A 142,082-nucleotide genomic window follows, 5' to 3' on the forward strand; every position below is an offset into this window, starting at 1 on the left:
TATTCTGGAACTAAGCAATGGTGACAGTTGCACAGCATTGTGAGTGCATGAAATGACACTGAACTGTACACTTTGGCTAAAACGGTGAATTGCATGTAATTTTACCAGAAAACCCCACACAAATCTCCCCAGAGGATTCTTGTGAACAGGCCAGGTGGGAGCCCCCGGCTCAGAGACAGGGAGAGGCTCTCTGGCCCCCGAGACCACACGTCAACATGGATGTGGGGGTCAGGATCCAGGTGACGAAGACCCTGCAGGGCTGGGCGCCCAGCCGCTGCCTTGTGACTTGGCCTCCAGTCTGGCCGCTGATGCCTCCCGGGTGCCTCTTCCTTTGGGTGCAGTGGGTGGAGGAGGGTCAGCAGTTTTCTTTTCCTTCACCCAGAGTGGGACTCCGGATCATGACTCAGGGCACCAGCCCTTCAAAAGAGGGAGGGGACAGCAAGGCCTGTGCCCTTGGGCTGTGTGTCACCTGGAGGCCCCCAGCCTCTGCTCTGCGGCTGAGAAAAGACCCCTGCTGTTGAGCTTGGGGGTCGGGGGGTGGGGATGTCATGGGCCTCCAGCCTCTCAGAGGTGCCCGACTGTCAGGACTCGGGATGCTGGGTATGTCCGTTTCCTGCTGCCACTATAACCAGTTACCAGGAAGCAGTGGCCTGAAACAGCACATTTATTCCCTGCAGTTCTGGAGGTTGGAAGTCCAAAATCAGTCTCGGGGGGCTAAACTCAGGGCTGGTTCCCTCTGGAGGCTCCAGGCAAGAAGTGATTGCCAGGCCTTCTCCAGCTTCTGGAGGCGCCCGCATCCCTTGGCCGGGGGCCCCTCCGCCACCTGCAGTGCACACCACTCCACCCTCTGCTTCTGTCCGCACGTCTCTGCCCTCTGACCCCGCTGTGTCCCTGTTCTCGGGACGCTGTGATGGTGATGAGGGCTCACCCAGACCACCCAGGATACTCGCCCCGTCTCAGGGTCTGGACGTGCTCTCATCTGCAGAGTCCCTTTGGCCAGGTGACACAGCCGTAAGTTCTGGGACGAGGGTGAGGACATCTTTGGGAGCCGCCAGCCAGCCCACCGACCACACTGGGTTCCTGTCCCCGCGCTGGCGCCATTTCGCACAGAGGTTAACTGTCGCCCTGAGAAGTCCACGAGCTCCTGTATCTGCAGGCCTGAGGCTTCATTCCTTCAGTGTCTGGTTCACTCCACCTTTCATTTATTAAGCCGCCTTGTGAGGGCCAAGCCAGGGCACAAAGCTGAAGAAAAGACGAAGCAATCCCTGCTTGACCTTGTCCTAGGCAAAACCCCTAAAAATTCTAAATGTTAACCATGTGTGTCATTCTGTGTGCCCCCTGAGGGAATATCTTGCAGATTCAGTTAACAGTCTTGGGCCTGTGGCTGCCTTCACAGCTGGCACACAGGTGGTATTTGCTTATTGGGATCAAAATATGAAACTAGAAACAAGAAAATACTCTCAGGAGCGCCAGCTAGTTTCATCCCTCAAGCCCTTGTTGGGTCTCCACCCCGTCTCAGCAGGCGGTAGCCGGCGCCGTCCTCTGCTGGGTGCTTCCGGATTCCCGTGCCTTTTCCCCATCACCTTTGCCCGCCTCCCCTCCCTGCCCAGGCTGCCCAGGCCTCAGACCCCTGTGCCTCTTCCCTCCTGACCCCACAGATGCCCCGAGGCCCTGGCCTCCGCTGAGGCGGACTTGAGGTTTGCGCACTTGCCCGCCCTCCCAGTCACATGCACGCTCCCTTGCTTCTGGGGGCCAAGCCGGGGGCACAAAGCTGCGGCTGAGCAGGGGCTGTGAGCCCAGGCACACAGGGCTGACCTCCTCCTCCTCCTCACGGCACGTGAACACCTCTTGGGGAGCTTTATAGAAAACCTGGTGCCCGGCCCGTCCAGACCAGCTTCATCCGAAGCTCTGAGGGTGGGCCTGGCGCCAGCAGTTTGAAGGGTCCCTCGGGTGTGGCGCAGCCCAGGTTCAGAGCATTGTCCTAACTCAGAAGCAGGCGGAGGTAAGAACACAGACATGTACAGATCATGGGATTTGCCCCGTGCGTATTTCAACAGCAGTAACCCTCTTCTCACTGGGTCCTCCTAAGGGCCCTGCGGGGCAGACAGGGGCTGTTACCACCATTTCGCAGGGGACCCCAGTGAGGCCTGGATCTCAGTCCTAGGCACTCTGGTTGCTGAGACCACCCCACCCCCCGACCCCTGCCCTGGTCTGTCTTCCAGAACTTTCTAAAGGGTGAGACAAAGGTTTGCGGAAATGAGCTGAGGTCACTTTCTCCCTGAAGTTCCCAACCTGACAGGTGACCGGTACTCTGTGGAGGCAGAAAGGAGGGACCCTGGAACATCCCTTGACGGTGCTCCCCTGGGGGGCGACGTGGGGCCGTGTGCGGGGTGCTGGGCTGAGCCCCGTGTGCCACCGGGGCTGCCCAGCCACACAGATGGGGCCCCAAGGGGCACCTCTCCTCCCCGTGAAAGGTCACACAGCCCTGAGACTGGGCAGAGTGCAAATCAAAGCCCCTCAGAATTAAGAGGTTTTCCCCATTGAGTGGAATTTCACAGCCCAGTGGCCAATTTCTAAGTCATGCACGTTAATGGGCAGCTAATGAGGGACCCAGGCGGGACAGGGGGGTGCCCCGGGCGCCCAGAGCGGAGATGAAGGAGTACAAAGCCAGGCCGCTCTGAGGGCCCTTGATCTCCTTTCTCACTGCCTCGGGGTGGATGTGGGGGGAGAGAGCCATGTGAATTCCGGAGGGGTGCGCCCCAGCCCCTCGCATCCTGCCGTCTGCTCACCCATTCATTCCCTCCCTTACGCGTCCGCTCCCATCCGGGCACCATCAGGGTCCGGGCGGGTGCAGGAGCCAGCCAGCGTGACACTGCTGGCTTTGAGATGACACACACTCGGGGCTGATTTCCGGCCCTGGCCCTGGCCAGCGCTCACGTTTTGAGCCTCTTGCCCCACCCGCGGGAGCCCTGCGCTCTACGGACCGCGGTGACAGCCCTCGGGATTCAGAGTGAGGACGCGGGGAGCGCTTGCTGCAAGGCCTGGGTCACGGTGAGCACCGCTCACGTGGTCGCAGCAGAACTGCAGCCCGCGACGCCGTCCACCAGCTCCGGGAGGCCGCAAAGTATAAACGGAGCCGCTGCAGGGAGGTGGCACGGTCAGGGGCTTGAGACCACATGAGCAAAGCCTTTGGTGCTGATCTCGACGGAGAAGGACTGATTGGGGGAGGCGTTGAACATGTTTAACTTACAGCAGCAGTTCTCAGGAAGGGGCCCCGGAACCCCTGAGTCAGAAATGCTGGTGACGGATCCCACACTCGGTGTTTTAACATGCTCTCGGGGGGATTTGAGCCTGGGCGCCAGGAATAAACAGGTTCACCTCTGAATTCAAGATCCGACCTTCACGGGGCTGCGTTTTCCAGCTTGGGACCATTTCCAGGATTCTGCCATCCTAGCCGACTGTGTCGGGTCGGAGAGGTGGTCTCTACTCAAAGTGTGGTCCGGGGACCAGCAGCACCCGCCTCCGCAGAGCTCGTGAGAAACGTGGAATCTCAGCTCCACCCAAGGTGGGACGAATCAGCATCTGCCTGTTAACAAGACCCCAGGTGATTCACGTGCTCATTGGCCTGGGGAGCCTCGCCAGGAAGCACCTGCTGACGGCCTGGGCCTTTGCGTGCGTGAGTCTACAGCCCCCCGAGGAGGGCACATGGACCCCCTTCTGCAGATGGGAAACTAGGCTCGGCGCCCCTAGCAGGTGACAGATGGGGGTGGGGGCCTGGGAGGCATCCCGGGAGGAGACGTTGGAGATGGTGAGATCGGTGCAGCCTCCCTGATCTCTCCCAGCTGAGCTGCCTCTAACCCTCGGGGCGGCCGGGAAGGCCCCGCCCCCGGCAGTCTTAAGACTCCCGTGCTCAGGCCAGAAGTCTCAGAAGCTACAAGTTCTTGGGACGGATGGCCCTGACCTCTTGCCCGTGTCCTCCTAGGTTCGGGGACGTGACCCCAGCACGTGCTCTCTAGGGCTCCCATAATTCATGACTCATTTGCCCACCCCGGTGGAGCTAGAGCCTTCCTCCCACCCCTCTGGGTCCTCTGAAGTGAGCCCGAGTCCCCGTCCCTGATGGCCCAGGGCTGTCTGTCGCCTTGAAGACTGGACTTGGTGGTAAGGACCAGGGGCTGGAGCCCCTTCGCTGTGGAAGTTGGCCCGGAGGCGCGTGGGTGGGTGAGAACAGCCACGGGGAGGAAGGCATTGGGGATTTGGAAGAGAAACGGGGTGGGGGAGGGCAAGAGTGCCCATAAACAAGGTTGGAAGTTGGGGTGGGGGGGCAGCGTTGGTTGAGGGGAAAGGCGTGAGGACCAGAAGTCATGGGGCAGGTGGTTGCATAACGCTTTGGAAAGGGGGAGCAGATCCTCGGGAAGAGGGGTATGGAGGCTGGGGTGGTCGAGACAGACGTCTTGGCCCTGGCTGGATAGAGGAGAGACGCATCCCAGCTGGAGAAGGTTACCGTGAACCGGGAAGACGGTGGTGGGACCACCCCCTCTCTCTGCCCCTCTGCTGCTTCTAGCCATGGAGGGACAGACCCCAGGAGACAGAGGCCTTTCGGAAAAGCCGGTCCCCACGGCCGCCCGCCCCAGTCTGTCCTCACTGGGTGCTGTCTTCATTCTCCTGAAGTCCGCGCTGGGCGCCGGCCTGCTCAACTTCCCATGGGCCTTCCACAAGGCGGGTGGGGTGGCCCCCGCTTTCCTAGTGGAGCTGGTAAGCCCCTGGGGAGCATTTTGGGGCAGGGGGTGGTTCTCTGGGGGCAGGTAGGAGCTTAATTTTATTTTTCCAGCTAGAGCCCTGGGCATTGCTTTTGCAGAGCTGCCTGTCTCCGAAATTACTCCTGTGGCTTTTGGTCTTCCATCCCGCTCAGCTCACGAAGGGAGAAGGGAATCCCCCGTAGACCTGGGCCGAGAGCATCCTCTACGCGGCTGAGGGCCTCGCAGCCAGGCGGGGTGTAGGGGGAGGGGGAGGTAGAGGCGCGGCGGGTCCCTGCGGAGCGCGCGGCACCTGTAGCCAATGAACCTGGCCTTTCAGCCGGGGAGGCGCTGTCTCCGAGCCACTGATTGACTTCTCTTGCCTCCCGGTCTCGGCTCCACAGCGAAGGCCCAAATCCCGTGGGCAGGTCAGGAGTGAGGCCGTTGTGACGCCCCCAACCTGCACGGTGTCAGCGGTGTTTGGCCAGTTCTGCTGGCTGCGTGTGGAGCCTGAACTCTCTCCCTTCCCAGAAAGTTCCAGGGCCTGACCGTCCTCAGCGGAAAAGAGCTGCTGATTAGCACAGCTTCATGTTATTAGCAGGCTTTTCCTTGAGCTGATAGGAATCAGGCATTTCGTGGTAAGCTCTTTGACCGGCATCATCTCAAATGCTTTTTTCTGGCAGCTGGCTGATAATGGCCCCGTTGGCGGGCCCACGGGGCCTCTCTTGTCCTTCTGGAAGCTTCCAGATGCTGCCCTGCGCAGTGTCCGGTGTAGCCCGTGCCGCCCCCATGCTGGCTGAGCGCCTGTCTGGCGCCGGGTGTCTGAGACAGTGTGGTCTCCGTCCTTGTGAAGCTTGTTCTAACAGGGAACTCGGACGAGATTCAAGAAGTCGAATGAGACAGTGTCAGATGGTGGGCAGCGTGACGGTGGGATGACATCTGTGGGAGCGGGAGTGGGGCAGAGAAGCCCCCTGCAAGGCGGCGCTGAGCCCCAGCTTGTCCAGGTGCACGTGACAGGCAACAGAGCGGTGTTCGGATGTGTGCGGCAGAAAGGCCGCGCTTCCGGAACAGGGAGCCCGACCTCCAGCCACAAAGGGTCAGCGATAGAGCGGATGGGGCCCGCGTGGGGGTCCGTGGTCAGGCACAGACGGACCAGTCTGAGGACGCCAGGCAGGGCTGAGGCAGGGACGTGGCGCGCCGCTCCCCAAGCTCCGTGCGGCCTCTCCCAGCACCTTTCGGGACTACGGATGCTGACAGCCCAGGTTTGGGTGGGCCTGAGATCGCGCATCTCTGACAGGCTCCCGGGCAACACGGATGCTGCTGGGGTGGCTTGCTGTTTGCACAGCATGGTCTAAAGATCCCATCTTGAGCAGGCAGGCAGCCTTCAGGAGAGAGGACCCCAACTATGAATAAATGGAAACTCCCGACAAGGGAAGAAGTCAGGCTGGTAATCAGCAACTCCCCCATCATTTCCTGACTCTCCCCTCCTCTTAGCCAGTGAGACGTCTGCCCTGTCCCCAGTTACAAGGCCTCCCCTCGGACGGGAGGAATGTTTAAACATCCCTGCTACTGGGAGGTCAGTGGTGTGAGGTTTTTAGGTGTCTAATGGCCCCATGAGCACTGGAGGTTTAATGAAATTAACGAGCCTGCACCCTCCTCGGCTCCAAAGAGAGGTGCGCCTGGCGAGGGGCTGTAAGGGCTGTTTGCTGACTGGCTGCTAAGAGGCTCAGGGACCGTCTTGAGGGTCAGCCACTCCTGCGTGGACAGCTCACTGTGTTAGCAGAGACGCACCTTCACTGGCAGAAGCTTAGCCTGACCCCCCACCCCCCTTCCCTTCCTTTCATCCCCAAATACCTACGAAGCACCTGCTGTGTTCTGGGTGCTTTTCTGGGGCTAAATGGTAAGCAAAAAAGACACGATCCCAGTGTCCATGGAGCTTAGAGTCTGGTGGATGAGAGAGGCAAGGCTCCTCACGCTGTATGCACAGTTGTTGAGTATGTGGCCTCAGGTCCCTGGACCCGAGGACCACAACCTGGGCAGCGTAAAACAACAGAAGTGTATTCTCTCCCAGTCCTGGAGACCGCAAGTCTGAATCAAGGTGTCATCAGGGTCCTTCCCGCCTCTCCAGCTCCTGGGGAACTCCAGGCATTCCTTGGCTTGTGGCCACGTCACTCCAATCTCTGCCCCATCGCCACATGGCTTTCTCTGTGTCTCCTCGTCTTCTGTCGCTTATTAGGACACTTATCATTGGATTTAAGGCCCACTTGGCTCATCCAGAATGACCTCATCTCAAGATCCTTAATTTCACCTGGAAAGACCGTTTTTCATTTAATTACATGTTCATTATTTGCATCTGCAAAGATGGCTGCCAGTAAGTCCCTTTCACAGGTTCTGGAGATTGGAATGTAGACAAACCTTTTGGGGGATTCGACCCACCATGGGGGAAAAAAGTGGGCCCACAAAAGGTGTGGTTCTGCCAGAAACGGAGGGTTGAGCCCACCTCGGGGGTGAAGTGTGGGGAGGCTTACTGGAGGAGGTGACCTTGGAGAGGAGGGGGGAAGAGTAGGGGCTCCCCAGGTGAGGGACAGTGGTGGAGGCGGGGTGGTGGTGTTCCAGGCAGAGGAACCGGCACGGGCAGAGGTCGAGGGGCTGGAGGGAGCGTGCATGTTCCTCCTGGCTCTGAACTTTCAAGTTTCTGTCAGGCGGTCCAGTTAGATGTTCCCTTCAGCAGCCCTGGTTTTGGCTGCTGGCGTAAGAACGAGTCTGCTGTTCAGGGGCACGAACTGTGTCTGAAGACGGTCATGCTGGCTCTCCCCGGGCTTCTTGGCTGAGCACCTCACAGCTCCTGCATGGTTCTCCTCCATAGAAATGCGGGAGGGGAGTTTGGCCGTGGAGACCAGGTCCAGCTTAGGGAAAGGTAGCCGTCCATCCTGGAGAGGCTCAAAAACATTTAACTACGTGGGGCAAGTGGGTCTCAAATGCATCAGTTGAGGCTGGGGGAGGGGCGCGGGGGAGGGATTATCGAGTGGCGCAGATGATTCGGAAAGCAGTTTGTAAGAAATTGCCAGAGTTGAGCACACATCTACCCTGACACCCAGGAATTCCACTCCTAGGTGTGTGTCCAGGAGAAGGAAACGTGGGTCCTCAGAATGACTTATTCTAGAATGCTCAGCTCTTCCTTCATAGTAGGCCAAAACGAAGAACAGCCCAGATGTCTGGCAACAGGGGACTGGATCAACCAATTGTGATTCTATCCACACAGTGAAATAGCACTTGGCAAAAATAGGAATAAATTTTACCGATGTCCCCGATAGGGCTGGCCCTCACAAACGTTACCACTCAGTGGAAAGCCAGATAAGAAAATGGATAAAAGCAGAAAAACATTAGAGTGTTTTTTTTCTGGGCACGGGGACAGAAAGTGACTGGGAAGGGACAGGAGGGAACTTCGGGGACGTGGTAACATTTTGTGTCTTGGTAGGGGTTTAGGTTGCACATGTACGTTGGTTATACCCCTTCCAATGATATACTGATCTACACTTAAGACTTCGTGCGTTTCACTGTGTGTAAATTTTATCTTACAAGGGAGAAGGACTGTAAACAAATATCAAGCTCTAATTAACGATATGCATGCCCAAATCTTTAGGGGGAAGTATGCTAATTAATATCCACAACTTGCCTTGAAATGTACCCCCAAGTTTAGATGGACACATGGACGCATGGTAAAGGTGTGATAAAATAAGCAGAGTGACCTGCTCCTAGTAGAATCTAGGTAGTGGGTACATGGCGTTCATTGTAAAATTCTTCCAACTTTCCTAGATGTTTGAAAATTTTTCAGTGTTGGAAAAAATTCCAACAGAGCACTGGAGAGGGAGTCTGGAGAATAAGAATGACCATCATTTCTTGAGCAGTTACCACGTGCCAGGCACTGAGCTGAGTGAGTTACGTGCTTTGTTTAAAGCAAATGCATCACAACCCTCCAGTAAGGTAGATGGTATCATCCCCATTTCACAGATGGGAAAACAGAGGTTGATGGTGGGCCTCATGCCACAGAGCAGGTGAGTGGCAGAGTTGGAATTGAACCCAAGTATGCCTGCTTCCTAACCGCCATGCTTTACGGCTCTTCACCTGCAACGCATGTGATCTTAGGAAAGTAATTTAAACTCTGGGTTTCTGATACCTCATTTGTCCACCTGGTGTGGAGTGGTGGGAACCGCAGATTCACAGACGTAGAGCCAGCGCGGCCTCTAGAATCCACCTGCTTTGCAGCTCTGGTTTCAAGGGAGGGGGCTGGTGGCTTGTCAGGTAGAGGCCCTAGGCTGTAGGCAGCCGTGGCCTCTGCAGGTGAGACCCGGAGGGAGTGGTATCGGCATCCTGAGGGGCGGTTGTGGGCACGCCTGGCCCCATGGTCCTGTTCTGCAGGTCTCCCTGGTCTTCCTGATCAGTGGGCTGGTCATCCTGGGCTACGCCGCCTCCGTCAGCGGCCAGGCCACCTACCAGGGCGTGGTCGGAGGGCTGTGTGGCCCCGCCATCCGGAAGCTGTGCGAGGTCTGCTTCATCATCAACCTGCTCATGATCTCCGTGGCCTTCCTCAGGGTGATCGGGGACCAGCTGGAGAAGTGTAAGTACCTGCCCTGGAGTCAGGGGCGACCCCGGGTGTGGAGCTCAGGTCTCCCGAGCTCCTGGCGGATGAACAGGATGTGGACGTTGGGCTTGGGCCCTTGATAATAAGCAGCAGAGGCCGAGACCACTCCCAGCTCCTAACGTCGTGGCGAAGGGAGATGCAGGGTTAGTGATTACCACCGTGGTGAGAGTCAAGGAGCTGGAGGGAGCTGTGCTGGGGTGTCCAGTGGTGACTCATTTTACAGACGGGGAGGTGGCACCAACTGCAAGGACACCCCTGTGAGAGAGAACCAGTAACACCTTGAATTTGGGGACGTCGAAGACGCTCAGCCCCATGCCGCCTTGGCCTATAGTCCCCCCACTAACAATTTCCCTCTAAGCACTTCTTTGGCTGCACCTGACCGATTTTGATATGTTCTGATTTCACTTTTATTCCGTTCAAGCCTTTGCTAATTTTTGCTATGATTTCTTATTTAACTCATGGGATGTTTAGAATTGTGTGATTCAATTTCCACTTATTTGGGAGTTTTCTAGTTGCCTTTTTGGTTTCTTTTTTTAAAAATTTTTTTATACAGCAGGTTCTTATTAGTCATCCATTTTATACACATCAGTGGACACATGTCAATCCCAACCTCCCAATGCATCCCACCACCACCACCCGCCCCCCACCACTTCCCCCCTTGGTGTCCATACGTTTGTTCTCTACATCTGTGTCTCTATTTCTGCCCTGCAAACCGGTTCATCTGTACCATTTTTCTAGGTTCCACATACATGCGTTAATATACGATATTTGTTTTTCTGAGTTACTTCACTCTGTATGACAGTCTCTAGATCCATCCGCGTCTCTACATATGACCCAATTTTGTTCCTTTTTATGGCTGAGTAATACTCCATTGTATATGTGTGCCACATCTTCTTTATCCATTCGTCTGTCGATGGGCATTTAGGTTGCTTCCATGACCTGGCTATTGTAAATAGTGCTGCAATGAACATTGGGGTGCATGTGTCTTTTTGAATTATGGTTTTCTGTGGGTATATGCCCAGTAGTGGGATTGCTGGGTCATATGGTAATTCTGTTTTTAGTTTTTTAAGGAACCTTCATACTGTTCTCCATAGTGGCTGTATCAATTTACATTCCCACCAACAGTGCAAGAGGGTTCCCTTTTCTCCACACCCTCTCCAGCATTTGTTGCTTGTAGATTTTCTGATGATGCCCATTCTAACTGGTGTGAGGTGATACCTCACTGTAGTTTTGATTTGCATTTCTCTAATAATTAGTGATGTTGAGCAGCTTTTCATGTGCTTCTCAGCCATCTGTATGTCCTCTTTGGAGAAATGTCTATTTAGGTCTTCTGCCCATTTTTTTATTGGGTTGCTTGTTTTTTTTTGTTTGTTTGTTTGTTTTTAAATTTATTTATTTATTTATTTATTTTTGGTTGTGTTGGGTCTTCGTTTCTGTGCGAGGGCTTTCTCTAGTTGCGGCGAGCGGGGGCCACTCATCATCATGGCGCGCGGGCCTCTCACTATGGCGGCCTCTCTTGTTGCAGAGCACAGGCTCCAGACGCGCAGGCTCAGTAGTTGTGGCTCACGGGCCCAGTTGCTCCGTGGCACGTGGGATCTTCCCAGACCAAGGCTCGAACCCGTGTCCCCTGCATTGGCAGGCGGATTCTCAACCACTGCACCACCAGGGAAGCCCTTGTTTTTGGTTTTTGTTTTTTTCATTTTGAATGTGACTTTTATTCTCTTTCAGCAGGTACAAAACAAAGCAATAAAAATGATTATAAAAATAACTGATGAAGATAACTCAAAGGATAGGTATTATACGCTTAGGCCATATTTGGGGGTTCTGAGAAGCTAGATGTCTAAATATTTATCAAACTTTAACTTCAAATGATTTTGAAGAGGTATTAGTTCAGATTTCATCTAAATCCTACTATTAGCTTTGGGCTTTGTTTGAACAAAATGAATATGAAATAATCAATTTGTTTAACATATAAAAGTGGTGTAAAAGGTAGACATTCTTCTCCAGTCATAAGCGTAGGGCCATAGTTTTAGCTCTAGAGAATAGGATGGAAGTGGAAGAATTTACCTCTGTTCGAAGAAGTGAAATGTAACGCCAAAAATTTCATGCGAAAATTCAAAAGGGAAAACATTAACTGATAATGTCATACATAATCGTCAAGGTCCCTAGTACTTGGAGCATTAGGAATGCACCCACTCTTGTGTCAGGTGCTACCAGATTACTCATGTCTTAATTTTTCTCACTCTCTCACCTTCTTTCTCAGGTTGTCTCTACAGCAGGGAATTCCCTAAAATAGAGGGAAAAGTTTCCAAAAATTAAAACCTAGTCACCTGTTGCTTTTGATTCTATTTATTGTGGTCATTGAGATACACACAACTGAATTACAAAAAGGCCTTTCAAAAATGTGTCGCTTATGCTTTAACTTGGCATTCAGCACCTCCAAAACCACTGAACAAAATAAACCACTGGACAAAATATTTGTTTGGCCCCTCTGTCTCTACATATCCATTCCTGCTTACTTATCATTCCTGGAAGGAGCCATGTGTCAATTTTATTTCCTGACGTCTTTGGTCATGCCATTATCAGACTGCAATACCCTTTTAATTTCTCCCTCTCCTTCTGTCCTGTCCTCAACCAATATTGCTGTCAGTACAACGTTTTTAGCAATGGAAATTCTATTCACGCATCAAGACCAAGCACAAAAGATTGATTTCTCTCAAGTCTTCCTCAACCCTTCCTACCTAATACCAAATTAATTGCTCCTTATCAATGCTTCCACTCCATTTTCTCATTTTATGAGATTTGTTTTATCTATATTTTAGTTTGGCCTCTTCGTTCTTGCCTTTCCTACCCAATGGTCAGGGCCTTGAAAGTAGTAGAACATTGTCATAGCTAAAAGCACAGACTCAATGGGTACATGCACTTCACTGAACACCTTTTATCTTACAAACTAAGGCATCTGGTGAGTTGTTTAACCTTTTTCGCCACCTTTATGTTCTTGCATGAATAATAGCCTCACAAAATAGTATTATGAGAATTAGATTAAATGACATATTACATTTAAGTATGATGCCCGAAAGAAATGTCTGGGAAAAATTTGCTAAAGTAAATGCTAGAAAAAATTTTAATTAGCTGAAAGTAATGGCCATATAACGAGTACATACTCATTTTGTGACTCGTTCATAAAACACCCAGCATAGTGTCGTGCACGTAATTCCACATCTGAGCCCCTATTAAATTGATATCTGTTACTGGTTTCTCTAAATTCTGAAAGCCAAGAGCAAATATCTTTCAACGACTATAGTACTCAGGAACTCTGAGGTTCAAAATTTTCTTGGGTTGATACACTTCTGTAAGTTACCTGCACGATTTTACGTTTCAGTTGCATAAACCATGGTCTCTGCATAATATTGTTTTTTATGGATAAGTGAGTGAAACCCAGAGCATAAAGTCCCAGGTAGATAATAAAAGCAAGGGCTACGCAGGAAAAATACATAAGAGTTTAATATTACATATCTCTCATTCTCCTTTGGTGCTAAGAGCACCTCTAATTTAAAGCTACCAGAAACAGGGAGTCTTTACAAACCACCTGGGTGTGAGAGACACAGTGAACCTGCACCCTGTGAAGGAGAGAATTTCGCCACACGTTCTCTGGGCTGCACAGAACCAGCTGCTTAGACCGGTGGATAATTTCACTCTAGCTGATTTGGCATGAATGCAAGGAAAACAAACTTCTTTAGTGGACTTGACTCTTAGGCTCATATCAATCTTGCAGTAGTAAACTCTGATAATTTTACATTACTGTGTTGTAGTGAAGAACATGATTTATATATATTAAGCACTGAAATCACCCTTTAGAAGAAAATCCTTTAAGATCTGAAGAGACCTGTGTAGGTTTTAATCTTTAAGTTCTATTAACAAAGCAGTCAGAATTTTCCTTTTGTATATATTTTTATATTTATTCTCCTAGCCAACTCCAACTATTTTCTCTACATTCTTCTAAAATTAATGGTAATAGTAATAATAGTTAAGTACATTTTGGAGGACTACTATTTTCTCAATGAAGGTTTAAGTATTGAGATTGAGGAGAAGCAGCTTGAATCACAGACAAGCGGAAAGTTTGAGCATCACAGAAAGACCCTAGAAATATCTTTTGAAATGTTTTCTGTAACAATTCCCGTCAAGCCAGGAGGGCTGGTGCTCTGTTACTAAGTGAACTGAGACGTGGGGGCATTGGCGTCAAATACGTTCTTTACCAAAGTTTTTTTTTTTTTAATTAATTAATTAATTTTTGGCTGCATTGGGTCTTCATTGCTGCGCGGGCTTGCTCTAGTTGCGGTGTGCAGGCTTCTCATTGTGGTGGCTTCTCTTGTTGCGGAGCATGGGCTCTAGGGGTGCAGGCTTCAGTAGTTGTGGCATGCGGGCTCAGTAGTTGTGGCATGCGGGCTCAGTAGCTGTGGCACACAGGCTTAGTTGCTCTGCGGCATGTGGGATCTTCCTGGGCCAGGGATTGAACCATGTCCCCCGCATTGGCAGGCGGATTCTTAACCACTGCGCCACCAGGGAGGTCCAGTGATACACCTCTAGTAGCAATCTTAATGCTTCATCCAGAATAAATATCACATGAGAGGAATATCCAGAGGTTATTTTTATCTCCTTTCTCTAATTTAGATGATCGCTGCATTCAAGTCTTGCTGCGGTCGCCAGGAGCGGAGCCCAAGCTGGGAGCGTGGCTGGGGGCGGCGGGGCGGGGGCGCAGGGTGCCGCCAGGCACTCGGCCCGGAGAACTTGGGCAGAGCCTCCGCCGCGGTCTCCGCCAGCGGCGCGAGCAACATGTCCAGTATGAACTTTCCAGCTCCGGGCCTGGCCGCTTGTTTTTTTTTTTTTAATATTGAGCTGCATGAGCTGTTTATATATTTTGGAGATTAATCCTTTGTCCGTTGATTCATTTGCAAATATTATTTCCTATTCTGAGGGTTGTGTTTTCGTCTTGTTTGTAGTTTCCTTGGCTTTGCAAAAGCTTTTAAGTTTCATTAGGTCCCATTTGTTTATTTTTGTTTTTATTTCCATTACTCTAGGAGGTGGATCAAGAAAGATCTTGCTGTGATTTATGTCAAAGACTGTTCTTCCTATGTTTTCCCTTAAGAGTTTTATAGTGTCCAGTCTTACATTTAGGTCTCGAATCCATTTTGAGTTTATTTTTGTGTATGGTGTTAGGGAGTGTTCTAATTTCATTCTTTTACATGTAGCTGTCCAGTTTTCCCAGCACCACTTATTGAAGAGACTGTCTTTTCTCCATTGTATATCTTTGCCTCCTTTGTCATAGATTAGTTGACCATAGGTGCGTGGGTTTATCTCTGGGCTTTCTATCCTGTTCCATTGATCTGTATCTCTGTTTTTGTGCCAGTACCATATTGTCTTGATTACTGTAGCTTTGTAGTATAGTCTGAAGTCAGGGAGTCTGATTCCTCCAGCTCCGTTTTTTTCCCTCAAGACTGCTTTGGCTATTTGGGGTCTTTTTTGTCTCCCTACAAATTTTAAGATTTTTTGTTCTAGTTCCGTAAAAAATGCCATTGGTAATTTGATAAGGATTGCATTGAATCTGTAGATTGCTTTGGGTAGTATAGTCATTTTCACAATATTGATTCTTCCAATCCAAGAACATGGTATATCTCTCCATCTGTTGGTATCATCTTTAATTTCTTTCATCCGTGTCTTACAGTTGTCTGCATACAGGTCTTTTGTCTCCCTAGGTAGGTTTATTCCTAGGTATTTTATTCTTTTTGTTGCAGTGGTAAATGGGAGTGTTTCCTTAGTTTCTCTTTCAGATTTTTCATCATTAGTGTACAGGAATGCTAGAGATTTCTGTGCATTCATTTTGTATCCTGCAACTTTACCAAATTCATTGATTAGCTGTAGTAGTTTTCTGGTGGCATCTTTAGGATTCTCTATGTATAGTATCATGTCATCTGCAAACAGTGACAGTTTTACTTCTTCTTTTCCAATTTGTATTCCTTTTATTTCTTTTTCTTCTCTGATTGCCGTGGCTAGGACTTCCAAAACTAGGTTGAATAACAGTGGTGAGAGTGGACATCCTTGTCTCGTTCCTGATCTTAGAGGAAACGCTTTCAGTTTTTCACCGTTGAGAATGGTGTTTGTTGTGGGTTTGTCGTATATGGCCTTTATTATGTTGAGGTAGGTTCCCTCTATGCCCACTTTCTGGAGAGTTTTTATCATAAATGGGTGTTGAATTTTCTCAAAAGCTTTTTCTGCATCTATTGAGATGATCATATGGTTTTTCTTCTTCAATTTGTTCATATGATGTATCACATGGATTGATTTGCATATATTGAAGAATCCTTGCATCTCTGGGATAAACCCCACTTGATCATGGTGGATGATCCTTTTAATGTGCTGTTGGATTCTGTTTGCTAGTATTTTGTTGAGGATTTTTGCATCTGTGTTCATCAGTGATATTGATCTGTAATTTTCTTTTTTTAGTATCTTTGTCTGGTTTTGGTATCAGGGTGATGGTGGCCTCATAGAATGAGTTTGGGAGTGTTCCTTCCTCTGCAGTTTTTTGGAAGAGTTTGAGAAGGATGGGTGTCAGCTCTTCTCTAAATGTTTGATAGAATTCACCTGTGAAGCCATCTGATCCTGGACTTTTGTTTGTTGGAAGATTTTTAATCACAGTTTCAATTTCATTACTTGTGATTGGTCTGTTCATATTTTCTATTTCTTCCTGGTTCAGTCTTGGAAGGTTATACTTTTCAAAGAAATTTGTCCATTTCTTCCAGGTTGTCCATTTTATTGGCATACAGTTGCTTGTAGTAGTCTCTTAGGATGCTTTGTATTTCTGCGGTGTCTGTTGTAACTTCTCCTTTTTCGTTTCTAATTTTACTGATTTGAGTCCTCTCCCTCTTTTTCTTGATGAGTCTGGCTAATGGTTTATCAATTTTGTTTATCTTCTCAATGAACCAGCTTTTAGTTTTATTGATCTGTGGTATTGTTTTCTTTGTTTCTATTTCATTTATTTCGGCTCTGATATTTATGATTTCTTTCCTTCTGCTAACTTTGGGTTTTGTTTGTTCTTCTTTCTCTAGTTCCTTCAGATGTAAGGTTAGATTGTTTATATGAGATTTTTCTTGTTTCTTGAGGTAGGCTTGCATAGCTATAAACTTCCCTCTTAGAACTGCTTTTGCTGCATCCCATAGGTTTTGGATCGTTGTGTTTTCATTATCATTTGTCTCTAGGTATTTTTTGATTTCCTCTTTGATTTCTTCAGTGATCTCTCAGTTATTTAGTAACATATTGTTTAGCGTCCATGTGTTTGTGTTTTTTACATTTTTTCTCTGTAATTGATTTCTAATCTCATAGCATTGTGGTCAGAAAAGATGCTTGATGTGCTTTCAATTTTCTTAAATTTACTGAGGCTTGATTTGTGACCCCAAGATGTGATCTATCCTGGAGAATGTTCCATGTGCACTTGAGAAGAAAGTGTAATCTGCAGTTTTTGGATGGAATGTCCTATAAATATCAATTAAATCTATCTGGTCCATTGTGTTATTTAAAGCTTGTGTTTCCTTATTAGTTCTCTGTTTGAATGATCTGTCCAGTGGTGTAAGTGAGGTGTTAAAGTCCCCCACTATTATTGTGTTACTGTTGATTTCCTCTTTTATAGCTGTTAGCAGTTGCCTTATGTATTGAGGTGCTCCTATGTTGGGTGCATATATATTTATAATTGTTATATCTTCTTCTTGGATTGATCCCTTGATCATTGTGTAGTGTCCTTCCTTGTCTCTTGTAACATTCTTTATTTTAAAGTCTATTTTATCTGATATGAGTATTGCTACTCCAGCTTTCTTTTGATTTCCATTTGCATGGAATATCTTTTTCCATCCCCTCACTTTCAGTCTGAATGTGTCCCTAGGTCTGAAGTGGGTCTCTTGTAGACAGCATATAGATGGGTCTTGTTTTTGTATCCATTCAGCAAGCCTGTGTCTTTTGGTTGGAGCATTTAATCCATTCACGTTTAAGGTAATTATTGATATGTATGTTCCTATGACCATTTTCTTAATTGTTTTGGGTTTGTTTTTGTAGGTCCTTTTCTTCTCTTGTGTTTCCCACTTAGAGAAGTTCCTTTAGCATTTGTTGTAGAGCTGGTTTGGTGGGGCTGAATTCTCTTAGCTTTTGCTTGTCTGTAAAGCTTTTGATTTCACCATCGAATCTGAATGAGATCCTTGCCGGGTAGAGTAATCTTGGTTGTAGGTTCTTCCCTTTCATCACTTTAAGTATATCATGCCACTCCCTTCTGGCTTGTAGAGTTTCCGCTGAGAAATCAGCTGTTAACCTTATGGGAGTTCCCTTGTATGTTATTTGTCGTTTTTCCCTTGCTGCTTTCAGCAATTTGTCTATAATTTTTGCCAGTTTGATTACTGTGTGTCTCGGTGTGTTTCTCCTTGGGTTTATCCTGCCTGGGACTCTCTGCACTTCCTGGACTTGGGTGGCTATTTCCTTTCCCATGTTAGGGAAGTTTTCGACTATAATCTCTTCAAATATTTTCTCAGGTCCTTTCTCTCTCTCTTCTCCTTCTGGGACCCCTATAATGCGAATGTTGTTGCGTTGAATGTTGTTGTGTTGAATGTTGTCCCAGAGGTCTCTTAGGCTGTCTTCATTTCTTTTCATTCTTTTTTCTTTGTTCTGCAGCAGTGAATTCCACCATTCTGTCTTCCAGGTCACTTATCCGTTCTTCTGCCTCAGTTATTCTGCTATTGATTCCTTCTAGTGTAGTTTTCATTTCAGTTATTGTGTTGTTCATCTCTGTTTGTTCTTTAATTCTTCTAGATCTTTGTTAAACATTTCTTGCATCTTCTCGATCTTTGCCTCCATTCTTTTTCTGAGGTCCTGGATCATCTTCACTATCATTATTCTGAATTCTTTTTCTGGAAGGTTTCCTATCTCCACTTCACTTAGTTTCTTTTCTGGGGTTTTATCTTGTTCCTTCATCTGGTACATAGCCCTCTGCCTTTTCATCTTGTCTGTCTTTCTGTGAATGTCATCTTTTTGGTTTCTGCCTTAAATGCACCACGGTCAGAGAACACACCTGTATAATTTTGGCATTTGAGACTTACTCTGTGCCTCAGCGTGTGGTCTGTCTTGGTGAGCTCTTAAAGGGTGTGTATTCTGTGGTTCTTTGGTACAGTGTTCTAGAACTCTCCATTAGGTCAAGGTGATCCAGAGCTTTGATCAGATCTTCCATGACCTTGCAGATTTTTGTGGGAGTGGGGCAGTGGCGGAGTCTAGTTATTCTGTCAGGTTATGAGAGAGAGAGTGTTAACATCTCCAATTATGATTGCAGATTTGTCTATTTTTCCCTTTCATTGTATGAATTTTTTGCTCATGGTTTTTGCAGCTCTCTTATTAATAAGCACACACAGTGAATTGCCTTTTTATTATGACATTTCCCTTTTTGTCTCTGTAATTCTTTGTGAATATACCTGTGAATATAGCCTCTCCAGCGTCCTTAAGATTAGTGTTTGCACAGAATTTCTTTTCCCACTCTTTTACTGTGAACTTTGGAATTTTAAAACGCACTTCTTGTAGACAGCATATGGTCGGGTCTTGCTTTTTTATCATCTTGACAGTCTCGGGTTTTAATTGGCATATTTAGACTTCTACTTGGAATGTAATAATGACTGATACAGTTGCATCTCGGTCTACCATTTTACTGTTTGTTTTGTCTGTTCTGTCTCTTGAACCATGAAGAAAGGTCCCTGATGCAGGGATGTGGAAACTAAAGGCTCCCATGTTGTGGGAAGCACTCTGATCCTCCACAAAAATCGAAGTTGGTAGATCTGAACCTCCCAGAGGGTAAATTGGCACAAAAATGCCCTGCCTGACAGTGGTAAGTAGAGGTCATGTCAGATTTCAATTCTGGTCAACTGGTGGTGCTGCTCTGCTGAGATGAATTCTGAGGTGCTGCCATGTTGAGAAGGATTCTGAGGGCCTGACTTATTGGCAAGGATCTGAGGGGCTGCCGTGATGGGAAGGATTTTGATGGGCTGCCCTGTGAGAAGGATTCTAGGGGCTGCCGTGTTGAGGAGGATCTTAGGAGCTGCCTTTTTGAGGAGGATACTAGGGGCTGCCCTGTTGGGAAGAATCTTAGCAGCTACCATGTTGAGAAGGATTCTGAGGGCCTGCCTTACTGAGGAGGATTCTGAGGGCCTGACTTCTTGGGAAGGATCTGAGGGCCTGTCATATTGGGAGGGATTCTGATGGGCTGCCACGAGAGAAGGGTTCTAGGGGCTGCCTTCTTTAGAAGAATCTTAGGGGCTGCCGTGTTGGGAAAGATTCTGAGAGGCTGCTGTATTGAGATGAGTTCTAAGGGCCTCCGTATTGACAAAAATGTTAGCAACTGCAGTTTGGGAAGGATTCTGAGGAGCTGCCATTTTGAGGAGGACTTGAGGGGCCACTGTGTGAGAACGATTCTAGGGGTTGCCACGCTGAGAAGAACTGTAGGAGCTGCCGTGTTGGGAAGTATTCCGAGGGCCTCTGTGTTGAGAAGAATCTTAGGGGCTACCGTGTTTTGGAGGGTTCTTGGGCGCTGCTGTCTTGAGAAGGAACTGAGGGGCTGCTGTGTCAGAAAGACTCTGAGGGGCTGCTGTGTTTAGATGGATCTTGAGGGTCTGCCATGTTGATAAGGGTTTCGAGAGGCTGCCGTTTTGCGAAGGATCTCAGATGCCACCATGTTGAGAAGGGTCTAAGGTGCTGTCTTGGTGAGAAGGATTCTGATGGGCTGCCATGTACGGAAGGATCCTGAGGGGCTGCTGTGTTGAGAAGGATCTGAGGGGTGCCGTGTTGAGAAGGATTCTGAGGGGCTGCCGTGTTGGGAAAGATTCTCAGGGCCTCAGTGTTGAGAAGAAATTAGTGGCTGTGGTGTTGAGAAGGATTCTGAGGGGCTGCCGTGTTGGGAAAGATTCCGAGGGCTTGCAGTGTTCAGAAGGATTCTGAAGAGTTGCCGTGTTGAGAGGGTTTCTGAGGTGCTGCCATGTTGAAAATGCTTTTGAAAGGCTGCCTTGCTGAGAAGGTTCTGAGGAACTGTCTTGTTCAAAAGGAACTGAGGGGTGCCGTGTTAGAAGATTTTGAGCCGCTGCAGTGTTAGAGTGATTCTGAGGGGCTTTCATGTTGGGAAGGATTCTGAGGGCCTGCCGTGTTGAGGAGGATTGTGAGGTGCTGCCTTGTTGAGAAGGATTCTTCGTGGCTGCTGTGTTTGGAAGGATGTTAGGGGCTGCCATGGTGAGCATTTTGGGGAGCTGCTGTGTTGAGGAGGACCTGAGGTGCAGCCCTGTTGAGAAATATTCTGAGCGGCTGTCATGTTGAGGCAGCCTTTGAGGGGCTGTCGTGTTGGGGAGCATCTGATGTGCTGCCGCGTTTAGAAGGATTCTGAGTCGTTTCTGTGTTGGGAAGGATCTGAGGGGCTGCCGTGTTGAGAAGGATTCTGAGGGGCTGCCATGTTAGGAGGATTCTGAGGTGTTGTGTTGATAAGATTCTGAGGGGCTGCCGTGTTGAGAAAGTTCTGAGGGGATGCCGTGTAGAAAGGAGCAGGAGGGCCTGCCTTGTTGAAAAGAGTTTTAAGGGGCGGCTGTTTTGAGGAGGCTTCTTGAGTGTTCAGGAGGAGGCTGAGGAGCTGCCATTTTGCGGAGGGCTCTAGGAGCCTGCCGTGTGGAGAGGGACTGTAGGGGCTGCCACGTTGAGAAGGACCTGAGGGGGCTGCTGTGTCAGAAGAATTCTGCATGGCAGCTGCTGCTGTTGGGAAGGATCTGAGGGCCCGCAGTGTAGCTAGGATTCTGAGGGGATGCTGTGTTGGGAAGGATTCTGAGGGCCTCTGTACTGAGAAGAACCTTAGGGGCTGCCGTGATTTGGAGGATTCTCAGGGGCTGCTGTGTTGCGAAGGATTCTGAGGTGATGCCGTGTGAGAAAGATTCTAGTGGCTGCCGTGTGGAGAAGAATCTTAGGGGCTCCCACATTGCGAAGAATCTTAGCAGCTGCAGTGTTGGGAAGGATTCTGAGGGGCTGCCATTTTGAGGAGGATCTGAGGGGCTGCTGAGTTGAGAAGGATACTGAGGGCCTGCAGTGTTCAGAAGGATTCTGTGGGGCTGCCATGTTGGGAATGATCTGAGGGGCTGTGGTGTTGGTAAGGATCCTGAGTGGCTCTCCTGTTGAGGGCAATTCTGAGGGCCTGCTGTGTTGAGAAGATTCTGAGCTGCTGCCATGTTTAGAATGATTGTGAGGGTCTGTCATGTTGGGAAGGATTCTGAGGGCCTCCATGTTGAGAGGAACCCTAGGGGCTGCTGTCCTTTGGAGGATTCTCAAGGGCTGCTGTGTTGAGAAGGATTCTGAGGAGGTGCCATGTTGAGGAGGATCCTGAGGTGCTGCCTTTTTGAGAAGGATTCTGAGGGCCTGCCGTGTTGGGAAAGATTCTGAGGGGCTGCCATGTTGAAACTGATTTTGAGGGCTTCCCTGTTGAGAAGGATTCTGAGGGGGTGTCATGTGAGAAGGATTTTGAGGGCCTCAGTGTTGAGAAAATATGGGCCAGTATGTTGGGAAGAATCTTAGCAGCTGCAGCGTTGGGAAGGATTCTGGGTGGCTGCCATTTTGGGGAGGATTTGAAGGGCTGCCGAGTTGCGAATGATACTGAGTTGCTGTCATGTTGCGAAGGATTCTGAGGGGCTGCCATGTTTAGAACAATCTTAGGGGCTGTCGTGTTGAGAAGGATCTGAGGGGTGCTGTGCTACGAAGGATTCTGAGGGGCTGCCACCAAGGGCTACTGTGTTGAGAAGGATTCTGAGGGGTTGCTGTGTTGAGAAGATTTCGGGCTCAGTTAGTGGATCACCTGGAGAGATTAGAGTATTGACTGGAGGCATGCCACCCCAGCTCTGGGTGGATTGACTGGTGGGAAGAGAGCATCGTGTGCGTGTTTCTGGTTAGATATTTAGGGATATGTCTTTCTGAAGGCAAGTCCAGGTTACTTGGGCTGAAGGCTAATTGGAGGTTGGGGTTTTTGATGGAGTCATTACATTCATTGGGTACAAATGACTATAAACGATGGTGCCGTGGACACCAAGGTATGGCCTGGAAAGTGAGGGCTCAGGAAGGAGCTGGGTGGCGCAGGTGGCAGAGGGGGGCTTTCCTGGCTTCAGGAGTCCGGATGGCTAAGAAGGGCTTGCCCCCATCCCAGGCCACGTGGGGCCTGGGACTCACGGAGATCTCTGTGCGCCTTTGGGCACGTGCATTCCCTTGGCCTGTCTGGCCAGGAAAGCCTGCCTTGCCTCCCTCACGGGAGGTCTCTGTACCCTGAGCTCCACGTGGAGCTGTCCCGTTGCGTCGCTCCAGTAGAAGCAAGCCATTGTGGTCAGGCTGTTGATTTCTTTTCATCGCTGGCTTTACGGAGCATGTGGTGAGAACAAGGAAGGGTTATGTTACAGCAGTGCCAGCACCCCCGAGTGGGCCGGGAACCAGCTCTCGGCACCTCCACCCACGTGCTTCCGGCCTCAAGCCATCTTGCTCTCTCCCCTTGGCTCGCCCCTCTCCCCCATCTGTCTAGCCTCTTCTATCTGATAACTCCAAATTCCCCGTCTTACTGTGGTGGAACCAAAACGGGCCCAGACTCTTAGGTGTTCCTTCTCTTGAGAGGTTGATGGGGTCTGTGTCCCCTCCCCCTGAACCAGAGCGGGCTCCGTGACGGCTCAGCCTGGCGGAGGATGGCAGATGGGACACTGCCAGTTCCAGGCCTGGCCTTTAAGAGGACGGCACCTTCCGCCTTGGGCTCGGGACCCCCCAGCTGTCATGGACCAGCCTGCTGGACGGTCTGCAGGGAGGGCCCCGCGGAGCCCAGGCATCCCCACCAGGCACCCTGTGTGAGCGCAGCCATCGAGGACCCTCCAGCCCCACCCCCTGCCAGATACCCCCAAGGGACCCCAGCCTATCTGGTGTGGGGCAGAAGCGGCCAGCTCAGCCCCGCCCTAACTCTCCTCTATCTAATAACGGGGTTGCCCTAGGCTGCTGTTTGGGGGACATGTATTCCAGGCCCCGACTTCACCGCACACACCCTTTGAGCTCTTGAGCAAACAAGAAGGATCTTTTACAAACAGGAGGGCCTGGGTGCCCCAAGGGCAGACCGTTGTGTCGTTTGCTGCCGATTCCAGCACTTAGAGCAGCGCCTGCCGGGCGGAAGGGACTCGGGGAAGGTCTGTTGAATGAATTCCTACAGCGTGTTCCCTCCGTCCTGGTGGCACGTGACAAGGTCCCCATCATGTTTGTCATCCCACCCCTTCAAACTCACGGGGATGACTCAGTGCCCACGGCGAACCCACCCGAGGACCCGGAGCTGGGAACCCCACGGCCGCGGCTCTGCAGCTGGGGGGGAGGACCCGCGGGGCTCGCTGCCTCTCCTTCCCTCCCTCCCCCTAGTGTGTGACTTCCTCCTGCCCGGCGCCCCGCCAGCCCCGCAGCCCTGGTACGCCGACCAGCACTTCACCCTGACGCTGCTCTCCATGCTGGTCATCCTGCCCCTGTCCGCCCCGCGTGAGATCGGGTTCCAGAAGTACACAAGGTACAGGCTGCGGCCCCTTCCTGGCAGGGCGATGGCTGGGGCTGGGTCCCCACCTCGGCGCGCGTTTGGTGGGTGGCTTCTGTCCGCCTGGGATAGGGGAGCTGCTAGCAGGGGTCTTCCCGTTTGGAGAAGGGGAAAAAATTTTTTTAATTACACAAGTCATACATGTGCCTGATAGAAAATACAGATAAACAAAAAAGAAAATTACCCGTAATGACAGGACCTGCAGCTGACATTTTGTTACTTAATGATTGCAGACTTTTTCTGCGCACACGTGCGCATATGCTGGCACGGAGAGAGACACACACAGACACACACACACACACACACACACACACACTTTTTTCCATTTTACAGTCTGAGGCTCTCCATGTACTTTTGCAAAAATTAAGTCTGGCAAAAGTCTTCACACAAGTGTGCCACCCGCCTTTCCCTGTCATGTAACGAAATGGAGCAGAGAAAGAGTGGGCAGGACCCCCTTGCCCCCCGGGGACCCCCAGCCCTCGCCAGCCTTGTCCGGGTCCTCCTTCCCCCTGTGCTGTGGCCCAGCGGGCAGTGTCCCGACTTAGATGCTGAATCCCAGCGGCTGTTGGTGGAGAGACGGGGGCGCCCGTAGTGATCACAGCCTCGCGGGTCTGCCCTCGCTGGGCCTGAGTGCGGCCCTGTCCTGCCTGCCTGGAATGCTCTTCCCGCTGTCCCCAATGTGCAGATAAGGAAATGGAGTCCAGACACTGGCCTGACACCTTGCCTGTGTGGCCAGAGCTGGCATTGAGACCCCGCTCCGTGTGGCTCACCATAGAGGCCCCCTAACGCTGCACTCCGTCCATGTGTTAGCGTCCTGGGCACCCTGGCCGCCTGCTACCTGGCCCTGGTCATCGTGGCACAGTACTACCTCGGGCCCCAAGACCTCGCTCGTGAGCCCCGCCTGGCGTCGAGGTGAGTCTCGGGGGATGGCTTCCCGGGGCTGCTGTGAGAGCCGAGGGACGCTTCTCCCCCCGACCCTGCCCATGGTTTGCACAGAGCCCTGGCTCGTCCTGTGAAATCCTTCAAGTCTCCGATGCCGTAGAACTCAGTAAAACCTCCTTTCCTGGGACTTCCCCGGCGGTCCAGTGGCTAGGACTCTGCGCTTCCACCGCAGGGAGCGCGGGTTCAAGCCCTGGTCGGGGAACTAAGATCCCGTGTGCTGCACGGCGCGGCCAAAAAAAGCTGCTTTCCTTCAGAACGGCAGCGCTATCACTAGTGAGGACGGGGGACAGGCTAAGGGACACGGAAGCACTAGACGCCCCACCAGCCTGGGGCTCCTAGGCTGTTGCAGACGCGTTCCCCGCAGTTTAGAGGCGGCAGAACCAGCCAGCAAGATGCAGGTGCAGGGGCAGAGGCCAGTGAGGCCCGACGAGCCTGAGCGAGGCCAAGAGTGGGAGTGGGCATGGGGGGCGGTGTCCTCTAGGGATGCAGAGCTGCAGTGGGGACTTCAGTTTTGCACGGAAGCCATTGCAGGGTTTTGATCACAGCAGGGGCTTGAAATCAAATCGGCTGGTGGCAGGCCAGCTCCATGAGCCTGTGACCTGTGACGTCACCCGGGTCCTGGGCTCAGAAGGGCCCCGCACTTGGTTTAACGCCCTGCTGTCGCCATCCTGAAATGCTTAACCGCTGTTGAACAAGGGGCCGGCATGTTCACTTTGCACTGGGTCCTGCAAATCGTGTGGATCCTCCTGGAGGATAGGTTGGAAGTGGAGCGGGAGAGAGAAGAGAGTCCGGGTGACTCTGAGCTTTGGCGATGCCGTTTCCTGGGCTGGATGGGACGGGGAGGGGTCGGGTGGGGATGTGTTAGGTTGGAGACGGCTGTGAGGCACTAAATAAAGACGTCAGGGAGCAGGTCAGACTGTGCGCGTGGAGTCCAGAGAGGCCTGGGCTGGAGAGAGGAACGTCAGCCCAGAGATGGCATGTAAGTAAGGCCAGGAGCCCAGGTGAGAAGTGTGAGCTGGTGGTCCTCCACCGGGCCCTGGGGGATCAGGGAGAGGGTGGCAAGTTAGGAGCACATGTTAGCTTCTTGGGGCTGCTCGTAGTAACAAGTGACCACCAGCCGGGTGGCTGAAAGCAGCAGAAATTTCTCCCCTGGTTCTGGAAGCTAAAAGTCCAAAATCAAGGTGTGGGCAAGGCTGCGGTCTCCCTCTGGAGGCTCCGGGGGAGGGTCCTTCCTGCCCCTCCCAGCGTCGGTGTTGCTGGCACTCTTTGGCCTTCCTTGGTCTGCAGGTGCTTCGCTCCAGACTCGGCCCCCATGGTCACACGGCCTCCTCCCTGGGTGTTTCCTCTTCCTATAAGGACACCAGCTGTTGGGTTAACTCCCAGCCTACTTCAGTATGACCTCATCTTCATTTAACCAATTACATCTACAAAGACCCTTTTTCCAAATAAGATTTCATTCTGAGGTTCCCAGTGGCTACAAATCTAGGGGGACACTGTGCAACTCAGGACAGAGGATAATAGAATCTGGGTCTCAGAAGTCAGTGAGCAAAATTTGAAGAAGGTTGGGGTGATCGCCACCAAATGCCGCTTCTGGGTCACATGGGGCTGAGCGCTGGCGCCTGATTTGGCCACAGAGGCCGCTCTTGATGTGGCTGGGTTTCGTCAGGGCAGGAGGCGGGGTTGAAGGCCCAGGTGGATTGGGTTCAGGAGAGGGGGAAGGAGCCGGGAAAGAGCTCTTCTGAAGAGGGGAGAAGAGGAATGTGCAAGAGCCGGGGCACACAGGCCATGGCCCGTGTGGCCCATGGCACACCGACGGCATAGTCCAGCAGTGAAGGAAACCCGATCAGAAGAGGCCAGATCCACTGCTGATCTGTGGCCTTGAATCTGCGGAGGGGAGTGTCCTGCTCTCTGGAAATGCAGCCTCCAAGGCTGGAGCTCGGGCAGTCTCCCCCACAGGAACAGGAGAGGACAGCACGTGAGGCCCAGAGGACGCGGGCAGGCAGATGGAGCCGTGGGAGCGTGGGCGCTAAGAAGCTGGCCATCGGCTGACTGTGCTGTTGAGGAAAGTCCAGGAAGGCAGGGCTTGGCTGGGAGGCTCCGTGATCTGCATCCAGAGTTAAGAGTCAGCCGGAGTGCAGCACAGAAGGGAGATACCACCGTGCAACTTTCCCCGTGGCTGCTGTGACACGTTACTGCCAAACGTGGTGACTTAAAACTACACAAATTTATTCTCTTACAGTCCTGATATCAGAAGTCCAGAATAGGTCTCACTGGGCTAAAATCAAGATGTCAACAGGACTGTGTTCCTTTTGGAAGCTCTAGATTGGAATCTGTTCCTTTGCCGTTTGCAGCTCCTAGAAGCGCCCACATTCCTTGGCTCGGGGCCCCTTCCTCCATCTTCAAAGCCAGCAAGTTTCCATCTCTCTGACCCTGCTTCTCTGGTCACAGCTCCCTCTGACCATAGCTGGGGAAGGTTCTCTGACGGCAAGGATCCTTGGGCTGCATTGGGCCTAGATCATCCAGGGTCGTCTCTCACCTCAAAGTCCTGAGCTTCATTATATCTGCAGAGTTCCTTGTGTCGTGTAAGGTTCCCAGGATTAGGACATGGACCTCTTTGGGGCCCACTATTCTACCACAACCAGGAAAACCCGATTCTATAGCAGGTGCTGTTTATGCCCCCTCCACTACATGTCCCTAAAGGTGCTGGAGGCTGGTACCTAGAGCTGCTTATTAAAGGAAGCTGGAGGGCCACCATCTGGGGACCACTGAGAGGGCTTGACCTGAAGACTCTCTGCCCCGTGCACACCTCAGTTCTCTTGGGCAGCTTGGACAGAGGTCAAACCATCCTTGCCCTGTTGGGGTCTGTTTGATGGATGCTGCCTGTGCCCCCTACCACCCCAGCCCCTAAGCTCACTGGGAACGGGCAGCCTGCAAGGGAGGCTGGGAGTTCCTCCTAGCCACGCCCTGCCCAAGCTGTGCCTGCATGGAGAATGTCAAGTTACCATATGTCAGCACAGATGTACTTAGAAAGTGCAGCATTTAACATGCAGCCTTTTCCAACCCCCCAAACCCGGCAGTGGACGTGGTTATTAAAGCCTGTCTTATAGTCACGCTTAGTTACATCTTGCTGGTATTGTTGAAAACTCATCTTCAAGTTGAAGGTTGTTTTGAGTTTAACTTTTTGTAACAAACACCCGTTTTCATCTCTTTACAGTCCTTCCTCCTGGACCTCCGTGTTCAGTGTCTTTCCCACCATCTGCTTCGGATTTCAGGTAACCTTGGCATCTGTGTTGAAGAGGGTGGCATTTGCAGGCTCTGGTGACCGCCTGCTCCCTCAGGAGAGTGTGGCCTCCCTGTCGGGAGAAGCTCGAGGACTTGTTCCGGGATGAGATGGGCTGTCTTTGGGGGACGTGCACGTGGCCGGCATCTGGGCTCAGTGAGCTGGGAACCGGCCCCGCCGACAGCCAGCAGCAGCACGTTTGTTTGTTGGGTCTGAGGTCGAGTGTGTGGGCCCGGGACCTGTCCCCTCCTTTGCACAGTCCTCACGGCCGAGTCGCCACGCCTGGGGACCTGGAGCGGCCCGCTTACGTAGAGTGCCTTCGTGCAGGTGGATTCTGCCGCCGGGGCCTGGAGGCTTGCCGGCTAGGAGGGCCGGAAGGTGTGTGGGAGTTGGCGGTACTGGGCAGAATATATAGACTTTGATAGAATGTCATGGAGTGAGGAATTCCGTGCGTGGAATCCAGTGGAGGGGTTTCCGCCGCAGCGCTGGGTGGGGCAGATTCAGAGATGCCCTTTTCCAGGCGCTGATGCCTGGGCGGAGTCTTGAGGAATGTGTGGGAGGTGGCCAGCTTGAAGGGGAGGCCGCTTCAGCTGGAGAGCCACGGAGGGGAGGGGTCCCAGGCTGGAGAGCTGCAAAGGGCTGCGCGGGGCTGGAGGGGGCGGGGGTGGGGTTGGGCTTTGCCCCCCCCCGCCCTCTGGTCTCTCCTGGGGTCTCGCAGTCTCCTAGCAGGTGGCAGCTGACTCCCTTCCTCCATTGTTTATTTTGGGAAAGATTTGCCTCTCTCCTAAAAACAACCCCCTGCCCACCACGACAACAAGGAAACCGCCCCAAGTGAAATGCGGTTCGCGAGGGAAAGTGCCTCACTCAGCTTCGCATGCGGTTCGCGAGGGAAAGTGGCCCAGGGTTGGCAGTGTCTCAGCTTCGTAGACCGAGTGTCTTCTTCCTGTACTCGTGAACCAGCTTCTCTTTGCGTTCGTCATCTTATATTTTCTTTGAGAACCACTTTTTGGGGAAAAGAAAAGTCCTGAAACATGTCCATTTCTCTTTTTTTATAAATGGGTCGCTGTATCGTTTCTGGGGCTTAGCAAGCCGCTTACAGAGTTTCTCGCGTTTCTTCCTGCACACCCAATATTTTGAAAGATGGAAAGCGATGATTTTGCTGTCAACCTTTTGGATGTCGTTGAGTCAGTCCTCTCTCGGGTGCCCGAGCACCATATGGTGTAGCAGGCTCGCGCCGGGCGGGGGTGCGGGGTGCTTTCCAGATGCTTGTAAGGAGGTGCCCCCCTCACCTTTGCCTCGGCTCCCTCATCCGATTCTCCTAGCAACCGAGGCCTGGGCTGCAGTTTCCAGGGACACGGGATGCGGAGATGGGGGAGTTGGGAAAGGATGCGGATTGCAGGGCGGGGGTGGGGCTGCCAGGATCCAGCTTGGGGAGTCAGGGATCTGGGGGTGGGGAGACTAGACGCAGGTGAAGGTGGAAGGGAGCAGGGTGAGGAGTGGCGCAAGCCTGGAGGGGCTGCTGTGCGGGGAGGGGGCGGGCGGTCACCTGGCGTCATCGGGAGCCCCGGTTCAAACACAGCCCTCCCCACACACTTAGCAGCGGGGCACCCCGTCCAGCCTGCGCAGAGTGGGAAGGAGAGGCCTGGGGGAGCACGGGTTGTGGGTGCAGGCTCTGCTCCCAGACACCATGGCCACACGCAGTACTTCTCCCTGGTTTGTGTTTTTTTAATTGAAGTATGACTGATTTACAACATCGTGTTAGTTTCAGGTGTACAGCGCAGCAATTCAGTTATATGTAGCTGAATATATATACATATTCGTTTTCAGATTTTTTTTCCTTTAGAGGTTATTACAAAATATTGAGTATAGTTCCCTGTGTTATACAGGAGGTCCTTGTTGGTTATCTGTTTTATCCATAGTAGTGTGTACATGTTAATTCCAACCTCCTAATTTATCCCTCCCCCCATCCCCCTTTCCCCTTTGGTGACCATAAGTTCGTTTTCTATGTTTGTGAGTCTTTTTCTGTTTTGGAAATAAGTTCATTTGTATCTTTTTTTTTTTTTTTTTTTTTTTAGATTCCACATATAAATGGTGTCATGATATTTGTCTTTCTTTGTCTGGCTTACTTCATTTAGTATGATAATCTCTAGGTCCATCCATGTTGCTGCAAATGGCATTATTTCATTCTTTTTATGGCTGAGTAATATTCCATTGTATATATGTACTACATCTTCTTTATCCGTTCATCTGTCGATGGACACTTAGGTTGCTTCCATGTCTTGGCTATTGTAAATAGTGCTGTAATGAACATTGGGGTGCGTGTATCTTTTCGAATTATGGTTTTCTCCGGATATATGCCCAGGAGTGGGATTGTAGGATCATATGGTAACTCTGTTCTTAGTTTTTAAAGGAACCTCCATAGCGTTCTCCATAGTGGCTGTACCAATTTACATTCCCACCAGCAGTGTAGGAGGGTTCCCTTTTCTCCACACCGTCTCCAGCATTTATCATTTGTAGACTTTCTGATGATGGCTATTCTGACTGTTGTGAGGTGGTACCTCATTGTTGTCTGGATTTGCATTTCTCTGATAATTAGCGATGTTGAGCATCTTTTCATGTGCCTGTTGGCCCTCAGTGTGTCTTCTTTCCCCTTGTTATTTTTAAACGGCTTTGAGATACAACTTACATGGTATACAACTCACCCCTCTAAAGTGTACAGTTCAGTGGTTTTTAGTATGTTCACAGTTGTGCAACCATCACCACCATCAATTTTACAACATTTTCATCACCTTCAAAAGAAACTTGTACTTATTACCAGTCACTCCCCATTCCCCTCTTGTTCCCCTCCTAGCCCCTGGCAACCACAAATTTTTCTGTCTCTCTGGATGTACCTGTTGTGGGCACTTCATGTAAGTGGAGTCATACAGTATATGGTTCTTTGTGGCTGGCTTCTTTCACTCGACGTGGTGTTTTGTTTTGTTTTAAATTTATATTTTTGGCTGCATTGGGTCTTTGTTGCTGCTCGCAGGCTTTCTCTAGTTGCGGCGGGCGGGGGCTGCTCTTCGTTGTGATGCATGGGCTTCTCGTTGCGGTAGCTTTTCTTGTTGCAGAACACGGGCTCTAGGCGCGCAGGCTTCAGTAGTTGTGGCGTGCAGGCTCAGTAGTTGCGCACGGGCTTAGTTGCTTCGGGGCATGTGGGATCTTCCCGGACCAGGGCTCGAACCCATGTCCCCTGCATTGGCAGGCAGATTCTTAACCAATGCGCCACCAAGAAAGTCCCACTCACCGTGGTGTTTTTGAGGATCATCCGTGTGGAACACGTGTCAGGACTGCGTCCCTTTTCATGGCTGAATGCTATTCCACTGTCTGGGGAGTCCACAGCTTGTTTTTCCGTTCTTCAGCTGGTGGACATTTGGACTGTTTCCACTTCTTACCCACCACATGCTCCTCTGCCCTGCATCCCATCACTTAGTGAACAGTGAGCTTGCTATTGGCCAGTCACCGTCCTAGCTGCTGTCCCAGCAGGGCAGCCCTGCCCTCAGAAGCTTTATTTCCCTGCATAAGACCAAGAGAAACACAACCCAGGAGTCTTGGGAGAAACAGGAAGAAGGGCAGGGCTCCATCCTGCAACCACCAAACATCTTTTCCCCCAGGTCTGGGTTCCGGAGTACAGGAGGCGGGAACATTGATCCTGAGTTCCGCTGCTTGTTGGTTGAGGGCGTGTGTGTGTGTGTGTGTGTGTGTGTGTGTGTGTGTGTAGGGGGGCAGTTTAAGCCCCCCACTGCCTGGCTGAGCCAGCCTGCAAGCCAGCAGGCTCACGTGGGGTCAGGGAGGTCCCTGAGGCTTGCCTGTCGTGGAAGGTGTGTGAGAGCTTGCCCCAGGCTGGACGCCGCCTCTGTGGCTGGAATCGGGAGGCCTGAGGCTGGTGTGCCCCAGCCCCTCACAGTGGGCACTCCATGAGGGTGGGGACTGTGTGAGGCTGGTTGATGGGTACCCCACACTCGCAACAGGGGGGACTGATACAAGGACCTGAGTGTGGAGCGCTGGGGTTGGGTGCAGGGAGGCCTCGTGGCTGCAGGTGGGGCAAAGGGATGGATGACTGAGCAACCGCCGGAGTGCCCTTCACCCGTGGGCCAGGCTCTGTGCTGGGAATGAGGGAGGCAGGTGTGTCTTGACACCACATACCTGACAGACGCTGAACCAGCAAACCCAGATGTGCTCACATCGGGGGCGTGAGAGCAGAACTCGGCCAGCTGGGGAGGAGGGCTTTCCTAAAGGATGAGTGGAAGCCGGCTGGACCAGGAGACATCGCAGGCAGAGCACACAGCGCGGGCAAAGGCCCTGAGGCGGCGAAGAGGGACAGTGGTGGGCTGAGCTCGGTGGGCGGGGGGAGCGGGGCTCTCGAGCCTGGGGAGTGGGCGGGCATGGACGGTCATCGTGTCGGCTTTGATCAGAAGTGAGTAAATGGACGTGGTGGTGGGAACCCTGCCCCGGGAGCCTGGGAGGATCCCAGAGCCCATAGGGCACATCCAGATGCAGCAGCGCCTCTCACCCCTGGCCGCTCATCAGGGTCTCCTGGGCTGCTGATAAAACACCGCTGCCCAGGACCTGCCCCAGATAAAGTCCACATCACAGGTGGGCTCTTGGCATCGGCTACATCTGTTTTACATTTTAAAAAATTTGACCATGTGATACTTATGATTTATATACTTCCTACACACTGTATGTGTCCTCCCATGAAACCGTCACCCCGATGGGGATATAGAACATCGTCAGCACCCCTGGAGTGCTCCCTCAGTAGCACCAAGCCACCCCACTGTTCTGCCCTCTGTCACCACAAATGGTAACTCTCAACTGAGGGTGATTTTGCCCCCTAAGGGACATTTGGCAATGTCTGCAGACATTTTTGATTGTCACAACTCGGGGGGGGGGGATGCTTCTGGCATCTAGTGGGTCGAGGCCAGGGGATGTGGTCCACATCCCACCATGCACAGGACGGTCCCCAAGCATCAGCAGTGCTGCGGTCGAGACCCCCGTCCTGGCTTGTTTGGCTTGTAACTTGAACTTCACGTACATGGAAACATTCTTCTTCTCTGGCGTCTTTTGCTCCACGTTACAGCTGCGGGGCTCTCTGTGTTGAGGTGTGCAGTTACGTTCACCCCTTTTCAGTGCCGTGTAATATTCTACATGTGAATATCTGACGACTTACTTCTACCTTCTGCTCTTGGTGGGCATTTGGGTTGTTACCCCCGTTTTGGGACACTGAGACTTTTTTTTTTTTTTTGTATTTTTAAAAATATCTATCTTATTTATTTATTTTTGGCTGTGTCAGGTCTTAGTTGCGACACTCGGGATCTTTGCTGTGGTGCACGGGCTTAGTTGCCCTGCAGCATGTGGGATCTCAGTTCCCTGACCAGGGGTTGAACCCACGTCCCCTGCATTGGAAGGGGGATTCTTTACCAGTGGACCGCCAGGGAAGTCCCAAGACACTGAGACTTTTTAGATGGTGCCAGGTGATTCTAGCGCCCCGCTGGCCCGACTCCCGTTGACCCCGCTGCTGCCTTGCAGTGTCACGAAGCTGCCGTGTCCATCTACTGCAGCATGCGCCACCAGAGCCTCGGGCACTGGGCCCTGGTCTCCGTGCTGTCCTTGCTGGCCTGCTGCCTTGTCTACTCGCTGACAGGTAAGGCCCGCGCGGGGTGCCCAGGACCTGGGTGCGGAGCAGTAGGAGAGACCGGAATAATCACAAGTGTGTATAGAGACCCTACCGCGTCCTGGGTGCAGTGCTAAGTGGTTTGACTGCCTGTGCTTCTTTTGTCCCTAACACCCCCAGGAGAGTCCACAGTTCATAGCGGCGGCCACTGAGGCCCAGAGGGTTGCCATGGCTCGTCCAGGGTCTCCCAGCTATAGATGAGGCAAAGCTGAGATGCAAACCCTGGCCCGTCTGTCTCCCAAGCCCCTGCTCTTCACCCCCCACGCCCCTACCTGCCTGTCTGGTGGGATGGCGTCGGTGATGGCTGTCGGAGCATTATGTCCAGGCAGTCGTTTACAGAACACGCTCTTGGATGCAGTGGTTTCAGCATCCACAAACTGGCACAGGAGGGTCTTCAAAGGTGACAGCAGTGTGGCTCAGAGAGGGGCTGTGCCACACCCGAGGTCCCACGGCACGTCCGGTGCACAGCCCAGGGCCCGGGCTCAGGCTGACTTCTGGCCGCTTTCCTCCAGCCCAGCAGCCCTTTCTTTCGTCAGCCTATCAGAGTCTCTGGTTCAGGGAGCTCTGGGGCTCCCACGGATGTGTCAGGGGCCTTGGACACTTGCTGGGTGACTTCTGTCTAGCAGGGGAGGTCTCTCTCATTCTGTGGCCCCCTGAGTTGGACCCGGTGATTGAGAGTCTCCTTCAGATGGTCCAGGGCCAGCAGGATCCTGGGACTGGAGAAAAACCAAAGCGAGCCACAGGTCTTGGTCAGCGATGGATGTCTCAGGACCGGGCAGGTGACGCGGAGGCCGAGAGGCAGTGCTGGGTTGTGGGGTAGGGACCTGACCTCTGCTGTAACGAGCTGTGTTATTCCAGACAGTTGTTGACACCTTGGGCCTTGATTTTCCCCATCAGGAAAATGGGCGCACGGACAGTTTCTTTGTCTAGGTGCTGTGAGGGTGGGGTGGACAGGGCACGGAAAGCATCGTTCAGAGTGCTTCCAGCCAGTCCACACCCACGAGTGGGTGCCTTGTACGGGTGCCGGGAGCTGTTTGGAAGAAGGACAAGGGACAGCTTTGCCCAGCAGGAGTTTGAGCCAGAAGGACCAGGATCCTGTAGGCTGAGGACAGGAAAGCCTTGGGAGACTCTAGAACTTTGTCAGCTCCTAGGGGAAAGCTTAGCAGCGGTAGATCCGGGTGCTGTCTGTGTGTCAGAGTTGAGGTGGGGGGACAGCATTTTTCTAATCAGCTCTCCTGTGTTCCCCCCTTTACCCTTCACAGGTGTGTACGGCTTCCTGACCTTCGGGACAGACGTTTCTGCTGACATCCTGATGTCCTACCCAGGCAACGATGGGGTCATCATCGTTGCCCGGGTCCTCTTCGCTGTGTCCATCGTGACTGTCTACCCCATCGTGCTCTTCCTGGGGAGGTGAGGCCAGCTCGTGGGACACGGTTCAGTGCGGAGCACAGCACCCGTCAAAAATTAGCATGTGCCACGCCAGCCCATGTGGCGTGGGGACTGTCTTCACCTCTGTTTCCTAGAGGAGGAGTCGGGGGCAGTGGAGTCAGGTGGTTTGGCCAGCGTCGCCCAGCTGGTGTCAGGACTGGAGCCTGGCCCCCTGGGCCCCGCCCTGTCGGCTACCCACGTGCGGCGGGGGTTCCTGGGGAGTGAGCCCTGCCGGTGTGCAGGGCAGTGGTGGGGGGCACTCTGGGGCACCCAGTGGTGGGCGAGTGCAGGGCTACAGCCCCCGGGAGACCGTGGGAGCCCATGGTGCGTGGCCTCCAGGTCGGTGATGCAGGATTTCTGGAGGAGGGGCTGCTGCTGGGCGTGTGGGCCCCGGGCCCTGGCCGAGCCCTCGGGGCCATGGGTCCGGATGTCGCTGACCGTCCTGTGGGTCACCGTGACGCTCGCCATGGCCCTGTTCCTGCCCGACCTCAGCGAGATCATCGGCATCATCGGCGGCGTCAGCTCCTTCTTCATCTTCATCTTCCCAGGTGAGGGCCCTGTGTGTGGGGGGTGGGAGCCCACGTAGGAGGGATGGCTCCCATCCCTGTCTACCGGGCCAGGCGCGGGGGCCGGGGCTTCGCACACCTTCCCTCATTTGACATCTCAATGGCCCTTGAAGGACGTACTTGGTGGGCGTGCTGTCATCAACCCAGCCTACAGATGGGAAGACCGAGGCCCTGAGGCCTCCTGGGTGGAATAGCTGGCGTGTAGCGGGGCTGAGTCAGCCTCACAGCCTTGTCCACTCTCCTGCTGCTGCCACTCACTGTAGGATTTTATTTAATGTTTTCAATTATATGAAACTCCTATGGTTCAAAGGTGCCCCACAAACACCTTCCTCCTTGTCCCCCCCATCTGGGAGGCAGACACAGTTTCCATGATGGATGGATTCCTAGGAAACCTTCCCAATGTTAGCGAGTGATGATGTGAAATTGCAGTCAAATTGGCCTGAGGGTTATCCCGGTCTGCCAGACCCAGGGCGGCCAAGGCTAGGGGCTCCCGGAGACGGCGTGGCACTGCAGGGGCCGAAACCCCAGATCCTGCGGCCCCTGGCCCTGGGAAGCGCTCTCAGACATGAGTGGTGGGGCCCGAGCGCCTCACCACCTCCCTTGGCGTCCCCCCCACCCCCTGCCATCCACCATCTAGGGTGATGGACTCAGTGATGCAGTGTCTTAAACACACAGTATGGGTTGGGTGTCCATGTCCTGGGTGGGGCCTTGTAGCTCTAGCCGTTTCCCGTGCTGGAAAGGATGGGCCAGGCTAGGCTTGGCAGCGGGGAGACCCACAGGATCTTTAGGCAGAGCTGTCTGGCTTCAAATCCCAGTAGCACGATTAAAAAAGAAAAAAAAAAAAAAATGACAGAAAGAAAAAAATAACAAAGGCAGCTGGCAGTTGTCAAAGGCGTCCCAGGGGTGAGGCCCCGAGTCTGGCCCTGACTCACTACCTCTCATCAGAGACGTGAGTGTGTGCTGTCGATGTCGCTGGAGAGGCCAAGGTGTTAGGGGGTGTCGAGCGGGGACCCCACGGTGGCGCCATGAGCCACCATTCGGTGCCCGCTCTCCAGGGGCAGGGTGAGCCTGCGGGGCCGCTTTGGGCAAAGGCCCTGCCGGCCTCTCGGGTCCCTGGGGACTGCTGGGTGTTGGCCGAGCCCTTGCGAGCTCGGGGCTGCTCTGGGTTCAATAATGAAGAGCTGGTGTGACTCCGTGTCTCCTCCGCAGGTCTGTGCCTCATTTGTGCCATCAGCGTGGAGCCCGTAGGACCCCGAGTTAAGTAAGTGTGTGCACGTGAGGGTGTCAACTCTAGCGTGTGCGGGGCTCAGCGGGGAGGGGCGTGTGAAGGCTGCTCGCCCGCCGGGTCCTGCGTGTGAGGGAACTGCAGGCCAGGCCGGGAGGGGGGCCTTATCCACACAGCGGGGGGGGGGGGGCAGCTGAGCCGGGGCTCCATCCCAGGCCAGCACACCACGCCCTGCTCAGTCTGTGCGTGGCCGCCCTTCCACTCCGAGTGCTGTGGTCTCTGCTTGGAGCTTTATGCGGATTTGGGGTCTTCCCGGCATCTGGAGGCCCGAGTCATGCGTGCTTTCCCATCCTGCACTCAGACCCCGGGCAGGGTGGGTACAGGCTGGTCCTGTTGCCCCACAGATCCCTGAGTTCCGGAGGCCGTGGGCTCCCCCATGCACCAGGGCAACACGTTCTATTAACAGGACAGCAGGTCCTGGTTGGATGACGCCTCAGTGCTGGGCCCCACGCTCAGCCCCTTTACTCCTTCCTCTGCCTGCGATGCCAGGATATTTCCATCCCAAAGATGAGGAGACAGAAACCAACCCACAGGCAGGTGGCGAGTAAGGGCAGAGCTGGGGCTCAACTCTGGCCAACTGGACGTGGGGCCCCACGCTTACCCCTCTCCCTGCTCCACATTGCTGGTTAGACAAGACAGTTTGGACCATCCCTTTTTTCAGCAGAGTACCCTCCACTGGGTCGGCCTGTGGTGTGACTTGGACCATGTACTCTGCCACTGAGGGGCCCAGTTGGACCCCACTGAGAAAGAGAGTGTGTGCATGAGTGATGGGCCAGAGCTCAGCCGGTGCCAGGGACCCGGGAGTCTGTGCAGATCTTGGTCCCATTTCACAGATGTGAAAACCGAGGCCAAGACGGCTAGAGAGGACACTGTAGTAGTTTTCTAGGGCTGCTCGTGGCTTAAATCAACAGAAATGTATTTTCTCCCAGTTCTGGAGGCCAGAAGTCCAAAATCATGGTGTCAGCAGGGCCACACTCCCTCTGCAAGCTCTTGGGGGGATTCCATTCTGTGCTATTTCCTGCTTCTGGCGGCTCCAGGTGGTCCTTGGCTTGTGGCCGCATCAGTCCCATCCCTGCCTCTGTCCTCACACAGCCTCTCCCTTATGTCTGTGTCTCAAGTCTCCCTCTGCTTCTCTCCTATGAGGACACCTGTCATTGGGCTTAGGGCCCACCCCCAGTCCACGGTGATCTCATCTCCATATCGTTAACTTCATCACATCCGCAAAGACCCTATTTCCAAATGAGGTCGTGTTCACAGGTTCCAGGTGGATGTGAATTTGGGGGACCACCATTCAGCCCAGTACAGTTGCTCTTATGTCACAGCAGCCGTGAACTTGGGGCCCACTTGCAGCCTCTCTTTCCCCTTTGTCCAGCCACATGGAGCCCAAGCTTGGTCTTCCCACAGCGGCAGGCCTGGCTGGGTTCCCTTCTGGGTTGAGAAGCATTTTTCTGGGCACCTCTAAAGCTGACTTGGGCTTAGCACCAGCCCCGGTTGCCTGGGGGCCCCCTACACGGTTCTTTCCCTGTAGCGCCCTTTCAAGTCTTGCTGCTTCTGTGTGGTGCCTCAGTCCAAGTTCACAGCAGTTGTTACTGATGGGCTTTCAAGGTATTTTTAATCCTAGCGCCGCTTTAGGGCTTTCTGATCCATCAAAGCTGCTCCCAGGAGCCAGCAGCCCCGTCACGTTCACCTCTCTCCCCCCTTTCAGGCAGGCGGGTGTTTATGGCACCGAGCTGCCGCTCTGCCACGCTGCGTAACTGGAGATGGACTTTCCATGACAACGGATCCTTGTGGCCTTTGTTAACGGGCCAGAAATACCCCTATCATTTCGTGGGAATCTTATTATCGTGGCTCTTGCCTCACTGTCTGCACCTTCTCTCCTGGTTACGTTATGAAGCCTGTGGACGTGGTCTCATGGCCACCAATTCCAGCCACTTCTGTCCCCTCCTCCATGGCCCCCCAGCCGCTGTTCTCATCTGTGTGACCTAGGGCTTTCTTCTTCCTCACTTGGGGGGGGGGGGCTTCAACCCCCTAAAGAAAAGAAGCGGAAGAGAAGGGAGTTTGAAACTAGTGTCTCCCTTCCCCCATTTCTTTGTCTTTGATAAAATATTGGGAAGGAACGAGGTTATGAAACAACAGATTGGGTGAGAGTTTTTTTTTTTTTTCAATTGCATGGGTACTTTGTTTCCTGTTGTCTCAGAAACCCAGCCCTACGGGTAAGGGAGGGTAACCTGAATTTTTTCCAAATTGGTGACTCTACTAGGCTTCACATCATAAGTTTTCTATGTGTGTTTGGCTCGTCTGTGCAAATCTCCAGAAAAGCGCGTGTTGACGTGAGTTTGTTGACTTGGCAGGTGCTTCCTGGAGGCCTGGGGGGTGGTCTCCGTGCTCGTCGGCACCTTCATCTTCGGGCAGAGCACGGCAGCGGCTGTCATGGAGCTGCTCTGAGCGGCGGCCCGCGCCCGAGCAGGACGGGGTCTCCATGGCTGCCCTGGTCCGGCTGCCTGCATCCAGCCGTGAGACCGATGTTATTTCATCATAAAGATGCTGGAGAAACTGATACGTTCTGCCTTCCCAGGCTGCTCATTTGGGCTTCTGCTGGTTCCCAGGGTTTCTGGTGCAGTGGTGAGGAGTTTCTTAGTGTCCTGGGGCTGCCCTGCAAATGACCGCAGACTGGGGACTTCTGGCAACAGCAGTGCATTCTCTCAGTCTGGAGGCTAGAAGTCTGAGATCAAGGTGTGTGCTGGGCTGGCACACTCCCTCTGCAGGCTGTAGGGGGAGGGTCCCTCCTGCCTCTTCCAGCTTCTGATGGTTGCTGGCCATCCTTGGTTCTCCTTGGCTCGTGGCTGCCTGCCTCCAATTTCTGCCGCCTCCCTCACGTGGCCGTCTTCCCTACGTATCTGTCTAAATTTCCCTCTTATAGGGCTCACCCTAATTCAGTATGACTTCATCTGAATTACTTAATTGGGATCTGCAAAGATCCTATTTCCAAATAAGGTCACAGTCACAGTTTCCAGAGGTTAGGGCTTAAACTGTGTCCCCCAGAAAAATAAGTTAAACCCATAACTGGGAGGTAGGTGCTGAGGCCCAGAGAGCCCTGCTTTGGGGTGCTGGGATCAAAGACACGAGGCAAGCGCATTGCTCGGTGGGTGAGAGCCCAGAGGGCATTTGGGGCGGCATCCGTTGGGGATGGCAGTGCCATGGCACGGGGGAATGCCCAAGGAGATGCATGCCCAGAGCTGGCCACACAGCCTGTGCTTGGCCTCTCTCCAGTGGCGGGGGAACCCGAGGAGAGCCCCCCCCCCCCCTTCCACTGGCTGGACCTGAAGAGCCCGGAGGACAAGTGCGCTGTTTGCTCCACGGTTCCCTCCCCGATCCCGGGGTGAGGAGCCACGCCTGCGGCTGAGGGGGCAGGGCTCTGCCCACGGCCGGGGAGGAGAGGAGGACGGGGCCAGGAGCTCCCGCGTCGCCGTGCTCCCCGGCACTGACCCTGCCCAGGGACCGGCAACCCCTGGATGGATGTTGCTGGATTCAGGCCGCTCTTCCTCTGCCCTGGGACACCTGCCAGAAGCCAGCAGTGCCAGAGCCTGCATGGGCTGACGTCCTTTAGACACCTCCCTCCAGGTAGGCAGCAGCCGGGCCTTGTTTGTTATCTCGTGTCACGTGTGTGTGAGGCTGGTGGTGATAGAACCGTTTTAGAGTTTGGTTTTTTCCAGTTTATCCACCTGTATTAATTTTGTTTTTTTGAGATGCAATTCACATATCACGTAGTCCACCCTTTTAAAGTGTACAATTCGGTGAGCATTAGATGTACAGAGGGGTGCAGCCGTCACCAATATCCAATTCCCGTACACGTTTATCCACCCCCAAAGGAACCCAGGACCCGTTAGCCTTGACTCCCTCTTCCTCCCTCTCTCCAGTTCCCCGTAACCATGGATCCGCTTTCTGTCTCTAGGGATTTGCCCATTCTGGACATTCCACATGAATGGACGCATACAATACGTGGCCTTTTGTGTCTGGTTCCTTTGACTTAGCGTACTGTTTTCAAACTCGCCCATTTTCCAGGTGAGGCAACTGAGGCTTGGGAAACTCAAGGCCGCCTGTCCCGTGAGGTGCAGAGTTGGGTTGGGACTGATTTTGGGTTAAATTCCATCGTCCATTTTCTTTCCACTCCTAGGAGTGGCCAAGGGGGGTGGGAACTAGTTGACCCAGGGGGCGGGGATGGGGCCCTTGCCCCTCAGTGCCCTGGCTGTTGGCGGAGACTCTGACCCTGTGAGGGGGACACAGGACCCTTCTCCAAGTGCTCTCTGACCAGCCCCACCACGACCTGCCACACCCTGCAGTGGCCACAGCGTCCTCCTGGACAAGGGCCTCAGAACCGGCACATGTGCTGGGAGAATTGATTTCCTGGGGCATTTATCACCCCCGAGCTGGCAGCGGGTTTGGATGGTCAGAGACTTTATCATTCACACCCTGTGCGCTTGGCACTGTGCTGCTGCCCAGGAAGGCTGGGCTGTGATAGGACCCTTCACGGAGGGTCCTAGGTGAGAACAAAGCATGGCCGGTAGGGGTCGTGCCAAAAAGAGAGGCAGTGTATGAAGTGGCTTTGGAGTTGGACTACTGGTTGTGAATACTCTCTGCCATTTGCTTTCTCAAGATTTGGAAAGTTCATGAACCTCCTCTAAGAATCAATCTCCCCACCAGCAAAACAGAGCAGCCTTATTGTGTATGAGGCAATGTGGGCTTACTGTGTGAGAACTAAAGGTGATCCATGTACCCACAGCAGCTGGTGGGGGACCCAGGCAATGGTAGTTTTATTTCCAGAAAAGCTAGATTGAGAGTATTAGGAGGTGAACACTGAGCTTCCTGGCAGCTAAGGGAAAAAGGGAAATATGAGGACCGTAGGGCTTATGCCAAAGCAGGAAAGCACATCAGGGAGGTGGTGGCCTGGCACTAATGCTAAGAAGAGATGAGGGTGGGGCTCTTGCAGGGGTGACAGGTATCACTCCTGGGTACGATCGTTTCCATCTGTCTGACAGGTAGAGGGGATTCTCATAGGACTATGATCACGCAAGGATGTGATGCAAAGAAATGCAGGCTGGGATGCTGCCCTCTGATGTCTGAGCTCGTGAGGCAGGTACGATCATCTCCTGGACTGACCTGCTCCAGCACCGAGCGCCTCCCCCCGGTTTGGGATAGCAGCTGGAGGACAGAGGGGCTCAAGTGGCGTGCTTGAGATCAGGGCGGTAGCGCAGGGCTCTGAGCATAGGCTCTGGGTCTGGAACATCTGAGCTGACTCCGCCCGCCATGTACCGGCTCTGTCACCTTGGCCAGGCCCCGTCCCTGCTCTTAACAGCCCTTGTCCTCAGGCTGCTGACCCAGGAAAACCTCCGTGAGCCTCGGCGTCCTTCCTCGGACCTGGGTCACCATCTCCTCCTTTCCTTCTTCCTCCGGCCCTTGGTTCCCATCCTCTTTGTGCTCCTCTAAGACGAAACTGAGGGCAGCCCCTCCCTCCCAGCATAGCCATGGGGATGAGCTGAGACAGACCCCCAGAGCCTGGCCTGTCACAGGATCCCGGTCAGTGGTGACACGTGTGCTTGAGTGCAGAGACCCTCCTGTCTCAAGTGACAGCTGTGAATGTGGCCCAGTAACGTTCTGCAGTCGAGGTGACTCGTTCTCCTGCTCTGAGCAGCATGGGCTACAGGGGGTCCGAGTGTCCTGGGGAAGTGCCCTTCCAGTGGCTCTAGGTGCCCCCAGGTGACGCACAGGGACAGCAGCCCAGCACCTGAGGGGTTACCTGTGTCGCACACAGGATGGTGGCCACATGCCTCCCGTGGAAGGCTTGCGTTTTGAACGGGACACGGCAAGGAACACAGATGCTGAACATGTTTGAGCAGGTGAGTTGTGATTTTTTTAAAAATGAGATTCATGTAACATAAAATTAACCGTTTTGAAGTGTACGCTGCAGGGGCTTTGGGTACCTCCACGGTGTCATACACCCACCTCCTCCATCGCTTCCCACACGCCTTCCTTAGCAGTAAGTCCCCCAGCAACCTCTACTCTACTTTCCATTGCTATAGATTTAACTCTTCCAGACGTGTCGTATGAATGCGACCGTACAAATGTGGCCTTCTGTGACCGGCTTCTTTCGCTCAGCATAGGGTTTGTAAGGGTCGCCCAGGTTGTGGCCTGGGTCAGGACTTCATTCCTTTTTTATGGCTGAATCATGGTCCACTGCATGGATAGACCTGGGTTTGTCCATTCGTCCACCGATGGGCATTTGTGATGTTTCTTACCTTCTGGCTCGTGTGAATAAGCTGCTGTGACCATATGGGCACAAGTGCTTGCTTGCTTAAATGCCTCAATTCTTTTGGGCCTAGTATACACCCAGGAGGGGAATTTCTCGGTCACGTGGTAATTCCATCTTTAACTGTTGGGGGAACCTGACTCAGATCTGACCGCATTAACCTGGAGCCATTCCTCTGCACCTGTCTCCGCTGTGTGCGAGGTGGTTAGAGCACAGGATTGGGGGCAGACAGCTGCTCTGACAGCTGTTCTGGGTTTGGATGAAGCAGTGCCACTTACTTGGCTGTGTGACCTCTGGTGAGCTGCTTGCCTTTCTGTGTCTCGGTTTCCCTACCTGCGGATCCCAGGATGACACAGGAAGCAGCGACGGCGCCTGCCAAGTGCCTGGCACTGGAGTGTAAAGTAAGTGGAGGCTCTGATCCCCTTTAGGGTTGATGGTTGTTCTCTTCAGAGCCTGTTCCACCCACTCAGAATCTGAGGAGGCGCTAAGTGCTCGTGGGTGCAGTCAGCTCCGAGCCTACGGGAGGGGAGAGCTGGGGCAGAGGGTGACGGGCCCAGAGGGCGGGCTTCCTCAGTTGCGCCTCCAAGAGCCTCCACCCCCTGAGAATATTATTTTTAAAACAGCTGAGCTGCTTGGAACGGTAGCAGCGTCAGGGTGGGGTGAGGTGGCGCTGCCAGCAGGACCTCCTGCGGTGGCCTTCTCGTGAGCCAGGCAGTTCCTAATCTTCAAAGGAGGGGTCTTCTCCCCACTTCACAGATGAGAAAGCAGAGGCTGTGAGAGGCTGAGTGCAAGGACGCTCAGATGTTCGGCTGGGATGTGAACGTGCATTTTACGCTTCCAACAAGCCCCCGTGGTTTCACTGGGCACCACGGCCCAGTTCCAGGCCCTTTCTCTCTCTCCTCCTTCCCCAGCCCTCAGCGGCCCCTGGCAGCTGCATCCCTACCTACCTGCCCTCCTTTCCGTCCTGCTTTAGGAAAGGGAGGCATGTCTCTCTCCTTGTCCCTTGAGACTTTTGTGTATTACGTCTCTCCTGCGCCACGGCCAGGGAAATAGGGAGTTACAGAGGTTCCAGCATCGGACTTGAAATAATAATAACCTTTACGTCTAGGGTCTTCTGTCTCGTTGGAACAGCACCTTTATGGGTGTGCAGTCAAGGATTGAGTGTGTCCAGGGAGGTCTGGCTTTTGCCCTCAGCTCTTACGAGGTGATGACCTCTAGGACCTTGGAACGTCCTGACACGTGTATCTTTGTTTACCTGGGGCTACTTGGGAGCAGCTTGCCCTCCGCAGGGGCTGGAGGCTAAGGTCAGCCAGAGCCGACCCCCAGTGCAAACTCTGAAGGTGAGCTTCCCTGGTTGGCAGCTCTGGGAGAACCAGGTGCTGTCTGCACGGGTCACTGGGAAGGGACACCCCTGAGCTTGGTCTCTGCGGGACCCTCCGCCATGCTGAGTTCAGTCTGTATGCTTTTGCTGCCAGAATCCGTAACCACGAGTAGAACGGCTCGGCTGAGTTCTGAGAGTCCTTCTAGTGAATTACCGAGCCGAGGGTGGTCTTGGGGACCCCCGAACTGTGCAACAGGCATGAACTTGTCAGTCAAGATACATACATACCTCGGTCGTCACTTCCATTTGACAGATAAGAAAGCTGAGGCGACTGGGCTCAGGCTTCAGGGGCCCCGAGCATCCTGACAGCTTCGCTCGCCAGCTGTCATCAACTAGAAAACACACACGCAGCCGTCCCCAACGCTAGTTTATTTGGTGCCTGTCCCGGGCGGCTGTTTGCCTAGCAGGGCACTGGCTACATGGGGTCTACTGCCGCCTGCGGGCTCGGCCCGGGCCTGGGGGGCACTACAGGGTCCCGGCTCCTACCAGGTGGAGGCGAGAGAAGGGAGAGGCGGTGAGGGGCGAGCCCGGCCGAGGACGTGGGGACTGGTCAGGTGTGGCCACTCGCTGGGGGCAGGGGCCGCTGCCCGTCACCGCCGCCCTCTGGCTTCCGCAGGGCCCAGCAGCTCAGATGCTGCTCTGTCAACAAGCGGGGGGCAGGGGTTCTCCTTCACTTCAAACAGCAGGAAGAGACCTCCTTATTTGGAAGTATATTGAAGAGACAGCTCGCTCGTATACCACAGTTTTTAGAAAAGAGTGGACGTCCTTCATCAGCGGGAGCAGGGCAGCGGGCTCAGCCGCGGGGCCTCGGGCAGGGGGTCAGTCGCGGCCCCGGGTGCACCAGGCAGCTGGAGGGGAGGAGGGGAGGAGGGGAGACGCGTCAGGGGGAGGAGGCTGCAGCGGGCCCCCTCTCCCCTCAGGGCCTGCAGGCTGGCGCTCCTCCTGCTGGTGCCAACTCTGTGCCAGGGGCCAGGCCCTACGCAGGGCGCAGAGGTGCTTGTCCTGGGGGCAGATCACCTGCCCAGGGAGGGAATGGTAGTCTGGCTGGGAACGCGGGGCGGGGCGGGGGCGGGGTGTCCCGCAGTGAGGGCTGCCCTGGCCTGGGGGTGCTTTCTGGGCCCCGGGCACAGGCCTGCCCCATGCTGGGCTCAGGGCCCCGGCCTCCCTGCCCTGTCTAGGACCCCCTCTGCTGGAGCACTCGCTGGTGGACTGCAGTTCCTGGCAGCTAAGGGAACAGAAGAGAGTCTGTGAGGTTTGGGCCTCAGCTCAGCCGTTTCTGCCTGGCACATGGCGTCCCCACTCCCTCGGTAGCTGGTCCAGGCCCTCCTCCCCAGTACCTGGCACGGAGATCCGGGAGAGGACCTCGGGCTGGCTCAGCGTGTCCACCTTGACGTGCCGGAACGCCTTGCACACGGGGCTCTGCAGGTGCCTGCAACCCAGGGGGACACCCGTGAGCTCTCGGGGCCTGGGGGCCACACACCAGTCAGCCGAGCTCGGGGCTCAGAGCCCTTTGTGGGAAGGTAGGGCCGGGGCCCCCGGGTGCTGGGGGCACAGCCTGGCTCTTGCCTCCCCATGAGCAACCTTCAGTGAGAGAACTTTCTCTCTGGATTTTTATCCTTGGGCAGCAGTTTTGAAACAGGAGCAACCCTGGCCTCTGCTCCCAGGGCCCAGCCGAGCACGTTGAGGGGCTCAAGCTCCAGCCTGAGAAACACCGCCTCCACCTGGATTGAGGCCCGGCCTTCTGAGTGGTGGATGCCGCTGGAACCCCGACTCATCACCCAAGGAAGGGCGTGGAAAGGGGGCCGGGGCAGGTCCCCTCCCCCATCCCACCACCTAACCCCCGGCAGAGGGCTGAAACTAGAGAACGTGCGTGGCCAGGCCTACATCTTCCACTCCTCCTCCGTCTCCCAGAACTCGTAGACCACGAAGGTGACGCCGTCCGCCAGCCTCACGGCAGCGATGCTGCGAGAGGAGAGGAGAGAGCGGACTCAGTGGATGCAGCGGGCAGCCCGCCTGCCTGCTCCCCGCTGGGGTGCACACACAGCCCACAGCCGAGCCCAGGCAGAAGCTGCAGCAGCCGGGGGTGGTGACAGGCCCGGAAGCCAGCCTGTCACCACCCCGAGGCTGCTCTCAGCACCACACTCCCTTTCTGATCAGCTGAGTGCCCCTCTCTACCCTCGAGAGCAAGGCCTGGCCCCGTACAGTGGCCAGCATGGCTGTTGAATGAATGACAGTGAAACGTCTTTTTGAAAAAAAGCCTTTCAAGTCATTGAAAAACCTACCTTTAAAACCGAAAGCATCTTCCACCTGCCACGCTGTCCTTCATAACCATCCTTTCATTTAATCCTTAAACGCAGGAGAGGCAGACGTGGCCCAAGCCCCTGAGCGAGCAGCAAGGCACTCACCCCATTTCAAATAGGACTGGGAGACCCAGGCTGGGGGGTTGGAGCAAGCGGGGGGCGCCTCTAAGAATGTGGCCGACCCCAGGGAGAGGGAGGCCCGGCCTCCCAGGTCGCGCTACCACCCCGTCTGGCCTCTCGGACACCCTCCCGGTTCCTTCTCCTTTTCCCACACGCTCAGTAGCACAGCACCCCACGCATCCCCGAGAGAGGAGAATCCTGGCCCGGTGGCATCTGCTGCATAATTACAGGCAATTCCAGGGTGGGGCTGCAGGGAGGACGCCCTCCTGCGTGCCGCCTCCTCCCGGCCCTTCCAGCCCCGGGCCCCCTTCTTCCACGCCTTCTCCCATGATGAGCACACAGCTCCCGGGGCTCCGGGTGACACCTGCATGCCCCCCACTCCCCGCATCTCCCCACTTGTACATCGGCACCTCGAGCGGCATCTGGAATTTAACATGGCCCAGAAGGCCCGTGCGACTCCCCGCACCCACGCGCCTGACCTTCCGCGGCTTCTCCAGCTCAGCCTGTGGCCCCGTCCTCCGTCAAGTTCCTGAAGCTGAAGAATCTCAGACTCCGCCTTGCCTCCTCTTTCTACGGCCCCCCCACCCCATCCTGGCCATGGTCAAGTCCAGTCCGCCCCCCTCCAAACCAGATCCCAGCTCTGCCCACGTCGTGCCAAGGCCAGTGCCCTCTCCGCGTGACCGCAGGGCCTCTCCCTGGCTGCCAGCTGCACGCCTGTTGCCACCCCTCCTTACACAAGGGAGGCAAGACCGAGTCTCCCTCCTGCCTAAGCATCTCTCCCCCGTGGTCCCTGGTCCCCGGAACGAGCAGGGCCTGCCTGCCTCCCTGGCCATCTGACCCACCCACCCCTGGGTCACTCTGTCGAGCCACACCAGCTGCTTGCTTTTTCGCAAGCACGGCTCCCTCACTGCCACGCCAGGTCTGGGCAGCAGCCTGTGGCGGGCCTCAGATTCTGCAGGTGGGGCTGCTCATCACTCAGCCTCGGCACACATGCAGCCCCTCCCCAAAGCCCCCCGTTCGCTGGCCTGCACGGCGCCAACCGGAACCATCTTTTGTCACCTGCCCTCTCCCACCACCTAGGATTAACGTGCAACAAGAGCAGCCGCCTGAGTCACGCCGTACCCCCAGGCCTGGCGCACCTGCTTCACCGGGAAGCTGGTGGAGGCACACGTGCTCTTGAGGTAGGAAAAAAGCAACCGGGGAGGGAGAGACTCGAGGCAGGGAACAGGCACGGAGCCTACAGCTACTGTCCGCTGGGCACCGACGGGTGGGCCACAGACGGGAGACAGAGCCCGGCAGCTTGTGCCAACAGCCCTCTGGGACCACCCCCAGCGAGGATGCAGGCCTTGGCAGCAGGGACCAGAGGGTGAGGCCCCGAGGGGCAGCAACCGTGGCAGCTAACGCTGAGTGGGCGCTGGGTGCCAGGCACTGGCCTGTGCCCTCCACGGTCATTATTCCACTGACGCCTCCAACCCCACCAGGGAGCGGGTCCGGTCAGTGGTCCCACTTTACAGATGAGTAAGCTGAGGTCCGCGAGAAGAAGTCACTTGGCACGTTTGCGCAGCAAGGAAGAGCCCGAGCTAGGGGACCTGAACCCAGCTCTTGGAACCACCCCGTTAGGGGGCTTCCCTGGGGTCCGGTGTGTTCTCAGGGGTGAGGCCGGTCCTGCCCTGTGCCTCAACCCCAGGCAGAGCTCCCGGCCACCACCCCGCCCCGCAGCTTACTCACTGGAAGCAGTTCCTGGCTCCGGCGGTGCCCCTCAGGTACTGACGCAGGGAGTCCAGGAACTCGGCCAGCTGCTCAGGGCACACGGCCATCTCCTGCCGGACCAGCTGCAGATGCTGCGGGGCCACAGGACCAGTGAGCCACCCTGCGGGCCCCCTGGCAGCCCGGGACCCCGCCCAGCCCAGGAGCCCGCCTCCCCAGGACAGGACAACTTCTTCAGAATAAAACCGACCCACTCCCCCCACCCCACACACACTTTTCATTCTTACACGTGGAAACTGGCGAAAAATGAGCTAAACTTAAGAAACCAAATGCGGGAAGTAGTCCCACAAGTGCTGAAAAAACAGGTACGTTTAAAGAGGCTCTAGAGAGACTGGGAGCTGCCTGCAAGGCTTCAGGTCCAGGACACAACAAAATGAGTGACCAGCAAAATTGTTTCTGATTGAATCAGCATTGTGATGTCACTGTCCTGCTGATCACGTTGCTCCAGGCCCAACTGATCACAGCCCTGGAGCCTCTAAGAACGCTCCTGGGAGGGGAGGGTGGCCAAGTGCTGGGGCTGCATCTCCCCTTGTGGTGGCCCCTGGGTGGAGGTGTCAGGGACACTGAGCCACCTGCACCTTGAGGCCTGGCTCAGGCAGGGATGGGGCCACAGGAGGGGTCCTCACCATGTTGGTGCCTTCTTCATCCAAGAGATGCTGCTGGAGGTCAAACCAAAGGGTCTGCAACAACAAAGCACGAAGAGATGCTGGAGACAGAGGCCACCTCTGCTAGGGAGGCTTCCAGGACCACCACAGTGACACCCAAGCACCCAGGGCCACCGAAGAGCTCCAGCCCCTCCACCCCACGATTCCAGAGGCTCTGGAGTCCCCGAGCGGGTGGGAGCTCCCAGGGCCAGAGCTCAGCCCACCCTCCAGGCACGGTGCTGGCTCAGAGAGGAGCCGGGAAGCCAGGCTGGAAGACCAACCACAGGAAGTGGCACAGATCCCTTTTGGCCGTGGCATCTAGGGGGCGCTGGAGCCACAGAGGCCAAGCACGCCAAGTGCAGAGAACACGAAGGCGGCTCCACTGTGCTGAACCCAGGACGCTGGGGTTTTGTCACAACTTCCGCCGACAGCCTTGCTGGCAACAGGTTCCCCGACAACTTACACGTCGCCCCCAGTCACAGCCCCTGGCGCCTCATGAATATAACGGTCTAAATGAGGTAGTCTGTGCTCGCTGGCCTTCCACCGACCCTGGGGGCTAAACCCTCTATACCAAATCTTATGTAACTTTCCAGACTCCCCGAGGTCGCGGCTGCCCTACTGTGAGCTCTAGGAAAGCGGGAAGCCCGTGCACTCTGCTCCTGACCACGTGCTTGTGTCTGTAATGGTGCCCAGCACCACGATTTCAGAGCAGAGAACCCAGAGGCCACAGAAGCTGGTCCAGGGTCAGAGTCTGAGTTTGAGGCCAGGCCTCTCTCCTCCTGATGCACGGAATCATGATCCTTCTTCCTTTAACTTGGGCACCCCAATAAAGGCCACCTCTGTGCCCATCCCTGTCCAGCCTCCACGAGGACAGCCCGTGTCCCTGGCGCAATCCCGCACCCAGGTCTTTCTTCTCTACACAAGCACGTGAATGAGGCGCATCAGCTGGCTGTTAAGGAAAACAGAGAGAGCGGCCGAGGTGCAGGGCCATGACCCATGCAGTCACCACCTGGACATTCTTAATAATGTTGGAACAAGGGGCCCCATAAATTACACAGCCGGTCCCAGAGAGGGTACTGACTTTCCGGGGACATAGGGTGTGGATGTAGGCGTTTGTAGGTGGCCAAGGTGTGCCTGGCAGGGCAAGTCTCTTTCCATGGTTTTAAAACCATATAGGTGGGCTCCTGGAGAGCAGGGGCTGCAACTGGTTCCCTAGGTTTCTCCTGGCCAGCTGGGCCCCGCGGCGGTGAGGGTGGGGATGAGATAAAGATGACGGGAGGGTGGGGGAGGGGCGGCGGCACCCACGTCGTCTGCGCCCCCCGCCCCGTCTCCCTGCCTCGCCGTCCCAGCGTTCCAGGAGCCCAGGCACAGCTAGGAGCGCTCAGGTTGGCCCTTGGAGGGCGGGGCCCACAGCAGGTCCCGGATTGGCCCCTGCTCGCAGCTCGGACCAATCAGAGGCCGGGAAGAGGGCCCCGCCCCGTCTCCAGGACGCCCAGGTGCTCCTTGGTTTCCAGCCAGCCGGTTGTTAAGGCGACTGGGGCGCTAAAAATAAGCTTCAAAGAGCCTCCCCCTGGGGGCGCCCGCAGAGTTGTTATGACAACCGGGCCTCAGGGTCCCCGCCGAGCCTTTCCCACCGCTCCCACCCAGCAGCCGGCTTTAGCTTAGTGGCGGGGTGGCGGGGGGGAAGGAGATCCCACCCCTCGGCCTCAGACCTGCAGGTGGGATGGCCGCCTCCTCCCTCGGACTCCCCTGCAAGTCTCGGCCTCACCTCCTCCTGGGGAGCCCCACCCACTGCCCTCACGAATCCCTCAGAACTAACCCACGAACCCATCAAAGCACTATTTTTCTTTTGCCCTTTTGCAAAAGATATAAAAAAATTCAAAGAAGTAGGAAAAATGTAAACTTGCCACTGCAACCCTACAGCCTGGAGATGCCTGCTATCTTGGTTTATGTTGATATACAGGTATGGTATGTGTATAGGTTCTGGCATCAGAATGTCTAATAATAACTGCTAAATAACATTGTTAATATTAAATGCTAACTATGCAGCAGGCTCTGTGCTAAGCCATTAAGACATCATTTTGTTTAATCCTCACAATGACCCTCTGAGAGGTGCCATTCTGATTATTTTCTCTGTGGTTAGAGGAGGACTCTGAGGCTCAGAGAGGGTAAGTCACTGGCCCAAGGTCACACAGCTGTTAAGTGTTATAGCCAGGATTCAAATACAGGCAGTCTGATACTGGAGCCTGTTGGTAAACCTTAAGGCAAATTATTTTCTTTCTTCCAACGAATGGTCATCGTTATGGGCTGAATTGTGTTCCCCCAAAATTCATATGTTGAAGTCCCAATCCCCCGTACCGCAAAACGTGACTATATTTGGAGACAGGACCTTTGAATAGGTGATTAAGTTAGAATAAGGTCACATGGGTGGGCTCTAATCCAATATGACTGGTGTCCTTATAAGAAGAGATCAGGACACAGACACACACAGACACAGGGAGAAGACGGCCGTCTACACGCCAACGAGAGGCCTCAGAAGAAACCAGCCCCGCCAACATCCTGATTTCAGATTTCTAGCCTTGATCTGTGAGAGAATGCATGCCTGGGTTTAAAGCCCCGGTTCTGGCAGCCCTGCAAAGCTAACACAATCGTATCCTGAGTGCCTACCGAGCCATAAAATGTTCTCCGAAAACACGATTCCGCAAAGGCTGTGCCACTTTCCGTCACTTGTGGATGTGCCACGTCACATTTAAAAGACTTCACGCTGCCGGTCATTCTAATCTCTCCTGGGACGTCACCATCCCTCACCCACCACGTTGCTGGGTCTAGGCTACCACCTGCCCAGACCACCCCGCCGCCTTAACGCCTCCTTGAAGCTCTGTCCCCTTGCTGCCCGTGACCCTGCCGACTACTTCCTGCTCCTTGAGATGCCCCTCCTGGCTGCCCGCCCACCCTCCACAGCTGCTCCTCTCCTCCGGTCCTATACAGTGGACATGTTCCCGGCATCTACCCTTAGTCCGCACTCCACCTGGGGAATGTCCTTTACAAGGCTTCCTGACTTCTGTCTCGAGCTCTGGCCTCACTCTGCACTCCCTGGGGGCTGGGAGGGCGGAGAGTGGATGCAGGGACAGAGGCGAGGGCTCAGTGGGCTCACCTTGCTCTCCAGCCGTCCTATCAGCCCCGCCAACCTGCTGATCTGGGCTTCCAGGCCCTCCTCCTTGGAGTCTGAGGTGACTGGGAAAGAGGAACAGAGATGCTGATGGGGGGGCAGGGCCAGGCCTAAGGTGGAGGGGAGCTCCCGGCCCTGCCCCGGGGCTGAGACCTGCCCCCAGCCCTCCCAGGCTCGGTCCCCATGGGAGGCCCAGGCCCCATGTGGACCACTCTCAGAATTCCCCCCAGGACCCCCCAGCCAGTGCCCCCCACTCTGGGCCACTGCTCTCTCACCAAGTGGGAAGCTCTTCCCTTGCTCCACGGCCGTGAGCTTGTGGTTGTGGGCATAGAGGGGAGTGGAGCTCCCAGACCAGGTCTCCACCACGCTGTGGCTGGGTTTGCTGTGGTTCTGTCTGCAGAGGAGTGGGGAAACACACACTGTGAGGGGGGCTGCAGGGCCCTGTCCGCTTGTGGCAGCTTTGACAAACATTAAGCACCAACTGGGGGCTGAAACGTGCACAAAACTCACTCCGTGGAGCCCCGTCCCTGTGAAGCGAACATCGTGGCCTTTGTTTCACAGAGGGGGACACCAGGCCCACAGGCCAAGGCCACGCTGCAGGCGGGGCCGGGTTGGGATCTGAACTCAGATCCTTTCCAGGAACCCAGACCCTGTTCCCGGGAGGTTTAGTTCCAGGGCCGGGCGAGGCTGAGCCAGGCCCCCAGCCTCCCCGCAGCCCACAGCTGCCCCTACCCCCCCGGCCCTGCTAGGAGCCGATTCAGTGTTCACTGCCCTCTGGGGTGGGGGCCTGGGTTGGCTAACAAGCCCCCTGTCCAAAAAAGGAAGCCCTAAGACACAGTCGAGAGCAGGCATCTAACAGGACAAAGATCCGTGATCCCGACCTCAGCCTGGCCCCATCCCGTCATGACACTACCCGCCACGCACACTACTGATGTGCACACACATGCACAGCCCCCGGCATCCCTGACACGCACACACAGCCCACCAAACACTGTGCCTGGCACGTAGTAGCGACTCAACAAATGCCCAAACCCCCATGTGCAAAAATGCTGGAAAACTCACCACAGACATAAAAATACACCCAGACGCACATATTCCCCCCGCCCCCCCCCCCCCCACACTCCTGTGTGCACGGCCGACACGCCTGGTCCCCAGGGCTGCCTTGGTAATGTTCTGGAATTTGCCTCCTGTGAGCCTGAAAGCCCAGCAGCCTCTCCCTGTGCAGAGGGGCCACCCCCAAGGGAGGAGAAAGGCTGGCAGAGTCCTTGAGGTGTCAATCGTGGCGCCTCAACAGACTCAGACCATGAGTGGGAACAGTGGGAGTCCCCCAAGGGCGGCAGGGTCTGAAGCAGTGGCTCGTGCCTGGGTCACGAGGTCCCCAGGCCTGGGAAAGAGGACGCTCAGGGGACCTGCAGCTGAGAGCCGAAACAGCTGAGATTTGGGCGGTTTGAGGTGGCAGTGCCTGTGAAGGAGATGTGTCTCCCCATCGCGACGTGCCACCCCTGCCAACAACATCCCAAAGTAAGCTTCCTAAAAGGGGGCAGGCAGGTGTAACGGCTGACACGTGACGGAACTGGCAAAGTGCAGGAAATCGGCTCTGAAAATCATGCAGCGGTCTTATCTGTTCTGCAGCAGGATAGAAACCACAGGTTTTAAAATCAAGATAGTGATTAAAAAAAAAAAAAATGAAGAAAATCTACGTGACAACTTCCAGAGCTGAGGCTGTTAACCTTGGGAACCCTCAGAATCACAAGACTGATCAGCTATGCAGAGTCCTGGGCTCAGCTCCCAGGGACCCTAATCCAGCGGGCACGGCCGGAGCCCAGGAATCTGCATTGTGCATATCCTAGGTGACTGGGCTGCAGGTGCTCAGAGCAAAGGCATTTTGCGAACAGCATCACTGAGCAGCCTTTGCAATCATATCTGACTGGGACAAGCCCCCCACCAACCAAAAAAACACATACAAACCCCCATGCCCAGCAACCAACATCCTGCTGTGCCGGGTCTCTGCCTGGGAAACCGCGGCAGAGACTCAAGGCTCAGTAAAGCTTGGGCATCTGGCAGCTGCCCCCGCCTGTTTCTATTTCTTTATTTCCCCTTTGCCCCGGGCACATCAGCTCTTCAGGGAAGAACAGGCACAGAGGAGTTGGCCGGAACTTGGGACAGCAAATGCGAGGGCTCGTGGCCCCCAGGGGCTGGCCCTGCCGAGCCGGAAGGAGACTGCTACTCTCCGGACCCCCATCTCACCGCCCCAACAGTGTCCCCCTGCAAAGAGGGGGGACCCCAGGTACTTTTCCACGGCTTCAAGGACCCACAAACAAGGCCTTAAATAACACTAACATTGGGAGAAAACCACTCCATTTCACTGCTCTTTCAATCTTTCTGAAGTCATGCTTTGATGCTCCTCTGTTTTCAACGCCCATCTATGATCTCACAGCCTCTCTTTTTGAACAAAGAGGGAGCAGGCCTCAGGGTCCAAGCTGACTGCAGGCACCAACAGCGCTTATTTTTACCACTTCTTCACTCACAGCATGTGATAACTTGTTTTCAAATGATGGTAATAGCCACCAGAGTTTCTTAAATTTACTCCCAGGTTTTAAAAAATGAGTCAAACAATAGAATAGTTTTAGCTAAACAACAATGTGAGCAATATGGAAATGTGGCCAAATCGATCAGAGTCTAGGAACTAGTCATAACTCTGTGAGGAGGCAGGTGTATAATCGTCCCCACTGAAAGAGCTGGGGAAGTGGAGGCACAGAGAGGAGCGGCAGCTTGCCCAAGGTCACCCAGCCCCCAAGCACACGAACATCCCCACCAAGCAGCAGGTCAGCACACACACGGCCCACCCCACAGGCCCCCACAAGATCCCATCAACGCACCGGATCTGGCTGGTCTGCTCTTCAATGGCCTCCACTGCGCTCTCCACCGAGCTCAGCAGGGACTGGATCTGATTGGCCGTCTCCTTCAGGAGGAAGCGTGTCACAAACTGGTCCACGTTGCTCCCACCCTCATACACCTGTGGCGGGAAGGGAAGGGGCACAGAGGGGAAAGGAGTTGGGGAGGGATCATGGGTGGAGAGCTGGTGCAGGGGTGGGGGGACACCTGGGGTCAGTGTCTCTGCACTGGGATGGGGGTATCACAGGGCTCCAGCATGAAGGCAGGGGTATGGACTGTGCCTGTCACATAGCAAATACTCAGTATACAGGAGCTGCTATGATGATGATGATGATGATGATGATGATGATGGTGGTGGTGATGGTGATGATGATGAGAAAGATGGTGGTGGGTCACTTCTATTCAACATAGTATTGGATGTCCTAGCCCCAGCAATCAGACAAGAAAAAGAAATAAAAGGTATCCAAATTGGAAGGGAAGAGGTAAAGTTGTCACTATATGCAGATGACATGATACTATAAATAGAAAACCCTAAGGATTCCACAGAAAAACTACTAGATCTAATAAATGAATTCAGCAAAGTAGCAGGATACAAGATTAACATTCAGAAATCGGTTGCATTTCTTTACACTAACAATGAAACATCAGAAAGGGAATGCAAAAAAACAATACCTTTTAAAATCGCACCAAAAAAAAAGAGAAAAACCTAGGAATAAACCTGACCAAGGAGCTGAAAGACTTATATGATGAGAATTATAAAACATTAATACAGGAAATTAAAGAGGATTCAAGGAAATGGAAAGATATCCCATGTTCTTGGATTGGAAGAATATTGTTAAAAATCACGAAACTATGGGGCTTCCCTGGTGGCGCACTGGTTGAGAGTCTGCCTGCTAATGCAGGGCACACGGGTTCGAGCCCTGGTCTGGGAGGATCCCACATGCCACGGAGCAACTAGGCCTGTGAGCCACGGCTACTAAGCCTGCACATCTGGAGCCTGTGCTCCGCAACAAGAGAGGCCACAATGGTGAGAGGCCCGCGCACCGCGATGAGGAGTGGCCCCTGCTTGCCACAACTGGAGAAAGCCGTCGCACAGAAACGAAGACCCAACACACCCAAAAATAAATAAATAAATAAATAAAAAATCACGAAACTACCCAAAGCAATCTACAGATTTAATGTGATCCCTATCAAATTACCCATGACATTTTTCACAGAACTAGGATAATCCAAAAAGTTATACGGAACCATAAAAGACCCAGAATTGCCAAAGCAATCCTGAGGGGGAAAAAAAAAGAAAGCAGGAGGCATAACTCTCCCAGACTTCAGACAATACTACAAAGCTACAGTAATCAAAACAGCGTGGTACTGGTACAAAAACAGACACACAGATCAATGGAACAGAACAGACAGACCAAAAATAAACCCACACACCTATGGTCAGTTAATCTTTGACAAAGGAGGCAAGAATATAAAATGGGAAAAAACAGCCTCTTCAGCAAGTGGTGCTAGGAAAACTGGACAGCCACAGGTAAATCAATGAAATTAGAACACACCCTCACACCATGCACAAAAATAAGCTCAAAATGGCTTAAAGACTTAAACATAAGACGTGACACCATAAAACTCCTAGAAGACAACATAGGCAAAACATTCTCTGACATAAACTGTATCCATGTTTTCTTAGGTCAGTCTCGCAAAGCAATAGAAATAAAAACAAGAATAAACAAATGGGACCTAATCAAACTTACAAGCTTTTGCACAACAAAGGAAACGATTAAAAAAAAAACACACAAAAAGACAACCTACAGAATGGGAGAAAATATTTGCAAAGGATGCGACCGACAAGGGCATAATTTCCAAAATATACAAACAGCACACACAACTCAGTAACAGAAAAACAAACAACCCAATCCAAAAACGGGCAGAGGATCTAAATAGACATTTCTCCAAAGAAGACATACAATGGCCAAAAGGCACATGAAAAAATGCTCAACATTGCTAACTATTAGAGAAATGCAAATCAAAACTACAGTGAGGTACTACCTCACACCCATCAGAACGGCCATCATTAAAAAGTCTACAAATGACAAATGCTGGAGAGGGTGTGGAGAAAAGGGAACCCTCCTACACTGTTGGTGGGAATGTAAGTTGGTGCAGCCACTATGGAAAACAGTATAGAGGTTCCTCAAAAAACTAAAAACAGAGTTACCATATGATCCAGCAATCCTACTCCTGGGCATATGTCTGGACAAAACTATAATTCAAGAAGATACATGCACCCCTATGTTCATAGCAGCACTATTCACAATAGCCAAGACATGGAAACTACCTAAATGTCCATAGACAGATGAATGGGTAAAGACGATGTGGTATCTACATATACAATGGAATACTACTCAGCCATAAAAAAACACAAAATAATGCCATTTGCAGCAACATGGATGCAACTAGAGATTACCATACTAAATGAAGTAAGTCAGAAAGAGAAAGACAAATACCATATGACATCACTTATATGTGGCATCTAAAATATGGCACAAATGAACCTACCTACAAAACAGAAAGAGACTCATGGACATAGAGAACAGACTGGTGGTTGCCGAGGGGGAGGGGGAGTGGGGGAGGGATGGATTGGGAGTTTGGGATTAGCAGATGCAAACTATTATATATAGAATGGATAAACAACAAGGTCCTACTGTATAGAACAGGGAACTATATCCAACCTCCTGGGATAATCCATAATGGAAAATATAAAAAAAAAAGAATGTATATATGTTTATAGCTGAGTCACTTTGCTGTACAGCAGAAATTAACACAACATTGTAAATCAACTATACTTCAATAAAAAAATAATAATAAAAAACTAAATCATAAATAAAAAATGTAAAAAAAGATGGTGGTAGTGATGATGGTTATGAAGATGATGATGATGAGGAGGAGGAGGAGGAGGAGGATGGTGGTGGTGATGGTGGTGATGGTGGTGATGATGGTGGTGGTAATGATGGTGGTGATGACGATGGTGAAGATGGTGGTGGGTAATGGTGGTGGTGATGGTTACAAAGAGGATCCTGATGGTGATGGCGGTGATGATGGTGGTGATGGTTATGAAGATGGTGATGGTGGTGGTGTTCTTGATGTTGTTGTGGACAGGGATAAAGTATTAGGGAAGAAGAATTCACAGCCTCCTTCCTTCCTTCCCCCTCCGAGGTGGATTCTTTGGGCCAGGCATGGTGTCACACGCCTGTAGTCCCAGCTTCTGGGAGGCTGAGACAGGAGGATCACTTGAGCCCAGGAGTTCCAGGCTGCAGTGCACCAGGCCCTAAGTTCGGCATCAACGTGGTGACCTCCCGAGAGCAGGGGACCACCAGGTTGCCTATGGAGGCATGAACCAGCCCAGGTCAGAAAAGAAGCAGGTCAAAACTGTGCTAAGTAACCCCACACACCTGCGGTCAATTAATCTCCGACAAAGGAGGCAAGAATATACAATGGGGAAAAAGTCTCTTCAGCAAGGGGTACTGGGAAAGCTGGACAGCCGCAGGCAAATCAGTGAAGTTAGAACACACCCTAACACCATAAACAAGAATAAACTCAAAATGGCTTAAAGACCTAAACATAAGACATGACACCATTAAACTCCTGGAAGAGAACATAGGCAAGACATTCTCTGACTTAAAACATACCACTGTTTTCTTAGGTCAGTCTCTCAAGGCAATAGAAGTAAAAGCAAAAGTAAACAAATGGGACCTAATCAAACTTAATAAGCTTTTGCACGGCAAAGGAAACCATAAAAAAAAAAAAGAAAAGACACTACAGACTGGGAGAAAACATTTGCAAATGATGCGACCAACAAGGGCTTAATTTCCAAAATATACAAACAGCCCATACAACTCAGTAAAAAAAACCAAACAACCCAATCGAAAAATGGGCAGAAGACCCAAATAGACATTTCTCCAAAGAAGACATACAGATGGCCAACAGGCACATGAAAAGATGCTCAACATCGATAACTATCAGGGAAATGCAAATCTAAACTACAATGAGGTACCACCTCACACCCATCAGAATGGCCATCACTAAACAGTCTACAAACAACAAATGCTGGAGAGGGTGTGGAGAAAAGGGAACCCTCCTCCTCTGTTGGTGGGAATGTAAGTTCGTTCAGCCACTATGGAAAACAGTACGGAGTTTCCTCAGAAAACTAAAAATAGAATTACCATATGATCCAGCAATCCTACTCCTGGGCATATATCTGGACAAAACTATAATTCAAAAAGACACATGCACCCCTATGTTCATAGCAGCCCTGTTTACAATAGCTAAGACATGGAAACAACCTAAATGTCCATCAACAGATGAAGAAGATGCAGTATATGTATATATACAATGGAATATTACTCCCCCAAAAAAGAATGAAATAATGCCATTTGCAGAGATTATCTAGAGTATCATACTAAGTGAAGTAAGTCAGAAAGACAAATACCACCGTATATCACTTATATGTGGAATCTAAAATATGACATAAATGATCTTATTTATGAAACAGAAACAGACATAGAAAACAGACTTGTGGTTGCCAAGGGGGAGGGGGTTGGGGGAGGGATGCAGTGGGAGTTTGGGGTTAGCAGATGCAAACTATTATACAGAGAATGGATAAACAACAAGGTCCCACTATATAGCACAGGGAACTATATCCAATCTCCTGGGATAAACCATAATGGAAAAGAATATGAAAAAGAATATATATATAACTGAGTATATATATATATACCTGAATCACTTTGCTGTACACCAGAAACAACTAACACAACACTGTAAATCAACTATATTTCAATAAAAACAAAACAAAAAAAACCCCAAAACCCGCCTGTGCTGATCAGTAGTGGCATCGTGCCTGGGAATAACCACAGCGCCCCAGCCTGGGCAGCACAGCGAGACCCCATCTCTCTCATTAAGGGAATTCTGCATCTCCTAAGTGTTCTGTATGTCCCCTAAATAAACAATAAACTTTTGCCTTTAAAAATAAAAAGGTGGATTCTTTCATGCTGCTACTCTGAGGAGTGACAGAAGAGAATCCAAAGCAGCCAGAGTAAACTGTCTCCCCAAAGAAAGTGCCTGAGACTCAGTCCCCAGAGGGAGGGGACGAGAGGGAAGTCTGAGGGGAAAGGGGGGGGCGCTTAGAGGCCACGAGAAGAGGAACTCTGGGGCATAAGATGAAGAGGGTCTTCCACGGAGTTTGCTCTGTGATGTGAGACCATTTCCCCGTTTGTCAAGAGTCTGCAGCAGAGACACGGCTCAAGGTTCCTGGATCCCGTTGAGTTTCTTTTGGCTTCAGAAGACTTGAGTGGGAGGGAGAAGGCTCTGGCTTAGCCAGGTCACTCCAGGATGACAATGATCAAAATGACACTGTGCTGGGAAGCTGGTCCCTCAAGCCCTGTGCTGCTCTCTGGCCTCCTCTACCAAGACCCCACCCTCCTGAGCCACCTGCCCCGGCACCTTGGAATTCTGCCCAGTCCCCGGCCAGGCAAGGGCTCTCAAGGAAAGAAAGTTAAACCATCCATCACTCTGACTTGGAATTAATCAGCAATAATTGCACAAGGGAACCACGGCTAGAGACAGAGAGACTGAGAAATGAAGGCCAGGGCGGGGAGCAGGGGAACACGGCTGGGGGTGGAGAGGGGCCGAGAGGAGAGGTGCACGCAGACGGGGAGGTGTGGAGGTGGACCTCCTGCGCCACCCATCAGACCAGGCGCGCTGGCGGCAGGCCCCGACGGGGAAGGAGCCGAGGGCAGAAAGCATGCCAGGTTCCGGCAGCCTAATGCACTGCAGTGATCAATTATCCTTCCTAGCAGACAGCTGAACTCACATGCAATCCAGTGATCGATGGGCTCTGGACAAACAAATGACCCCAAAGAACAGGAAGACATAATGAGGTAAAAAAAACAAAACAAAAACTGAACAAAAAGAGAAAGGCTGCTAGAAGCCATCAAGCAGAAAAACGAGCTAAAGGGAGTATGTTAAAAGCACCCAGATAAGTGACTCAAGGTGCAGTCAGGGATCAATAAGTGTAACTGGTTAGTTGAATTAAAAAAAAAAAAAGAAAAAAAAAAAAAAAAGAAAAAATTTTCAAAAGAGTAAAAATGCAGCTTGTACAGTTTTGTCCTCCACTACCACTGATGCCTCAGCCGAGAGGCCAGCTCCACAGATTTCAGAGGGAAAGAGTCAGAGCTGGGAATTCCGCAACATGTGGACAAGTTATTCACGTGCAGGATAACAGGGAGACCTTCAGAAATCTGCAGATCTCTGAAAGTTCATCAAATGAGCACCTTTCTGGCAAAGAATGCCTAGGAATTTCTCCCAAATCTTCTAGGGCTGAATCACAGAAAAATATTCTTGAATAGGGAAGTTGTGGAAAAAAAGTGAGGGTGATCACCCAAATGAAAATGAAGGTTACAGAGGTTAGGAAATAAAAACATTGATCGCTAACAGTTAAATTTTAATCGCACTGGATTAAGGGAATAAAGAGTGTCAAAGTATGGAAAAAGAGCCAATCATCTCAAAAATTGTTTTAATTTCACAAGAGGGAATAGAAAGTGTTCTTTATTAGCCAGGTATAAAAACAGGATTAAGAGTGTTTAACAATGTATGTTTTAGAAGTCCCTAGTAAAATGAAAACTAGAATATTTACCTTTGAAATCATAATCAATGTTATAAACAAAGCAGACTACCAAAAGGTAAAATGTCAAAAAAGACGAAGGATCATTAAAAAATGGGAAGCATATAAGATTATGACAGCAGCCAGGCCAGACAGATCATAACAATAAAGAAAATCAGCCTAAACTGCCCCACGTAAAGACACAGTCCCAGATTTGACTAAATGAGGTCCATCTGGAGGCATATATAAAGCAAAAGAGCACCAAAGGATTTGCAAAGAAAAGCCTGTGCAAAGATTCTGCTACCAAATTTGATCGAATGATGAGGACGAGTTGCAATATCACGATCAAGGTAGAATTTAATGGGAAAGTATTACATAAGATTAAAAGGGTAAGAATAAATGACAGAAGGCATAATGCATTACACGGACATGACATTATTAAATCTTCGTGCATTATTAAATCTTTGTGCAACGGGACAGGATATTGCTACAAGTACGGCTATGCAGGGTTAGATGAATACAACCACTTTATAAGGCAATTCTACTTTATATCAAGAGCCTTAGACTGCCCAGTAATTCTCTACTTTTGATGATCTATCCTTAAGAAATAATGCAAAATGTGGACAAATACTGATGACCCAAGGATACAGTGTTAATTGATAATAGCAAAAACCTGGAAATAATCTAACATTCCCCAAGAACAGAGGAATAGTATGTAAATTTAAGTAAGAACACTTAAAATGATACTTTTAAACAGTTTTATTAACATGGGAAAGGTGTTTGTTAAAATGTTAGGTGAAAAAAAGAAAATTTTTGTATACAGAATGATTTTAAGTGTATTAGAGAAATACCCAGAGAAAAAAAGGCTCAATGGTAATAAAGTGGTAACAGTGGTTAGAGATAGTGGGAATTAGAAGTGATTTGAAATTTTTCTTTATATTTTTCTCTACTTCCTAAATTTTGAATATTGAATATGTACCATTTAGGTAACAAAAGTATTACAACAAGGTCTATAGGCGTCAAACGGCATGGCTAAATATACAGGAAGGAAATATTAGAATTTTAAAGATTAAATGTCAAAACACAATTTAGTGTGAGAAATTAGTTCACCAGTGTCCCACAGGACAGATAAATTAGAAATAATAAATGTCTATTGTAAAGGGCATTACTGGGAAAATGTGCAAGTCTTTAAAATGGGCAAAAAAGATTACTGGGTTCCTTGTCTAATACACCCTTCTAGGTTATCTAGGTCTTTCCTTCTTTGGGAGCTACTTTTAAAACTCTAGCATGTAGGACTTCCCTGGTGGTGCAGTGGTTAAGAATCCGCCTGCCAATGCAGGGGACACATGTTCGAGCCCTGGTCCAGGAAGATCCCACATGCCGCGGAGCAACTAAGCCTGTGCGCCACAACTACTGAGCCTGCACTTTAGAGCCCGCGAGCCACAACAACTGAGCCCACTCACCGCAACTACTGAAGCCCACGCACCTAGAGCCCGTGCTCTGCAACGAGAAGCCACCACAACGAAGAATAGCCCCCGCTCGCCGCAACTAGAGAAAGGCTGCATGCAGCAATGAAGACCCCACGTAGCCAAAAAAATAAATAAAATTAAAAAACAAAACATTCACTTTGTTATAAAGCAGAAACTAACACACCATTGTAAAGCAATTATACTCCAATAAAGATGTTTAAAAAAAAAAAAAACCAATAAACTCTAGCATGTAAAAACTTGACAATAATGCAAATAATTCTCATCCACAGAAATGCATATGAATTTTGTCTGGCAGAATTCAACTGACTATTGTCCTGTGAACAGTGACCAATTTTGCATTTATTCACAGATTCATCTCAGAATTCCTGGTTGCCTATGTACATGGCAAATGTTCTTTGAATTTTCCTTGGAGACAGTGTAACATCTTACTGGTTCTCAAATTAAGGAGTTAAATAAAATCTTTCACATGTGTATACTTTATATTTGTACAAGAGACAAATTTACCTTTTTACAAAGTTGTCTTTTAACAACATATATTTCACAACAAAGAAGGGATAGCTATTTTCAGATTTTATACTCTGAAAGTATGATCCACATCTTCTTCCCAAGTATCCATGGGAGAATTATAAAAACAAAATAATATGGGACTTCCCTGGTGGCACAGTGGATAAGATTCCACGCTCCCAACGCAGGGGGCTGGGTTTGAGCCCTGGTCAGGGAAGTAGATCCCACATGCATGCTGCAAGAGTTCGCATGCCACAACTAAGGAGCCCACGAGCTACAACTAAGGAGCCTGCCTGCTGCAACTAAGACCCGGCACAATCAAATTAAAAAATATATATATATATTTTTTTCACACACACACACTGTATTTTATTTTTACAAGAGATAAATAGACTGACACCAAGCATTGTACATGGATGACCACAACAAAAGCAACAATGATTGCAATTACCAAACATGAAACACACTCATACTATGTCATAATATTGACATTCAGTCCAGTAATCCTCCACTGTAACAGCTCCTTTACTTTGCAGTGAAAATTGATTTGTATATTCTTTGCCTCTGAGTCCTTGTGGGATTTAAAAAAAAAAAAAAAATTTTTAATCAAAATAATATGTAGTGAAGAAATCTCAAAAAAATTTAAAAAAATAGAATACAAACTACTGGTTACTTGGTTTTATCCTAATACTATGAAATGAGAAATGAGTGAGGACATAACAAACTATTAGAGAATATTGAGAGAGGAAATATTAATCCTATACACTAAAATCTATCATTGCAGTGAAAGTATCATTCAAAGGTAGATTTCTAAAATTTCAAACTTTATTATCCAAAAAAATTTAAGCATTCCTTTTCACATATGAAAAAGTATAGCAACAACAATAAACCTAAGGAAATAGGTGGTAGGAAATAATAATGATAAAAACTATAAATACAGTAGATTCAGTAGTAGATACAGAATCAATATTGCCAAAATGACCATACTACCCAAGGCAATCTACAGATTCAATCCAATCCCTATCAGATTACCAATGGCATTTTTCACAGAACTAGGACAAAAAATTTCAAAATTTGTATGGAAACACAAAAGACCCCGAATAGCCAAAGCAGTCCTGAGAAAGAAAAACAGAGCTGGAGGAATCAGGCTCCTTGACTTCAGAATATACTACAAAGCTACAGTCATCAAAACAGTATGGTACTGGCACAAAAACAGAAATATAGATCAATGGAACAGGATAGAAAGCCCAGAAATAAACCCACTCACCTATGGTCAACTAATCTATGACAAAGGAGGCAAGAACACACAAATGGAGAAAAGACAGTCTCTTCAATAAGTGGTGCCAGGAAAACTGGACAGCAGTTTAAAAGAATGAAATTAGGACACTCTCTAACCCCATATACAAAAATAAACTCAAAATGGATCAAAGACCTACATGTAGGGCCAGACACTATAAAACTCTCAGAGGAAAACATAGGCAGAACACTCTTTGACATAAATCGCAGCAATATCTTTTTTGATCCACCTCCTAGAGTAATGAAAGTAAAACCAAAAATAAACAAATGGGACCTAATCAAACTTAAAAGCTTCTGCACAGCAAAGGAAACTATAAACAAAATGAAAAGACAACCCACAGAATGGGAGAAAATATTTGCAAACAGTGCGACTGACAAGAAATTAAATGCTGAAATATATTAACAATTCATATAGCTCAATATCAAAAACAAACAAATAAGCCAATCAAAACATGGGAAGAAGACCTAAACAGACATTTCTCCAAAGAAGACATCCAGGTAGCCGAAAAGCACATGAAAAGATGTTCAACACTGCTAATTATTAGAGAAATGTAAATCAAAACTACCATGAAGTACCACCTCATACCAGTCAAAATGGCTGTCATCAAAAAAATCTACAAACAATAGATGCTGGAGAGGGTGTGGAGAAAAGGGAACCCTCCTACACTGTTGGTGGGAATGTAAATTGGTACAGCCACTATGGAGAACAGTATGGAGGTTTCTCAAAAAACTAAAAATAGAACTACCATATGACCCAGCAATCCCACTCCTGGGCATACACCTGGAGAAAACCATAATTCGAAAAGATACATGCATCCCAATGTTCACTGCAGCGCTATTTACAATAGCCAGGACATGGAAGCAACCTAAATGTCCATCAACAGAGGAATGGATAAAGAAGATGTGGTACATATATACAATGGAATATTTCTCATCCTTAAAAAAAGAACAAAATAATGCCATTTGAAAATTGTCATACTGAGTGAAATAAGTCAGACAGAGAAAGACAAACATCATATGATATCGCTTATATGTGGAATCTAAAAAAAGGGTACAAATGAACTTCTTTACAAAACAGGAAGAGTCACAGATGTAGAAAACAAACTTATGGTTACCAGGGGGTAAGGGGGGAGAGGGATACATTGGGAGATTGGGATTGACATGTACACACTTCTAAATAGGTAACTAATAAGGACCTACTGTATAGCACAGGGAACTCTACTCAATACTCTGTAATGGCCTATATGGGAAAATAACCTGAAAAAGAGTGGATATATGTATATGTATAACTGATTCACTTTGCTGTACACCTGAAACTAACACAACATTGTAAATCAACTACACTCCAATAAAAATTAAAAAAAAAAAAGATACATGCACCCCCAATGTTCATTGCCGCACTATTTACAATAGCCAAGACATGGAAGCAACCTCAATGTCTACTGACAGAGGAATGCATAAAAAAGATGTGGTACATATATAAAATGGAATATTACTCAGCCATAAAAAAAAGAATGAAATAGTGCCCTTTGCAGCAACATGGATGGACCTAGAGATTATCATACTAAGTGAAGTAAGCCAGACAGAGAAGGACAAGTATCAATGATATCGCTTACATGTAGAATCTAACAGAAAAAAAAAGACACAAATGAACTTACTTCCAAAACAGAGGCTCACAGACACAGAAGACAAACTTATGGTTACCAAGGGGGAAAGCGGGGTGGGTGAAGGGATAAATTAGGAAGCTGGGATTAACATATACACACTACTATATATAAAACAGATAACCAACAAGGACCTACTGTATAGCACAGGGAATGCTACTCAGTATTATCTAATAACCTATAAGGGAAAAGAATCTGAAAAAGAATATATATATATATATATAAAACTGAATTGTGCTGTACACCTGAATCTTACACGATATTGCAAATCAACTATACTTCAATACAAAAGATTTTTTTTAAAGGAAAGAAAAGAATTTAAAAAATAAATACAGGAGAAAACATACTGTATAAATTAAATTTAAATAAATGTGTCAGGGGCTTGTTTCTAGAAACAACTAATTAAAACAGGCAAAACTCTGTTAAATAGAAGTTTAAATGTAGCAAAATAGGACAAAATTTAAATCAAGACCTGAGCTGTAACAGCAGACGTTTTATTAAACGTTATGTGCCTGTTTTGTTTCAATGTTTTAGAATTTTTTTAAAAAAATCATAAGAACATACTATATATAATCGATCATAAAACTGAACATGTCCATGGCAGCTTTGTTTAAAAATATACTAAAATGGACACCAAAAGTTTACCTAAAATTAGGATTGACTTTAAAATCACTATTATAATAATCCCCTCCCCCTGTTTGGTACTTCAACCCAAGCCTATGGATTGATTCTTTCTATTTTTGAATAGAAACATGATTCTAAGTTAAAGGAGCTGATTCACACACAGAAAGATATTCAAAACCACCTACAATTCACTCCCTATCACCCAATCTCAATTCCTGATAGAGACAGAGATAAAACACTCAGCTAGTGACAGGATTCAGCAACGTGGTAAAAGAATAATGTGCCAATTAGGGTTTATCACAGGAAGCTAAGGACTGTTCAATAGGAGAGAATCTAATAATAGAATCCACCCCATCAATAGGTTAAGAAAAATCATATGATCCCTGAAAAAAAATACCAAAAGGGCATTTGAAAAAAATTCACTACCACCCCCTAAGGCAACATTTAACGAAGGGAACACAAAAATATTTTTTAACAGACTGAAGACTTTATTTCTAAAATAAGAGCTGGTATTAATATTATAATTAGTGAAGAACTACTACAGAGATGCATTTGAACATCAGGAGCAAAACAAGGATGTCCGACGTAGTGCCATTACAATGTTTGAGAATTCAGGGTAAATGCAACAGGACACAACAGAGAAATAGGAGGAACACATATCAGAAATGAAGACAGTAACTACACTAGTTAACAATGATACTATGACTGCATATCTACAAAAGCAAATGAGTCACCTTAAATCAATGGACGCAAGAGAAGTATTTGAAATAATCAACGAGCTGCACTTCTCCAAACAAAAACTTGTTAGAAAACATGCAAGAAATGCCAGTCACCATTGTGACAACCTATCATAGCATCACCACCATCACTAGGAAATCATGCAGCCTTTGGTACACTCCAACAGCAAAAATCCTGCAAACTGCTTTAGGTTGTACTGGTAGATGTTAAAATCCTCTCCCTTTTACCATCACATCAAAAAGAATAAAATACCTAGGAATAAAACTACCTAAGGAGACAAAAGACCTGTATTCTGAAAACTGTAAGCCGCCGATGAAAGAAATCGAAGATGACACAAACAGATGCAAAGATATATCACGTTCTTGGACTGGAAGAATCAATATTGTCCAAGTGACTACACTATCCAAGGCAATCTACAGACTAAATGCAATCCCTATCAAATTAACAATGGCATTTTTCACAGAACTAGAACAAAAAACTTTTAAATTTGTGTGGAAACACAGAAGCCTCCGAATAGCCAAAGCAATCCTGAGACAGAAAAACAGAGCTGGAGGAATCAGGCTCCTTGACTTCAGAATATACTACAACTACAGTCATCAAAACAGTATGGTAATGGCACAAAAACAGAAATATAGATCAATGGAACAGGATAGAAAGCCCAGAGATAAACCCACTCACCTATGGTCACCTAATCTATGACAAAGGAGGCAAGAATGTACAATGGAGAAAAGACAGTCTCTTCAATAAGTGGTGCTGGGAAAACTGGATAGCAGTTCAAAAGAATGATACTAGGACATTCTCTAACACCATACACAAAAATAAACTCAAAATGGATTAAAGACCTAAATGTAATACCGGATACTCTAAAACTCTTAGAGGAAAACATAGGCAGAACACTCTTTGACATAAATTGCAGCAATATCTTTTTTGATCCACCTCCTAGAGTAATGAAAATAAAACCAAAAGTAAACAAATGGGACCTAATTAAACTTAAAAGCTTTTACACAGCAAAGGAAACCATAAACAAAACGAAAAGACAACCCACAAAATGGGAGAAAATATTTGCAAACGAAGCGACTGACAAGGGCTTAATCTCCACAATATACAAATAGCTCATACAGCTCAATATCAAAAAAACCAAACCCAATCAAAAAATGGGCAGAGGATCAAAGTAGACATTTCTCCAAAGAAGATATACAGATGGCCAAAAAGCACTTGAAAAGATGCTCAACATCGCTAATTATCAGAGAAATGCAAATCAAAGCTACAATCAGAGGGATTGGTGACGCAGTGGTTAAGAACCTGCCTGCCAACACAGGGGGCATGGGTTCGACCCCTGGTCTGGGAAGATCCCACATGCCGCGGAGCAACTAAGCCCATGCACCACAACTACTGAGCCTGCGCTCTAGAGCCTGTGCTCCACAACAAGAGAAGCCCGCACACTGCAACGAAGAGTAGCCCCTGCTCGTTGCAACTAGAGAAAGGCTGCGCGCAGCAACAAAGACCCAACACAGCCAAAAATTAAAAACAAAACAAAACAAACAAACAAAAAAAACTACAGTGAGGTATCACCTCACACGGTCAGAATGGCCATCATCAAAAGGTCTACAGACAACAAATGCTGGACAGGGTGTGGAGAAAAGGGAACCTTCTTGCACTGTTGGTGGGAATGTAAATTGATACAGCCACTATGGAGAACAGTATGGAGGTTCCTTAAAAAACTAAAAATAGAACTACCATATGACCCAGCAATCCCACTCCTGGGCATATACCCTGAGAAAACCATAATTCAAAAAGACACATGTACCCCAATGTTCACTGCAGCACTACTTACAATAGCCAGGTCATGGAAACAACCTAAATGTCCATCGACAGATGAATGGATAAAGAAGATGTGGCACATATATACAATGGAATATTACTCAGCCATAAAAAAGAACAAAATAATGTCATTTGCGGCAACATGGATGGACCTAGAAATTATCATACTAACTGAAGTAAGTCAGACAGAGAAAGACAAACATCGTATGATACCGCTCATATGTGAAATCTAATTTTTTAAAAAATGATACAAATGAACTTATTTACAACACAGAAACAGACTCACAGATATCAAAATCAAACTTATGGCTACCAAAGAGGAAACATGGGGGAAAGTGATAAATTAGGAGGCTGGGATTAATATATACACACTATTATAAATAAAATGGATAACGAATAAGAACCTACTGCATAGCACAGGGAATACTATTCAATATTCTGTAACAACCTATATGGAGAAAGAATCTGAAAGATAATGGATATATATATATAACATTCACTTTGCTGTACACCTGAAACTAACACAACATTGTAAATCTAGTATACTCCAATAGAAATTTTTAAACAACCAAAAGAACACAATATTTTGAAGAGATGAAAAAAAGCCAGAAACAGATTTACAGATATTGACAAGAAACTTCTGGTTACCAAAGGGGAAACGTGGGGAGGCGGGAGGGATAAATCAGGAGCTTGGGATTAACATACACACACTACTACATATAAGATAGATAACCAACAAGGACCTACTGTATAGCACAGAGAACTCTACTCAATAATCTGTGATACCCTATATGAGAAAAGAATCTGAAAAACAATGAATATGTGTATAACGGAATCACTTTGCTGTATACCTGAAACTAACACAGCATTGTAAGTCAACTATATTCCAATAAAATTTTAAAAATAAAATAAAATCGTCTCTTGATAGAGAATTGTGTCACATCTCTGAATAGTTATGCCCAAAGACCAAGAAACAAGTACGTGTTTTATTAATACAGAAGACAACATTGCTGGGCAGTGGCTCCATTCCCAGATTTCAAAACTGAGGCTCAAGGCGGTGAGTTCAGTCTCAAGGAGTCCCATGTGGGCATCCAGTGTGCCTTACTCAGCCGTGAGGAGCGGAGCTGGGGCTGACACACTGCGCAAGGGATCCAGAGCTTGGGGGCTTTCCATGCTGCCTTCTAACCCCCTGCCCATCTTGATGCTTTCAGAATATCAAATAGTGTCCAAGGATGAACAATGAAAGGGAACTAGTCTCACACAACGTTAAAATATACTTCAAACACCAAGACTCAAAACAGCATGACGCTAGGACACAAATGGAAATGTGGGTTCGTGGAGGTTCAGGATCAGGCCCAGCTGTTTTCGGATATATGGGAAGAAAGGGATTCTCCAGCACCTGGTAGAGCAGGAACCAAGTAGCATCTGAACAAAACATACAGGACTGATCTTTCCTATGACTGGGCACACAATAGGGGCCTAATGATACTACTAGTCGCCTTTGCTCTGTGCCAGACCCTGTGCTAAGCAGCTTAGAGACCTTTTACTTTGTTCAGTCCTTGTAAGGACTCTATAAAGTGAATGCTCCCATTCCACAGATGGAGAAACTGAGGTTCAGAAAGAGAAGTGACCGGCTGGGGTCCTTCAGCCTGGTCTGGCTAACTTTATCAGCTAAGCTCCCTGGCCTCAACCAGCAGGTGGCGCTGGTCTTTCCTGAGCTCCCACAGCTCAGGTAGGCTGCACACCCTCAGGCATTACATGTCCATCACAGCGTGGCCCACTCCCTTCTACACGCCTTGGTCAGCTTGCTCCCATGCTGTGCTCCATACCTCCGGCCAGGTCCCTGACTCAGTTTCCCCTCCCATTTCAGCAGGAAGCTCTGGCTGTCTGGCCACGACCCTACAGGGTTCACCTTTCCGAGCCTCTGTTTCCATAGTTATGCGAGCTATGTTTCCATAGTTATGTCACTTATAGTTATGAGTGAGTGTCACTACCCACAGGGTTGCTGGGGGGATTAAGTGAGCGTTTAATCCTGGCTGTCGTAGATCCTCGGGAAACTCACGGTGACTCTTCTCCGTGGATACACAGAAGGAACACACCCCACTGCTCCCCCCAGAAGCACCAGCCAGAGCAGGTGCAGACTCACAGGTGGGAAACGGAGCTGGGAGGCGGGCTGCTTACGCCCATCTGAGCTACAATGACGCCCAGCCCACAACCTGCCCCATCTCCCTCCTTCTGCCCTCCTCCAGGGCATAAATGCCAACAAGGAGGTGACAGGCCTGCGGGCACAGACTCTGAAGCCACACCCGAGCCCTCTCTCCAGGACACGAAAAGAGTCCTGCACCCGGCTCCCTCCCAACACTCCTAATGGATCCACCGCCCAGCTCACGTCTCCTGGTCTGGACACGGCGTTCTCACCCCAGACACCCTCAGATTCCCGGTCAAGTTCAGATGCTCAAATCCACCCCCATCCCTCCCCATCCGTAACCCTGCTGTTAAGGGCATGGCATCGTCAGGCGTGACACCTGTCCAAGGGCCCTGGAGTCCTCAGCGTGACTGCCCCTCCCTTCCTAGGACTCCACCCCAGGACCAAGCCCAACCGTGGGAAAGGGCCTCACGCTCCAAACCAGACACGGCTGGACAGTGCCATTCACCAAGCCACTCCACTCACTGCACAGTTTCCCTCACTCTCTCTAGAAGCCCCAAGCAAAGCCCACTTCAGAGCCAGATTCGCCCAACACTTGTCATCACAAATCGAGGCACCCTTGCGTGACCATGTCCTGGGGAAATGCAGACCCAAACCAGCACTCAAGCCCTGGCCCCCCGAAAGCCACCCGCACCCACTGACCTCCTTGGTGTAGCCCATGGCCTTCAGGACAGAGTGATTCAAGGTCTCCAGGGAGGCCAGGACGTCCTCGTAGTCCCCCATGTGGTCCACAAAGTAATCTGGGGGAAGGGAAGGCAGGGGTCAAAGGTCATAGGAGGATCATGGCCCTCCCCCTGGGTCCTCCCACCAATCCCGTCTGTGCCCCTCATTCATTGCCTCTCCCCAGGCCCCTCCCCTCCCAAAAAACACACCCCACCCAAGCCTCGGTCCCTGCACAGCCAGCACCTACCACACAGCTCCTTGGTGTCCACATGGCTGCAGAGAGAGAATGAGAGGGACTCAGAGACTAGCCTGTGCCGTGCCTCCCGCCCTCCTTCCCTCCCTAGCGAGCACAGCCTAGTGCAGCTGGTAAAACACCTCCCGGGCCTCTTCTCTTTTCATCCTATGCGCTGGCACCGTGACCCCGGCTTCACAGATGCGGGAACAGCAGGTGAAGAATGCCGCCCCCCTCCAGAGGGTTCCATGTCTGTGCGTCTGTCTGACCCCCTCACCATGCTCCCCACCGCTTTCCTCTCCCAAAGCCTGCCCACAACACATCAGGAGCAGATGGGGCTAAACCGAGGGCTGGCAAAAGGGAGGGGAATAGCCCATGGCTATTACAGGCTGTCAACAAAACTCTCACACGACGCACTGCCCCGGGCATCCCTGCCTGCTGGGTCCTGGGCTCTGCTGGGGGTGCGGGTGGCCCTCCTTGCTCTCACTCTAGGCCTGGGATCCTCCTGTCCTTCCTCAGAGGAGGCCGAGCACGAGAAGGCCACCCACGCCGGGGAAGGCGCAGGCGGCAGCCTCGGAACGCAGACACGGCGGGGCGGTGTGCTGGCGGCGGACGCCAAGTGACCTGAGCTTTGTGCAGGTTCTGATAACCTTCCCTTTCTGGGCCCCAGTTCCCTCACTGAGACACGCCGGCCTACAGAGTGTGCCGGCTTCATCAAGAGGCTTCTGGGAAAAGGCTCTGCAAACTCTGTCTTGGAGGTTCCCCCAATCCGCATCACCTGGTGAAAAGTTCCGACAAGTCCTGCAGAAACGAAGCCTGCTTAATGGTGCTCAAAGCAGCATTTCACCGACCTTTCTGAGCCGTGTGAACGGTTTTGGGCAGAAAACCTGTTTAGCATCCCAAGGAGGGGATGTTTACAGCTCACACTCTGGGGAACGTTGGAAAGAAAACACCCAAATGTCTTTAGAGGTCTGGCCTTTGCTAGTGGGAAGTCCGCCCGCCCGCACTCAGATACGCTCTCCAGTGCCACCTCCTCCCAGACCCAGCTGCGCGATCGACAGGCACCTGCCGCAGCCCTTTCAAGCTCCCCGGGGCGCTGCAGGAACTGCTCAGAACCTCCATCTCGCTCCAGAAACAAAGCCCTCCCCTGGAGCCTGCGGCAGGAAGCCGTTTCTTTCAAGGGGCCTTTCCCCCTCCGCCTGCCCCACCCGGGCTCCCAGGACGCTCCGCCCCACCTCTGGCCCCAGGCGCCCCCGTGCTGTGTCCCTTGCCAACGGGCCTGGTGGCAGCTCCTCGTCCAGACCATCTCTAGCCTGTCACAGCGGACCCCAGCTTATCAAATCTGCTCCAAACAGCCCCGAGGAACTCAGGTGTGGAGTGGAGAAGGGGGCTCGGGCCTCCTCCTGCCTGGGGGTCACTCGGAGAGGGCAAGGCTGGAGTTCAGGTTGGGAAGGGTCGGGTACGTGTGAGTAGAATGCGCACTTTGTACTCGATTTAGGGATTTAGAGTTTTAGGGCTGGGGCCGGAGTTTGGGATTGATTGAGACACAGGTTAGGGTTCCGGCTGGGTTGGAGAAATGGTGATCAGGTACAGGGTGAGAAGGGGAGTTCAGGTCAGAGTGAAGATCAGTTTGGTTTAAGACGGGATCCGGTGAGGATGAGAATCACAGAGCTCGTGTTGGGACCGGGGATAAGCACGAGGCGCTGGGGTCAGAACTAGGTCGAGGGGGCTCATCTCTCGCTTTCGTTATCCGGTGTATATTCTGCAAATCTAGGGTCTCTCCCAGCTTCGCCATGTGTGCTCAGAAAAGACAAACACTTGCCAACGCAGTATCAACCTATCCACTCCCCAGATCGCCCCGGCCAGTCGGGGCCAAACAGATGGGACTCCTGGATTAGCAGGTTTGGGGACTTTGAGGTCTCCATGCCTCCAGGGGAGTGGGCAGTGGAGACTGGCCACTGCGAGAGAAGGGAAACGCTGCCTCCCGGCCCCAGCTCCCCCCACCAGGGCTTAGCTCACTTGGTATTGTCGGAGTCGATGGTGTGGAAGAGACCCTCTAGTTCTTTCTCGTTGAGGACACCATCTGCAAAGAAGAGCTGGAATTCCTCCAAGGATAACTTCCCGTCATCTGCGAGGAAGGGGTGGGGGGAGAGCAGCTGGTGTCTAGCAGATGGGACATCCCCAGACCCAGACAATTCCCAAATCAACAGGGAAACTCCAGCCAGGTAATCCCCGCCTGCCCCGCTAATTCCCAAACTAGCAGATAAACCCCAGCTCAGATCATCCCTGCCGGTGCCGCTAATCCAAATTAACCAGCAAACTCCAGTTCACGGAGATCACAGACTCACCTAGCTGATTCCCAAACCAACAGACCAACACCATTTACAGATAATCCCCAAACCAGCAACTGCTGGGGCTCATTAAGCCCCGCAGTCAACAAGTAGGTAGAGCACACCTGAGCCTGTCAGGCAACCTCCTCTCCCAGTCACCTGACCACCTGGAGGCAGTCTGATGACCACTCTCTTTTGGTTCCAAAAGCCCAGATAACCTCCGCACACTTTAATCATCTCCGCCTCAGCACCCAGGTCCTGATTCTGGGGAGGGAATGACCCCCCCTCCACTCTGCCTTCACAGGGTCTGACGTGAGCCCGCTACCAACGGTGGCACTCACCGGGCCAAGGACGCAGCCCTGAGGATGCCAAACCCCGGGGGAGGTGGTGCCAGGCCTGGGGCTCTGGGGTGGGGAGGGGCTGGGCTCTGGACGAGGGGCCCTCACAGCTGACATACCTGTCCCAACGCTTCCCTCCCCGTCTCACCTCTTCGGCCTCCACTTGCGGTTGCCCTGGGTACCAGCATCCGCTGGGGAAGTTCTCGTGGGTTGGGGGCAGCTGGGCCCCTGAGAGAGAGGCTCCCAGCAGAACTCCAGCGACTCCCCAAGCTTCCAGCCTCCGCTCCTCCCATCTGGGCTCTCCCGCTCAGTGCACCCACCTCCCCATCCCATCCCGGAAGCCACAACCCCCTCCTCACTGATCTTAGACCGCTTCCTGCTCCTCCTTAAAGGGGCCGCATCTGTGGGAGACAGCGGAGGTCAGGGAAACGGGTGAGCCCCAGCCCCTCTCTGCAGACCCCCTTCATTACTTCCGGCAAGTCTGCAGTCAAAGCCCTCGAGAGCCCACATGGCACGTTGTGTGGATTAGAAAGAAACGTGCTTCCTGATGGGGTTGGTGAGGAGATGCAGTACAGCATCAGAGCACTTGAGGGGAGGGCCGTGCAGGCTGGATCTGAGGCCCTCAATTCTCTCAAGTAGCTGCCCTTGAGCAGGGCACAATCCGCCCAATCAGACACGGCAGACCTACTTGGACCCAGGCAGAAGCCACTCGTACATTTTAAAGGCTCTGGAGCTTCTATCTCTGCTGCCAAGAGCTCTGCAGGGGCTCAAAGTAGGGCAACTTTGAGTAGGGAGAGGGAGATCCTCACGCCTTGCGCTGGGCTCCGCCCCGCCCGTGTTGAGAAGGGGAATATGGGAGAGTGGGCACGGGCTTGCACGTGGGGGGCTGGGGCAATGTCCAGCGTGCCTCCAACTTCCTGTCTCAGGTGCTCAGGTTTGTTTTGTTTTCTCTTGTTTTCTCGGCCTTGCCCGCACAGCACGCGGGATCTTAGCTCCCCGACCAGGGATCGAGCCTGCGCTCCCCGCAGTGGAAGCTCGGAGTCCTAACCACTGAACCACCAGGGAATTCTCCCGGCTCATGTTTTAATGTCACAGACGGGAGAATGAATTTCTGACTTTCAAAACCCAGAGTCCCCCCAAATCAAAACAATCCCCCCCCATTCACACATAAAGACCCAGAAACCAACCATAAACAGAGCACGATACCAGCTGTGACATACATAAATGCTAAGTTATGGCTCTGTGTCTTCTGTGAAAGAGGACACTTTCCAGGTTTCCTTTAACAAGACTGATGATGACCCAGGAGCCAGGGAGCAGAACCAGGGCAGACACACAGGCTCTGTGTGTTCACGCATCTGGTCCTCACAACGCCCCACGACATAAGTATACCATCACCTCCAGTTTACAGAGCAGAGAGGCACAGAGCAGTTATGGGACTTGCCCTGATCCCTCAGCGGGAGGTCGAACCCAGGCCACCTGGCTCCTGAGTCCATGCTCCCGACCCAACCTGGGGCAGGGTCTTGTGTCGAGACCCCCAGCCACAGGGCTAGATGGAAAAGCCGAAGCCAAGTCTGGACTCAGTGGAAGCGTGCCGTGATCGATTAGTCACGTCTGCCACGGGCACGGCACCATCCCCGCCACCATCTCCTTCCGCGCAGCCAGGCACCGCCATCCAGTCTGCACTCAGGAGAACAGGCAGAGAGAGGCCCGCCAGGCCTCCTGAGCACAAAGGCTTCTCGGTGACATTTAGCTTGAAAGTCCCACCACAGCCCTACTGAACCCAGATCAGCTAATGAGGCAAGCAACATCTATCTGCCAGGGCCTCTGTCCAATTAGAGGAGCGAGAGGGCCTAGCACCTCCAGGAACCCCCCCACCCCACCCCCGGAGCGGGCCGTTTGCAGGTGTCCTCACTAATTAGCATGAGCTCAGCCTCTGTCGCAGTGACCTTTCAAATGCCAGGAGTCCGCCAGTCTCCCTGTTCCCTGGAGGAAACGCAGTCTGGCACCCACCCCTCCACCCTTCCAGGTCCTACACCCCAGGCTCCCCGGCAGGCACCCCACTCTCTGCCTCCCCTCGGGGGCCACGCCCAGTCTCCAGCTCCACCTCCACGAAGACGCCTCTGTCCTGGGAGCCACCAGGCCAGGCCAGGCCAGGCCAGGCCAGCCAGAGCCGAAGCCCTTGTTCCTGTGATCCCTAAGGCCGATTCCACTCCAACCCGCGGCCTGGGGCCGCGGCAGGCATCTTGCTTCCGTGGACAACTGGGGCAGAGCCAGCATCCATTCCCTGCCCACACGATGTTGGCAAACTGGGCTGGGCTCAATCAGAACCGCCCGCTCTGCTCCCCAACTGAGAATCTGCGATCTTTGACTTGTCCTCCCTGAGCCTTGATTTTTGGCACCTGTAGGAAAGGGGGGTGATGCTTCTTCTCCCACTAGGAGCCCAGGGAACGTCAGAGGAGGTCTGTTAGCGTCTTGGTGCCTAACAGATGCTCCACAGCTGCGGGCAGCCTCCACCAGATGGTGAACGCCCCGTGAAGCACGGGGCGAGAATCAAACACTGGTTGACAAACCAAGGCCCGTTTTCCGAGGCACTCAGTGCTCATCAGCTGATGTGAGGACTCGCTGGCTCCCTGCAGCATGCCAAGACCCGAGCTTCACTCCACCCCCCATGACAGCCCCTCGAAGCGGGTACTAGTATGATTATCCCCACTTACAGATGGGGACACTGAGACCCTGAGAGTTTGGTGACTGGCCTGAGGTCACAGAGCTGGTAGGCGGCTGAGCCCTGGCAGCCCCTGCAGCAAAGCGGGGGCCCTACCTCCTTCTCACAGGCCCGGGAAGCTTCCTGGGAACCAGAATCACACCCCCCATTAACCCTGGTGACAACCCCCCACGGCCACTGGTGCTGGCCGGGAAGACTAAGGCCCCAGGGGCACGAGTGGGCTTGGGCTCAGCCTCTGTGGGGACCGCAGGAGCAAAGTCGAGGGTCCCCGCAGCTGTGCTCGGGGGGCGGAAACACGGCCTCTGATGGGCCGGGGTGCAGGGGGGCGGGGGATGAGCAACAAGGATGAAACCCCATCTGTGCCTGAAGGGAGACCAGGGCGCCAGCCACGCACCCACACAGACACACACACACTGCAAAGGCTCCTGCAGAGCTAACCACCAGGAAGACACACAGACACACACACCCAACTCCACACACACACACTTGGTATGTACAGCAACAGTTGGAGACGGCCATTCAACCCTCATGTGCACACACTCTCAAAAGCATGAATGGTGACGCACAGCCAGACCCACACGGCTGCATCCCAGGGACACACACACCGCACTCCCAGCGGTGAATGAGTCCGTCACCTGTAAGCCAGCAGCTATTTACCGAGGACCTACTGTGTGCCGGGCCCACGACAGGGACAAGCCCAAATCCCTCCCTGGAAGAACCTCGTCATCTGCTGAGGGGCGTGACCAACACACGGTGATGACCTCAGGCCGTCTGCACATTAGAAGGTAGAGGGAGGCCCCCCAAACCCCCTTCTCTAGTCTCTGACGCTGTCCAGGCCGCGATGCCACGACGATTTCTTGAGTGCCACTCAAGTCCCCCCACCGCGTCCCTCTCCTTCCTCCATAGGGAATTACTCCATCTGATGGTCCTGTATCCCAAGAGGCCTGGGAGGGGCCACCGTCACACCCAGGGATGGTGGGTGAGAGAGGGAGACCCCTGGGCACTAGCTTCCAGCCCAGGGCTGTTCCCCAAGGTCTCATGCTCTACCCCCAACACAGTGAGGGGGCAGCTCAATGGTAACTCCCAGGGTCAGGAGGGAGGGGTGCTGGGGCCCAGGGGAGTGCTGCCATCTTGACCTCCAGCCCACGCACGAGAGGGCCTGGGACCTGAAGGCCCTGGGGGAGTGGGCAAGCGATGGGCCATCTGTTCCCCACTCCTTCCCCAGCACGGGCCTTGATACTTAATTAGTATTTTCTCAATGGATGACTAAATCAACACTGAGCACTGCCTGCTTCTCTTTTCAAAAGTTCACCACCCATCTCCTCCCTGCATTTCCCCAACAGCCCAGGGAAGCAGACAGGTTACGTGTTATCACCCCACTTTACAGATGGCAAAACTGAGGCCTGGAGAGGGGCTGTGCCTTGGTTAAAGTCCATAGAGAGTTGCTTCCGGCCCAAGAATAATGACTATGGTATTAATACAAACGCTCTCTGTGGCCACTGTGAGGCTCAGGTGCGCCTTGGTAAACCTTGTTATCTTCTGGCCCCTGCCTTCCAGAAAGGTCCAGGGTGGAACATCTCCAGCAAGTCAGGAGAAGTGGAGTGTCCTGAATTCACTGGCCACGACAACGTGCTCACTTGGTTCGGGAAGCCGCGTGAAGTGGGGAAATCTGCTGGGGTCCGCAGCAGAGCTTCGACTGTCTTCATGCAGCTGGGTGACCCCGGGCAAGTCACAGAACCTCTCTGGGCCACTACGGAGTTGACAGAATGGGGGCAACAGCACCGACTGTATCAGGTGGCTTTGAGGAGGAGGTGTGCCAGGGCCTGGGAAGGGCCTGCAGTGAGGCTAGGGGCTTCCTGGGCCCCCGCCTGGGTTGCTCTGGTCCAGCCCAGCTGCATGAGATTAAAGTACATCAAGCATTTACCACGGGCAAGGCATCACAGCATCACCAGCACCTGCTCTCTGAATCCGCACGGCTCCCCTACTAAGTAGGAACTATGGGGAGTGCCATTGTAAGATGGGGAAACTGAGGAACAGAGCAGAGCCAGGATTCAGAGTCCTGCACTCCCAACCAGAAAGAGTCAGGTCCTCATTCAGGGGACAGCCTGGGAGGGAAACTCACCATTTTTGTCCGCACGGCGGAAAATCTGCAGAGAAGAGAGGTCGAATCAGCGCTGGCCCGGAAGGGGCAGGCTCTGACCACCGCCCCCAACCCCAGGTGGTCCTGGGGAAGCTGGGCCCCCTTCTCCCTCCCCGGGGAGGACACCCTGGCTGGGATCCAGGGGTGGGAGGGTGTTTCAGGCAGAGGTCCTCCCGCTGCCTTCACGGAAGCAGCTGCCCACTCTCCCTTCTGTGCCGGCAGCCTGCCCACGGCCACGCTGACACACGCACACATGCGCGTGGACATACGCTCACGCCCATCACGTGCTTGCGTGTGTGCTTCCAGAGCTGTGGGTCTGTGGGCTGCACGCACTGTCGGACGCTCAGTCGCACGCTAAGAATTCCTGTCCCATGGATGCAGCCACTCGCCTTATACCTCCCCCCTCCAGGACCCCTTGGGAGCCTGGTTTCCTCCAGGGAGGTTGGGTTAAGTCTGAACAGAGGTGTCTGCTAAGGGAACCTCGAGGCCTGATGACTGCATCAGCCAGGGCAGAACTGGATTATTTTGGGGGATGGGGGAGTGGGTAGGAGCAGGCTGCCAGGAGCTCAGAAATCTAAGTGCAGATGCAAGTTTCCGGCTGCCACGGGAAGGGGAAGAGGGGGGAGGGGGGAGCCCAATCCCCTCCAGCCTCAGCTGAAACCAGGTAACTTCTCCTCCTGGTGTTTTTGAGACCTAGTAAGCCTTGCTGATGGAAGGAGGAGAGGGAGGCACGGCCCCTGTGGGTGACCATCACACCTTCAAGGACAGAGCCCCCTAGCCCCCTCCCTCCAAGCAACGGGGCAGGCATCCATCCATCATCAAGCACAAACCAAAGCAGCAGCTCAGGAAGGCTTCTCAAACATCTCCCCTTCCTTTAGCTGAACCCTGAGTCCTGGGCACGGGGCAGTAGCCACCGTGGCTGAGGCAGAAAAGGGAGCAGTTATCAGAACCCCAGCCTGAGCACCCCACACGCCTGCTCCTGACTGCAAGGTTCCCGGAGGCGGGGGTCCCACCGTCAGGTGCCCGTGCCGGCGTGAGCGTTAAACAAGTGGCTGACACGACCACGTGATGTGGCCCCCATGCCTGCTCATCACCCCATTTCACAGATGAGGAAATGGAGGCTCAGAGCCAGCTCACGGCCAGCATGTGAGGACTCCAGAGCCCACCTCCAGTCCTGTGAGGACCAGGAGAGGTCTGGACGAGTCTTCCCTGCAAGGGCGGCCCAGGACTTTCAGCTGTGAACGCTGCTGGGGCTTTGAGAGGGTTCAGCTGTGCAAGTGCGTGTCGGGCTGTGTGTGAGCCTGTTCGGGGGGCACTGAGCCACAGGCACTCACAGAACAGATCCCCCTTCCTGCCCAGCCCTTTCCGCCCAGAGCCAGCTATGGGCTCCAGGAGGAAGGCGAGAGCGGAAATCCATGCTACCCCCACTCACAACGATGTGTGATACACACACACACACACACACACACACACACACACACACATTCTCCCAGAACCCCACGATGCACAAGCGAGGCACCCCAGCCCGCGGTCACCCACCACACAGGACACCCTCACTGGGACATGCACACCCCACTGCCATGCTGCCCCTTGCGGGGGCAAAGCTCCCTCCACCTGCCCCCAACACTCTACAGGGGACGTCCATCCTGTAGAATCTCCCTCCTACGGTGGGGAGTGGGTGGGAGGGCGAGGTGGGGCAATTTGGGCCCCGGAGAGGATGGATAGGGGTGAGGAGAGGAGAGGAGAGGGAGGGAGGGTGGGGAAGGGAATGACGGGGCTCAGAGTGGATGGGGGTCCCCAGAGGGGTCCAGGCTCAGGGAGGACGGGGGATGGCCCCGCCTCTGCTGACAGGAGAGGGGACGACAGAGGTGCGGAGGGGGCCTCACTTAAAGAGGTGGTGCCTGGGGGAAGGGCATTTAGGGTAGAGAATAGAAGGGCTTAGGGTCTACAGCCAGGACAAGAAAGGAGGCCCCCGACCTAGGGGGTGTGCGGTGTGTGCGTGTGTGTGCGTGTGTGTTGGGGGGAGGTGGTCTTAGAAAAGCAAAGACTGGGGCAGGAATCGGGATGGAGAGCAGGAGGGGGCCGGAAGCGGTCCAGAGGCTCCCGTCCCGGGAAGGGATGGGGGTAAAGGATGAAGTGCCGAGCTGGGAAAAAGATGAGGGTTTGGCCAGAACGAAAGTAGGGGGGCGGTGGCCGGGTCGAGGGGCTCCAGGCTCCCGGCTCTGAAAACGTGCAGATCCCCAGAAGTGGAGGGAGGGGACGGGAGAAAGGGGGTCGTCCCGGTCCAGGAACGAGACAGGATTCGCACGGAGACCCGCCGGGAGGTAGAGGGGCAGGGGGCCGCGCTCTGGGACGCGGAGGGGCCGGTGCGGGTCCTGCTCCGGGCCGCCGAGCGGGAGGGGCCGGGGGGTCCGTACCCAGGGAGAAGGGGGCCTCGCGGGTCCCGGCGGGGACGGAGGAGGGCGGCCTCGGGGTCGCCCCCGTGGGAGGAGGGGGCTCGGGGTCCCGGCCGGCGCGTACTCACGTCCAGGATGACCGCGGTGCCCCCGCGCGGCGAGGCGGGGCCCGGGCTGGGGCCGGGGTCCGCGGCGGGGACGGCGGGGGCCAGCGGCGCCCGGGGCTCGCCCATCCTGGCGCCCACCCAGCGCAGCAGCCCGCCCAGCGCCCGGCCCTGCGGCGGCGGCTCCCGGAGCAGCCTGTGCGCGCCGGCCCTGCACAGGCGCGCCGCCCGCTCGCACATCGCGCCGCGCCCGCCGCCGCCACCGCCCGGAAGCCCGCCGACCCCCGCCCGGCCCGCGGACCGCCCCCGCACGACCCCCTCCCCGGCGCCGCCCGCGCGCCCCGCCCTCCCTCCCTCCCTCCCTCCCTGTGCCCCCGCGGCCGCGAGGGGACGGACCGGCGCCGGGGGACGGGAGTGGGGGGAGGGGGCCGCTCCGCCCGGACCCCGAGCCACGTGCCCCGTGGCCACAGCCCCCACCCCCCGCGGCCGGGCGCGGCGGCACGGCGCTACCCAACAGGCGCGGGGTCCTGGGGGGGGGGGTCTGGCTGCAGGGGTGCGTCCCTGGGAGCTGCCCCCCTCCGAAAGTCTCCCGCTGTCCTCTCTCCGGAAGGTGCCCCGCCCCGCCCCGCCTTGGCACCGCCGCAGGGGCCGGAGCGCGGTGTCCGGCGAGCCCGGAGCGCCCTCTGCCGGCTCCGGCTCCGGGTATCAGCGCCCACGCACGGGGGATCTCCCCCACCACTCCGCTGGTACCCACTCTTCCCTTCCTCCCGGTGCACGCCCGGTGAGACCTCACCCGCCCGTTAAACAACGCCCAGAACCAGTCTTCACCCCGGAACACCCTCTTCCCCTCACTCCCCGCATCCATCCACCCACCGACCCAAAGAATTAAACAAGCACCTGCTAGGTGCTAGGCCTGGTGCTGGCACTGGGTTCCAAGGACAGGGAAAACAGAAGATTTCCTTGGCCTCCTGGAGCTTACATCCAAGTGGGCGGAGCCAGATACTGGAATGATTACACGGATAAATGAACAATTAAAACTGAACTGTTATGAAGCGGTGGCACCTTGGGCCATGAGAGGGGAATTTGCCTTAAGGCCACGGAGGGGTATGTGTCAGAAGAGGCTTCCTACAGGAAATGATCCTTATGCTCTGAGAGTGGAAGGAAGATGAGTTAAGAGAGGAGGGGAAAGTGCCCTCTGCTAGAGACTATCCTGTGCAAAGGCCCTGTGGCAGGTGCAAGTGTGGGGAACATGCAGGACAGACTGAAAGGAGACAGTGTGGCTGGAGGGAGAGTGGGAGAGGGTGGGACTAGACTGGAGGGGTGGGCGGAGCAGGAAAGCCTCCCCAGCACCCATTCCTCAAACACAGCTGCTGTCTCCTCTGCTCTCACTCAGCTGCCCTTCCTCTTGGGGCACCATCCATTGACTCCCAACCCCCCAGCCCAAGGACCTTCTCCCACTAGGCCCTGTGCTTCTCCCCCCGGCCCCACTCCCCAGCTCCCAGAGCAGGTCCTGGGCACCTGGCCCCCTCCCCAAGCACAGAGTCCTCAGACACAGGAGTGCAGGCAGGCGCTGGTTTTATTTGGGACCCGATTCTGGAAAGAGCAGGGCCTGGGGTCCTGCTGGCTCGGTGCTCAGCTGGCCCCAGTGCTCCTAGCTCACACCAGCAGCTTTCACCCCCAATTACAGGTCTGGGCCTACCCTGTCCTGTGGTCACTGTTTCCACCCTGGTCTGAGTCCTGGCAGCCTGGGTTTCTCACTCTTCACCTGAGAGGGCTGTTGCATGGGCTCGTGGCCGCTCCTGTCTCCTGCCAGGAGAGGCCCCCTTCCATCAATGGGGCATCTTGGGATGGGCTCTGCATCCAGCAGGGCCGTGGTGCTCTCCCCTCCTCTTTAGGGCCTGGGTGCAAGGATGCCAGGCCAGGTGCTAGGGCGGCTTCCTGGCCTCCTTCCTCAGCAGGGAGCTGGCCACAGCCAGGGCCCCGCCCTGCACAAACCTCACAAAGTTGTCCCCGGCCAGTGGCCCCACGGCGTACAGGCCCTCCTGGTGAATGCTCTGGTAGGTGAAGGGGTCCACGTCAATGGGGTTCCTCTTGGCGCTCAGTGGCTGGTTGGGGTCCATGGCGAGGTCAGCGCCTGCCCCCGGGAGGAAGGACAGATCAGGGTGGGAGCCGATGAGGACCAGCACCAGGGCAATGCCAAAGACCTTCTGGAGGCCCTGGGGGTCCCGGAACACAGCCTGGCGGTCCTCCTTGAAGAGCAGCAGCTGGTGCTCAGGGAGGCTCCGGTAGCCCTCGTAGGGGCTGGGCGACAGGATGGACTGCTCCCGCATCATCTGGTGCACCTTGTGGTACTCAGGGTACAGCATCTTGGGCAGCTGGTTGAACACCAGGCCGGGGTCGTCCACGGACCGGCGGAAGGCGTGGATCACAGGGATGTTGTAGTGGCGGGCGTAGAGGACCGCGTCGGCTGCCGACAGTCCCGCCCCGATGATGAGGACGGGGTCTGAGGCCGGGGACATGGTGCCTGCCCGCGTGGCTGCCTCCAGGGCCGACAGATCATGATGGACGAAGGGCAGGGCCTCCCCGGGGATGCCCAGCCGGGCTGGGCTGTCAGACGTGCCAGTGGCCAAGACCACGTTGCGGGCGCATAGGGAGAAGGGCTGCTGGCTCCGGTCCTCGGCGGTCACGAAGCCGTTCACCTGGAAGAGGGGGCTGGGGTCCCGGGCCCCGGGGCCGCTGGGCTCGGGCGTCCCCCGCTCCACGGCCGTGACCACGGCGCCAGACACGAAATTGTGGCTCAGGCCCTTCTTGATCACGTAGTCGCTGTAGTAGTGGGCCATGTCCCCGGCCGTGGCCCGGCTGTTGCGAAGACCTCTGCGGGGAAGGACGAGGGAGGGAGAGTGTCACAGAGCGGACTGCGGGGGAGGTGCACCACCCAGACGTGTAGGACTTGGTTAAGCGGTTTAACCTCTCGGATCCTCAGTCTCCTCTTCTGTAAAATGGAGCTGATAAGGGTGCCTCATTAGGGTGGGGTTCCGAGTGTGGCCTCCGGTGCCAGATGGCCTGGGTTCAAATCCTGGCTCTGCCACCAGTGAGCTCTGGGCCTGGAACCCTCTGCCTGGGCTCCTCCTTTGCAAAATGAGGCTGACCGTGGTGACAGCACCCGTTCCCTGCCATTGTTGAGAGGGTTAGATAATACGAATGAAGAATTTAGAATAGATCCTGACAGGCAGTAAGTGACATGAGGTCGGCCACTACTGTTTCTTCAAATGACTAAATAATATTTTACATAAGTGTGGTAGGATTCCGTTTTTATAAAGTTCAGAAACAGACAAAACTAATCTACAGAGTTCGAGGTCAAGCGAGTGGCTACCTCTTAGGAAGCGGGTGTTGGCTGGGAGGGGTCTGAGGGGGCTTCTGGGGACAGGGGATCTGTTTTCTGAGTCTGGGGGGCTGAAGCGCAGGTGTATCCACTTTGAGAAATTTCACCCACCTGTGGGCATATGAACTGTGTAGTTTTCTGTATGTCCCTGTATTTCAGTAAACAAGTTGGTTAAAGAATAACCCCTGTAAAGCACTTAGCATAGTCCTTAGCCCACACAGTAGCAGCAGAGACTATTATTATGATATTACTATTATTGTTGTTGTTGTTATTTCTATCGCTATTATTGCAACCCCTTCCGGGGCCATGACTAGGGCCAGTGTTGCCAGTGGGTGACACACAGACTTTGACATCATCTCAGCTCCTCCCTGTAGCTACCTGGGTGACCTTAGGTGAGTTACTTTCCCTGACTTGTGGACACATTGTTACGGATTAACTCACTTGAAGGGAATCCTCTGTGACACGCCTTCAATACAACCCATGATTGCAGTGTGAGCTCAGAGCACATCCCCTAAGGCCGCTCCAGCCAACCCAACTCGTTAGTCTGCTCCTGAAACTGGAAGTCTGGAATCCATGCCTGTGGGCTGGTCATTTCCCCTCCTCTGTTTTAGTAAAAATTGTTTTAAAGGACCGTCCTCAGAAGATGTTCCATCCGGGGCTCTTGATAATAATGGCACATTGGAAAGAATGAAAGCTCCATGACTGGAAAGTGGTTTAGGAACCGTGGCAGCACCACGAGGCCGGGAGGGCATCTGTTGTGGCTTTTGGCTCCAACATCTAAGCACAAGGCTGGGTATGGAGGAATTAGTGGAGATGCTCACCGTCTCTTGGGAGTATAAGTGGCCATGGGAAAGGATGGTTGCAAACACTGTGTAATGGCCCTGTGAAGTCCTCATGACATAATGTTACATTTTAAGAGTCCGATAGAAAAGGGTATGTCCACAAGTTAAATTTACGTTCCCATCTGTCTGTTAACACATCACTACACCAGCCTGGATGTCTTCCTATCAAATTTTCAGGGACAAAAAGTCTTTGCGTCCAAGGGACAGACAGTGAGCCCCGGAGGGGCGGAAACCGAGCTGCCAGAGAGGCCGACTGCCTCCTCGGTGGGGACAACAGGCCCCCTGTCACAGCCCCGAGGGCGGAGGAAATGTACAAGGGCGAGCCGGGGCTAGAATTTATCTATTCAGTGATTCTGCTGTCTCTCTCGGGTGGAGAGAAGTGTGCAGTGTGGTCATTATGGAGCAGGAAACCGGATGGGGAGAGAACCCCCCGAGATGCGGCAGTGCTAGGTAGGGGTCAGTTGTTTTCCTTTTCTCAATTTTCAGTTTTCTATAGTATGGTTATGTTTCTAATGCAGAAACATTTTTTTAAAAAACTGCATCCTATTAGCTGACCTAGACAAAAAGAGTCTGTTCCAGGCCAGGCTCAGAATAGTGGGAGGCCAGAGGACTGGGAGCCTGGGCCGGAGGCTCCGGGGCAGGGCGTGGGGGGCAGGGGCCAGCTGTCACCCTCGCCTTAGAGCCTGGGATGCTACAAGGAGGCCAGGTCCAGGTCGTGCGGCAGGAGCACTGGACAGGGAGTCCTAGGTGAACGCAGCTCTGCTGCTCACTCCCCGTGTGGTCCTGGGCAAGTCCGTTCCCCAGCCGAGCCTCAGCTTATCCCCTGGAGTAAGAGGAAGGGCGGGCTAGCTGAGCCCCGAAGCCCTCTGGCTCCCAGTTCAATGTTGGGTCGGGCCCAGGTCTTCCCTGCCCACCTTGGGCTTTCCAGGGCAGCCCCACCTTCGCTTTCTGCACATCCAGTCCTTGACCTGCAGGTCCGGGAGCCCCATCCAATCGCCTTGGCTCAGGGTCACCATGGAGCCTTCAATGGACTGGGAGGAAAGGAGACCAAAGTCCAGGCTTCTGCTGGGCCCCAATCCACTCAGGGCTGGAGGACAGGGCAGGGCAGGCGAGGGGTGGGGGGAGGGGGAGGGGGAGGGGGAGGTGACTAGGGAAAGGTGGGAAATGGAAGCGTCCTAACCCAAGTTAGGGAGGAGGAGGGGGGGACCCTCCCCCCCTCCCCCCCCTCCCCCTCCCCAAGACTTCATGTAGATTTGGCTCAAGTCCCCTCAACCCGTCTGGGCCCCACTCACATGCCAGGCCCCCCCTGGCAGGTTCCGGCCCAGGACCAGGTGGGGGATGGCTCGCTCCTTCTGGTGCTTCCAGGTGAGGACAGACTCCACGTTGCCCCCAAAGTCTGTGTCTGGGCGCAGGAGGGCATCAAACAGCAGGGCCACAGGGCTTTGGCACCGGCCTTCAAGGCCTTCGGACAGGTAATCTAGGTCCTGGGGGGCGGGGACACAAATCAGAGGGCCCGCTGGAGGAAGGACACCTGGTCCTGCCTTTCCACCCTAATATCAGGGTGTCAGATAAGCTTGGGAAATGCTGCCTCTCAAAAGGAGATCGTGCACATCAGCAAATTAAAGGCTCTGACAAGTCCCGCAGCTGTCATTTACCCGTTTAATTTTGCCAAACCCAGTGTCTCTCAGATTTACTGGAGCAGGGACATTTTTCTCTGCATATTATACTGAGGGACGGCTGTCCTGTAGAACAGCGGTCCCCAACATTTTTGGCACCAGGGACCAGTTTCGTGGAAGACAATTTTTCCACAGACGAGGGTGGGGCGGAGGGGGATGGTTTAGGCGGTAATGTGAGCGATGGGGAGCGATGGGGAGAGGCAGATGAAGCTTCTCTTCACTTGCCTGCCGCTCACCTCCTGCTGTGTGGCCCAGGTTGGGCGGGGGTCCCCCGCAGGGGGAACCCCTGCTGTAGAAGGCATTCTGAAAAATGCCTATCTAGACCCAATGCCAACTTACTTCCTCACCCACCAGCTTGACGCTGGGAGGGGCCCAGGAGGATGGATGCTGCCTGAAGTGGGGGGCGGACACTGAGTGGCCTCCTGGAAGGCGAGGGGCGTGGAGGGGAGACTGGTGAGCCCTCCTGAGCAGGGGCTGGTGGACCTGCAATGTCTAGGGCAGGGGTTCTCAGCTGTGGCACAACTGGCATTTGGGCTGGATAATTCTTTGTGGTGGGGCCTGTCCTGTGCATCTAGGATGTTTAACAGCATCCCTGGCCTCGACCCTCTACGCCTGTGGTGTCACCACTCTGGTCGTGACAACCGAAACTGTCTCCAGGTGGCCAAGTGTCCCCAGGGGGAGCAAAATCATCCCTGGGTTTAGAAGCACTGGTCTAGAGGAGGTGAGACAAGCTGATGTGGTATTTGTAAGTCTTCAAAGACTGCTGTGATTCCTCTTCCCCAGTTTCTGTGGCTGATTTTGTGGTCTCTCACACGTTTGGTCTTATGTCTCATAAATGCATCCTTTTGATTTTTGCCTGGGAGAGTTTTCCCGCAATGGGGGTGTCCCTCCCACCCAGAGCTCAAGCCCACCTGGTCCACGATGGAGACCCCTGGCGCCTCGGTGAGCTTCCTCTGCAGCACGGGGTGCGGGTGGATGGCATCTGGCTTCACGTAGGGGCTGTAGCCCGAGAGCAGGTAGGACAGGCAGATGCCCGAGGGACCATTGCCTGGGGAGAGAGGGTGGGGTCAGAGGGCGGCGCTTTTGAGCACGAGAGACCACCACCACCGAGGGCTTTGGTCTCGATCTGTCTCATTCATTGATTTGCTCTTCATGCATAAAAATAAAAATAGAACACTTATTAGCACTATACCACTTTAACAACAATAAAGTTGTGGAGATAACTGCTGACATTTACTGAGTGCCTACTATGTGTCAAGCTTTGCGTCAAGTGATTTTAATAACAACAAAATAATAAGAAACTGACAGCCGCTGCTGCTGTACCAGGCCCCTCCATAGCCCCGAGCGCACTGAGCCAGACACATACTACTTTTCCTCCTTTTCTACTTGAGGAAGCTGGGGCACAGAGAGGTTAACTGACTTGCCTGTGGTCACACAGCGGCATGACTGAGATCCTGAGATTACTGAGAACTGACAGTGGGGTCAGGTCGGTCAGAAGGATGTGTAAAATATTACAGCACAGATGGCTACGTGCTCTGGGGGTGATCTCGGGGGCCAAGCAAGGGTGCTCAGGGTGGGCGCTAAGCCACCTGTGGGGCTGGCTGCCCCCAGGTCTGGATGAATCGCACTGCTTATCCGAGGCACTTCTTGGGCAATTAACCTCATGACATCACTCCTATTCTTCTCTGTCTTTCCCCTGTCTTATGTTATGCTGTTCTCAGTCTTACTCATATGGAGACAGCTATTCAGACAAACCCTATGAAATCGCCGAGGCTCAACTGTTTTTAACTTACAAAAATGGCCATTTCATGTGGTTCGACCTGCCGTTTGCCCGGAGGGAGGGGCCCTCTGTCCCCCATTTGTGCAGACCTGACGGCAGGACCACATGCTTCGGCTGTGTCCCCGTCACTCAGGCAGCAGGCACAGGGAAAGCACAGGACGGGCGCAGGCACAGAACCCGTCCCCCGACCCCCCGCCCCGCCCTTACTGCGCAGCCTCTGCAGAGCACCCTGCCCTTGCCTCGAGGGTTCTGGGAAGGGTTACTCAGATGATGTTTTATAAATTGCTGAGCACAGCACTGGGCACAGAGTGACCGCTCCAGGCCCTGCCCGCTCCTGACCTCCAACCCTTGGGGCTCAGTGCAGCCCCTCCCCCACCCTGGGCGGCACTCACCGATGATGACGACCGGGAGGGGCTCTGAGCCGCTGGCACCAAGGTGGTCCTTCCACCCGTTGCTCATGGCTGTGGCTCTCGGGGGGGCTCGGGGCTGGCAGCAACCTGGGGGCACAGGGGAGGAGGTGAGCCGGGGTGTCATGCAGTCACTTCCCAGCTGCAGGGTGACCTCCTGTGGCCCTCAGGATCAAGTCCAAGGTCCTCCCTGAGTCTTATCAGGATGACACTCCCCTCTCATATCTGCTATACTCTGAACAGGTCCAATTATGCAGGGCTCTCTCCCCCAGCCTGGTCACCGCCTCTCTCTGAGCCTCACTCCACACTCCCCATCTCATCAGGGGCAGTAACTGTCCTCGAAGCTTATTCAGCTTCCATGAGGCCTCCTCCGCCCAACTGGGGGCAAGCCCTGCCCAGCACTTCTGTGACGGCCACAGCCCTCACCCCACAATCCAGCCCTCGGGTCTTCAGCGGACCTGGCTCTGGAGAGGCACTTCTGAGCTGGCGACCTCTCTGGGTCTCAGTTTCCTCATCTGTAAAATGGGAATAATAATCGTCTCTACCCCATGGGGTTGTTGGAGGGGGGACACAGGTACTGTACGTGAAGCACCTGCCTCGAGAAAACGGGCCACCGGGAAGAGACCAGAGCTCACTGTCTCCTCCAGGGGCTGGGCTAGAACAGGTGGACATGCAGAAAGCACGGAAGCCTGAGCCCCTTGGTTGGGGAGAAATGCATGCAAACCTGCTTGTCTCTGGAGCACCAGCGCCCCCTGCTGGCCACAAGCCCAAATCACTCAGAGAGACCCAAACCCCGTTCTTAGGGCTGCAGGTGCCTGAGGAGAGTCCAGACCCACCTTCTCCACATCCCCCCAACCGAGCTAACGGGGGCCCTGGCCTCACCCACTGTCCAGCAGCCCTGCTGTCCTGACCACCACAGGGCAACATGCACACGAGCATGTGAGGAGCAGGCAGGCACTTAGCACTTTCTATGTCCCAGGTACTTGACATGTTTTTTCTCATGTCCTCCTCACACTGACCCTATGCAGAAAGCACTGTTGGTGCTATTATCCCACTTCACAGATGGGTAAACTGGGGCTCAGAGAAGTCGCACAAGTCGCTCAGTATCACGCAGCCGACTTTTAAATCCAGGGATAATGGTGCCGAGGCTTTGCCTGAATGCACCGTGCACGCTGCTTGGCCTGTCCCCAGGGAGACATGGGGCTGGTAGCAAGTAAAAGGGTGAATGGGGGGGCACAGGGCCAGACCACCCAGAGCAGCCAGGGATGGGGGCCCGGCATCGCTGGCCTTCAGGATTCTTCCAGAAAAGACTGAAATCTGGATTTTTAATGTGAATTCTCTGATTTGGAAAAGTGGGCAACTAATTCACATTTTTTGAAAATCTTCAACAGGCTGGTGAAACACAACCGAGGCCAGCGTATGACCTCTGATGTGCGCAGAGTGACAGCAACACCAGCGTCCACCGCTGGGCAGGTCCCAAGCAGAGGGACGAGGGACAGCCGCCCAGACAGGCTGGTGGGAGGACCTGGGTGTCACTCCCGCAGCAACAACAGTGGACCTTCGCACAGCACTTTACAGTTTGCGAGGAGAGAAGCTTGCACCTGAGCCATAGCATCTGGGCCTCTCGGGCACCCTGAGAGGTGGGCGGCGTCACCGCCATCTGGCAGGTGAGGAAAGGGACGCTCAGGGGGTGAAGGGTGTCTCCAGTGTCACACAGGGGGATGTGACATTTAAGGACCCCCTCCCCAGTGCCCTCAGGTCCCCTGAGAATGGCCTTCCTCACCTCAGCTGGGGCCTGGGCTGGGAAAGCCTCCTCCTCCCGTCTTGGTGAGCCCCGTGTTCCCCATCAGGGACCATGTGGCTCTCTCCACGCCTGGTTCCCTGCAGAGGCCCAGGCTGTCTGCCTGGGAGGAGGATTCCGGGGTGACACCACTGCCACTGCCAACAACGACACAGAATGACCAACATTTCCATACTTCCATGGAGTTAGCCAGGTGCCAGGCATGCTCTAAACACTTGATGCACATTAACTAACTTAATCCGCATTTAGCTGCATTGTTATAAGGACTCTCGCAATCACTCTCGTGTTACAGATGGGGAAACTGAGGCCCAGCGAGCTTCTCACAGCCCTGTATGGTTTGCGAGGAGTTTGCCCCAGCTTGCGCAGGCCGAGCTGGGTTTGAGCCCAGGATGGCCTGTTCCAGAGCCTTCTCTGTGCCCCCTGAGCTGGAGTGACAGTGTGACAGTTTGTGACAGAGGCCCCTCCTACCCGGCGGAGTGTAGCACGCGTATCCATCCCTGCTCCCCCTGCTGCTCTGTCCCAGCGCTGGTGTCGGGGGAGGGAGGCCAGGCGGCCAATGCTCGCAGCTGGGAGGGCACAGTTTCTCACTAACCACCGGCCGCTGGGTGTGCCTGGTGGCCCTGGGGAGGAGGGCTGTGGTTCCCAGAACTCTTCCTCCTGGTTCCTTCAAACAGCCCCAGGGCCCTGCACTGCACATCCTCACTGCCCCCAGGAATAGCACCAACGGGACGCAGGTGATGTTCTTGCAAGACGCTCCTTCTGCATCGGCTCCTTTAATCCTCATGGAGCCCACTTTACAGTCCGGAAAACTGAGGCTCAGGGAGGTAAGGCCATGCCCCCGAGGTCACAGAGCCAGGGGGTCATGAAACTAGTTTGTTCACCGAGGGCTCAGACCACCTGGACACCCCATAGCCCCGCACAATGGGTGCCAACCTGTCCCCAGCGCCCACGGAGTGCCCACCCCGGGCCAAGTCCTTTACTTGAAGCTTCAGTAAAGGACTGAGGATCCCAGCCCCTTTGAATCCTCCCAGCGCCAGTAAGGAGGGTACTTGCAGAAGCCCCCGTTTACCGATGAGGAATCAGAACTGACTGCCCCCTTTTCACGCTTCCCGGAGGCAAAGGGGCCCCATTTACCACCAGAGCTTTTGGACTCCAAGTCCAGTGCTCGTTGCCAGAAGCTTCTGGATGCCACACACATGAGGTCACCACCCAGAGGCTGACCTGAGAGGTTACTTCCTGTGCAGCGATACAGCCCCAAGTCCTGAGACAAAGCTCTCAAAACCTCGGAAGAACGCATGCTGCCAACTTTCATTTGAAAGTTTAACTTCCCATTTCTTCTATGCTTTTTAGTTTTGTGGGGTTGGAATGGTCAGTTTTTAATGCGAACGTTTTGTTGGAGTCCCTCTGGTTGGAGATGGCAAATGTCCACTGAAAAAAGTTAACATTGAAAACTCATTCAAGTTCACAAGAGAAAAGAAGCCTAAAAGAAATGGGAATAACTGCACCTTCCAAGGTGCAATTATTTTCTTTCTTTCTTTGGAGTTTGCAGCATTGGAACTTCTAGGGTTATCAAAGCTTGAAACCACTCTAAGACTTGGGGCACCTGTATGGCTACATTTACTGAGTACCTGTGGTGGCTTTTTGCTCATTTCACTTTAATGACAACCCCCCACCCCTCTGCCCCGTGGGTTTTCTTATCCCGATTGCCCAGAGGGAAAAACTGGGGTCAGGAGGGAGCAGGTGTCTTTCCCAGGAATGTTGGAGACCGCGCCCCCGAGCCCAAATCCTGCCCTTGATACCTGTCAGAGGCCGGGTGAGTGCCCTCTGAGGAAAACAGCATGACAACAGTGCCACCAAGAAAGTGGCAGGGGGAGGATGAGGAGGCGCTCTGTCAGCCCAAGTGCCAGCAGCTGCCAGTCGCCAGGGTGACGCCTCAACGCCGGCGCGCGCCCCGTGGCACCACCTCCCCCCGGAGCCTCCCCTATCTGGAGCCCCAAGAGCTCCGAGGCTCCCCAGACCCTCTGGGACCCCTCATTCTCGGCACCCCGAACCCTCCTGGGAGAAGCCAGGTCCCCGGGACCCTGGGGCGGGAGCCGAGGGCAGGTGCCTGGGACCTCTGTCCCCTGCAAGCAGGAGAGGCGGGGTCCCGGAGGGCAGCACCCAGCCTGCCTGTGTGACCCAGTGGCCTCGGGGCGCCGGGCAGCCTGCCCGGGCTGGCCACACCTCTCTTTCCTGCCCAGAGCAGCATCACGTGGGCTGGGGTGTACTCCAAGCGGGCAGGGCAGCTGTCAGCTGAGGGTGCCAGGCACCTGGAGACGGGCACCGCCGGGAGGGGCGAGGGAGGAGCCTGGGGTGGGGGGCATCATGCTGGTCCGGGGAGCCTGCGTGGCTCCAGGGCCCCGTGGCCACCCCTGCCTGCGAGGGACTAGCTTCTCCCACCGCCCCCCCATGCCTCGCCTGGGCCACTCACCTGATGGGCAGGGGTCGAGGACACTCGTAAGCCTGGCCTGGTCAGGCACTAGGAGAGCCAGGGGTCACGGTGCCGGCCGAGGGAGCAGGACACCCATTACCCCGTGGGGATCCAAGAGGCTATGAGAGGCCCGGGAAGCGAGGGTATTTCACGAGTTGGGAGGAGGCGGGTGGTGGGCGGGGCCAGGAAAATCACTTTCATAAGCGTGAGTCAGCAGGGGCCCCTGGATGAATGAACTTGCACACTTGAGGGAGGGCGGTCACGTTGCCAGCTCCGGGGCACGGCCTTAAAGGGCCCCTACCCGGGGCGGGGGGTTGGGGGGTGGGGCCGGTCCATGGTAGGGTGGGGCCCGGTCGTGGCCAGGCTGAGCCAACCTGGGCTTTCCCCTTAGGGAGGCGGAGACAGTCCTGCCCAACGTACAGTCAAGGCGGCCCCTTTAAGTAGAGAAAGAAGTCCTGGTGCCCTCATTCCACCTGGTTCTATGTGGTGTCTTCCCGCTTCTCCCCTCCCTCTCCCTCCCCGCAATAGAAAGTCCTCTGGCACCAGCCCAGAGCAGGCTGGGAACCCAGCTGTCACTTCCTGGGCAGGCTGCCTCAGTTTCCTCATCTGAGAATGGGGCTAAGTAATAACTCTCCCTCCTGGGTGGTCGGGGCGTTTCAGGGATGTCATTCTTGGTGACCGTGCCTAAAACATGGTTCATGTCTTCTTTTCTTCGTTATTTTTTCTCTTTAGCCTGTAGCATTGCGTGCCTCACATTTTGCCGATTCTTACTCATTTTATTATTTTATCGTCTCTCTGCCCAAACCAGGATGTGGGTTCTGAGTGGCAGGAAAGTGTATCTCTGTCTGCTCTATCCTGAGCGCTCAGCACATAGTAGGTGATCCAGGAGGAAGGACGGGAGGGCTTGAGAACAGTACTCGGCCCAGAGACCTCAGTGCATATTAGCTGTTATTTCATTACTGATGTGACTGTCACCCCCGTCCTCCTCACTTGCCTGGGGACTTCCCTGCCAGCCCTGCGGCCCCACTAGGGCTGGGACCAGGGTTAAGCAAGGAGGCACTCACCTTGCATACCAAATTTAAGGGGATGCCAAAAACACTCAGTGATCAAGAAAACAGTATTTTGATGCAATTGAAAAAAATAAAAATTAATGCCAAAAATCCAAGATAAACGAAAATGTTAAAATTTCAAACAAAGATCTGTAACCATGCCATGCCAAGCTGTACTAGAGCCTGATGCAAAAAGAAAAATCAGAATACGCATGCTGTCTGTATTTAAAACTTTGACATTTTGTTCATCCTAGATTTGAGGTGTTACTTTTGATTTTTAAAAATACTGCATGAACACACTATGTGCCTTGATTATGGAGTGCTTTGCTGCCCCTTGCATTTTGTGCTCGAGGCGACACCTCTCTCCTAGTCCTGGCCCTGGTGGCCACAGGGGACAAGGGCCCTGCCGTGGAATATGCACAGAGGGGTGGCGGGGGACCAAGAGAGGGGGGACCGGGTCTGACCGCTGGGCTCCTTTGGGCACAGGGGGCGGGGCCCGGGTGAAGGATGGCTCTGAAGATGCAGAGTGCTGCTGGGACCGGAAGAGAAGGGGGAGAAAGGAGAGAGAGAGAGGTTGAGGGGGGGAGGAGAGGGAGAGAGGGGTGCCCCACAGGGAGGGGCTGTTGACAAGCGTTTGGGGGGCAGTGAGAGGAGCTGGGATGAGAAGGGAGACCCTGGGGGACCAGGCCCCACAAATCACGTGACTGGTCCAGGCAGGGCTGCATCCGGTGCGTGGTGGGGTGGGTGACAGCTGGCTTCTGGGCTCAGCTCTACGGGCCGAAGGAGCTTGGGTGAGGCACTGTGCCCTCGGGGCCTCCCTTTACCCAGGAGAAATGGCACTCATAGTCCTTTCCTCCTGGGGTCCTCGGCAGCAGGGACCCTTGGCGTCACATGACACAGTGTGACATAACATGCAGGAGGTGGCAGGAAGTCCATTGCTCCAGGCCTCAGCTCCCTGGCTGGCTTCTAGCTCTGCTGCACATGTGCTGTGTGACCTTGGGCTGGTGGCCCACCTCTCTGGGCCCCTGTTCCAGCGGGGCTTTGTTACCAAAACTCCCTGACACCTTGGTGTGCACCGCACACACACCAGGACCTAGTCTGGGTTTGCACACACCAGGAGCCGTGACGGCCGAAGATGGAGCTGCCCCTGGATGTCCCTCTGGCACAGGCTGCATCTTTCCCCAGCAGCCCTGCCTGCCCAACCCCCGCCCACTGTCTCCACTTCTCCATCCCAGGGCTCTGGTCTGCAGCCTCCCGGTGGTTTTGGTGGGTGTGTAAACTGAGGTCAGAGACTCCCACCCGGAGCATGGTGGGGTGGGGCGAGGCTGAGGCTCAGGGTCCGGAGGGAGAGCCTGGGAAGGAAGTGGGCTCCGGGCACCCCCATCTCTGGGTCTGGCCAGTCTTTCCTCCCAACCTGCCCCGCTGCCCCCACTGGCCCTGACCCCTTTTCCGGATTTTGAAAATTTGCTGATATGGGAGAATTGTGGGCGGGATATGGACTTTCTTCCCTGTCGCCTGTTTACCTGACAGCAGATTATCAGAAATAAAATGTGTTGAGTTGCTTCCAGAAAGCTTGACTAAGACAAAGACTGATAATGTCACAGGCAGACAAAGGGGCAAAGGTTAGAGGAGCCACAGAGAAAGAGCAAGAAGGGTCTTTGCAGGTTGACTCTTGGGGGACTGGCTCTCTTGGACTCCACTGGGTGCCCCGATTCCTTTAGACCTGCCCCGCCCCCTTCTCGGCCATGACTTTGAATATTAAGCGCCGGAAGTGTGAGCCTCCTCATTCTGATGTGCTATAAGTAGGGCTCAGATGCAGCAAATAAAAATATGGGCACCCAGGTAACTTCCGGAATTTCAGATAAACAAGAAATAAACTTTGAGTGTGTCCCATGCAATATTTGGGATATACTTATGCTAAAAAATTTTTTTTCATTGTTTATGTGAAATTCAAAGCTACCTGGGCAGCCTGCACTTCATCTGGCAAATCTAGCCTTAAGTGTAAAATATTCGCTAGATTTCAAACTGTTAGTAAAAACGAAAAACAACTAAAAAAGAAAAGGCAAAATGGCTCAATAATTTTTATATGGATTCCAGGTTGAGATGAATATCGTGAAAATATTTTGGACATCTTGGGTTAAGTGACATAGATTATTAAAATTAGCGTCACCCGCCTCTTTGTTTAACGACGCTTTTGGAAAACTCACAGTTACACACACAACTCTCATTTGGCTTCTGCGGGACGCTTGCACCAGCGGCTCGTGCAAACGGGGACGTTTTGGGACATTCCCGGGTTTCGCACCAAAAGCCCCGCCACGTCCCAGGAGCCCCTCAGTTCCAGGTGAACCAGGATGGCTGGTCACCCTGGGCCATTGCAAGCGGCTGGCGCCTCGCTTCTGAGCCTCACTTTCCCACTCCATGCCCTGTAGCGCCAGCATGGGGCTGGCAAGGGGGTAACCACTGGCCCGTGCAGCTGAGGGCAGGGGCCTGGCTCATGGGAGCAGCCTGTGCTTGGTGTGCAGCCCCCTGCCCCCCAGGCTCCCCCCAACCCCCCCGGCAAGTGCTCGGGAGCTGGGGAACCAGGGGAAGAGAGGGGAGGGGTAGCCTCAGGGCGCTTCCCTGGGGGTCCTGGTATTGAAACAGCCCTCACGTCAAGCCTACCATTCCTCCCTCCCTAAGAATCCCCAGGACGTGGACTTCCCTGGGAGCGCAGTGGCTAAGAATCCGCCTGCCAATGCAGGGGACATGGGTTCGAGCCCTGGTCCAGGAAGATCCCACATGCTGCGGAGCAACTAAGCCCGTGCGCCACAACTACTGAGCCTGAGCTCTAGAGCTCACGAGCCACAACTACTGAAGCCCGCGCGCCTAGAGCCCATGCTCTGCAACAAAGAGGAGCCACTGCAATAAGAAGCCCGCGCACCGCAACGAAGAGTGGCCCCTACTCGCCGCAACTAGAGAAAGCCCGCGTGCAGCAACGAAGACCCAATGCAGCCAAAAATAAATAAATAAATTAGAACAAAAATACAAGATAAAAGAAATCCTAGAACGGTTCGAAGGGGCTGTTCTTGGCCTCTCCTCATCCCTCTCCTTTGGGACAGCTCCCATGGCTCTGCCACTTGCCGGGCACTTCCAGGCACTGGGCACTGTGGACACAAGGTTCTTTATACATAGCTGAGGCTCAGAGAGGCCAATATTGAGCCTGAGGTCACACAGCGTAGGTGGCAGAACTGGGGCTTGAACCCAGGGCTGCAACTGCAGAGCCTGGGCGCCTGCAAGAAAAAGGCTGACTACGAAGGAACTAAGGAAGGAAGACAGCCTGCTTCCTGTCTCAGACACAAAGGCACAGACCCCTGAACTCTCCCGGAGGGCCCCCTATCTCCACGGCCACCCCCTTTATGAGGCGTTCACACTGTAAGGTGTTTGGGGGATTGCTACATTTGATCTGTTAACCAGTCCAGTGAGGAAGGCTCGGTGCTGTTATTCTCCCATTCTACAGTTGAGGAAACTGAGGCCCTGAGAATGTGAGATGTAGCCCTGAGTCACGGCAGGGCCGGCCAGTGCATGACAGGAGAGCTAATATTTGCCCTCGCCGGTTAGAGTCTTGTCATCCACCGCATTCCATCGATTCTCCCGATAACCCACAGAGGTGGGCAAATATTTTCAATAACAAGTTTCGTTTACAGATGAAGAAACCCGGAGGGACTTGCCCAAGGCCAGGGGCAATGAAGTGGGGAGAGGGGATTCAGAGTTGGGTCTGTCTGGTGGTACAGCCTGCGCCTGCTGCCCCAGGACATCGGTGTGAGCTGCCAGGGCGCAGGGCAGGTTCACGCCCTGGATAGTCACCAGAGATCCCCCGGGGGAGACGGTGTCAAAGCTGGGGAAGCCCACATCCTGCCCCCGCATGGAGAGAACCAAGGAGGGCCCCGGGAAGGAGTGTCTGCACAGGGTTGAGGCTGGGGGTCTTCAGCTACATTCTCTGCTTCCTGATTGCCCCCTCTTTTCCTTAAAAACCAGGAGGAAAGTTTTGGCAGGAGAATGAATGTGTCTGCCCAACAGTCAGGGTGGACAGGGGTCCAGCCCCGGGTGTAAAAGGCTTCCCCTTTGGAGTCAGACCAACCAGGATTCTGGCTCCATCACTTTCAGCTGTGTGATTTTGGGCAAGTGACTTAACCTCTCTGAGCTTCCGTTTCCTTATCTGTGAGCTGCAGACGGCACAGCAGTGCTTCTCATCCCTGCTGCACGTCAGAATCACTTGGTGGAGGGGTTTTAAAGATACACTAACACCCAGGCCCCAGTCCCAGAGATTCTGACATCACGGGGCTGGGATGCGGCCAGACACGGGAAGTACCACTGGTGATTTCCATGTGCGGCAGGGCTGGGATCCTCTGTCCCTGCAGCTGTTGGGGGATGAGCTGAGATACAGCTGAGGAACCGCCTGGTCCATGGAGATGCCCGATACATTGGACTCCCTTCCATCCTGGCGGCCCATCTTTTTGTAAACCACATTCTTTATGCTGTTGCAGGAACAGCCATGAGGTCTAAAAGAGAAACACGTCTTTGGAAGAGGCAGGCCACCAGGATGGCAGGGGCCAGCTGGTGACCCTGGTGGGGCCTCAACCAACCGGACAGACCTCGATGTCACCTTGCTCATTTACCGAGATTTGGTTTCCTCAACTTTGACTTTTGAACTTGATGGAGGACTCGACATTGACCCCCACGGCTTTTCATCTCATTCTCTCTATGCACAGGCATCCCCTGATCCTAAATTCCAATCCTAAGGGAAAACCCGGAAGCAGAGACAAACCCCAGCCACGACAGACAAGGAGACACGCACCAAGCATTGATATTTATAGCAAGAACTAAGCAACTTCCGTGCTGGCCACTGAGACCAGTGCAGCCAGCGGGAGCCAGTGCTCAGAGAGGACCATTCGGCAGACTTTGGAAATGGCAGTTACAGAGCCAGGAGGCAATGTGGAAACTCTCTATGATAGAAACAAGTGAAGCAGACTATGTGGGCCTGAGGGCAGGAAGTGGAAAGGAATCAAGGAAAAAAAAAAAAAAAAAGAAGCTAGAATATTTGCCAGGGCCAAGGAATTGTAGATGGATTTTTTTTTTTTTGGTTTTATTTGGCTGCGCCATGCGGCACAGAGGATCTTAGTTCCCCAACCAGGGATCAAACCCATGCCCCCTGCAATGGAAGCACGGAGTCCTAACCACTGGACCACCAGGGAATTCCTGTAGATGGATTTTTAAAATTCGAATTTTCACTATCTTTGTATAATCAATAGTAACAATCATAAGGAAAGGCAATTCAAGACGAGGATTTTCTGTTTCATTTTGTTCACTGATGTATGCCTTATGCAGGGCCTGGGACACAGTAGTAGCTCAATAAATACGAATTGAATGAGTGAATGAATCTTGCTGCTTTCACACTTTCCTGACAGATTCTTAAAAGATTTTGAGCACGAATGGCCCCCCTTGGCTTTATATCATGTGCATATAGATTGGCGTGCCTTCTGTATGTTTAAATCTTTGATGACAGCTTTGCAGTGGCTTGAAGACAGAGCCCTGTGGTACGCCATTAGAGACCCTCCCACTAGTGGACACAGCTCTATCGTTGGCAGAGGGGTGAGTGAAAAGGGTCCTGTCTGTGGAGTCAGAAACTCTGGGTTGTGTCTCTGGAACTTACTAGCTGTGTGTCCTTGGGCAAGTTACTTCACTTCTCTGAGCCTTCATCTCCTCGTCTATAAAATAGGGACACCTGTCCCTCAGGGTAGCTTGCTGCTTGGCACGTTGTGGGTTCTCAGCAAACTGTGGATACCGCCACCGGTGCTTCCCACCATCCAGACATTTTCACTCTGAGCAGAGAGTCATTTTCCAATCATCCAGCCCACAGTTCCACCCCTCCCCCACAAGTATCCTCTAGTGCAGTGGTTCTCAAAGTGTGGTCCCCGGACCAGCAGCACTGGGGAACTTATTAGAAATGCAGATTCTCAGGCCCCACCCTAGATTCACTAGATCAGAAATTCTGGGATGAGCCCCGCCGTCTGCATCGTCACAAGTCTTCTGCATGATCCTGAGAACCACTGCCGTCCGGACCCGTCTGCAGGCCCCCACAAGACAAAGGAATGACCGTCATCTGACTCGACTGCTCCTGGAGAAGCCGCGCTGAGTACTTGGGCCACTGCTTCTTTCTGCCTCCGGCTGGTAATCCATAAGCAATCTGTGACCTGGGGCTGGAGTGTGAGCGCGTGCCCCCTCGTCCCTCAGAAGCCTGGGGCCCACCTGCTTGTCCCTGACCTGGAGGGTCCTGCCGTGTCCTGTGAGTCCTCTTAGGGCATGTCCCAGGCCCTTCAGCACGCCGAGCGGTGGTTTTGCCGAGGGCTGCGACCTGCCCTGACCTGCCCCTCCTCCAAGCTTCCGGGCCCTCCTAGCAGGTATGTGGCTCCTTCAAGTCCAAGTTCATTGTCCGGGCGGACAAGCAGTCCTGGGGAAGCCGCTGCTGTCGCCCATTGGCCCAGGGGAGCCGCGGCATCACCTTCCTTTTTCCTTTTGCCCCACATGCTGCTAAAAAAAGCCCTGTTTGCTGTCCTTATTGGATTTCACATACCCTTCAGGCCTTGCCTTCCTGGGCGGTGGTGAGGTCAGGGCCTCAGTGACCTCATTCACCGTCCTTCGTCCTGCGTCCTGCAAGCTAGACCTTTCCCCAGGAACTGGACGGGCTGGGAGAATAGCCCCAGGGGCATTTCACACCTTTCACTGCAGAGAGCACCTGTGAATTCCCGGGAAGAGGGCTGCGGGGCTTCGGGGTCTCGTGGTTGCCGGAAGCAGGGTTCCAGACTCCTGTCCTTCCTTACTGAGGCCCCATAAGAGACGCCTCCAGAGTCTCTTATAAACTGCAAATTAGACCCTGTACCTCCTCTGCGGCACCACCTCCAGGGGCTCCTGGCTGTCCTCAGACCTGCCTGGCCTCAGGACCGGCAGACAGGCCCGGCAGGAACAGACCTGGAGGGGGGCCCACGTGCCCCCCGGCACCCAGCGCCCATGCTGTCTCCTGCCGGCTGCCCTGCTCTGCCCGTGATTCCCTGCCTCACTTTCCTCTGGTTCCGGGCAAACGTCTTTGGATCCAGCTCTCTGCTGTTCAAATGAGGCAGGGATAACTGGAGCTTGCATTTCCTGAGCCCTACAGGGCGCTGGGCTTATATACCAAGGGCTTATAACCCGGGAGGCTCCTGCCTTGCCCACCAGACCAGAGCCAACAAGCGCTTCATGCCCAAGTGTCCCGCGTCAGAGAGAAGATGGTACGGGGGAGCTTTGGAGGGAATGGGGGTGAGGGCGGTGAGGGTGACGGGGAGCCCCTTGGTAGTGGTAGCACTTCCGTTGAGGTGGCCTGGTCACCCAGGGAGTTGGTGGCGGAGGCCGAGGGAAGGCAGGGCAGAGACACTCCCAAGCAGAAGCCCTCCAGATCATCAACTGGACTGCTTTGTTTGAAGAACTAAAGGAAGGCAGGAAGGGTGCAGGGGAGCCGGAGGGGCCGGCCGGGGACAGGCCGTGCAGAGAAACAACCTGGACATTACCTGGGCTGCAGTGGGAGCCCCTGACCGGCCAGCGAAGCCCCAGAGCAGTGGGCAGGCTGTGGTGGCTACTTGGCGAGAAACGGCAGTGCCTTGGGCCAGGATGCTGGCGGTTTAGGCCGAGAATAGACGGGCGCTCGGTCCATTCTGGAGCCGGCATCAGCACGACTCGATGACAGGTTATACCTGGGGAGTGAGCGGTGCCGTCCTGCTAAATGTGGAACAGCTGACTGACTCCCTCCAAAGGAAAAGCCAGGATCGCCGTACCTGCCAATTCCTATGGCCAAAATACTCCCACCACGGCTGATCTGAAGCTACCAACTCGATGTGCAGAGTTGGGAAGAGACAAGCATAGTCCCGTGTGAGCCAACCCCAGGGGTCAAGAATACCAGCCATTCTCCTGGTTCGAGCAAGGCGACGGGTGCATCTTCACAGGGTCACTGACTCTGGGGACCTCCCTGGTGGCACAGTGGTTAAGAATCCACCTGCCAATGCAGGGGACATGGGTTCGAGCCCTGGTCCGGGAAGATCCCACATGCCGCGGAGCAACTAAGCCCGTGCGCCACAGCTACTGAAGCCCGCGAGCCTAGAGCCCACGAGCCACAACTACCGAGCCCACGTGCGGCAACTACTGGAGCCCGCGCGCCTAGAGCCTGTGCTCCGCAACAAGACAAGCCACCGCAATGAGAAGCCCGTGCACCGCAACAAAGAGTAGCCCCCGCTCGCCGCAACTAGAGAAAGCCTGCGCGCAGCAACGAAGACCCAATGCAGCCAAAAATAAATAAATAAATAAATTTATAAAAGAAAAAAAAAGAATACCAGCCATTCTCCTGGTTTGAGCAATGCAACGGGTGCATCTTCACAGGGCCGCTGACTCTGGGGCCCCCTGGACCACAGGCAGACCCCGTGGGGATCTTGCAAAGCAGCTTAGAGGCGCCACTGGCTCAGCTGAGGTGACAGCGTGGCCCAGGGGAGGGAGGGAAAAGTGGCACCAGCAGCAGAGAACGGGCCAGTCAGAGAAAACAGAGAGACTGGGATAAAAATGATAACGATAAAAGCTACAATCTATTACATCCTAACCAGATGCCAGGCTGGTGCTCAGTGCCTTGTGTACCATCAATGTGCACGTCCCTCTCCGAGGCAGGTCCCATCACCAGCCAGGTTTACAGAGGAGCAAACTGAGGCACAGCGAGGGGCCGAGCCAGGCAGCCTGATGGCGGCAACCTCCGCTGCTGCCTACCTTCCCAGCTGAGCCCAATTCCTTCTCCAAACACAGAGCCTTCCTTGGGAGTGGTTTTGTTTTCTGAAGAAATGAGGCCTGCTTGGTCTCCTTTGATACTAGCCTGATTTGAGACCAAAATGAACCACAGCTGGTTTCTGGTTCCTCATGGTCACCACCTTCATCCTTATCCCTGTCGTCTGTCATCTTCGTCATCATGACAGCCGTCACCTCCATCATCATCACCATCTTCATCTTCATTTTCATCATCTCCGTCATCTTCATCCCTATCACCATCATCACCATCTTCATCATCACCATCTTCATCTTCATTTTCATCATCTCCATCGTCTTCATCCCTATCACCGTCATCACCGTCTTCATCATCACCACCATCACATCTTCATCATCTCCATTACCATCAACATCGCCACCTTCATCATCACCATCTTCATCTTCACCACCACCGTCTTCACCATCACCACCATCTTCATCACCATCTTCATCATCATCATCATCTTCATCAGAAGCATCACTGGGTAGTGGGATAACAGGACTGTTCCTTACAAGTAGTTCCAAGTTATCTGCCATGGCCGAGTACTGCTTGTACATTTTAAAGGGGGGCAATCCCATGGTGGCACTGAGGTACTGTGATTGGAGCTGGGTAAGGAGATGGCCGGGACAAGGGGGCTGCCTGTCTGAATAGACGAGAGCCCCGCCTTGCTCACAGGGCTGCATCCAGCAGGACCTGACAGGCCCTGGGCTCTTTGGACTGATGGGGGAGCCAGCATGCTGGGAAGCCTGCCATCTGACCTCCACTGCTGCCTGCCCTCTGCGGCGCTGGGGTGCCGCCCCCGGGCACAGTCAAGTCCGGGCCGGGCCTTGGAGGCTCTGCGCGTTTGGTGCACGGTTTGGGGTGGAGGAGCAGCCTGTGTGGGCTCGGGGAGGAGGGGGACTGAGGTGTCCGCTGCGTGAGCAGGGGGCCCCAGACACCCTCGTCACGGGACGATTCCTGCACTACAGGCGATGACGCTTTGACAGTGGAATCGGAGGCATGGGGGCTAAATCATCATCGGGCTGGGCATGGCTCTGCTCTCCTCACGAGTCTGGGCAAGGATGGGCTTCTCCACCCCTGGCCGTCAAGGACTCTGGACCTGACTCCAGGCCACTGTAGCCTTCTTCCTCCTTCTGGAATTCAGACTCCATCCTCTATTTGATGAGGGTGGGCAGATGCTGTCTCCCCAGCCAGGGGGCAGGAGCAGGTCATCCTCTGCTCTTGTGCCCTACTCCCCTGGGAACTCTGGGCCCCCTGAGAGCTGAGGTGCAGGGTCCCGGGCACCAGGACGTCGACACTCGGAGGGAGCTGCCCCATGAGCCCAACGCCTCGCTTCCCAGGTGCAGAAGCTGAGGTCCAGGAGGGGAAGTGGTGCCTCTAGGGCCACCATGCTGCTTCCCCCTAAAAAGGCCAGGACTCTGGGGAGGGGGCTCCACGCTCCCCCGCCCTTCAGGGACTCAGTCAGCAGGCGTCTATGCCCCAGTGCTGTGCTAGGAGATGGGCACACGGTGCTGGAGGAAGATGCAGGTCTCGCCCCCAAGGAGGTGACAACCCAGCGGGGAGATGAGCAGCTGAGCATGTGAGTGAACGTCCTGTCACCAGTCTGGCCATGTCAGGAGAGGCCCCAGGAGACAACTGGGCCGGGAGCAGAGCGTGGGAAGGACCCACTGGGCTAGGAAAGGTCTTCCAGGTGGGGGAAGTGGCAGGTGCAAAGGCCCTGAGGTTGGAAGGAGTCTTCTGAGAAACCAAAAGGGGGCTTGTGTCTGAGTGAGGGCATCAGCTGAGGCTGCAGGGGCTGATAGCAGCCAGGTCACGCACGGCCTGGTGGTCTTTCTCCCAGAAAACAAAGGGAAGACCCCAGATGAGGGCCATGGGATCAGACTCGCATCTTGAAAAGATCGTGGGGAGGATGAAGGCGAGTGTGGATCGGGGGCTGTGGCGTCTGTCCCAAGAAAGCAGCAAGGTCACGGCCACTTTCTGTCCCCAGGAAGAAGCTCCACCTGGGTCGGGCCATATTCCAGACACTGTGCGTGTGCGTGTGCGTGTGCGTGTGTGCGTGTTGTAGGGTATGAGATCCAGACAGGAGAGGTGGAAGTGCCAGTGGGTGGAACTTGCTGAGGGGTTAAAGGTCACAGGGCACGCGGGCATGGTCTGTCCTCCTTCCCGAGGGTCCAGAGCTGCCCAGTGGGCTCTCCTCTCCCTGAGTCTGCGTGGTTTGTCCTGGGCAGGGGCAGCCATCACCCTGAGTGCCCTCTTCCTTCTCCTGGGACTGGCCTGTGTGGTTGCGCCTTCCACGTGTGCAGGGGGGGTTGGGTCTCTGGCCGGGGCCTGGGGCTGTGGAGAAACAGGTCGGGCTCCTGAAGCCACTGACATCAGTGGGCACCCCCTGTGCTGGCGCCTCTCCCAGGGATCTCATGGGGAGGACAGGAGCCCGGGTTCCGGCAGGATCTGGGTCCTGTGAGTCTCCTGCCCTAATACCACCATGATTACACCCTGAACCTCCCCTCTTCCCTGGCAACCGTGGGATTGCGTGTGTGTCTGGGAGCCCCCAACCCCCCAGACAGCTGTCCTGGTTCAGTCTTAGCATGCTCTACCCTACCCCAAGCTGCCCAGAGACCCCTCTCCCAGGGCCAAAACCAGGACAGATTACAGAATACGCAGGCCTGGAGCAAAATGAACGCACGGCCCCTTGTTCAACAGTTAGTAAGAATATCAAGATAGGGAATCCTCCTGCACTGCTGGTGGGAATGTAAATTGCTACAGCCACTATGGAGAACAGTATGGAGGTTCCTTAAAAAACTGAGTTACCATATGATCCAGCAATCCCACTCCCGGGCATATATCCGGAAAGGACAAAAGCTCTAATTTGAAAATACACATACACCCCTGTGTTCACTGCAGAATTATTTACAATAGCCAAGACATGAAAGCAACCTAAGTGTCCACCGACAGATGAATGGATAAAGAAGATGTGGTACATATACACAATGGAATATCACTCAGCCATAAGGAGAATGAAATAATGCCCTTTGCAGCAACATGGATAGACCTAGAGATTATCATACTAAGTGAAGTAAGTCAGACAGAGAAAGACAAATATCATATGATATCACTTATACGTGGAATCTAAAAAATGATACAACTGAACTTATTTACAAAACAGAAACAGATTCACAGGCATAGAAAACAAACTTACGGTTACCGATGGGGAAAGGGGGGGTGGGATAAATTAGGAGTTTGGGATTAACAGATACACACTACTATATATACAATAAACAATGAGGACCTACTGTATAGCACAAGGAACTATATACTCAATATCTTATAATAACGTATAACGGAAAGGAATCTGAAAAAGAGAGAATCACTTTGCTGTACACCCGAAACTAGCACAACATTGTAGATCAACCATACTTCAATTAAAAAAAAAAAAAATCAAGATGGCGATAGCAGAGCTTAAACCCAGTGAGGGCCCTTCTGAGCCCCGAATGCCTGTGAAGCGGCCCTGGTCCCATTTAGAGGTGCAGGAGTGGGGGCCTGCCAGCCAGTCATTTTCAGGGTAAGAGATGCCTCACAGCAAAAGAATTTACCAAGAGTCGGGCCCTGAGCTCTTTCTCTCATCCATTCACGCCACGATCAGGTTCTGAGCTCCTGCCAGACACCAAGCGCCACAGAGGCCCCGAGACTGGAGGTTGGTCGTGACTCTGGCCTCGGACGAGCACCCCGCACCCAAGGTCTCCACGGCCCCTCCTCACCAGGCCTCCCAACACTCACCAGCCTGGGGCTCCTGGCGGGCTTCTCCCCGGCACACTCAGGTGCCTGCGACTCGATGGCTGAACGCACTGATCCCCGGGAGGGGGTCCTCAGAGCAAGGGGGCATGACATCCTGTCACTTCCCCACCATGCACAGCCCCCCATCTGTCTGTTACCAAGGGCCTCCCCATCTCTCGCCTGCATTGTCCTGCAATGCACTAACCTGCATTGTCCCCGTGAGTTCTATGCAGTGGGTGTAACTTTTAACTTACACACAGTACAGTGCACGCTTAAGTTTGCAGATGTGCACGCCCACGTGGCCACCACGCAGGCCACCATGCAGGACACGCGCGGCCCCCTGGAATGCCCCCTCCTCTGACTCTGGTCCCCACGCATTAGCGTTGTCGGCTCTCCATCTTGCCACCAACGGCATCGCAAGGAATGTTCCCTCTCATGTCTGGATCTCTGGCCCTGGGTCCGCTCACGCCGGTGCGTGGGTCGTGGGTCCCTGCGTTTAACTGCTGGGCAGAGCCTCACCGTCTGCATCCTCCACAGCTTGTGTGTCTGTTTCCTGGACATTTGGTTGTTTCTAGCTTTTGCTATGATGGTTCCAGAGCGAGCCTTTGCGGGGACACTGGCTTTCATTTATTGGGGTGAATGCATAGAAGCGGAAACGCCGGGTCACAGGGAAGGCGAGTGTGTGAGGTTACCAGACACTGCACGTGGCTCTCCAGAGGAAAGCACCACCTTGGCCGGGTCCCTGTGGCCACCGCCCGGCTGGCCCCCGCCCCCCGACACCAGCCAACTTCCTGCACGGGTAGCTGGCCACGCCATTCCCTCGCTTGTTTTGCAGCCAGCCCCTGCCTTGGTGAGGGGCTGGGCGGGGGTGGAGAAGTACCAACTCGGTGGCATCACCCGGCCCTCCACCACCGGCCCTGTTTATCTCCCCAGCCGTATATCCCTGGCTCTGTCCCACCTTGAACCTCATGTTCCAGCCGTATCGAAGGCCCACAGTTCCCTGCACACACGTCATTTCTGTCCTTCTGCGTGGACTGTCTTTTCCGCCAGGAGCACACGTCCCTCCGTCGCCCTCCTGAGGGCGGCCGCCTTGTCTTCTCAGATCTAACCAGAGCATCTTGGCGACCTGCCGACGTCTCCCGGGCCCTGACCCGCATCCTTTGGCCCACTTCCACCTGCCTGCTCGAAGCCACCTTGGCTGGGGCTCTTCTGAGCACGCCGGGTTTGCACCGTGGGAGGGATGCCACACAGTCAGGGCAGCCCCTTCCTCCCAGCTACGTCCTCAGAGCCCAGCAGGATGCCCGGCACACAGGAGGCCTCGGTAAATGTGCAGTAAATGCTCAGCTTCGTACAGTAACGCCCACACATCCAAAGCGTGCACCCCCATGTGACCACCACTCAGGGCAAGACATGGAACACGCCCAGCTCTCATCTGACTTTTGTCCCCTGCGGTTAGTGTTGCCTGTTCTTGAACTTGACATAAAAGGAACCACACAGAATGTTCTCTCTTGCGTTTGCCTTCCTTTGCTCGCTCCGGACTCCAGCCCTGAGAGGCACATTCCTTGGGCCTGAATCCTGCTGCCTTGGTGGCCGGCGACCTTGGCAGCCCCTGCCTGACTGATTTCCTCCCTCTCCCAAGATTTCTCTTCCCCTTCTGTCCTCAGCCCGGGTCGGGGCTTTGTCAGCAAGTCACTGCTTCCTAAGCGGGAGAGGCGTTTTCTTCCTGTCATCAGCAAGTTATCTTTGAAATTCAGGGACCCAAGCTGTGGCACTGCCCTGGTCCCACGCGCATGGGGTCCCCGGGCAACCGTCCCTGTTTCCTGTGCCTCACTGCATCCCCTCTTTGCAACTACCTGGCGGTTTCATCACTGTAAGCTCGGGCCCGTGCACGTCACCTTGGTCCACCTGGCCACACCTCGGAGCTGAATTCTCAAGTGGGGTCCCAGAGCATCAGTACCGATCACCTGGGAACTCAGAGGTGCAAGTTCTCGGGCTCCACTCCAGACTCACTCTCTGGGAGAAACTCACTGCTTTCTTTCCTTTATTCTCATATTCACAGCACCTCTGACCCCAGATGTGTGGGTGTCTGCCCTCAGCGACTGAGTCTCAGACCCCAGCTGGGTGTCCTACAATTCAATTCAATTCTGCCGCCAACCAGAGATGGAACAGACCCCACGAGTTAGGGGCACAGTCCCACCAGGCTGCTGCCCCACTTAGATGCCAGGCACAAGCAGTGGGTCCCCAGGCCACCCACACTTCTGTCCGCCTTGGCCACAAATCAGAGGTTCCCACGACCCCCTCCTTGGCTTCACTAATTTGCTAGAGGGAACCCGGGAAGACAGTTTACTTACTATTGTTGATTTATTACAAAGGGTATTTTAACGGATACACATGAACAGGCAGATGAAGAGACAGACAGGGGGGGTCTGGAAGGCTCCTGAGCACAGGAGCTTCTGTCCCCTGTGGAGCTGGTGTGAGTCACCTCCCGGCATGGGGACACGTTCACTGACCTGGCAGCTCTCCAAACCCCACACTTTAGGGATTTTTATGGAGGTTTCATCACGGAGGCACGATCGATTGTTAACTGACTCCCCGGCCCCTCTCCCCTCCCTGGACGAGGACGGTGGGGCTGAAAGCTCCAAGCTTCCCATCATGGTCCTGGTGACCAGCCCCATCCTGAAGCTGTCCCCGAGCCCACCCAGAGTCACCTCATTAGAATAAAAGATGCTCCCCTCACCCAGGAAATTCCAGGGGATTTGGAAGTTCTGTGTCCAGAAGTGGGGGTCAAAGATCAACCATTCGTATAAAACATGCTCCTAGCATTTCATCATGTAGGAAATGACAAAGGTTTTAGGAGCTCTGGCCGGGAAGCCAGGAATGAGGACCGAAATATGTATTTCTTATTATATCACGATATCATGCTCACTGAATCAGAAACTTGGGGGTGAGGCTTGGCAATCTGTGTTCCCACAAACCCTCTGGGGGTTCTGATGCAGCTCGAGTGTGAGAACCGCTGATTCCTGGCTTGTGAACATGTTGGTGATGAATCAATCAAAATGGGAACACAAATTCCCTGGAGTAGAAGTATGTTATTACTCTAAAAATTGCAAAGGGGTTCTGGAGCTCAGGGCTGACGTGGTCTGCTACGTCATCAGAGCACCAGCCGGAGCCTCCCTGGTCACAGACGCCTGCCCCACACGGAGGGCGATGTGGATCAGGTGTCTTTTGTCTCCCCGAGAGCAGGGGCCTGGCGTGCCAATTATCTGCCACTGGCTCCTCCCAGATCCATGCTCTCCCTTCTCTGTCCTGCTGTGAGCCCCGGGAGGCTGAGGCCCTAGCCAGCTGCTTCTGGTTGGATTTGATCAAAGGGAGAGGCAGGCAGGAGGCAGGAGGTCAGAGGGCAGGAGGAGGGAGCAGTCAGGGCAAACGTTGCACAACCAGCTTCAGGGGGTGAACCAGCCCCAACTGGCAGTGTTTGCCGATTTCTGTGGCGTAAATGCTCCCACCGCGGTCAATTTCAAGTTACCCCCGTGACAGCTCTGCCCGCAGAGTTGGGAAGAGATGTGCAGGAGTATTTCCAGATACGTCCGTGTAGGGAACCTCAGGACCATAGCTTGTAGTGAAATGGAGTGAAGTCATTAGGGAGTGATGAATTTCGAGTAGATGTTGTCTTTGCTTTGAGTGTAATTTATTAATTGTAAGTTCATGTAATTTAATTCTCAATAATGGGAGCGCTTAACAACTGGTTCACGGAATTTCTGAAGGCTTGACAGCCGGCTCTCATAGGTGGGCAGGCCACTGGGCCGGGTGACACTTCCTCAGGCTGCCTGTCTGGAGCGCCCTCTGTGGCCTGGCTCCAGCCCTGTGACTCCTCCTCTTGGTCTGGCTCTCACCCGGCTCCAGGGCTGCTCTCTCCTCTTGCCTCTTTAGCCCGGGGAGAACTCACTGTCTCTCCTTGTGCCCCGGCTGGGTGGCCCAAAGGTGGTGTCCTGGGGTTGGGGGACAATGAAGGCACAGGTTTGGGAACAGCCCTGAATGCTGAGAACTGTCCCCGACTCACGGGGAGCCCTGCAGAAAGGCTGGCCTCCGCCACCAGCCGCAGCGTCACATCATCGTTATTAATGGAGGTGCCCAGGAGGCAGAGCCAGCCTAGAAACCAGGCCACCGGGGGCCTGGGGTTCTGGGTCTTTTCCATTCCGACTGCTCCCTCCCACCTCTCCCTGCGTACACACCCTCATGCGTAAGTGTCTGCGCTGGCAGGGGCGTGGGGTCTGGATCTCAGCTTCTGTGTCTCTAACACTGTGACCACATTCCTGGAGAGGAGGCTCGCACCCCGCCCACCCCTGCAGGCCTGCCACCTCCTGCTCCAATGGGGCAAAGGCTACCGGGTCACGGGGGCCTCGCTGGCGCTCTGAAGGCGGGGGAGCGGCATGCGACCCTCCGTGCTATCCTCCTGGCTCTGGCCGGGACTGGGTGAGGCAGGGCCCTGGGCTGGGGCCTGACTCCGTGCCCCACCCTCTGGCTCCGGGCAAGCGACCGGCAAAGGGAAGATGCAGCCAGGTGGAGAAGGGGGGACTCAAGAGGCAGGACCTGCCCGGCCACCTCGGCTCCCTGCACTGGGAAGCCCGCCCTGCCCGGGTGCCAGAGCCGGTTCCCCCTCTTCCCGCCAACCCCCTCCCCAGAGCTGCTCTTCCTTCCTTCCAGCTGCTCAGAGGCAACCTTTACACCCCGACCCAATCAGCAGATCCCACCCACTGTACCTGCAAATGTATTTGGACTTTGACCACTTGACACCACCCCAGCTGCTGCCACATCTGTGCCCTGTGTTGCTGCAAACCTTCTAACTAAACCGGCCCATCCTCCACGCAGCAGCTAGGACAGTCACATCAAACAAAGCTGGGGGGGGAGGGGGGAGAGGGAGGGGGAGGGGGAGAGGGAGGTGGGAGAGGGAGGGGGGAGAGGGAGGGGGGAGATGGAGGGGGGAGAGGGAGGGGGCCCTAGCCTTGCGACGACTTCCCTCTCACCTGGGGTGTAAACCAGTCCTTTGCGACCCGGCATCACCTGTCTGATCTCCTCTCCCGCCTCTCTGACTTCCTGGGCCTCCCCCAGGTTTGCTCCCACCATGGGGCCTTTGCACTTGCCCTTCCCTGGGCCTACGATGCTCTTTCCTCAGACATCCACGTGACTTGTTCCTCCAATCCATTTGGGTCTCTGCTCATATGTCTTCTCAGTGGCCAGAGCACTCTGTATAAAACAGCAGCTCCTGGGACTTCCCTGGTGGTCCAGTGGTAAAGAATCTGCCCTACAATGCAGGGGATTCGGGTTCGATCCCTGGTCAGGGAACTAAGATCCCACATGCCGCGGGGCAACTAAGCCGGCGCGCCACAACTACTGAGCCTGCTCGCCTCAACTAGAGAGCCTGTGTGCTGCAAACTACAGAGCCCACAAGCCCTGGAGCCCGCGTGCCACAACAAGAGACGAGAAAACCCGCATGCCACAACTAGAGAGAAGCCCGCTCACCGCAATGAACAATCCCGTGTGCCACAGCTAAGACCCGATGCAGCCAAAAATAAAATAAATAAATACATAATAAATAAATCTTAAAAAAAAAATAGCAGCTCCTACCCTCCTCACCCAGCTGCCTCTTGCCACACAGCCCTCGCCACCACTTACACACTACACACTTACTTGCTCATTTGTTTGTCTGAATCCCCACACTGGGATCCCAGTTCCCAGAGGGCAGGGTGTTTTCTGTCCTGTTCCCTGGTGGATCACAAATGCCTAGGATGGGGCCTGGCACGTAGGTGTTCCATAAATACCACTGCATGAATTGGGCTTACGAGCACGCCTTAAGCGAGGGACAATTGAGACCAGAGGCTCCTGGGTTCCTTCCTTTGGGGCCGACCTTTCTGTTCCTGGAGACATAACATCAGAGGGGTCAGCTCTTCCAGGGCACCTCCAAACCCCTGGCTCCCTGGGAGCGTCGACTGGCCTTCAGGTTTCTCATCTGTAAATGAGGGGGTCGGCCTGGGCTCCTCCCCTGGGACTTTCCATCTCAGACGTTCTGGACGCCTGTCCTTCCCGTCCCCCCATCTGTTCTAATATCCAGGGGCTTGGGAGTGTGTAACAGGAATTGGCGGTCAAGGTGTAAACTGAGCCACGTGAACTGCTACCAGGCAAACCCCATGTGTCTCCACGTCATTGTTTAGACATCATCACATCGTGGGGAGAGGAGTCTGGAGGAGTGGGTGGGTGGCCTCCCAGAAAATACATCCAAGTCCTAACCCCAGAAACTTACGAATGCGGCCAACTGAGGAAAAAGGGTCTTCGCAGATCAAAGTTAATCAATTTAAGGAGGTTGAGATGAGATCATTTGGATTTAGTGTGGCCCTAAATCCAATGACAATTGTCCCTGTCACAGAGAGGGATCTGACAGGGACAGGGAAGGCCATGTGACCGCAGAGGCAGGGCCTGGAGTGATACAGTCACGAGCCAAGGGAGGACGCTTCCGCAGAGCCTGGGGGTGTGCGCTGCCCACGCCCTGATCCGGGGCTCTGGCCCCGGGACCGTGAGAGAACACATTTCTGTGGTGTTAAGACGCCCAGTTTGTGGCTGTTTGTTATGGCTGCCCCAGAAACCTCCCACAGGAGGGACTGCAGGGGATTAAAGCCTGCAGGGAGGGCTGCTGAGGATTACCTTTCCCTCCAAGTTTCAGCTCCGGCCTTTCAGCTCGGTCGCGCCCGGCTGCGTCCTGCTCCCGGTCCTGGGATTGGGGTGGGGTGCATCGGGCAGGGAGCGTTCCGGGTGCAGAACCACCTCCCCTGGGCCACGCCCGGGCAACGCCTGGGCATGGTGTTTGCCCGAGGTGCAGCCCAGCGAGGCTGGGCACACAGGGCAGCCTGGCTCTGCCTGAGCTCAGCTGCCGGTGGCTGTGGCCTGGAAGCCCCAGGAGCTCTGCCGTCAGCCTTGGAGGCCAGCCATTTAAACCAGGACAACAGATCGTGGGAGTGGTGTTCTACCAACCACCCGGAGGATGGGGTCGGGGGCGCCACTTACAGACCACTCACCCCACCCCCGGGGGCCCGGCGCCCCACCTGCATCATATCACGGGGCATCTCAGCTTCCCCACCGGGAAGCTGTGGTTACAGGCATTTCACAGACGAGGAAACGGACGCTGCACAACCTTCCCAAAGTGACCCCCCTCAGAAAGTGGCAGGGCTGGGGTCAGGGCCCAGTGAGGCTGCAGCGTCCCCTGTCCGGGGGGCGGGGGGAGGACTGGCTGGGGCCTTGGGCATCCCTGGGGGCTGCGTTCCTCTGCAGGACTCGAGGGGGGCCCGCACCGTGAAGCACGCGGTCTCCTGGGGCAGCTGGTTCGCCAGAGACTCTGAGTCAGAGCGCCCGGGCCTGTCTCCACCAGCCTGACACAGGGCCAAGGTGGCGCCAGAGGCCTAGGAGGACAGAGGCAGGGAGGGAGGCCTGGCCACCCTCTCCCCCTCGGCCCCGGAGTGGCAGGGGTGTGGGCACACTGGCGAGGGCTGCTTCTTGCGGAGGGTCCACAGGAGTCGGTGGGGAGCTGGTGCTCTGAGGAGAGCCCGGGCTCCGGGCTGAGATGGGAGTGATGGTGGCCACTTACGTGGGCTGATGACAAGGGACGATGACGGGTTCTGGCACCTTCTGCACGGGGGGTGGGGTGGGGTGGGGGGAGTGTGCTAGGGCCTCCAGAGGGAGCTCCCGTCACCCTCGCAGGGGAGGGACCAGAGTTAGCCCATTTTACTGCTGGGGACACTGAGGCTCAGGGGTCACAGCGCTTTCCCCAGATCGCGTGACGGCAAGCACAGCCCTGGGGCTCCCGACCAGGCCCCCTGACTCCACAGCCCACAGGCTTAACCCTCCTCGCTCCGGGGCCACGGGGCCACAGGGCCTGGCCGCCACCTCTCTGGAGCTCCCCCTCTTCTCTGGCCCCTTCTCGCCGCAGGCCGCCTTCCCTACCTGGTGACAAGTAAGGCTGGGTTTGCAGGGCTGACAGGTGACCAGCGCTGGCTGGGGAGGAGTGGGCACAGTGGAGCTGGCCCTCCCCTGGGGGCACCCCGCCAACCTGGCTGTGGCATCAGGGGAGCAGGGGGACAGGAGGCCAGGCTGGCCTGTTTGTCGCATCACAAAGCCCTATCCTGGCGGGCGGGGGTCTGCGGGGGGGAAGCCTGGACAGCCTCTGCCCCGGGGTCCTGGCTGGGCCCCGCTCCTTCCCTCGCAGAACCTCCACCAGCACATCCTCGGCCTCAAGGGGGCACCCTGAAAATGGGCACCTCTTGCCAAGGTGAGCCCGAGGCAAGGGGAGGTGGGCAAGAGGCCCCACAGTTGGGTGGTTCAGAACTCTGGTCTCGGGGGCAGACATCGCCACGGCCAGCCCACCGCCGCCCCGCATACGTACCCCTCCCTCCCCCCGGCCTGAGTGAGCCAGAGCCCCCGAATCAGCTGCTCCTTTAACCCCGTCCTGTCTGAGCGAAGAACAGACGGCCTCAGGTGACCTACACGCAGAGGCGGGGCCACATCCAAAGCTGAACCCGGGAGCTGTGCGAACAAAGAAGAGAAAGGGAAATCTCTCCCAGCAGCCTCAGGAGCAGCGGATTAAAGCTCCACAAACAACTTGATGTACCTGCATCTGTTGAATACCTGAATAGACAACGAATCATCCCAAATTGAGGAGGTGGACTTTGGGAGCTAAGATATGTATATATTTTTCCCTTTTTCTCTTTTTGTGAGTGTGTATGTGTGTGATTTTGTCTGTATAACTTTGCTTTTACCATTTGTCCTAGGGTTCTGTCTGTCCATTTTTTTTTTTTTTACTATTTAAAAATTTTTTCTTAACAATTATTTTTGACTTTTTATTTTAATAACTTTATTTTATTTTACTTTATTTTATTTTATCTCCTTCCTTCCCTCCTTCCTTCCTTCCTTCCTTCCTTCCTTCTTTCTTTCTATTTTTTCTCCCTTTTATTCTGAGCCATGTGGATGAAAGGCTCTTGGTGCTCCAGCCAGGCATCAGGGCTGTGCCTCTGAGGTGGGAGAGCCAAGTTCAGGACCCTGGTCCACAAGAGACCTCCCAACTCCACGTAATATCAAACGGTGAAAATCTCTAGGAGATCTCCATCTCAACACCAAGACCCAGCTCCACTCAACAACCAGCAAGCTACAGTGCTGGATATCCTATGCCAAACAACAAGCAAGACAGGAACACAGCCCCATCCATTAGCAGAGAGGCTGCCTAAAATCATAATAAGGCCACAGACTCCCCAAAACACACCACCAGATGTTGACCTGCCCACCAGAAAGACAAGATCCAACCTCATCCACCAGAACACAGGCACTAGTCCCCTCCACCAGGAAGCCTACACAACCCACTGAACCAACCTTAGCCACTGGGGGCAGACACCAAAAACAACAAGAACTACGAACCTGCAGCCTGTGAAAAGGAGACCCCAAACACAGTAAGTTAAGCAAAATGAGATGACAGAGAAACACACAGCAGATGAAGGAGCAAGGCAAAAACCCACCAGACCTAACAAATGAAGAGGAAATAGGCAGTCTACCTGAAAAAGCATTCAGAGTAATGATAGTAAAGATGATCCAAAATCTTGGAAATAGAATAGAGAAAATACAAGAAACGTGTAACAAGGACCTAGAAGAACTAAAGAGCAAACAAACAGTGATGAACAACACAATACATGAAATTAAAAATACTCTAGAAGGAATCAATAGCAGAATAACAGAGGCAGAAGAACGGATAAGTGGCCTGGAAGATAAAATAGTGGAAATAACTGCTGCAGAGCAGAATAAAGAAAAAAGAATGAAAAGAATTGAGGACAGTCTCAGAGACCTCGGGGACAACATTAAATGCACCAACATTCGAATTATAGGGGTCCCAGAAGAAGAAAAGAAAAAGAAAGGGACTGAGAAAATTTTTGAAGAGATTACAGTTGAAAACTTCCTTAATATGGGAAAGGAAATAGTTAATCACATCCAGGAAGCACAGAGAGTCCCATACAGGATAAATCCAAGGAGAAACACGCCAAGACACATATTAATCAAACTACCAAAAATTAAATACAAAGAAAAAATATTAAAAGCAGCGAGGGAAAAACAACAAATAACACGCAAGGGAATCCCCATAAGGTTAACAGCTGATCTTTCAGCAGAAACTCTGCAAGCCAGAAGGGAGTGGCAGGACATATTTAAAGTGATGAAGGAGAAGAACCTACAACCAAGATTATTCTACCCAGCAAGGATCTCATTCAGATTTGATGGAGAAATTAAAACCTTTAAAGAGAAGCAAAAGCTAAGAGAATTCAGCACCACCAAACCAGCTTTACAACAAATGCTAAAGGAACTCCTCTAGGCAGGAGACACAACAGAAGGAAAAGACCTACAATAACAAACCTAAAACAATTAAGAAAATGGTAATAGGAATATACATATCGATAATTACCTTAAATGTAAATGGATTAAATGCTCCAACCAAAAGACATAGACTGGCTGAATGGATACAAAAACAAGACCCGTATATATGTTGTCTACAAGAGACCCACTTCAGACCTAGGGACACATACAGACTGAAAGTGAGGGGATGGAAAAAGATATTCCATGCAAATGGAAATCAAAAGAAAGTTGGAGTAGCAATTCTCATATCAGACAAAATAGACTTTAAAATAAAGACTACTACAAGAGACAAAGAAGGGCACTACATAATGATCAAGGGATCGATCCAAGAAGAAGATATAACAACTGTAAATATTTATGCACCCAACACAGGAGCACCTCAATACATAAGGCAAATACTAACAGCCATAAAAGGGGAAATCGACAGTAACACAATCATAGTAGGGGACTTTAACACCCCACTTTCACCAAAGGACAGATCATCCAAAATGAAAATAAATAAGGAAACACAAGCCTTAAATGATACATTAAACAAGATGGACTTAATTGATATTTATAGGACATTCCATCCAAAAACAACAGAAAACACATTCTTCTCAAGTGCTCATGGAACATTCTCCAGGATAGATCATATCTTGGGTCACAAATCAAGCCTTGGTAAATTTAAGAAAATTGAAATCGTATCAAGTATCTTTTCCGACCACTACGCTATGAGACTAGATATCAATTACAGGAAAAAATCTGTAAAATATACAAACACATGGAGGCTAAACAATACACTAGTAAATAACCAAGAGATAACTGAAGAAATCAAAGAAGAAATCAAAAAATACCTAGAAACAAATGACAATGAAAACACAACGACCCAAAACCTATGGGATGCAGCAAAAGCAGTTCTAAGAGGGAAGTTTATAGTAATACAATCCCACCTCAAGAAACAAGAAAAATCTCAAATAAACAACCTAACCTTACACCTAAAGCAATTAGAGAAAGAAGAACAAAAAAACCCCAAAGTTAGCAGACGGAAGGAAACCATAAAGATCAGATCAGAAATAAATGAAAAAGAAAGGAAGGAAACAATAGCAAAGATCAATAAAACTAAAAGCTGGTGCTTTGAGAAGAAAAACAAAATTGATAAACCATTAGCCAGACTCATCAAGAGAAAAAGGGAGAAGACTCAAATCAACAGAATTAGAAATGAAAAAGGAGAAGTAACAACTGACACTGCAGAAATACAAAGGACCATGAGAGATTACTACAAGCAACTCTATGCCAATAAAATGACAACCTGGAAGAAATGGACAAATTCTTAGAAATGCACAACCTTCTGAGACTGAACCAGGAAGAAATAGAAAATATGAACAGACCAATCACAAGCACTGAAATTGAAACTGTGATTTAAAATCTTCCAACAAACAAAAGCCCAGGACCAGATGGCTTCACAGGCGAATTCTATCAAACATTTAGAGAAGAGCTAACACCTATCCTTCTCAAACTCTTCCAAAATATTGCAGAGGGAGGAACACTCCCAAACTCATTCTACGAGGCCACCATCACCCTGATACCAAAACCAGACAAAGATGTCACAAAGAAAGAAAACTACAGGCCAATATCACTGATGAACATAGATGCAAAAATCCTCAACAAAATACTAGCTAACAGAATCCAACAACACATTAAAAGGATCATACACCATGATCAAGTGGGGTTTATCCCAGGGATGCAAGGATTCTTCAATATATGCAAATCAATCAACGTGATACACCACATTGAAGGAGAAAAATTGAAGGAGAAAATACACAAATTGAAGGAGAAAAACCATATGGTCATCTCAATAGATGCAGAGAAAGCTTTCGACAAAATTCAACACCCATTTATGATAAAAAAAAAAAAACCCTCCAGAAAGTAGGCATAGAGGGAACTTTCCTCAACATAATAAAAGCCATATATGACAAACCCACAGCCAACATTGTCCTCAACGGTGAAAAACTGAAACCATTTCCACTAAGATCAGGAACAAGACAAGGTTGCCCACTCTCACCACTATTATTCAACATAGTTTTGGAAGTTTTAGCCACAGCAATCAGAGAAGAAAAAGAAATAAAAGGAATCCAAATCGGAAAAGAAGAAGTAAAGCTGTCACTGTTTGCAGATGACACGATACTATACATAGAGAATCCTGAAGATGCTACCAGAAAACTACTAGAGCTAATCAATGAATTTGGTAAAGTAGCAGGATATAAAATTAATGCACAGAAATCTCTAGCATTCCTATACACTAATGATGAAAAATCTGAAAGTGAAATTAAGAAAACACTCCCATTTACCACTGCAACAAAAAGAATAAAATATCTAGGAATAAACCTACCTAAGGAGACAAAAGACCTGTATGCAGAAAATTATAAGACACTGATGAAAGAAATTAAAGATGATACAAATAGATGGAGAGATATACCATGTTCTTGGATTGGAAGAATCAACATTGTGAAAATGACTGTACTACCCAAAGCAATCTACAGATTCAATGCAATCCCTATCAAATTACCACTGGCATTTTCCACAGAACTAGAACAAAAAATTTCACAATTTGTATGGAAACACAAAAGACCCCGAATAGCCAAAGCAATCTTGAGAAAGAAAAATGGAGCTGGAGGAATCAGGTTCCCTGACTTCAGACTATACTAGAAAGCTACAGTAATCCAGACAGTATGGTACTGGTACAAAAACAGAAATATAGATCAAAAGAACAGGATAGAAAGCCCAGAGATAAACCCACGCACATATGGTCACTTTATCTTTGATAAAGGAGGCAAGAATATACAGTGGAGAAAAGACAGCCTCTTCAATAAGTGGTGCTGGGAAAACTGGACAGGTACATGTAAAAGTATGAAATTAGAACACTCCCTAACACCATACACAAAAATAAACTCAAAATGGATTAAAGACCTAAATGTAAGGCCAGACACTATCAAACTCTTAGAGGAAAACATAGGCAGAACACTCTATGACATAAATCACAGCAAGATCCTTTTTGACCCACCTCCTAGAGAAATGGAAATAAAAACAAATATAAACAAATGGGACCTAATGAAACTTAAAAGCTTTTGCACAGCAAAGGAAACCACAAATAAGATGAAAAGACAACCCTCAGAATGGGAGAAAATATTTGCAAATGAAGCAACTGACAAAGGATTAATCTCCAAAATACACAAGCAGCTCATGCAGCTCAATATCAAAAAAACAAACAATCTAATCCAAAAATGGGCAGAAGACCTAAACAGACATTTCTCCAAAGAAGATATACAGATTGCCAACAAACACATGAAAGAATGCTCAACATCATTAATCATTAGAGAAATGCAAATCAAAACTACAATGAGATATCATCTCACACCGGTCAGAATGGCCATCACCAAAAAATCTACAAACAATAAATGCTGGAGAGGGTGTGGAGAAAAGGGAACCTTCTTGCACTGTTGGTGGGAACGTAAATTGATACAGCCACTATGGAGAACAGTATGGAGGTTCCTTAAAAAACTAAAAATAGAACTACCATGTGACCCAGCAATCCCACTACTGGGCATATACCCTGAGAAAACCATAATTCAAAAAGAGTCATGTACCACAATGTTCATTGCAGCTCTATTTACAATAGCCAGGACATGGAAGCAACCTAAGTGTCCATCGACAGATGAATGGATAAAGAAGATGTGGCACATATATACAATGGAATATTACTCAGCCATAAAAGAAACGAAATTGAGTTATTTGTAGTGAGGTGGATGGACCTAGAGTCTGTCATACAGAGTGAAGTAAGTCAGAAAGAGAAAAACAAATACCATATGCTAACACATATATATGGAATCTAAGAAAAAAAAAATGGTCATGAAGAACCTAGGGGCAAGACGGGAATAAAGACACAGACCTACTAGAGAATGGACTTGAGGATATGGGAAGGGGGAAGGGTAAGCTGTGACAAAGTGAGAGAGTGGCATGGACATATATACACTACCAAAAGTAAAATAGATAGCTAGTGGGAAGCAGCCGCATAGCACAGGGAGATCAGCTTGGTGCTTTGTGACCACCTAGAGGGGTGGGATAGGGAGGGTGGGAGGGAGGGAGACACAAGAGGGAAGAGATATGGGAACATATGTATATGTATAACTGATTCACTTTGTTATAAAGCAGAAACTAACACACCATTGTAAAGCAATTATACTCCAATAAAGATGTTAAAAAAAAAAAAGTCTACACGTAACAAATGCTGGAGAGGGTGTGAAGAAAAGGGAACCCTCTTAACACTGTTGGTGGGAATGTAAATTGGTACAGCCACTATGGAGAACAGTATGGACATTCCTTAAAAAAACTAAAAGTAAAGCTACCGTAAGATCCAGCAATCCCACTCCTGGGCATATGTCCAGACAAAACCGTAATTCAAAAAGATACATGTACCCCTATGTTCACAGCAGCACTATTCACAATAGCCAAGACGTGGAAACAACCGAAATGTCCATTGACAGATGAATGGATAAAGAAGATGTGGTACATATACACAGTGGAATACTGCTCAGCCATAAAAAAAGAATGAAATAATGCCATTTGTAGCAACATGGATGGACCTAGAGATGATCATACTAAGTCAGAAAGAGAAAGACAAATACCATATGATATCACCTATATATGCAATCTCAAATATGACACAAATAAGCTTCTCTATGAAACAGAAATAGACTCACAGACCTGGAGAACAGATTTGTGGTTGCCAAGGGGGAGGGGGAACGGGGGAGGGATGGATTGAGAGTTTGGGATTAGCAGATGCAAACTATTATATAGAGAATGGATAAACAACCACGTCCTACCGTATAGCACAGGGAACTATATTCAATATCCTGTGACAAACCATAATGGAAAAGAATGTATATACATGTATAGCTGAAGACTTTGCTGTACAGCAGAAATTAACACAACATTGTAAGTCAACTATACTTCAATAAAAAAAAAAAATTAATGAAAAAAAACAAGCCCCCATCAGGGGCCAAGAAAAATTTTTTTTTACTGGCTTACATCTGTTTTATAAACTAAAATGGTTACATTTACTTATTGTAAATTCAGTAATGGCCCCATAGCTCATAAGTGATGACACCAGGGTTAGAACCCGTATCTGGGTTCAAATAAATTAGGTCCTAACCTCTACTGTCACAGGTAGTCTTTGTGATGACAAAATCGAAGGGAAAAAAGTACTGTAAAGCTACAGTTTTTATGTGTCTGAAGGTCATCCACAGAACAAAGATGACAGTACAGTTATGTCTGGGGGTTCTGTGGACGGGGCCGTGGGTTGGGATGGTCAGAAAATACAGGCGTATCTAACTCATGAACCGTCCTGGCCTTCTGGGCGGCTACACTTGGTCCTGCCAAAATCCCTTGGATTTCTGCCATCGGAAAGGAAGGGCCTGACAGTTGAATGATGTGTCTTCCTTCTCATCTAAGCTCTTCTGCCGCTCCAGTGCCCCCTCTGCTCTGAAGCGGCGCTGTGTCTGCTGGTGACAGCACAGCCAGCCAACCACCGGTGCTGGGCACAGCGGCCTTTTGATTCAAGGACATAAAGCAAGGGACACGGAGAGTGTTCCTCTGGGCTCGACTGGTGTCACTGCAGGAGTGGAGGTTAAGGTTGGAGGGACAGAGGTGTCACGTGTTTGTTAATAAATTTCTCTCATGTGTGACGTGTAAGACCCTCAAAAGCCCATGCCCCTGGCAGGCCCCCTCCTGCCTGGCTTCAGGCCAGGACTGATGAGTCCCATGGCTGTTTCAACACATGACCTTCCTCTTCAGAAGGTCAGCTATCAGCTGCTTCTTTGGAGGGTGGCGGCCTCGTGATCCTGAGGTCTTGGGTAAAAAACTTTCAGCGACAAGGCTGTTTTGAGAATTGCAGAAATTGGAACCGAAGGGTTTGGGATGTCCGGTGCTTATTTCAACAAGCTGACCCGTCTCTGTGGTTGCACAGAACCCAGAGAGAGCGCTGAGTCATGCAGACAAAAAGCTGCAACTGGTCAGAGTTTAAGGCAGTTGTCGGTGTTGGCTGCAAATGAACAGATTTGGGGGCAAGCCTGGGTATTCGGAGTGCCTGATGAAGCTGAGATTACCTGGTGCCCCAAGCCCCCGTATGCTAGCGTTTGAGGCACCACATTTATGGATGGGCTCTTTCTGCTGCACATCTGAGAGCATCTCGCTGCCCGGCAGACACCATGCTGGCCTCACTCGTCAAATATCTCACAGCCGCAGAATGGCCGCCAACACCAGCATCCGTGCAGGCCCGTGTGCAGATTTTTAAGCGAAAGCTTAATACAGCGTTTGCAGAGCTCCGGAAGGCCCACAGAGCCTGGACAGTCCCCCAGCATCAGGGCGCCAACCGCTGGCCACGTGGGGCTGGGGAGCCGCCCGTCTCCTGGCCCCCGAGGGCAGCATCTCCGGCTGAAACGCCGGGTTCTGAGTTCTGCCTGCACGTGGCTTTCCTTCCGGCCCTCGTACTGACCGCTGGCCCCTCGAGAGCACATCTGCAGCAACTACCATCGATAAGCCCAAGGGAAAAGCTCACTGTGTGTGTCCGGAGACAGGGTCCTTCAGAAGTTTCCCGAAGTGTGAGGTGTGCGCGAATCTGGAGGCTCTTGGACAAAGCTAGCACCTCATTGAATCTTTTTCCGATTCTCATTCTTCCAAAAGTCTTCTGAGGACTTTCTGGATCCTCAAGGGGAACGTCTGTAAGTCTGTTTGGTGCTTTGTCCATCTTTCCCACTCCCTAATGTGCACCTCAGAAGGCAGCCAAATTTATCTAGAATGTTGTAATACTGCTTTGTTTTTAATGTATTATTTTTACTCTTAACTTCCATTTATTGACAGGAAACACTGAGTGTTTCTTTATGGCAGTAATATAAAAATCGCCCTGGTGGTTACCAAACGTCTGAAGTTTGAGGCCACAGCCTCTACATTGAGCCCAGATTTGTGATCTGGGCTCCGTGCCTGAACCAGAAAGCCATGTCCTGAGTCAGCCTGCACGGTGACCCATCTGAGGGCCTGGGGAGGGGGTGCCCTGGGACATCTGCGAACACGCCCACTCCTGCTCCACTGGAGACGACCAGCAGCTCCGGCTGGGGGGCCCCCAAGAGCCTGCGGGGAAACTTGGCGAAAGCCAGCGGAGCAGCAGACTTGGACAGCTCAGGTCGCTGCAGCGGTTCTGAGCGCCGTTAGCTCCTGTGAGAGGATGGGAAGCCTGCTGTGCGGGATCTGGGTGCAGGTTTCACACCCGCCCGGGGGCTGGGGGTGGCGGGTGGGTTTCTCACTTGCTAAGTTGTGATTAAAGTCCCCAAGTTCAGGCTTCCCTGGTGGCGCAGTGGTTAAAAATCTGCCTGCCAATGCAGGGGACACGGGTTCGAGCCCTGGTCTGGGAAGATCCCACATGCCACGGAGCAACTAAGCCTGTGCGCCACAACTACTGAGCCCGTGTGCCACAACTACTGAAGCCCTTGCACCTAGAGCCTGTGCTCCGCAACAAGAGAAGCCACCGCAGTGAGAAGTCCACGCACCGCAACAAAGAGTAGCCCCCGCTCGCCACAACTAGAGAAAGCCCGCGCACAGCAACGAAGACCCAACGCAGCCAAGAATAAATAAATAAATAAATTTATATATATAAAAGGGTCCCCAAGTTCAGGAAAGGAAGAGGCAACACCGCCATCTTGTGGCCAATAGTGTGCACAGCACCCGCGATGCCTGCTGATTGGGATCCAGGCTCAGAACCATTTTTAGCACCAGGCAGGTTTCTGACCCTGCTGACAGAGGCAAAGGGGGATTTGTGGCCTCCTTGCCTCTCCAGCCACGGCAGGTCACCACCCACGGAGCCACCACACCTAAGAGCCTGCGTGCCGCAGACACCGTGCTGGGTTCCAGACCTACATCTCCCCTCAAATCCCCCCTCACAGCCCCAGGACTGGGCGCTACCACCAGCATTCCCTGCAGACCTGCCTTCACTGCCAGGCGGGGGACTTGGGGACACTGTGTAGCTCGGGAGAGGTGGAAGTGGGATTGTGGAGAGAAGCATGTCTTTTAACTTCCCTTTTTTGTGTTTAAAGGGAACTTGCCCTGTAGGTCTCAGGTTACACAGCAGGGCTGTAAGAGCAGCTCCCAGGCCCGTCCCTCTGGGCCTCAGCGTCTAAAGCTGTCAGTGGGGACAATGGCGCTCCTGTAACAGGCCCCCTCGGGGTCTTCAGACTGAGTGCAAGTCATCACCCAGAACATGCCTGCACCCAACAGCCCTCCATCAAGGCAGCTGGGATTGTGCTTCCTGGGCAGGAACTGGATTTGGAGGAAGTGAGGTCTTGTGGGTTCCTGGGGTGGGTGGGGGGGATTCTGTCCTATTCCCACACAGCAGCCCCAGGGGGCAGGACTCTGTGGGGAGAGCCAGGGCAGGGGGCCAAGCCTGGCCAGAAAGACCCTGCCCGTGAGGGGCCATGATGCGGGGCGCCCGGAGCGATGGTCGCTGTCAAAGCCAGGGGGCCCTCTGCAGGTGGCTGCGTTGCATTGTCGATACCCACGTGCGCGTCCTCGGGGGGCAGACCATAGAACTGGCGGTCCAAACTGGGACACTTCCGAGAGGGAAGGGACGCTCTCGTAACAATTATGCCAGGATAGGGGTACCTCGGACGCGGGTTGCCCCAGGCAAGCAAGGACGACGGTCACTCTTGTCATCAGGTGTGCAGGTGGCAAGTGAAGACGTGGATGGAGATGAGATTCTCTAGGGGAAAGAAGGGACTCCTGCGATCAGGCCTTGAGGGACCATCTGCCAAGACTTGAGGCTGGGGGGAGGAGGCACCAGGACGGCCAGGAGCGCGGCCTCTCAGGGCACCGATAGTGACGGGGAAGGGCACGTTCCCCAGCCCTGACTGCTGCCCAGAGGGCACCTGCTGGGTTTACCCCTTCGGGGTGGCTGGGAGTGTCGCAGAGCTGGTGAGAGGTGGACCCCAGAGCCTGGTGAGGGGATGGAGCAAGTGCCCGTGGCAGTCCTCTCTGGAGCAGCGTGGAAAAGAGCCTCACCTCTCCCCCAGGAAAACAGCGTTTGGAATATCTAAGGCAGCTCTCTGGTCTCCCTCCCTCCCTGCCAGAGTTATCAAGGAGGGACTAAATTTTGCTCAGGATGCGCTGTCTAGTGCGCAGGAAGGAGGGCTGCGTTTCTCCAGTGGATGGAAAATACGTACTGAGCCCCTGCTACGAGCCAGGTATGGCGGGAAGATTCACAGCAACGTACCTGAAACGGACAAGCCTGGGGGGGGGGAGGTTCCAGCCTTTGTCACCCATACACACCAGGCTCTGTGTTAGGTGGGCTACGGCCCGCCCCCGCCCCCCTCCTCCTAGGAACCGTCCCCCCGACACTTGTCACCTCCCATCGCCATGGGAACAGTGGACGCCAACCGCTCCACTCGACTGGTCCAGAGACAGAGTCGCCTTCCAGCTGGAGCCCTCGCGGGGCCCGTCTCCAGTCTCCAGACTGGGCCGATCATCTCTCCGCCCCGCCCACGGCTGAGGCCGGGTAACTAGCGGCGGGGCGACCCAGAGAGATGGTCTCTACAGCGGTGGGGCTGTGGGCAGACCCCTGGGCTGAAGCGGGTCTCCAGAAAGTGGCGAGGCCTTGGAAGAGAGCGGAGAGGGCAGCGGAGAAGATGCGGGGGCCCTGGGCAGGCGGCAGGCCTGCTCTGCTCTCCCGCGGCTCGCGGGGCCCTGCTGTCTCCGCCCACGTGTGCTCAGCGGCTCTGCCCTCCTCCGGTGGATTTTCTGAGCTGAGGTTCTCTGCCCTGAACTGGTTGGAGCTGGGCGTCCGTCCCTGAACCACTGGCAAATACCGACTGCTCAGATTTTAGAGAAGACACTGGATTTAAACCTTTCCAGCAGCCTCCCCCTTGCTGGAGTTTTAGTGTCACAACATCTCCATCCCTGGCCGTCTTGCCCCGCCGGGCTGCCCTCCCGACTCCATCCCCCCTCACTCCTGCCACGGGCGCTGGCTCCTGCCCTGGGGCTCTGCTTTGCGCCGTGAGGTTGGAAGGCAGGGCGGCGTGCACAGCGCTGGGCAGGCCTGGGCTCGGGCCCCAGCTCCAGCCTCAGCAGCTGCTCAGCCTTCCCGGAGCCTGTTTCCTCATCTGTAAATGACAATCACTCCCTCAGGCTTCGGGGTTGGGAGGTGCAGAGAACATCCGGCCCAGAGCAGAGATAAACGCTGCTTCTTCCTCCTTTCCTCGATGACTAAGCATTAGCTAGTCGAGAAGTCAGAAAGAGAAAAACAAATACCATATGCTAACACATATATATGGAATCTAAAAGAAAAAACGGTCCTGACGAACCTAGGGGCAGGACAGGAATAAAGACGCAGATGTAGAGAATGGACTTGAGGACACGGGGAGGGGGAAGGGTAAACTGGGACGAAGTGAGAGAGTGGCATGGACATATATACACTACCAAATGTAAAACAGCTAGTGGGAAGCAGCCGCATAGCACAGGGAGATCAGCTCCGTGCTTTGTGACCACCTAGACAGGTGGGATGGGGTGGTGGGAAGGAGACGCAAGAGGGAGGAGATATGGGGATATATGTACATGTATAGCTGATTCACTGTTATACAGCAGAAGCTAACACACCAGTGTAAAGCAATTATACTCCAATAAAGATGTTAAAAAAAATTAGCTAGTCGAGAGATGCAAATAAAATCAGAAAAGAAGAAAAAAAAAACAAAGACGAGAAAGAGACCTGGGGTCACTCTACCGATTTTGCTAAACTGCAAATAATGCAGCAGCTTTCTGTGGTGAATAGGAATCACGGAGTAGCTTTTGTTTCTATCCAAGAAGAGATCAAAATGGACTTTATATTCCAACGAATATAAAGCCACAAACAGAACACGGCCCTCTTGCAGAAGTGTTATGCCCCCAGATGACCGACAGAGGGCAGAGCTGTGCAACCCTCAGCTGCTCTAGATCTAGAGGGCAGAGAAGGTCCAGCCCTCTGAGATGGAAGATGGGGTGGGTGGTGCAGAGGAATAATGGGGGGGGGGGGCAGGCATCAGAGTGACTCAAGCCGGCATGGGAGAGCCGGCTCAGGGCTTGCTGGACAAGGTAGCAGCTGGGAGAGCTCAGAGCTTGGGCCAAGCCACTGAACCTGGGGAACCTCGTCTGAAAGTGAGGTGCTGCTTAGCTGCCAGGGGCGGTGAGGACGCCTCGGTGCACAGAAGTTCGTGGGAATGAGTCAGTGCACTTAGTCACCTTATAGAACAGAAGCCAGAAAACCATCACAACTCTAATTTCCAAAGAGGGGGACGACAGATTCCGGAACCTACATCCGGGTGAGTGTGACGGTGGTCCCAGAGTCCAGATGTATAAACATCTGTAATAAAGACAACAGCTGGTGCCTTTTCAAAGCTTTATGCACTTCATCTCCTTGGAGCCTCTCAGCAGCCCCTGAGGTAGGTGCTGTGGTTACCCCCATTTAAAGATGGGAAAACGGGCAGGATGAGGGTAGGTGGTTTGCTCCAGGCCACCCAGCTGGGAAATGGTGGGGTCGGGATTTGAACCCGACACTGGCTGGAGTCAAAGCTGGTGGCGTCAACCATTATGGCACCTACTGCCTTTCAGAACAAAACCGCCCACGAACAAGTCAGAGCAAGTCAGCCCCAAGGCCACTTGCAGCCCTGGAAATGGAATTAATCTGAATTCCAGAACAGCCCAAGACTGTTGGACAACAGGCTGGAGAGATCTGGGATCTGTCTGAACCACAGACCCCAAAGCAATGAGAGAGGAGGAGAGCCGTGCACGGGAAAGGAGGGGAGAACAGCCACCCCACGGGTGGGGTCTGTAGGGTGCGGGCTGGGAACGCTGGGGGAGCAGGCTCTGTGCTGGGGAGGGGTGGAGGGGGCTGCAGCCTTGAACCCAGGGCGCTGTGGAAACTGACTACTAATGACAATCTACTGAGCTCTTACTGTGAGCCCACCATACTGCCAGGCACTTTACAGAGAAAGATCCGGTGGTCAGAGTGATGGCTTGAGAGCAAGTGGGATGGAAAACAGGTCTGGGAGACACCGTCCATGCTCGTGTTACTGCATCCCCCTTGCGATAATGCCCCCGGGGAGTGGGTTGTACCCTTCCGTAGGATGTAAATTCGCAACATGAGGAGGGTCCGTGAGTAAACTTCTGTTGCCTCCAAACCCAGCTGCTGATTCTGACTCCTGCCTGGCTGCCATTGCCAGAGGACAACATACGCACAACTGGGCAGCCTGACCATCCCTCAGAGGAAGTGGGCGGCTGGGCTGTTTCAGCCATCTTCTGCCCTTCTAGGGCTTGTAGGGTAAGTGTGGGAAGTGAAGGGGGTTCCCTGTAACACACATGAAGTGAGGGGGATTTCAGCCCAGTGCACTGCAATGGAAGCGTCACAAGCTTTCCCTTCAGTGATGTGGACTGAGGCACGGAGTCCTTATCCAGCCAGCTACATCCATCAGCTCAGTCCGCTCCGGCTGCTGTAACAAAATACCACAGACTGGGTGGCTTAAAACAGCAGAAACTGGTTGCTGACAATTCTGGAGGCTGGAAATCTGAGATTGGGGGGCAGCACCGTTGGGTGAGGGCCCTCTTTCAGCTGCAGAATTCTCCTAGGGAGCTTCGTGAGGTCGTGAGTTATAAGGACACTAATGCCATTCAGGAGGGGTCCACCCTCACGACCTAATCACCTCCCAGAGGCCCCACCTCCTAATGCCATCACCTTTGGGGGTTAGGATTTCAACATGTAAGTTTTGGTGGGACATAAACATTCAGAGCACGGCACCATCCACATCCACCCATCCATCCACCCATCATCCAGTCTTCACAGAACACCTAAATGTAACACATTATAAGAAATAAGGTTTGAAAAAAAAAAAGAAAGAAATAAGGTTTGATAAAAATGGAAAATTACTGATGGTTGTGGAAGCTGGGTGGTATGTACCTAGGGTCATTACGCTATTTTCTCCACTTCTGTGTATTTTGTTTGAAGATTCCCATATAAGAGGTTGAACAGAGATAAGGCGTGCAGTGTGGGAATCAGGGGCTGCGGTCTCAGGGGCCGCCTGCCACACGGAAGCAGTTGGTGCCTTAACTTTTTCCAAGCTCCTGGAGGGCGGCGACTTCAGGCCTGCAGAGCCCAGGGGCCTTCACCATCAGCTCAAAGCAAAACCGAGAAAGAGGGGGCAGCTTCCACCAGGATACAGAAAAGGCACAATTTCTAGCAGTGACCGCGGTCACGCTGTTTGTTACCAGGCAACAAGTGACACGAAGAAGACGACAGGGGTGGTCCAGGGACGGGTCTGGAAGGTGAAAAGGCAAGGAAGGTGGGGACCTGCTGCCTGACTCAACATCACACCCCCTCCTCGCCCACAATCAGCAGCGCCTCTGCCATCACCTCTGTCCTCAGGCCACACGCTCCAGGCCCGCTTTACAGAGCATCAAACCTGCCAACGGGCTGGCTGGGGACCAAGGGCACGGCTAACGAGGTCTCGGACCTCAGAGACGACCACTATGCGATCGTGAATAACCACGTGTTTAATGCTTCACAGGACAAACTAGTTCTTTGCTACGAAATTCATCACAAACTTGACTCGCTGTTAACTGTCAAGTCTATAATACTATTTAAGCCCCAGGCGACAAGAGCTCTCGTGTCCAATAATTTAGCTTAGTGAAGTTTGTGCAAAGTCACAAACCTTTTCATACGTTCACGATCTCCAGAATTTAACTAGTGAAGTGTAGCACAGCTCTCTACCCCTTTGCAATCAGCAGAGAGAAACGGCTAAAACAATCATGGCTGAACCATGTTCTACGCTGAAAGGAATATCTGTTCTCACCTGGGCCACCTGCCCGGGTCCTGGAGCGGCTGACCCATCCACCTTGGGACGAGAGCCGGCAGAGGCTCCATGGTTTCTGAAGACCATCCCAGGGCAGGGAGCCAGGCTGAAGGCCACGATGGAATCTTCTGGAGAGAGCACAGCATCCCCATCCAGCCCACGTCCACCTGTACCCACCACCACCTCGCAGCGGTAACGCATCTTCCCTCGTGCAAAGCCCGGGCCCGGCCTGCCGGTGTGACCCCGCCACAGGCCAGAGAGCACAGTTCAACTCTGGTTCACTCTTAGAAGCTCCTTTGGGTACATAACCCCATCCCCGACCCCTCCGGAAAATTATCCTTTTCCAAGCCGGGAACGTTGGCTTCAGCAAAGGTGACCTAGAGTTTGCTGTTCTTCTGAAACTGGGCCACCAGGCTGAGGACCTGCTCGGAAGCTTTGATGCTCTTGGAGCTGAGGTAGGTGGCCCTGTTGGTGGCCGTGTCCTCCAGGAAGTAGCGGTAATTGACCATGAGGCCACACGAGCCCGTGATGCCCTTGAGGCTGACGTCGGCCATCCAGTTGATGCGCCACATCACGGCCCCGTTCTGCAAGTGGAAGTTGGCCACGGGGTTCAGGGCGTAGCCCCGGTGCTTCTCCCCGTACAGGTACCAGGCGCAGAGCCGCATCAGGGGGGCCTGAAGCGCCCGGACCAGCTGCTCAGATTGGACCCACTCGCTGCTGCTGAGAAAGGTCTTGAGGGTCTCATTCACGGGACCGCCCGTGATCTCGGAGATTTCTTTACACTCGGAATCTGTCAACAGTTCGTTCCTCCCGTGATCCTTTGCTTTTGACTTCAGCAGCCCCAGAAGCCACTTGGTGAACCCGGGGATAGGGGACAGACTTGCAAACGTCCCCAGGTGAGGAAACTCCTTCTGCAGGGCATGGTTGGGGTGGGGAAAGGAAGGTGGAGAAAACACACACACACACACACACACAATTCAGCAGGTGAGTCACGGATTCACAAACACCTCCTTTCTCGCTTACGTATCATTAACCTCCGTGTGCTGCTGTGGGGTTTACAAAGTGATATTTGATGCGCACGAATCTTCTTCTTTCAAGGAACAGTTATTAAGGATCTGATGTGTGTCAGGTCCTGGAGGCATCCTGAGTCCCCAGGACAAGCCTTTACTGTGGGGTCTCCATCTGCACCACTATCCACGCCGGCAAGTTGGGGGACCTGCCTGAAATCGGAGGGGTGGGCTGCTACGATGTGGGGTGCCGTCTTCTGACTACAGGTCTTGTCTTTCTAGCCCACCAGGCCCCTCCCACGGACTTTGCTGCCGCCACAGAACCTGGTTTGGTGCTTGGCACACAAGTACCCAGTGACTGTTTGCTGTTTGTTGAATGAGTAACTGATCGCCCAACTATAGCACAGTGGGTGCAGAGGATGCGATAGGAGGGGAGGCAACGGTTATGTCTCCACATCAGATAACACAGTTCAATCATTGTTGTTCAAATTACAGAGAGATCTCAATGATCACTTCAAAGAACCCAGTATTTTCCAGTTAAAAATGTAATATATGCTCACTACAGAAAAATTTTTTTTTAATTTAGGACGGAAGCAAAGAAACCACCATACTCTCCAGGTTTGACAGAGTATAACTCCTGGTCCTTCTCTAGGCAATTTTTGCAAGGACGAGACAGTTATTTTACATCCTGCTTTGTGGATTTATATCATGAGCGCTTTCTCATTGTCACTCAAAATTCAGAACCGTAACTTGTATCGACAGAATAATATGAAAAGATAAGACGATCCCATGCCTTTCCTAACCCTGTTCTTTTCACTGGGCATTTAAGGTGCCTCTTTCATAAACCTCCACGAACACCTCTGTGTAGGAAGGGCTGCCCTTCCCTCCAGATTTCTCGGGTGACTTTCCGGCTCCCAGCCCAGTCGTGGAGAAGACGTCAGCGGCAGGATGGCTCCTGGGCTGCCTGATTCCGAAACAGACTCTGCTGTATCACCCAGACCCCGGATTCTGCTCCTCCTCTGACTGCCTTTCTGACCCTCATACCAGCCCTGCTACCCACCCGCCCTCGCCCCATTCATTAGCACCTTCAGCAAAGAAGCAGGAAGTAAGAAGAAACTCAGAGTAATCAGATGTGCTTCTTATCGCCTCTGGGGAAGAAGTGGCAGGGAGTGATTCTAACGAAGCTGATACCCAACTGAATCCCAAGTTCTCAGACTTAAAACTATTAATTTAACACGAAGCACGCAAATATTTAAATTCCATCCTATCTGTCATTCTCTGAGGAAGAGCTTCTGCAGCAGCTGTCTGTGCTGAAACCACCAGAAGCACAGAGCGCTGCTCTCAGAGCCCATTAGTCATGACCTAATTATTTTACCTAAAAATTGGATTCTGCACATTAGAGTTCACTCCAGCCCCTCATGAGATAGCTTTAAAAAGCCCAAACCCAGAGTGGACCTGAACATTTCTGTGTGTTTCCCAGGGCAACCAAGAAAAGGCAATTATAAAAAAAAACCAAGTGCCAGTGCATTTACCCTCCAGCTGCCTGGTCGAACCTCGACACTCCCTCCCGGGCCGCGAGTGGGCGAGGGTGGGTAGGGAGGTTGGCACGGCCAGGACTGGACAGTGGGAGCGAGGGGGGCCCTGCTGGCGACTATGCCGGGACAGCGCGTGCCCATCAGGAGCCGCCCCGCCAGCCAGGGGGCGGGGTCCCCTGCAGAAGCCGCCGCCGCCCCCAGGACGCATCTGGATGTGTGGCCCGCGAGAAGCTAGCTTTGAGGGCCTTTTCCTCAGCACTGCTTCCACCCCCTGACGAGTCTCGGGGCTCCTAGGAAGTGCCAAGGGGCACCTGGCACTTTTCCACCCCTCCTGCTCGCTCCGGCCCAAAGCTTCACCCTGTCCCCAGAGATGAGGGCAGAACTGCTCGGCCACCCCAAGGCGGGGACACGGACAGCGGTGCGGCGGGATCAGGGTCGAGCCTCGCTCACCTGCAGCTCCTTCACCACCCGCTTGATGAGGAAGGTGCCCAGCTCCACGCCCTGCAGCCCCTGCTGGGTCAGGCTCAGCGAGTATAAGATGGCTGTGGTGATCTTGTCCCGCTCCTCTGTCTCCGACGTGGGACTCTCCTTCACTATGATGGTCTGGAAAACACAAAGGACACGGATGGGCAGCCGTGGATGCACCTGCCCCGCCCTCACTCCTCCTGGGGGGGGTCCCTCGACCCAAGGACCAGCCTCTAGAGGCAAGCACCCCGTTCTGAGACGTCTCTGGAGGCGGCGGTGGTCTCACAACTTCCCTGGCTGTTTGCTCAATGTTGTATCATTTCTATCACTTTGAAATTCTCCCACAAGCTTCGCTGAATCACAACTGATGTCCCCTAGGTCTCTCTCAGGGGAGGTCTCTCTCTCTGTGCAATCTGCTGCCCTCCGACACCCACAGACAGCACGCCAGCCCTCTGCCAAGGCCAAGGGCCCCACTTCCTGCGGCTCCTGTGCGCAGGCTGCCCGCTGCGTCCTGCAGGCCTCCCTCCGCCCCTCTGAACCCTAGTTGTTTACATTTCCCAGTAAGGCGGACGCAGTCCTACGTAAGTTTTCTTTCAGGAGATGTACCTTTTTATGCTTTTCCTATGTACCTTTTTGGTTTTCTGCCACGTCCTTATATTTCCACAGTGAAACCACACGCCCGCACAGACACGTACGAGAAGCGATCTAAGAATCAGCATGACTCGTACTGGGAAGTCCCTTAGCCAAGTCCGACTTGCTCGGCTCTGAGATGTGAGTGCGAGGCGTTCTGAGCTTTAATACTCTGAGGGCCACTGGACAACAGTGGTGGAGACCTTGCAGTTGGCTTGGACACAGGCCAGCCAGCCTGCTTCTGAAGGACACGCTTACGCTGCTCTAAACTCCTACCAGCTACCCTGGATGCCTGAAGTAGGGGAGTCTGGCCCAGAGTCCAGGCTGAGGTCTGGAGCCCACAGACTTTCTTAAATTGCCAACGGGGTGCGTGGGTCTGCGCGTAGCCCCCTGGGGAAAAACATCCTCAGCTCTCATCCCCTTCAGACGCTCGGAGGGTCTTTTCTGTGACTCCTGGGAAGCCATGAACCGTTGCCATAAGGAAAGTGGGGCGGATGGTGACGCAGAGGCCGTGACATCCGGGGCCCTGCCAGCCTCTCCTGCACCCGCAGCTGACGGAGGAGCTCTCCTCCCATCATTCCTCGTCCGCATCTTGTTAAATCGCCTCCTTTGTTTTTCAAGAAGTCTGTAGGTTATCTTGTGGTTCTGGACTCAAAAGTCTCCAGCAAATCTTTTTTTTCAAGTTTAAAAAAAAAAAAACAAAACCCCAAACAAACGAACCTTTCTTTGATTATATGAATGAGATACGCACAATGTCAAAGAGGCAAGAAATAAACGCATGAAGAAGAAATCACAAATCACTCCAGAACTCAACACCCAGTCCTACTGTTAACGTTTTGGGGAGCGCCTTTCAAGGTCGGTCTCACTGGCCCCAGGCAGGCACACACATAAATACACGTGCATACAAAACCACGGACACACGCAGTCTCTCATGTGTCTGTCCGGATGCGCGAGTCTCCTCACACACGGAAGGCACCTGCCCTCAGGGCTGGGACCCCGGTCCCCCACCGTCCCCACTTCTTCCATCATCCTGGGCAGATCTCTGCAGTCCCCTCCTAGCCTCAGAGTCCTCATGTCTAAAAATAAGCCTGAGTCACAAGGCGCTGTGGGCAGTCACACAGCAGGGCGCTCCGCGGGCAGACGGGGCAGAGCAAACGCTCAGTCGACGTAATCCATGCTACACAGAAGGTCACACCAGATAGGCCAGGCTGGAACCTGAACCTTCAGTCAATAGTAAGTCAAGGTTGACGTTCCATGTCAAACACACACACAGCTAAATCCACACTTAAGCCCACACGTGGGAGCGCAGGGTCTGTGAGGACAGGCCAGACGCACACGCCATCGTTCCCTAGAGCATCCCCTCCCGGTGGACACTTTGGTTACCACTCCCACCTCCAGACCACGCTGCAGTGAGCAACCGCCCAAACTCTCAGGCCTGAGCCTCTCCTGGGATAAATTCCCGAGGGTGGAATTTTCAGGTCAAAAGGAACACACGTTTTATATTTTAATAGTTATTACCAAACTGCCCCCAGGGAGGCCGTGATAACCTCTAGTGCGTGACAGTGCAGGCGCCTCCAAACAAGCATCGTGCGGGAACGTCTCCCTGCTGACGAGCCCTCCACCCTCCGATGCCAGGAGACGCTGCCCAGCGCCCACCTGAGATCTGCCATCGCCTCTCAGCCTCCTAACAGGCCACTCCGACCCCGAAGCTGCAGTGACCCAGGTGTGCCCACTTCCCCTCACCGGACCTGCTCTGCAGCCCCAGCCCCTGCCCCCCGTGGGCCTGCGGACTGAGTGTTTCAGACACTCACCAACGCCTCGAGGAGAAGCCCAGCTTGCTCCGGGGGGGAACCACCACACCGGGCAGAGCGCTGGGCCCGCGTCAGGCACGCAGCACAGCCGACTTTCCAATTTCTCAATCAGCCGTCTTTTGAAACTACCCACAGGCACTTAGAGGCTGAAGCGTTGATCCCGGGGCCCCTGCACCTGTACCCCCTCCTCCATAAGAGCCTGGACCACGTCTCAACCCAAGGTCCACACACCCTGGCAAAAGCTTGCCCCGTCCCATCACTGCCCACACACTGCCCGTTCTCCACTCTGTGGCTGCAGATCTGGAGACTGTATTTAGCTAATGCAAAGATCCACAAAGGCCAAAAAGCAATTTATTCTCAAAAAGGGGAGAAAACTAAGTTAACAGAAAACTTAAGGCACCCTGGGCCGTCTGCCCCGTCCTGAATCGACCGCGCACAGGTACCTGGATGCTGCTGGAGATCTCACTGGTCAGGGCCACGTGCAAAATGATCAGGGGCTCCCCCGGGGTCGAGCAGTGAGAGAAGAAGTAACACCTTCTGTAGGGCCCCACGCGCCGTTTCATGTCCGCCCAGTTTTTAACGGGATGCACAGCCTCAGACCTGACGAGAACGTTATGAAGGGGCAAGACAAAAGTACAATTCACACGTTAAATAGCCGCGGGGCTGATTCTTACCCGTATTATTCACTCAAGTCAAAGCAATCCTTTAAATAGAGCTTCAGCGGACTCTGCGGGAAATTCAAAGATCACTTTAGCGTGAAACAGTGCTGACTGAGAGGAGGCACGACTGGTGACCGTTTTACACACAAAACTGTGCTCTCATCCCCGCTCTTAAGACTCATTTGCCAGGCCCTGGGGGAGCAGTTATGTGGCAGATTTCGACACAGAGACTTGACCAGATGCCTGTCACCGGACATCCTACGTCTCTTGCTTCCTCTGAATCTCCGCAGTGTGAAGTCCGTGCTGCCTGAGGACACGCCTCGCCTGGCTGCTTCCATTTGCCCAGTGACCTCGGCCACCGCTGTTTTGTTTCAACGTGCGACGTGGCAGCATGCCACTGTCGGCCAGCCTGCATTTCACTGTGTCCGGGGGAAGGTGGGACTCACGCGCTATACTGTGAATTTGGAGATTTTATCCAAGGGAGACATTTTAACAGCGGGTTGAGACAGACGTTTTTTGAGTTACTAATGCCAGTGCTTGGTCCAGTGAACCCGGGCAGCTCTGAGCATGGGGTCGTTGGGGAGACGCGGGCGTGAGGGCTTTAAATGAGAGGACGTGACCGAGACCCCAAGTGCAGGTTCACTGGCAGAAAGACCAGCTTCCACCTGTGCCCTTTCCTCCTCCGTGGTCTCGGCATCACCTGCTAGGACAGCCACCGTTGTGGATCCTGTGTTTGGGTTTTATCAGGCTTGGAACAAAATGTACACGGGAATGGAGACTGGCTTTCAGCTGAAACGTAAGAAAAGCAGAAACGTCATAAATACTTACTCACTGATTTTCTGCAGCACTTCGCACGGTGAATGCCAGGTGACCCGCTCCAGGTTCAGGAACCCGGAAGAAAACCATTCCGAGAACATGCTTTTCAGCACCCCGTTCATTTCCTGAAATGGAGAAGGGGGAGCGCTGGCCTTCCGAGGGAAAGACGTCCAGCCCATCCCCGCATCGCTGCCGCACCGGGAATTCGACTCCGAAACCTGATACAAACGAGGAGCGGGCAGGATGGGCCTGTCCTGAGGCAGCCCGACCGGGCTCCGCTCTCGGCCACGGCAGACTGAGCTCAGCTCCACTTCTTCCTTCCCTCCTTCCACCTGTAAGACACCTGGGCTCCATGTGAACTAAGCTGCCCAAATCAAATAACGTGCGCCGATGCATTCGCCGCCATGAACACAGCCACACACGTGATGTTAAGCTGACGCTGAACGGCGTACGGCGTCTCGTGCAGGAAACTCCAACACCCTCTCGGGAACATTCTCTGGTTCACCAAAAACACCCTTTCTTTCCCAAGAGAAACGAGCACTGGGTCCCGCGCCCCACATTTCGACAGCTCTAAGGTGTGTGTTTTCCTATTTTAACATCTTGGTGGTCACGCCGCCTTGTTCAAATGATGGCGGGTCATGGTTTAATCGGCAGCATTTTTTCCTCCCTGAGTGGGCCGTAGAATAATAGTGTGTCGGGCAATCCATGCATTTAGAATTGATGACATTATTCTAATTTCCCTTACTTATATTTATTTTACTTCCAAAAATGATTTGAGTCAACTTTACCATCAGAGATACATTCGCACTGAAACTTTTCAAGCAAGAACAGAACAAGAGGTGAGTAAGGAGAGGAGAGGATGCAGGGGCAGAACCATCCCAGTTTAGTCTGTGGTGACTGCTGACCATGTAACAGTGGTAAGCTTCGTGACAGCCAGAGCAGAGGGGATGTCCAGGGCAAGAGACAAGGCTGTTGTTCCTCAATGGCTGCGTCCCTTTTTCCCAAATCAACAGAAGCTTCACTTTTTAGCTGGGCACATGACTGTTCAGAATAAAGTTTGCACTGCTGCTAGGGGTAGTC

The 142,082-nt window shown here is 53.0% G+C and overlaps 3 protein-coding genes across 3 annotated transcripts in view; 1 reads left to right on the plus strand and 2 right to left on the minus strand.

Moving 5' to 3' along the window:
• Positions 1-4,563: 4,563 nt before the first annotated feature.
• SLC38A8 (solute carrier family 38 member 8) lies at positions 4,564-39,669 on the plus strand. Its single transcript, XM_068529244.1, has 10 exons — positions 4,564-4,752; positions 9,153-9,351; positions 23,845-23,986; positions 24,821-24,922; positions 28,167-28,224; positions 33,801-33,915; positions 35,208-35,355; positions 35,713-35,921; positions 37,149-37,200; positions 39,576-39,669. Exons 1-10 carry the CDS (start codon positions 4,564-4,566, stop codon positions 39,667-39,669), a joined length of 1,308 nt encoding a protein of 435 aa, XP_068385345.1.
• Positions 39,670-45,263: 5,594 nt separating this feature from the next.
• Positions 45,264-96,217, minus strand: LOC137752645 (oxidative stress-induced growth inhibitor 1-like). The gene is given in 19 exon segments (XM_068527368.1): positions 45,264-45,757; positions 46,247-46,338; positions 46,794-46,871; positions 49,058-49,170; positions 49,723-49,776; positions 52,895-52,974; positions 53,185-53,303; positions 55,789-55,925; positions 73,445-73,542; positions 75,717-75,825; positions 81,210-81,234; positions 84,625-84,729; positions 85,723-86,601; positions 88,891-88,982; positions 89,244-89,435; positions 90,539-90,675; positions 91,800-91,904; positions 93,598-93,752; positions 96,086-96,217. Coding segments are annotated over 17 exon segments (2,406 nt in total). The 5' UTR covers positions 91,867-91,904; positions 93,598-93,752; positions 96,086-96,217; the 3' UTR covers positions 45,264-45,728.
• Positions 96,218-133,762: 37,545 nt separating this feature from the next.
• Positions 133,763-142,082, minus strand: part of MLYCD (malonyl-CoA decarboxylase) — a 16,261-nt gene continuing 7,941 nt past the window's right edge. The window contains exons 2-5 of the mRNA XM_068527367.1: positions 141,015-141,127; positions 139,971-140,127; positions 137,072-137,224; positions 133,763-134,990 (exon numbers count right to left, since the gene is read on the minus strand). Of these exons, the coding sequence (XP_068383468.1) occupies positions 134,457-134,990; positions 137,072-137,224; positions 139,971-140,127; positions 141,015-141,127 (957 nt within the window). The 3' untranslated portion in view covers positions 133,763-134,456. The remainder of the gene's footprint in view (positions 134,991-137,071; positions 137,225-139,970; positions 140,128-141,014; positions 141,128-142,082) is intronic.

This window comes from Eschrichtius robustus, chromosome 19, assembly GCF_028021215.1.
Source record: "Eschrichtius robustus isolate mEscRob2 chromosome 19, mEscRob2.pri, whole genome shotgun sequence".
NCBI classification, from domain to species: Eukaryota; Metazoa; Chordata; class Mammalia; order Artiodactyla; family Eschrichtiidae; genus Eschrichtius; species Eschrichtius robustus.

What these genes read in the sequence shown, in the direction of transcription:
- SLC38A8 (XM_068529244.1), top strand. Translation starts at nt 4,564, where the DNA reads ATGGAGGGACAGACCCCAGGAGACAGAGGCCTTTCGGAAAAGCCGGTC. An exon ending in CCATCTGCTTCGGATTTCAG is followed by an intron (nt 28,225 to 33,800) that starts GTAACCTTGGCA and finishes GCTGCCTTGCAG; the next exon opens with TGTCACGAAGCTGCCGTGTC. An exon ending in CCCGTAGGACCCCGAGTTAA is followed by an intron (nt 37,201 to 39,575) that starts GTAAGTGTGTGC and finishes TTGACTTGGCAG; the next exon opens with GTGCTTCCTGGAGGCCTGGG.